Source organism: Pipistrellus hanaki (genome assembly GCF_964339955.1).
Source record: "Pipistrellus hanaki genome assembly, chromosome: X".
NCBI lineage: Eukaryota > Metazoa > Chordata > Mammalia > Chiroptera > Vespertilionidae > Pipistrellus > Pipistrellus hanaki.
In genome coordinates this window covers 35,672,136-35,803,545 of record NC_140524.1, presented here as the reverse complement: position 1 = coordinate 35,803,545, position 131,410 = coordinate 35,672,136, and the positions used below count along the sequence as shown (strand labels likewise).

At 41.4% G+C, this 131,410-nt stretch overlaps 1 protein-coding gene and 1 pseudogene across 2 annotated transcripts; one reads left to right on the top strand and one right to left on the bottom strand.

The window, feature by feature from the left end:
• Positions 1 to 27,247: 27,247 nt before the first annotated feature.
• Positions 27,248 to 28,015, top strand: LOC311614798 (hsc70-interacting protein-like; annotated as a pseudogene). The gene is made up of 2 exons: positions 27,248 to 27,584; positions 27,701 to 28,015. The product of its transcript is annotated as a hsc70-interacting protein-like (transcript).
• A 21,962-nt stretch (positions 28,016 to 49,977) lies between these two features.
• Positions 49,978 to 108,320, bottom strand: KIAA1210. The gene is made up of 12 exons (XM_084869939.1): positions 108,148 to 108,320; positions 80,583 to 80,653; positions 76,809 to 76,980; positions 72,513 to 72,636; positions 72,071 to 72,199; positions 71,109 to 71,255; positions 63,407 to 63,604; positions 60,943 to 61,039; positions 54,299 to 58,054; positions 53,178 to 53,341; positions 52,127 to 52,232; positions 49,978 to 50,452 (listed from the first exon to the last, which is right to left on the bottom strand). Exons 1-12 carry the CDS (start codon positions 108,180 to 108,182, stop codon positions 50,277 to 50,279), a joined length of 5,175 nt encoding a protein of 1,724 aa, XP_084726065.1. The 5' UTR covers positions 108,183 to 108,320; the 3' UTR covers positions 49,978 to 50,276.
• Between the last annotated feature and the right edge of the window lie 23,090 nt (positions 108,321 to 131,410).

The following is a 131,410-nucleotide window of genomic DNA, read 5'->3' as shown; positions in this document are numbered from 1 at the left end:
TTTCTAGCCCCTTTAAACTCAGTTGCACCACTAAATATTGGACGGTAATCTGATGCTTTACAGATAGTTCCTTTTGGAGTCAAGTCTGTTTTGGAAAGTGAGAAGACTTAGAAAACAAGTAAGGTTCAGGGATAAAGGAGAATTCTGAGTAGGCAAATTTTTCTTATTTCAATAGAGCTAAAATGTAGTATTGTTCAGAGGTCTAAATTTTCTAATTAAATGGAAGCCTTAAGTTGTAGCTCCATTATAATAACCAACTCATCACTCCTTGCTCTCCAAAATGTATTGAAAATCTTGGCCATGCCAGGGTGAGTGAATTTTACAATTTATGACTTTTATGTATTTCTTTTTTTTTAAATATATTTTATTGATTTTTTTTACAGAGAGGAAGAGAAAGGGAGAGTTAGAAATAGCCATGAGAATCAGCGATCAGCTGCCTCTTGCACACCCCTTACTGGGGATGTGCCCACAACCAAGGTACATGCCTTTGACTGGAATCAAACCTGGGACCTTTCAGTCCGCAGGCCGACACTCTATCCACTGGGCCAAACTGGTTTCAGCAGGTCATGGTATTTCTTTATGCTGCCCCAATAAAAATGTATTGCGAGCCTACTACATACCAGGTACTGAGCCAGGTGATTTCACATACATGAGCCTGTTAAATTATTTTATTTCTCACATCTGCCATGTGAGATCACATCGTCTCCATATTGGATAAGAATGCTGAGGCTCTGCAATATTACATACTTTGCCTAAGTAACATACACTGAATGGCCAGATTATTACCATCTCTGAATGTATAGTAATCTGGCCACTCATGTATATCCTATATAATAAAAGGCTAATATGCACATTGTCCTTTTGACCAGGAGTTCTACCAGCAGGCAGGCTGGCCAACTGCCCATGTCCCCTCCCCCTGGCCAGGCTGACCGGAACCCACCCATGCACAAATTCATGTACCAGGCCTCTAATATATATATATAAAATAATCTGGCCACTCGGTATATATATATATATATATATATATATATATATATATATATATATATATATATATATATATACCGAGTGGCCAGATTATTATGCATTCAAAGATCATAATAATCTGGCCACTCAGTGTAGTCATCCAGTAAGTAGCCAAGCTTGTTATTGAATCCATTACTTTGCAGATTTTTTAACATTTTAAGTAGTTTCTGTTATACATAATTTTATTAAATAGATATGACAATCAACTCAAAAGCACCCCAGAAACTCACAGTGATAAGTTGTAGGTTAAGTAAAATTAAATTACCTAACATACCTTTACTTAATCTGGGTATAAAGGGAAGTTTGGATTTTTAAAATAAAATTCCACACCATAGAATGCTTCATGTTAAGTGAGTACTTAACTCCAGCAAATGTAGATCTTGGCAAGGAAACATTTTACTTTGCTCTCAGTAGCTTAGATACACATTTGGGTGGTTTTACAGCAAGCTTTTGTTTTAGTAGTGTAGGAAGCAGATACAAGGCTCAGCCTTGGCTTTCTTTGGGAGGTACTTGAGCATGGTTATTAGTTAGACGTGACCATTTTCACCTCTTATGAGTTAATTTTGCAGCAAAGCTTAGAAATGAAGATTATACAGTGACATAAAGCTAAATTTAGGACAGAAAGACAAGACTTCTCCTTGGTAGACAGTGCCATTTATTTGGTTAGGTTTTCCTGTCTATCGGACCCAGTCTTTTTCTAGTAGATTAGTGTGTGTGTGTGTGTGTGTGTGTGTGTGTGTGTGTGTACACTAGGTACCAGGCAGACATGCCTTTCTGCTTTATACTGTATTATGCTGCTAGCTAACAAACAGCAAAATGTAGAAAATGGAATCTTATAAAGTTAATTTCGGTAGACTACTCAGAAAAAAGAGTGATCTCCCCTGGCTTAGGGGTGGGGAAGGCTGACTGTAGATCTGTGAGGTTAGTCAAATCACTGCACATGTGGCACTTCCAGCTGTGCCTGTGGCACTCGCATGGGTTCAGATAATCCCCTGTGAGTAGCCATTGGAGCAATGGAGCTCCTGAGGCTGGCTCACAGCACCCAGAGGTCTCTTAACTGTCAACAGGTTGCACACTGTTGATGAGCTGGAATCCACTGGGGACTGTGATTCCCTAAGCAGACTCTATTTTCAAGATGGAGTTTTATTCAGGGACTTACTCCAACATGCTGACTTTGCATCCATTCTCATTTACCAAGGCATAATCATAGCAGAAGTATGGATCATCTAAACATGCAAATGGAAAGCAGATGAAATAATGGACAAGGACAGATTTTTCAGCCAGTTCTCCAGCTTGTGGACCCTCCCCCATCCTGAATTAAAAATACATGTAATAGTAATGGTTAGAATAGTCAATTTTTTTACAGGCAGAATTTTTTTTTATTGAGGTTTTAATTTATGATCAAAGACAAGTTGGAAAAGCAGCTGGCTGCGTGGGCTGCAATTTGTGGCCTTCCCTGAATGCAGAGAGGAAGAAGGAAAAAGAGCTGTGTAAAATGTATGTGTTCAATTCCTCCTAGAATGATAGCTCGCGCCATTCAACTATTTTATAATCTGGGTTATGCACATCCAGAAGAGAAATGAAGAGATTTTCACTAACAACTCGGAATTTGCAAATGCACTAATTTTACCTTAAGAGAGAAGTGCCTGTAATCTCTGTTCCTGGTGTCATTTTGAAGATTTGCTTCATGATTTTGTAGCCTTTTAAAAATTTGTCACAGCAAATGTGATAAACAAGTTTACAAAGCAGCACTGTAGCTTATACATCATTTTAAAAGTTGTCTAACAGGCATCTATTGTCAGTGCAACAACAATAAACAAAATAAAAGGAGAGCAAATAGGTCAAAGTGGAATCATAGGATTATCTTAGATAAACTAGTTTCATCATTTTATGCAATTCTCAGTAATGCCAGGAGTAAAATATCAAGCAACCCATTGAAACAGCGGCAAAAATGTCTGTTATTCCAGTTGTTTGTTGAGCAGCCATTTTACTCTCATACTATAATGAACTGAAAGGAGAATTAAGATAATGCTTTTTTCCCCCTGCCATATTGCTATTCAACTACCTCTATATGCTTGATTTCTCTTTAAGATTTTCTTTCCTCCAAATCTGTACAAAGAAAAGTTTCAGCTCATCTATGTTGCAATAACAATGTAATATAGACAGTCTCTGTAAAAGCTGTTTATTCATTAAAAAATGTTTTCTATTGTCTCACTTTGTATCTAACCTAGCTCCAGCTATATGTTAGGGCAAAAGTTACCCAAAATACTTTCATTTTGTTGGAAGCCGAATACAAAGGAAATCTGTTAAAACATCTATTTTGTTCATGTTCCTATTGGTTGTAATACTTTTGACCAGAAGATCTTTCAAGGAAACAGGCCTGCACTTAGATAGCAAGCTTTGTGACAGTGAGGAAGGTGTGAACTGATTAATGTGTTCTGAAAACCTGGCTATAGATTTAATTGGTTTTAAAAATGTACCAGAAAGGCTTTTTGTTTAAATATATATATATATATATATATATATATATATATATATATATATAGGCATTTTGACAATAATCTACCCCCAGTTTATTTGTAAATCCATTCATATATTGTGTCTGCTTAAAGCAGAGCACACTACCTACTCTGTTTTATTTAGCATTATAAAAATATTCATGAAAGCTAATTACACATTTTTATTTCAGTTAAACAGTTTTTAAACAATAGGCTAAAGCTAAGGCCCAAAGTGTGAACCGTTTTTAAAAAATATATTTTTTATTGATTTTAGAGAGGAAAAAAGAGTGATAGATAGAAACATCAATGATGAGAGATAATTATTGATCAGCTGCCTCTTGCACGCCCCCTACTGGGGATCAAGTCCACAACCCAGGCATGTGCCCTTGGCCAGAATTGAACCTGGGACCCTTCACTCCACAGGCCAAAGCTCTATCCACTGAGCCAAACCAGCTAGAGCAAGTGTGAACCTTTTGACAGGAAAACTGGTAACATTGACTGGGACAGTGAACAATATTGACCAAACTGATTCTACTGAGAGTTTAGCAACAGCTCATCTTATTTCCAGGACCCATTTTATCCTATGCCATTGACAACTTTATACAGGTTCTATTTTACCACTGAAGAAATAAATGACATGGGAGTGGGACAATTAAAAAAAAATGAAATGATAGAAAATTCCACTTGGGCTGGACCTTATTCTTTGTAAAAGAATATTTTGGGTAATTGAGAAAAATCCAAACTCCTCCCCAACTAGGTCCCAGAGGGAATGCTTGGCTCAGTTGGATGTTGCCTTTCTGTGCCCAGTCTTCTACATTCTGGCTCTCATGGTCAAAGGAACAATCTTCCCTCCAAAGCAGTTCTTCTGCCCAGAATGCTGGCATAACTCTTTCTGGAGAATTGTGTTGGATCATCTAAAAAGGTCTTGTTTGCAGTTGTCCCCTAAGCCTTGAGCAAAGCCAAAGACAACATTTTGTTTCCTCTCCTTTGGATCCACTCTGGCAAATTTCAGTTGTCTAGAGCCAAAGATGCCTCTCTGGAAGGAACTTTGAGTCTCAAAATGAGATAGGAGCAAGAGAAGGAAGGGGAAAATGCCCTAGGCTCACAGGTTTCCAGATACTTGAACTTTCCCTCTGCTCTTACGTTTGATTTCTTCACTCCCAATAGGGGCTGTGGTGGGATGGAAAGGGGCTCGTGGCAATACTCCCCAATATTGGCTTCTTCCTGGTCAAGGCAGGAAGTACAGGAGCACTGATTAAATATCTTAATATTAAATCCACTCCCCCCTCCCTTTCCAGTTTTCTGTTACTGGTTTTCCCATTTCAACTGATGTTCGTGCTGACTGGCCATCCATGTTTACTGTCCTCTTACACACATGGATTAGCAAATGTTGCATTAGAAAGCCCTGCAAACCTCTTTCCTCCTCTAATTCAAGTGATTCCTTTCAAACCTGCCTTCAGAACACTGCCTATCTTCCAGTATGTCGATATCAACAATTTTTGGATGCTACAAGTGTAACAAAATTAAGTCCCAAAATAACTCATTTACCTTAAATCCAGTTTTGCTCTAAAAATCTTGCTTCTCTTGGATTTTAGAGGCACATTATGGGAATATTCCACACAGTCACGGGAACAGGGGATATTGCTGCCCCTTTGGTCCATCAAGAAGCTATGGCTATTTCTAGCATGTAACTGCATTCTCAGGACCACGTGCTCCTCCTACAAGGCCAAATGAGCACTTTTATCAGAGAACCAGTAGTTAGGTTGGAGAAACATTATACCCACAAATGAAGTTAAGACTTTCCATTTTAGACAGTGTACAGAAATTACAATAGTTCCAGTTGGAGGGAGGGAAGGAGGCAGAGAATGATTGTGGAAATGGATAATCATGATAACTGAAGTGGTACCCTTTTCACCTTCTGGGCAGAACTTTATGCATCCTCTTCCCCTACTGACTGGGTTTGATCTTCCATCCCAATTGGGAATGTCACTTATGCTCATACCAAAACTGCAGTCATGTCTTCAGGAAATATGTCATGTTCTTACACTCCTAGGCAGCCAAAGGCCCAGCTAATATTTGTTGAGTGTTCACTCTGTGCCAGGGTCTTTGCTGTGAGTAGATCTCAATTCCCACGTTGTAGGTGAGTAAATTGCAGCACAGGGTAGTTGTGATTTGTATGAGCACGCAGACTAAAACATAGGAAATCTGATTGCGGAGACTGTACTCTCTTCCTTTTTATTGGACTTATTGGACCCTGGTTAACAAAATTATACAGGTTTCAAGTGCACAATTCCACAATACATCTCTGTATATTGTGTTCACCAGCCCAAATCAAGTCTCCTTCCATCATCATTTATCCCCCTTATAATCTCCCCCTCCTCCCCCATCACCCCTCCAGCCCACCTTGCCTGCCCAAGGAATTACCACACCATTGTCCCTGTCCATGAGTTTTTTCTCTCTTTTTTTCACTTTTGCTCAATCCCTCCACTTCCCCACCCACCCCTTATTTCCACCCTGAAGCTCTCAGCTTGCCCCACCAGTCACCCCACAGATTAGCCCTGATTTTCAGCCAGGCCTAGGGACTCTAACCCATGCATGAATTTCATGCACTGGGCATCTAGTATAGTAAATAATATTGTAATTCTAGTAACTATATATGGTGTCAGATGGGTACTAGATTTATCACAGTGATCACAGTTATATAAATGTTTAACCACGAGGTTGTATACCTGAAACTAATATAATATTGCATGTCAACTATAATCAGAAAATAAAAATTTAATTAAGAAATGGGGAAGGCAGAGGTGGAGTGGGGAAAGAAAATTGCTGACAGGACTGTAGTAGAGGCTTGTGATTCATAAGATCTGAAGGCTTTGGGACAATGGATCTAGATCAGTCTTCTCACCCTGATCAACCAAACATAAACCAGGGAGCTGGCTCACACTGGCTTATAAAAGCCAATTGTTAAGATTTCAGAAATTGTACAAGCTGGATGTTAAACACAGCCATTATTTAAAAACTAGAGGCCCTTTGCACAAAGATTCATGCAATAGGCCTTCCTTCACCTGGCTGCCCACACTGGTTTTCCTCTAGCACCCAGGACCCAGGCCTTTGCTGTGGCCACTGCCTTCCACCTTCGCTCTGGCCAGAGTCTTTGCAGGCTTTGCTGACTCCGGCCAATCTGCAGGCTTCACTTTGTTTGGAGCGCTGCTCCTGTAGTTCCCTCCACCCCTCCTCCCCCCATTCCCCTCAAAGCAGGGATCCTGCCCCTCCAGGAGCAGCTGGGGAGCAGGGCCGCCATCATCTTTGTCCTGCTATATTTGCATATTCCCTCCTGATTGGCTGGTGGGCCTCATGGAGGTCTGGTCAATTTACATATTTCTCTTTTATTAGTGTAGATAAATGATTTAAACTTACAATTAAATAAATTACATTAAAGAGCAAGTAATAACCCCCTGGCAATGGGCAAGGAGACACCTGATTGGTGATATTGCTCTTATATCAATCAGGGGCAAAGCAGATGTACAGTCCTTAGTTCATCCTAGCTTGATGCCTGTGTTGGTGGCCAGAGCTGTTTCATGCCTGAGGCATATAAAATGATAATTGCTAGGTCTTGGAGGGGAAAAGATCAGAAACACTGGTCTCATAATAAGTAGATTATTATTTAACTGAGGCTTAGGAGGGATGTAGTTTTAAAATTTATGGATCTGTTATTGCTCTAGTAACTTCTAGATAACAGTAAGTAGGTAGTTCTAGCACAACTCCATTAAGAGTGAACATGTCACATAGTTTTTGTGGCATGGATATATGTTATTTGCACATAAAACTGGGGGCTATGAGAATAATAAGTAGTCACTATTGACTTTCAGAAAATTAGATGGGGGTCTAGTGTGGTAATGTTGGAATTATTTCAGAGGGCAGTTACTGTGAATGGTGTTTTCTCAGGAGCCAGAATGTTCAAATCCTGAGTATCTGCCATTTAACTGTCAGTGTGATCTTAGATGCATTTAACCTGCCCATTTCTTGCCTGAAAAGTGGGTTTTAATAATAGTGCATATAAGTTGTTAGGAAAAAAACCAAAAACATGAGAAGCACTTAAAATGGGGCCTGGCACAGTTGTAGCTAATAATATATATGAGCATCTGTCTTTTTCTGGGTTCAGGAAAAAAAATAAAGATAAAGTAATAAATAAAACTTATCACTTCCTAATTATTGTACTACTTTTTACTCTTACCTATATTTTTGGTTATTTAGGTCTACTGCAATTGTGTGATGGGAAATGTTATATAATGCTATGCTACTGAGCATCTCTTTCCAAGTGCACACCACACTAGAAATCAGGGCTCCCCTCCCAGAAAACTGGTTGCTATGTTTTTACCAGAATTGACTCTGAGTTTTTGTTATTTCTCAGTCTCTAAACTGACCTAGAATGCCAAGAGTCATTTCCAGGAAAAAGCAATCTTGAAAATGATTTCATATGTACATGTGAAGTGCTAGCAGTCCAGATTTGGGGTTTTGGCACTTCGATAAGTTTTGTTTCAACAGAGATCTCCTGGAGACATCATGATATGATTTTTAAAAAATTTTTAGTCCAGCCTTTGCAGAGGCTGTTGAAATGTACATAATAGACAACTATCTTCTCTGGTTTTGTTTATCATCATTCCATACACACACTCTTCAAACCACAAGACTGAAACTATTCCCCCTGTCTAGGAATTCAGTGGAATTAAGCAACTGAACCCTCATGATTCATTCCACTAAAATCATGACAAAATGGCCTGGCCAGTGTAGTCCAGTGGTTGAATGGCCTATGAACCATATGGCTATAACTATAGCCTGTGGTTATGCAGTTATTTTCAGCTTGCTCTTAGACAATGGCAGAATTGAGTGTACGAATTAATAGGAGCATTTAGCGTGTTGGAGGAACTTTTTGATGTGTGTGTGTGTGTGTGTGTGTGTGTGTGTGAGGAAGGAGGTACAGAGCACCAAGTAATTGTGGTCTTTCATTTTCCACAAGAATGCAGCACAAATGAGAAGCATTGTTTGTATCTCAATGATAAAGATTAGAGCTACAAAGCTTCAATAATTGTTTTCTTGAACATGATTGTGCTAACCACGAATGTTTTCATCAGTCTCATTAGGGTTGGCTCTGGGTAAACTATGTCAATTACCTATGGCTCTCTCTTTCTCCCTTCCTCTCTCTCTAAAAATCAATAAAAACATTTAAAAAGAAAAAAGAAAAAGAAAAAGTCGAGCTCTCGGTGAGATCCTGGGGCAGGGAGAGAGAGTGGACTGGAGGGAGTCAATGGGGGGAGGAGGGGAAAAAGGAAGAATCTATGTAATACTTTCAACAATAAAGAATTATTTTTTTAAGTGTAGTTCTGACTATCCTTTTATCCTCCATTGGTTTTCACTATTCAAAACTGCTTCTTTGTGAGGAATAGAATTATATCTCTTACAATCCCTCTCTTCCCTTAGCTGTAGGGCTAAAGAATAGAGCATTCTGTCTATTTTGGCTAAAGAAAAGAGGCCATCGAATTGAGCCCAGAGATGTATATGTGGGGGCCCATAAATAAAACAACTTTATTTTACTCTTTTCAAACAGAATTTTAGGTGGGTCTCTTCTACTAACAGCCATTTATTAGGGAAAAGTTAATGACTATAAATTTTCAAAACAGAATTATGAAAATTTTCAGAATGAGAGCTAGATAGATGAACTCTTGGGGTAACATTTTCATTGACCTAAAACTACATGGCAAAAAGAAAATAGGGTATTTCTGATAGTGAAAACATGACATTGGTATTTAACCTGTTTAGATTAACAGTAGAATCTTTATAAGGCTAATGGAACCACATTCTAAACCATTTTTTTTTTTCAGCGCTTAGAGTGAGGAATATGATTGTCAAATGTTTCTAAATATCTTCACCCATCTGGTCCTTGGGACATGAGTTGATACTTGTACTGAAACTAGCTACCATTAGATGAGCCAATTTGAAGTCTGATATTTTATCTACAAGAATATCAGAGCAGGTGGTTTAAGAACTCCAGATGTTTTAATTTGGGTAAGTGCAGCCACAAAGCATGCTGGGGCTTCAATAGAGGATTGGTAGGGAAGAGGAAGTAAGTGGTATTAGATAACATTGGGGGGGTGGGGATTAGCCTGGTTTGACCTTAGAAGGGTAGAGGGAATGGAGTAGTAAAATATCCCAAGTCAGCAGTACCCAAGGCAGGTACATGGGAGGCGAGAAGTCCAAGATCAAGGTGTGGCAGATCTGGTTTCTTTTGATGCCTCTCTCCTTGCCTTGCAGAGGGTCACTTTCTCATTTCCTCACGTGGCTCTTTCCCTTATAAGGACACCAGTCATATGAGATTGGGGTTCACTTTAATGACCTCATTTAAACTTATCACCTCCTTAAAGGCTGTATCTATAAGTAGTTTTCCTTTACTGTGACAATCACAGCTAGAGAGCAGACACGAGTCTTGAGTAGGGGGAATAGGAGATTGAGAAAATGAAAGAGACAGACACAGAGACAGTAGGGAAAGCTGGGACCCAGTGGGACGGCTGGCCCTCTGATGGAGAGACAATAACATTTGTCCCTGTTGCGGGCTAAATTGTGTCCCATGCAAAATTCATGTGTTGAGGCCCTAACCACTTCCACCCAGTACATCAGAATGTGACTGTACTAGAAGATACTATAGAGAGCACATGCGAAGCACATGAGCATTTCTTTAATTATTGTCAGCTGAGTCCAGTGATGTTGGCAGAGCCATGTCCTGAAAACATACTGTGCCAGAGGCAGGTACATCGTCAACCTGACCCTTAGCTCAGGTCCCGGGGAGTGGGTTTCATTATTTAAGTTCAGCCAGGAGCAAGGAATGGATGCAATTATCTGGGCTCAGCCAGGAGTGACAGCTACATAGAAGCCACAAGAGTGAAGAATTATAGTTTGATCTTTAACCATGATTTCACATAATTTCCTTCGTCTTACACTCTAGTAAAACTTCCTGGAATCATACTGTATAAAATAAACGGGCTGCACCGGCTCTGGGTCATTGTCTCTCCATCAGAGGGCCAGCTGTTCCACTGGGTCCCAGCTTTCCCTACTGTCTCTATATCTGTCTCTTTCATTTTCTCAATCTCCTGTCCCCCCTACTCAAGACTCGTGTCTGCTCTCTAGCTGTGATTGTCACAGTAAAGAGAAAACTACTTATAGATATGGCCTTTAAGGAGGTGATAAGTTTAAATGAGGTCATTAAAGTGAACCCCAATTCCAACCGAAGGACTTGTATACATGCATATAAGTACAACCAATGGAGGGAGGGTATGTATGGGAGGGGGGGGCAATGTTAAAATATGTACACAGATAATAAATTAATAAAAATAAATATTTAAAAAAGAAGGGAAAGAGTCACATGAGGAAATGAGAAAGTGACCCTCTGCAAGGCAAGAAGAGAGGCATCAAAAGAAACCAGATCTGCCACACCTTGATCTTGGACTTCTAGCCTCCAGAACTGTGAGAAAATAAATTTATGCTGTTTAAGCCACCAATCTGTGTTATTTTGTTATTGCAGCTCTAGCAAATGAATACAGTTGTTGTGTCCTAGACTCTAAATGTCTTTCCAATATTTGTGGAAGTGCCCATTAATGAGTGTTGGTGGGAGGCAGAAGCTCTCTAGTAGCAGCAATGGCTGCATCATGATAGAGTTCCTAATTCAATATAGAGTGTTAGGGGGCAGGTTGCCATGTCTTCTACTGCCCACTGGTGGCAACTATAGTAGTATCCTGAGTAAGCTAGTAATGCAATGTAATGGTCATTGTTCTGGCTTGTATAGACCTGAGCTGGGCTCCCTAGCTCTTCTAGAGCCTCTGTGAGCTACCAAAAGCCTTCACACACATACATTTTCTCCTTAACTTAGTTAGAGGAGGTTTTTGTGTCATAAGACCACCAACTGCTATGATTCAGGTCTACATCATTATCTTGAGAGTAACTCAAATGCACTAGGTGTCAGAAGCATTCAAAATTAAATTGTGAAGGCCTCAGGGTTCTCAATAGTCAGGCAATTTTGAGCAGTGCTCTAGCCATCAGAGATGCTGGCAAGAGGAACACCTAATCTGAGGTGGGTTTTTTCTTTTTCTTTCTCCTCTTCCTCTTTCTCCTTTTTTTTTTTTTTTTTTTTTGTGTGTGTGTGTGTGTGTGTGTGTATGTGTGTGTGTGTGTGTCTTCATTTTCTTTCCTCATCATTGGCCAATGCTTTAGCTAAGCCACTGGGCTCCACAGACATTGTTCAGCCCTAAGTGGGGCCTTTGGGAGGAAGTTACTTCTGTAATTCCTACTCTCTAAGAGTTTGGGCTCTCTTAGGAATTGAAGCTGCCTTAAAATGCATCTCCCACTATCCTATCCCAGGCCTTAATGACAATACCATATTATTTATGTGTAAACTTTGATTCTCTATTACTTGGAAACCAATGCTCATCCTCGGACACAGTGGCACCTCTGTATCTATAAGGGAGAATATATATATGGTAGCAAATAGTTACTAGTGGGAGCGAGGTGGGGATATGGGCCAAAAAATAATGGCCACTGTGTGTGGCCAGGGAGCTATCTTGAAGCTGAGTTAACATAGCAAGCACACTATTTCTATTTAGACGGTATGTGGTAGAAGAACAGAAATAGCAAACATCCCTAAATATGCCTTTTTTCACTTTTTACTTAATATTTAAAAATATAGAAGGATTTTATTATTTTTATTTGAGGGTAACTTTGAGAGGCAGTTCCCCCAAACTATTCCTTGGTTACCACCACTCCTAGGCAGGAGGCATCTAGGGTCACAATCTTTTATCAGAAGGCAGTTGTTCAGCTCCAAGTTCAATTTTTGTTCTTAGGCACTTATACTGTTCCTCAGCCACCTTGCCTGGGGCCTGACTTCTGGTTGCCCACACATTTAACTCTGCTCACTGTTCTCCCAAGCACAGGATTCGGGGCTTTTGAGGTTTTACCCCTTGGGCCTAGAGCATAGCTCTTAGTTGATCATTTAAAAAGTATGTTTTATTGATATTTTACAGAGAGGAAGGGAGAGGGATATAGTTAGAAACATCGATGAGAGAGAAACATCGATCAGCTGCCTCTTGCACACCCCCTACTGGGGATGTGCCCACAACCAAGGTACATGCCCCTGACTGAATCAAACCTGGGACCCTTCAGTCCACAGGCTGACGCTTTATCATCTGAGCCAAACTGGCTAGGGTTTAGTTGATAATTCTTTAATGTGACCTCAGGCTTGCCAGACTTCTAATACTGCCAACTCTTCCCTTGCCATTTCTATCAACTCTTCAGTTTCCCCTACTCCATTCCAGCCTGTGGAGTCTAGGCATGCCGATGAAGCTAGTCCTTTAACAACAACATACACAACTAAGGGTTAATTCCCTTCTTTTTGTAAACCCAATAGGATTATTTAATTGAAAAATGTCAAAATACCATACAAAACTAAACAAAACAAAAAAGAAAACCCAGGAGACAAATTGAATTTGTCTGAGGTAGAAGACTTTCAAGTATTACTCAGCATGAAAGAGCACATTATACTTAAATTATACCCAATCCCTCATTGAATAGTTATTTAACTTTGTTTTAACTTTTGTATTAGGGTAAATAAAATAAAGGTCAATAGAGTATAGGTTTCTATAGCAACCTGGCAGCCACACCTCTTGTAACCTATGAAATCATTAAAATCCAAGGTGTAACTAGGTCAGAGAAGAGCCTTATGGGAATTGGCTGACCAATGGTTATATAACTGGAATAAGTGAAGATTACAGCCTACTCATCCGGAGGAGACAAGTAGGTATTTACAAATGTCTGAATCTGCATCATACTGCCCTTTGTTATGAGAGCCTTCAATTGGTGGTGGGAAGACGGGGTTGAGAGTATATATATTGTGTATATGGCTTCAGAATAAGGAGGGCGGTGCTCTAAATACTGGAAGAACAAAACTCAAGAAAGAAAACTCAAGGCTCAAGTCTGAAAAGCCTGTTGCTACTCAGACTGGGTGATCCCTGCTGATCTGCTACCCTGCCAAGAGTGGGCAGGCCTCTTTTTCTTAGTGGGGGGGGGAGGATGGGACAGATGTGTACAAGTCAGCTATATTTGAGACTAAAGCAATGTGTGGGCAAGAAAACAGGGAGACCAGGATGGGCAAGTTGGCAAGTACAAAAACAGACTCAATAAACAAAAACCCTATGCCTGGAAACCTTAGGATTTACCAAGGTTATAAAGGGCTAAACTACCCCATAGATATACACTGAGTGGCCAGATTATTATGATCTCTGAACACAAAATAATCTGGCCACTCAGTGTATATACTGTATAATAAAAGGCTAATATGCAAATTGTCCTCTCGGCCAGGATTTCAACCAGCAGGCAGGCCGGCCAACCACCCATGTCCCCTCCCCCTGGCCGGACCCCACCAATGCATGAATTCATGCACCAGGTCTATTGTGTGTGTGTGTGTGTGTGTGTGTGTGTGTGTGTGTGTGTGTGTGTGTATATATATATATATATATATATATATATATATATATATATTATACTGAGTGGCCAGGTTATTATGTGTTCAGAGTTCATAATAATCTGGCCACTCAGTGTATAGGTTGCAGTCCCCATTCTCCCTTATCCCATAACTTATAACAACAACCACAAATTTTTATCTATGCCTCCAAGTGTCAGTTAGAAATTTGATGATTAGTACAGAGACTTCTGGAAATTAATACCCACCATTAGTTTCCTTTATCTCAGCACCAACTCTGCAAACTAGATGTAAGTAGATTAATCAACATACTTTTATTTAATGAGAAATTGCAGAGCATTATATAAGGCAGCTATTTTATTTTGCATCTGCTAATGAGAACGGGGCTTGACATAGAGAAATTTATTTCCAGTCTGGGTAATACAATGAAGGAAAGAGAGAGATGCATTCTATTTTCTCAGCATCCTATGGGAGGAAAGCCTATCACCAGGTCAACATCAGCCTCATCAGAGGGGCCAGAGTCCTCATTCTCACCAACCACACAAATGCTGGGATGCTGTCCAATTCCTTGACCCTGGAAATTGATTCTTTGTCAATCTCTCTTATATCTCAAAACCCATTTCTGCCCTCCGCATCCACCCAATAACACGTTCAGGCACCTATTTATTGTCTTTGATCACATTTACCTGAGAGAAGGCAGGAGTGGAAGATTGAAAAATGCTTAACTTTGAGGGAGTGGTGGTGAGAGAGGTCAGCTTAGGATAACAACCAGAGCTATAGCACTCATACGCTGGCTCTAATACAAGTCCAGGGTCATTTCCAACTTGCTGAGTGACCTTCAGTCCTCTATGAGTCACAGCTGCAGCTGAGTCATAGACAGAAAGAGGGAGACTTGTGTTTTCTGCTTATTGGCCTTCTTCCTTATCCCCCACCCCATATTCTTCCTAGATACTTGAAGAAGGGGCTGTGACTTCTATTGTATTATTATGATGATGAATGTCATGTCTTTGGAGTCACATAAATCTGTCATTTACCTCCTGTAGATTACTTCCTCTGTCTGAGGCTTAATTTCCTTATCTACAATGTGGGGAGAAAATAATACCTCATAGGATATCTCAGGACTATTATGAAGTATAAATGTGATAAATTACGTAAAGAATTTTTTTTAAAACTTCTGTTTCTTTTGACTTTAAAAAAATATTTTTATTAATATCAGAGAGGAAGGGAGGAGAAAGAAACATCAATGAAAGAATCATTGAATGGTTGCCTCCTACACGCCCTCTACTGGGGATAAAGCCTGCAACCCGGGCATGTGCCCCTGACCACAATGGAACCAGGACCCTTCAGTCTGCAGACCAATGTTTATCCACTGAGCCAAGTTGGCTAGAGTTTTAAAGAATTTTTCATTGTCCTTGTTACATATTAAATATTCAATGAGTATGAATCACTATTAAGTCATTCCCCCACATTATTTTGGAAATATTTTTGGAAATTCATCTATTATGAGCTTGGTTAGTGAGAATCATTTCTTTAGAACCGCATCACCCCCAAGGAGTAAGCAATGATCCAATCTTTCTTCAGCAAACAGCACATATCTCACAAAGCTATGCATGGAAAAGCACATGGGCTTCTCTGTGAGCCTCCTTTGTACACCATAAGATATGGGTTATATATTAACTACCTTTTGCTTGTTAGACTTCTGCTAGGGGCATAGGTATCCCAGGTTTCTCCAAGTTTATGTTAATGAATAATTTGTCCAATCCATATAGAAAAATGATGCTGTTCCTAAGTGTAGGTAGAATTTGTCCTTTGGCTACCTGTGTGTCCCCTGGGTACCCTTCACATTTCATATCCATTGTAAGTCCCGCATGGGTACCCTGACATCATACTCAACCAATGGAACTGACCAGCTTTCAAATCAAAGGCTATTTTGCTAGTTTCTTTCTCTAGAAACAACATATTAATCAATCAACATGTTTCCTACCAAAGTTATTTACTTCTTATTTTTATTTTTTATTTCCTCTAGAGAAAGGCAAGTCTGAAAGAGAGCTTTTATGAAGTGCTGCTAAGTCTTTTCCACAACAGGTTCAGAGAGTCAATTTCATGACTACATGCTTTTAATACCCTCCAAAATCAAGAAGGATCACCTTGCCACATAGCCTCTCAATCCAAGAATGTAGTCATTAAAAAAAAAAAAAAAATGGACAGGCTACCCAGCCGGTTTGGCTCAGTGGTTGTGTCAATCTATGAACCAAGAAGTCATGGTTCAATTCCTGATCAAGGCACATGCCCGGGTTGTGGACTTGATCCCCTAGTGGGGGGCGTGCAGGAGCAGATGATCAATGATTCTCTCTCATCATTGATGTTTCTATCTCTCCCTCTCACTTCCTCTCTCAGAAATAAAAAAATATATATATTGAAAAAGAAAAGAAGAGAAAAGGAAAGAAATACGTTTCAAGGCTCCAGAGGCAGATTTTTTTTTTTTCAAAGAACAAAATTTTGGTAATGGTTCATACACACAAAACAGGCAAGATCAGTGCCAATGTTTTAATTGTTCCAGATGTAGTCTTTAAAGAACTATGTATGTGCACTTCTGAAGCATCCCCATGTGTTCCAAATGCAAAAAATAGAAGCACATAAATGTTGAAGATAAGGCGTAGGCTCAACAGCCTCATTCTTCATACTAATGATGCACACATAGACTGTGCCAGTCTTCTCCAACTCATTATTGCAGGGCTCCTGCTGTAATCTACACTTTACAACAGACTACAGCCATGGGCAAAAAATGCTACAGTACCTATGAGGGGCCTGTACAAGTTTTTCTCTGATAACTGCATGGATACTTTTAGTCCAGTTACTTACACATCCTTTAGTCCAATAATTTACACTATATCTTTGGGATAGTAGTAGGCAGATTGTGGACTTTTCTGCAATAGGGGAGTTGTAAAATTGTTGTTGAATGATATTTAAAATTGGACAGACCCTTAAAAACCATCTAGTCCGGAGAGAAACCAAGATGGCGGCATAGGGTAGACACCTGAATGCAGCCTATCACAACAAATTTGAATTTAGAACTAAAAAACAGGGGAAACATCACCCTGAAGCACCGGACAGGTGGCTGAGAGGAGGCTCTGCCATCTGGGAAAGAGAGAGAAGGCATGCTGAGCCTCAGAAACTGTGAAGGTGCGGAGAACTGTGCACGAGAAAAGGCAACCAGCCAACTTCACTGCTGGCTTGCTTGCGGATCGCAGAGAGGGCAGGCCGAGTTCGCTATTGGTTTACTCCCTGCATGTGGAGAGGGCGGACAGCTAACACACGGCTAGCTTTCTTGTTCAGGAGGAAAACAGAACCACCCTATTGCTCTGATAAACGGCCCTAGACAGGGAGAGGCCAGACTGTCAGGCAGTGGGCAGAGATCTCTGGAGGTGTGTGAAGCCAGCGGCCATTACTGCGGGACTCAGAAACCAGACCCTCGTAGGGAGGGGCTGACCAAAGTTTTTCTGCACCACCTGAGACTCCACCCCATCCAAGCAGAGCACAGAAGCCCTTCCAGTGGATAGCTTCCTCATTCGCAGCGAATAGGACTCTCCTAGGGAGGAACAGACAGGAATCCAAAGCTTGTCTGCGCTTAAACCAAAGAGGTGCGCGCACCTGCAACCAATCCTGTGGGATTCAATAAAGCTTGACTGTGCCATGAGATTCCACCCCATTTAAGAGGAATACAGAAACCCTCCTAGCTGAGACACTTCTGATCCTCATAGCCAATTGGCTTGGAGATCAGCACTTCCCAGTGATAACAACAATAAGCAAGGCTTAACAACAAGACTGCACACACAGCACACAAAGGGCTACACCAAGATTGTCCACCTCAGGTAACTGGGAGGCTGACCAACTGAACCATATAGGACACCTTAGCACACAAAGCCACCCTACCAACTCAGGGAAGCTGTGAAAATGCCAAGACAAGGAAACAGATCACAAACAAAAGAAATGGAGGACAAGAAGCGACTGGATATAGAGTTCAAAACCACGGTTATAAGATTTTTCAAGAATTTCCTAGAAAAGGCTGATAAAATAAACGAAACCTATGAGGATATGAAAAGGGATCAACTAGAAATAAAGAATACATTGTCTGAAATAAAAAAATATTATACAGAGACCTAAAAACAGAATGGAAGATCGCAAGAATCAAGTCAAAGATTTGGAACACAAAGAGCGAGAGGACACTCCTCCACAGAAACAAGAAGATAAGAGAATCCAGGAAGTTGAAGATAGTGTAAGAAACCTCTGGGACAATTTCAAACAAACCAACATCAGAATTATGGGAGTCCCAGAAGAAGAGAGAACATACTGGAAGAAATAGTGACAGAAAACTTCCCCACCTGGTGAAAGAAGTAGACTTATAAGTCCAGGAAGTGCACAGAACCCCAAACAAAAGGAATCCAAAGAGGACCACACCAAGACACATCATAATTAAAATTCCAAGAGCAAAAGACAAAGAGAGAATATTAAAAGCAGCAAGAGAAAAGCAGGTAGTTACCTATAAAGAAGCACCCATACGTTTGTCAGCCGATTTCTCAACAGAAACCATGCAGGCCAGACGGGAATGGCAAGAAATATTCAAGGTGATGAATAGCAAGAACCTCCAGCCAAAAATACTCTACCCAGCAAAGCTATCACTCAGAATTGAAGGCAAGATAAAGAGCTTCACTAATAAAAAAATAATAATAATTAAAAAAAAAAAAAGCTGAAGGAGTTCATCACCGCCAAACCAGAATTATATGAATTACTGAAGGGGGATCTTTAGGAAGAAGATAAAGATAAAAATTATGGACTTGTTCTGACTCTGGTCCCAGAACAGATAAAAGTAACATCTGAGTCGCTCAGGGAGGGTTGATTGGCAGCTGAGGGGCAGCAGAGGTTTCAAGGAAGCTAGGCAGCGATCCGCTGGACAGGATTTCCTGCCGGGTGGCCAGCACTGCCACAGGGGCGGCCGCGGCGGCGGCGGCGGCAGAGGCAGTGGCGGCGGCGCTGTGAGAAAGGAGTGGCTTCTCTGGGAAAGCCCACTGCGGAGAGGTCCATCCAGTAGCTGAGACGCCCGAGTTGGCGCTGGCACGTGGATTCAAAGGAGTTCTTCAGTCACCCACGGAAAGGTCAGAATTTGTGGGGAAAGCCTGAGAGATCGCGGTCCCGCGGCACGGCCAGCTTTCGTAGCCGGAGAGTTCCGGCCCCGCCTCCATGGAGCGCCCGCAAAGCTGAGCCCTGAGAAGGCTGCAGCGACATCTAGTGCTGGGTTTGGCATAAGCTTCCCCAGAAGCGGGAATCTTTTTTTTTATTTTAAAAAAAAGCCAGGGGACAGGGGACAGAGTGTTAAGAATCGCGGCTGTCCCGCCAAGGGCGGAACATCTGGACACCTCGGCGCCTGATCCCCTTCACCCCCTAGCTTCAGAATACTAGGGAAGAACAGCCTAGTTGGGCATATCCGGGGAATTTGCAGGGAGAAAGTGCCTCCCTGGAAACAAGGGATCGGAGCCAGAAGAGATAGTCTGGGAGCCAGCTGGCACCCTGCCAGCTAGAGCCATAGAGAAAGAAGGCCCCGGAGCAACCAAAAAGACTGGGAGGTCAAACCGGAAACACTGACACCTAAGAGCTGAATTACAAACTGCATTTTTTTTTCCTTTCTTTTCTTTTGTCTTTTAATTAATCAAAAATAAATGGACACAAATATCTAAGATATAGTCTACTAAAAATTAAGGATTACCTTACAAAACTGAGGTGCAGTGGAAAGCTGGGAACTGCAAGACTGTCTGGTCCGAGAATCAGAAGTGCCAAATACATTAACTGAGGAAGTGAGTGACCACTACTGGTCATTTTTATGCTAATTTTGCTATACTTTATTTTATTTTCATTTTTTACATCTTTTATTTAATTTTCATTTTTCATATCTTTTACTTAAGAAACAATTTTTTTTTCTTTTGTCCTTACTTGATTTTACCTTTTCAATTATTACATTTTTCAATCTCTATCATCACTATTACTACTGCTATTTTGCAATTTTTTTAAAAAAAAATTTATTTATTTTTTTTTCTTTTCTTTTTTTTCTCTCTCTAGTACCATTTTATTTTTTCTTTATTTTACATTGGGAGTAACCTTCATTCTATTTTAATCTCTACTATAGCATCATTCAACCCTATCTCAACTCAACCTTTACACTATCACTCTCTTACTAAACTTTACCCTTTAGTCTACAGTTTATCCTATCCCTTTCCGGCTTTTGTTTTTCCTCTATTCTCTCTGTATACCCCCTGCTAAAGCTCTCACTATACTTATAGACCTAAGTTCCAACCCCTGATCCAAGTGTATAAATACCAATCTCTGCACTATATTAACTAGTTAAAAAAAAAAAAATCAGTTCTCCCCTCTATCCTTTTCGCATTGTATGTGTGAAGGTTGATTATTGTGAATTTTTATGCCTTTTAGTGAAATTGTTATGCTTATTCCTGTATTGTTATTGTTGCTTTGTATTTTTTTTTTAAATCCTCTGTTTTTGTTTGTTTCTTTTACTTCTGTATATCATAGCCTTACTTAATAATAGTGGATATTGTAGTTTGTATTAATCTCCAAGTATTGTTACTGGCATTGGCTGGGTCCAGAGGTTTTTCTATGGCAATTTTCTCCACATATATATAGTTTGTTTCCCATTTCTCTTTTAGTTTGCTTCTTCTCTCTCTTTCTCTCTCTCTCTCTCCCTCTTCTTTTTTTCCCTGTTTTCCAACTTCATTTTGTCATTACTTTTTTTTTCTTCTTCTTCTTTTTCTATCTCTTTATCCCTCTTTTTTTTTAATTTACTTAATTTTTTTTAATTTTAATTTTTTTTTTAATTTTTCTTTATTTTATTTTTACCTTTATTCCTTCTCTCCTATCCCCTAAGTTGCCTTTCTCTAGTGGTCACCTTTATTAGAGGTTATTAATATTGTAAATACATTCCTGTTAACTGCCTCTTGTGTTGTACCTGGTAGTGTTGTATTTTGTACCTCAAAATCAACGCAGGAGAAGGAATACCACATAACCAGACATCCTGAAAAGAGAGGCCATGGGGAGACAAAAACATAGTCCGCACGTGAAAGAAAAGCAGGCATCACCAGAAAAGGAAGTAAACGAGCCAGAGGTAAGCAGCCTGCCAGAGCAAGAATTCAGAGTAATGATCATAGCATGGCTAAAAAGAATGGAAGAGAAATTTGACAATAGCCAAGAAGAAATGAGAAAGAACCATGAGGAAATGAAGAAGAGCCATGAGGAACTGAAGAAGAACCAAGAAGAAATGAAAAGTGACATCGCTACCATGAAGAACTCAATAGAAAGCATCAAGAGTAGACTAGATGAAGCAGAGGACCGCATCAGTGAGCTAGAAGATAAGATGGAAAAAAATACCCAAGTAGAGCAACTTCTAGAAAAAAAGATTAAAAAGCAGGAGGAGAGCCTACGGGAGCTTTGGGACAAAACAAAACAAAATAATATTCGAATAATAGGGGTTCCAGAAGGAAAGGAAACTGAGGTAGACATGGAAAAAGTATTTCAAGAAATAATGACAGAAAACTTTCCTGAAATAGAAAAGAAAAAACCCACACAAATCCAAGATGCCCGCAGAGTCCCAAGCAAAATGAATCCCAGAAGACAGACTCCAAGGCACATTATAATTAAATTGGCAAACAACAACGACAAAGTAAGAATCTTAAAAGCAGCCAGAGAGAGACAGAAAGTTACATACAAAGGAACCCCCATCAGACTAGCAACTGATTTCTCAACAGAAACTTATCAGGCCAGAAGGGAAGGGGATGAAATATACAAAGTCATGCAAAGGAAGGGTCTGAATCCAAGAATACTGTACCCAGCAAGGCTATCAATCAAAATTGAAGGGGAAATCAGGAGCTTCACAGACAAAAAAAGACTGAAGGAATTTATCTCCACCAAACCAGCAATGCAAGAAATGCTAAAGGGTCTACTGTAAAAATAAAGAAATAAGAAGTGAAGAAGGAACACAGGTATAGAATAAAAATGGCGTCAAATGAGTACCTATCAATAATAACCTTAAATGTAAATGGATTAAATGCTCCAATCAAAAGACATAGGGTAACAGATTGGATAAGAAAACAAGACCCATACATCTGTTGTCTACAAGAAACCCACCTCAGAAAAAGAGATGCACACAGACTGAGGGTGAAGGGATGGAAAAAAGTTTTCCAGGCAAATGGAAATGAAAAAAAAGCTGGGGTAGCAATACTTATATCTGACAAATTAGATCTCAGAGTGAAGGACATAACAAGAGATAATGAAGGCCACTTCATAATACTAAAGGGAACAATCCAACAAGAAGAAATAACCCTGGTAAATATATATGCACCCAATACAGGAGCAACCAAATACATTAAAAAACTCCTGGAGGACATTAAGGGAGAGATTAATAGCAATACAATCATAGTAGGAGATTTTAATACCCCACTGTCACCCTTCGACAAATCATCTAAACAAAAAATCAGCAAAGAAATATCAATCCTAAATGACTCACTAGACCAGATGGAATTAATTGACATCTTCAGGACACTCCACCCCAAAGCCACAGAATATACATTCTTCTCAAGTGCACATGGGACATTCTCAAAGATAGACCACATTTTGGGACATAGGCAAAGTCTCTTCAAATTCAAGAAGATAGAAATCATATCAAGTATCTTCTCAGACCATAATGGCATAAAACTGGAAATTAACTACAATAAAAATAATCCAAAGAAATCAAACACATGGAGACTAAACAGCTTGCTATTAAACAAGGACTGGGTTACCAGAGAAATCAAGGAAGAAATTAAAAACATCCTGGAAACAAATGACAGTGAAAGCACAACAATCCAAAATCTTTGGGACACAGCAAAAGCAGTTTTGAGAGGGAAGTTCATATCCTTACAAGCCTATTGCAAAAAACTAGAAAAAATAGTAACAGATGATCTAACTCTACAACTCAAAGAGTTAGAAAAGGACCAACAAGAAAAGCCCAGTGTAAGCAGAAGGAAGGAAATAACAAAAATCAGAGCAGAGATAAACGACATAGAGACCAAAAAAACAATACATAAGATCAACAAAACCAAGAGCTGGTTCTTTGAAAGAATAAACAAGATAGATGGACCTCTAGCCAGGCTAACCAAGAAACAAAGAGAGAGGACCCAAATAAACAAAATCAGAAATGAAAGAGGTGAAATAACAACAGACCCCACCGAAATACAACGGATTGTTACAAAATATTACGAACAACTCTATTCCAACAAACTGAACAACCTGAAGGAAATGGACATATTCCTAGAAAAATATAAACTTCCAAAACTCAATCAGGAAGAATCTAAAAATCTCAATAGACCAGTGACTTGGGAAGAAATTGAAACAGTCATCAAAAAGCTTCCAGCAAACAAAAGCCCAGGGCCAGATGGCTTCACAGGAGAGTTTTACCAAACATTCAAGGAAGAACTAAAACCTATCCTCCTCAGACTATTCCAAAAAATTCAAGAGGAAGGAACACTTCCAAACTCCTTCTATGAAGCCAGCATCACCCTAATACCAAAACCCGATAAAGACAACTCAATGAAAGAGAATTACAGGCCAATATCCCTCATGAACATAGATGCCAAAATCCTCAACAAAATTCTAGCAAATCGGCTCCAGCAGAGCATCACAAAGATCATACACCATGACCAAGTAGGATTTATTCCAGGAATGCAAGGTTGGTACAATATCCGCAAATCAATAAACGTGATACATCACATAAACAAGTTGAAAGATAAAAATCATATAGTCATATCAATTGATGCAGAAAAAGCATTTGATAAAATCCAACACCCTTTCCTGATAAAAACTCTTAACAAGGTGGGAGTACAAGGATCATACCTCAACGTAATAAAAGCTATTTATGATAAACCCACAGCCAACATCATACTCAATGGGCAAAAACTAAAACCATTCCCTCTAAGAACAGGAACAAGACAGGGATGCCCACTATCGCCACTCCTCTTTGACATAGTACTGGAAGTACTTGCCATTGCAATTAGACAAGAGGAGGAAATAAAAGGCATCCAAATTGGAAAAGAAGAAGTAAAGTTATCCTTATTTGCAGACGACATGATATTGTATATAAAAAACCCAAAAGACTCCATTAAAAAACTAATTGGCTTAATAAATGAATTTGGCAATGTAGCAGGATACAAAATTAACACCAAGAAATCTATGGCATTTCTATACACCAACAGTGAGTTTATAGAAACAGAGACTAAAAAAGCAATTCCATTTACGATCGCACCAAAAAAATTAAGATACCTAGGAATAAACTTAACTAAGGAAGTAAAGGACCTATACGCGGAAAACTACACGACACTGAAAAAAGAAATAGAGGAAGATGTAAACAGATGGAAGAACATACCATGTTCATGGATTGGTAGAATCAACATCATCAAAATGTCCATACTTCCTAAAGCAATCTATAAGTTCAATGCACTCCCCATTAAAATACCAACGGCATATTTCACTGACCTAGAAAGAACTCTCCAAAAGTTCATTTGGAACAATAAAAGACCCCGAATAGCCACAGCAATCCTGAGAAAGAAGAGTAAAGTAGGAGGTATCTCAATACCAGACTTCAAACTGTATTACAAAGCCACTGTTCTCAAAACAGCCTCGTACTGGCACAAAAACAGACATATAGATCAATGGAATCGAATTGAGAACCCAGATATCAACCCAAATCACTATGCTCAATTAATATTTGACAAAGGAGGCACTAATATACAATGGAGTCAAGACAGTCTCTTCAATAAATGGTGTTGGGAAAATTGGACAGATACATGCAAAAGAATGAAACTAGATCACCAACTTACACCATACACAAAAATAACCTCAAAATGGATACAGGACTTAAACATCAGACGGGAAACCATAAAAATACTAGAAGCATCCACAGGCAACAAAAGCTCAGACGTATGCCAAAAAAACTTCTTCACTGATACTACCCCTAGTGCAATGGAAGCTAAAGAGAAAATAAACAAATGGGACTACATCAAAATAAAAAGCTTTTTTACAGCAAAAGAAACCATCAACAAAACAACAAGAAAGCCCACTGTGTGGGAGAACATATTTGCAAATGTTACCACTGATAAAGGTTTAATCTCCAACATCTACAAACAGCTTATACAACTAAATAAAAGGAAGATGAATGATCCAATTAAAAAATGGGCAATGGACCTAAATAGAATATTTTCAAAAGAAGACAGAAGGAAGGCCAAAAAGCACATGAAAACATGCTCAAAGTCACTAATTATCCGAGAGATGCAAATCAAAACAACAATGCGGTACCATCTCACACCTGTCAGAATGGCCAACATCAACAAATCAACAAACGACAAGTGTTGGCGAGGTTGCGGAGAAAAAGGAACCCTCGTGCACTGCTGGTGGGAATGTAGACTGGTGCAACCACTGTGGAGAACAGTGTGGAGTTTCCTCAAAAAACTGAAAATGGAACTCCCATTTGACCCAGTAATCCCACTTCTAGGAATATATCCTAAGAAACTAGAAACACCAATCAGAAAGGATATATGCACCCCTATGTTCATAGCAGCACAATCTACAATAGCCAGAATTTGGAAACAGCCTAAGTGTCCGTCAGCAGATGATTGGATCCAAAAACTATGGTACATCTACACAATGGAATACTATGCTGCCATAAAAAAGAAGGATTTCTCATCATTTGCACATCCTGGATGGAATTGGAGAACATCATGCTGAGTGAAATAAGCCAATCAATGAAAGAGAAACACCACATGACCTCACTCATTTGTGGATAATAAAGAACATTATAAATTGATGAACCATAAGATAGATATAGAGACAGTATATCAACAAGTAGACTGTCAAGTTACAGCGGGGACGGGAGGAAGATCTGGGGGAGATAATAGATCAACCGAAGGACTTGTATACATGCATATAAGTGCAACCAATGGACACAAAACTCTGGGGAGGGAGGGGATGTGTGGGAGGGAGGGAGGGGGTCAAAAAAAAATCAATAAAATATATTAAAAAAAATAAATAAATAAATAAAACCAGCATTTCAGAGGACCAAAAAAAAAAACAAAAAACAAAACAAAACAAAAAAAAAAAAACATTGAATGTAAACTGTAATTGAAAAATAAAATTATAAAAACATATGCTTGAAAATACCTAGCTCATGTGTTGATATCAATATTTGCCAATATCTGTGTGAAAGAGATATTTTCAAGATAAAGTATGTAAGCCCCTTCTACATGGTCACATTGAGCTAGGGCTGCAGCCTGGAAACAGATTAAAGCCTCAGTCTCACCTGCAGCCTTCCTCAGCTTCATGACCATAGACCCATGCAAAGTGAGGGAGCTTTGGGCCTTGGTGTAATGTGTAAGCAGGATCTAAGCATTCTGCATACTGAGAAAATGTTTTCTTGAGGGAATGGGTGACCATCATGGGAGGTGTAAAATGCTACCTATTACTCATAAAACTAAACCAGAGGAAAATCTTAAGAAGGAAAAAAAAAACAGTAAGAAGGTAGCAGAAAACATAAAATCAGAGGAAACATCAAGTGAGAAAAATGATCTCAAAAATGACAATGAAGGTGTGGTTGAACCAGATTCTGATGCTTCTCAAAAAATGAGAGATGAACCTGACTGGTTTGGCTCAGTGGATAGAGCATTGGCCTGTGGACTGAGGGGTCCCGGGTTTGATTCTGGTCAAGGGCAGGTACACATACCCTTGGTTGTGGGCACATCCCTAGTAGAGGGTGTGCATGGGGCAGCTGATCAATGATTCTCATCGATGTTTCTAACTCTCTATCCCTCTCCATTCCTCTCTGTAAAAAAATACTAAAATATTTTTTTAAATGAGAGATGAAAGTGTAGAGATAACTGAGGACATGATGCATCAGGCAAATGATAAAAAAGTGGCTGTCATTGATGCCCTAAGACTTAGTGGTCTGCAAACTCATTAGTCAACAGAGCCAAATATCAACAGTATAACGATTGAAATTTCTTTTGAGAGCCAATTTTTTTTAAAACTTAAACTTCTTTTAACACCACGTCTTCAAAATAGACTCGCCCAGGATGTGGTATTTTGTGGAAGAGCCACACTCAAGGGGCCAAAGAGCCACATGTGGCTTGCGAGCCGCAGTTTGCCAACCAAGGCCCTAAGTAATAGTGAACTACAGAAAGCCATTGACTTGTTCACAGATGTCATCAAGCTGAATCCTCATTTGGCCATTCCATATGCAAGAGAGCCAGTGTCTTCATCAAATTACAGAAGCCAAATGCTGCCATTGGAGACCGACAGTTATTGAAATAAATCTTGATTTAGCTCAGCCTTACAAGTGGGGAGGCAAAGCACACAGACTTCTGGAACACTGGGAAGAAGCAGTCCATTATATTGACCTTGTGTGTAAATTGGATTATGATGAAGATGTTAGTGCAATGATGAAAGAAGTTCAACCAAGGGCCCAGAAAATTGCAGAACATTAGAGGAAGTATGAGTGGAAACTTGAAGGGTGAGAAGTCAAAGAAAGAATGGAAAGGGTTAAGAAGACTCCTAACAAAATGAGAGAGCCAAGAGAGAAGAAGAAGCCAGAGGACAATTAGGAGCTCTGTATGGCTCATTTCCAGCTGGCTTTTCTTGAAGAATGCCTGGTAATTTTTTCTGGAAAAATTCCTGGATTGGGAAGGGGCATGCCTGAATAGTAGGAATGTCTGAACTCAATGAAATGCTTTGTGATCCAGAGGTTACTGAATCCATGCAGGATCCAGAAGTTATGGCGGCCTTTCACTGTGTGGCCCAGAACCTGACAAATATGTCAAAATATTAGAGTAACCCAAATGTTGTTAATCTCATCAGTAACTTGTCAGCCAAATTCGGAGGTCGAGTGTAATGCCCTTCTGACAAATAAAATTCTTGCTAAAGGAAAAGCAACTTAAATTTCCCAAATGGATGTTGCAAAATACAAACCATTGTACATCTGATCTTCTCATGAAGAAAGCTTTGAAGAGAATCCTTACCCCTCTGACCCACATAGAGCTGTAATATTTTATAGTGGTTTTCAATAGAGCATTCATTCAGATAATGTTTTCCTACTAGGAATTACAAACTTTAAACACATTTAAACCTTAATAAAACCTTATTTAAAAAAAAATAAAAAGGGCATGTTAGCCTGGCCAGTGGGGCTCAGTGGTTGAGCATCAACTTATGAATCAGGAGGTTGTGATTCAATTCCCAAACAGGGCACATCCCAGGTTGTGGGCTCGATTCCCCGGTAGGGGGTGTGCAGGTGGCAGCTGATCAATGATTCTCTCTCATCATTGATGTTCCTAACTCTCTCCCTTTCTCTCTGAAAATCAGTAAAAAATATATTTTTAGAAAGGGTATATTAAACCCTATATTTTTATTTACTAATTATTTTGGTGTTTTCCTTTGAATTAATTAGGCAAAGAAGATACTTCAGAATGGAAATTTTATTGCTAAGTTTGAGTAAAATAAAGGGTTATTATTGGGAGGCAAATATAACATTTAAATAGATAAAATTTGATTTGAATACAAAGTAATCGAGACATTTTGATTTGTCTTTTTAAATGCTTTATATTTGAAAATGATTTATCTTAATAAAATTACTGGAACCACCAGCATTGTAGTAGGAACTGGGTAGGGACTGTAATTACTTGACAGGGCAGCAGCAATCTTACTACATTTTAAATAACATGTCCTTGTATAGCAGTGTGTAAACCTTACACTGTGGTGAAGGGATTGTTGTTGTTGTTTTTTTTACTTTAAACAAATTTCATTACACAAAATTGGATATTTTTCTATTTTGTACACAATTATTCTTCGTACTGTCCATGGAAAGGCTGCTTCTTAACTTCTCATAAGGTGATGGCAAGCACTAAAATCCTGATTTTAACAGAATAGTAGTAAAAATGACTCACTAATTTAAACTAAAAACAGTTAATTGGTTTATAACTCTTTGCACTTTTCAGGAATGTACAAATGTATTTTTATTCAAAAATATAAAATAACATTTCTGGTCAAGATGGTGGTGTAGGTAAAAACAGTACTTGCCTCTTCTCACAACCATATTAAAATTACAACTAAACTACAGAATAATCATAATCCAGAACCACCTGAAATAAAACTGAATGGAAGGCCTACAACTAGGGAATTAAAGGAGCCACATCAAGACTGGTAGGAGGCAATAGTAAGATATGTACATATATAATACCTTAATTAAAAAATTAAGAAAAACAAAGAGTGGTAGGAGGGCCCTACGCAGTTTGGCTCAATGGATAGAGCATCTGCCTGTGGACTCAAAGATCCCAGGTTTGATTCCAGTCAAGGGCATGTACCTTGGTTGTGGGCACATCCCCAGTAGGGGGTGTTCAGGAGGCATCTGATTGATGTTTCTCTCTCATCCATGTTTCTAACTCTCTCTTCGTCTCTGTAAAAAATCAATAAAATGTATATTTAAAAAAATAAAAAGACTGGTAGGAAGGCTGGGGGCATGGAACAGGTTGGTTCCACATTGACATGTGTTGGATAAAAATCAGGAAGGATATCCTAACTGTGGAGGTCCTCTCTGAGGATTGAGGGGTTCCAGTCCCACACCAGGCCACCCAGCCCAGGGTTCCAGTTCCAGGAAGAGAAGTTCCTATAACTTCTGACTCTAAAAACCAATGGGAATTGAGGCTGAGAGAGCCTGAGGCTACTGGAGTCCCAGGCAGTTTCTCTTAAAGGGCCCCTGTACAGATTTACCTGGACTCACTTGCTCTTAGCTATAGTGTGAGGACAGCAGCTTGAAAGGCACCAGAGACATATGGGGAGGAACTGAATTGTTTGGCAATAGGGTGAGAGCTGGAGGGGCAGCTTTCTCCCAGACAGAAGTTCAGGCAGAAGCCACTGTTCTTTGATGAGCCATTCCCCTACAGAGCCAGCAGGTGGGGGCCATGTGAGACTCCATCAACCTGGATTACACTGTTTCCCCCCACATGGTTATTCCCTGAGATCCTGCCTCACCCAACTTTGGGGCCCACCCAAGCTGTTTCCAGGGGCTTTACCATAGCAATGGCCTGTCTTGGCTCATGTTTCAGATTTTCCTAAAATCTCTCAAACAAGCAGCATCTGGCCTCAGCAAGCCCCATACCTCTTGCTAAGTGGCTCCAGGCCCAGCACTGGCAACAGCCAACCATGTTTCACAGCTTGGCCTCACCTGGCTACCTCTAAGCACAGCACAAGAAGCATCCATCTGCAGATCACTTTGTAGCTTATATTTGGTGGTCCTTGGCAGAACACAGGCAGTGACTGACCTTGGCCTGGGTAAATACTCCCATTGACATGCCAGAAACAATCAAGTTGCTACAATAAGAGGGTATACAGACCACACAGGTGTGCACCTTGAGTATCCATCTGTGGTGATTGAGGAGGCTGTACTACTGGACCCTACAGGATGTCTACTATATTAGGCCACACTAACAAGCCTGGAAGATGTAGCAGCTCTATCTAGTACAGAGAAACAAACACAGGGAGGTGGCCAAAACTAGGAGACAAAGAAGCATGGCCCAAATGAAAGAACAAAACAAAACTTCAGAAAAAAAATGAAACAGAATGGAGACAACCAATCTAATAGATGCAGAGTTCGAAACATTGGTTATTAGGATGCTCAAGGAACTTAGTGAGAACTTCAATAGCATAAAAAAAAACAGTCAAAAATGGAGGGTACATTAACTGAAATAAAGAACAATTTACTGTGAATCAACAGTAGAATAGTGTAGGGAGCAATTATAGGGTTAAACTTGATCTTGTGACTGCTCCCTAGATTTTTCCTGGGTAGCTAATGGGCTGTGGGAAGTGCAAGAAGTGCTGCCAAAACAAGTGAAACTTACAAGAACATTCAAAATTACCTTCTTTACCTCTGACTGTAAAATAAACCATCAGCTTGCAGTCTGGATCTGTTCTGTGGCCTCAGCCAGGCACAGAAGATCCACCAAGACCCAGCTTATTCTCTTTGTCTTTTCTTCATCCTTCACCCTCCCTCAGGCTCGCCTAACCCTTGGCTGTGCTGGCGCAGCACAGATTAGATGATACTAAAAATCAAATCAGTAATTTGAAATATAAAGAAACAAACAAACAAACAAAACAGCTAATCAGAGCAACAAAAAGAAAGAAGAATTTTTAAAACTGAGGAAAGTGTAAGGAAACCCTGGGACAACTTTAAGCATACCAATGTTTGCATCATGGGGGTGAGAAGGAGAGAGAGCGAGCAAGAAATTGAAAACATATTTGAAAAAATAATGACAGAAACATTCCCTAACTTAGTAAAGGAAACAGACATACACATCCAGGAAGCATAGATATTCCCAAACAAGATGAACTCAAGAGGCCCACACCAAGACACATCATAATTGAAATGCAAAAGGGCCAAAACAAACAGAGAATCTTAAAAGCAGTAAGAGAAAAGTAGTTAGTTACCTACAAGGAAGCTACCATAAGACTGTAAGCTTATTTTTCAAACTTTGCTGGACAAAAGGAGTGGCAAGAAATATTCATAATGATGAAAGGCAAGGACCTACAATGAAGATTACCCTACAAAGTATCATTTAGAATTGAAGGACAGTTAAAGAGCTTCACATACATGAAAAAAATCTCAAGTTAACCACCACCAAACCAGTATTATATGAAATATTAAACAGTCTTATTTAAGTAGATCAAAAGAAAATAAAAATATGACAATAAGATGGCAATAAATACTTAGCAATAAATATCTGTCAACAATTGAATCTGCAAACAAAATTAACAAGCAGAACAGACTCATAGATACAGAGGACTTTTTGTTGGTTGCCACATGGGAGGGGGATTGGGAAGATGGGTGCAAAAGGTGAAGAGATCAAGAAGTACAAATTGGTTGTTATGGGGATATATAGTACAGCATAGAAAATGTAGTCAATAATATTCTAATAACTAGGTGTGGTGGTGGATGGTTGTAGGGTTTATTGGGATGATTAAGTATTAAATTATGTAATGTCTGGTCACTGGGGTGCATACCTAAAACTAATGTAATGATGTATATCAACTGTAATTGAAAATGAAAATGATTAAATAAATAAAACAAAAAATACAAAATAAATTATCTGTAAGCATGGACAATGACAACAGTAGACCATTGTACGTTGTCAACTGAAAGCAGTAACTGATGGTTATAGCAATTTTCTTAAACATCAGCCAGCCTTGTTTTCAGTCATTTCCTTCAACCTACTTCTCTGAAGTTTTTGGTGCGGAGCACTGCGTTCAGCTTCCTTTCACAGTTCTCATTAATGATGGTAAAGCACTATTCTAGGATTAGAACATGCCACTTCTCATACCACCTCCCACTCTCATGCATTCTATCATTCTCATGCATTCCAGGGTCTTTCTCTACTTTAGGAATTTCTGTCAATATAGCTTCTGCTGTTAACAAAGAGGTCACTCCAGCAGCATCCAATAAAGCAGTTCTTACTATACCTTAGTTGGATCAATTATTCCTGTTTCACCAAATTCACAATCTCCAAGCATAGTATTATAACTAACTTCTGAGCAACTTTGCATAATTTTCTCAACTATCAGTGATCCCTTGACACCTACATTCTTAGCAATCGTCATTGCAGAATTTTTGAATGCTTTATAAATAACTTCTATGCCAATTTTTTAAATCTTTATTAGCTGGAATTAATGAGTCCAAGGCCAGAATGCACCAAAGCAAGGCACAACCCCCTCTAGGAACAATGTCATACTCAACAGCAGCTCATGTATTGATAGCATTGAAGATAAGCATCTGTTACTCTTTCTTTTCATTCACTTCAACATCACTTGCCCCACCAACCTTCAGCCCAGCTACTCCATCTGAGAGTTTTGCCAGACATTAATTTAGGATTTCCCTTTTCATATTCATTAGTTGTGATATTTAACTGATCAGTGATTTCTTGAATATGTTTTTCCCTAGTTGAGCCTTGTTACCTTTTCCTTTCAAGAGCAAGGCATCACCTTTGGTCACAATGACCTCTCCAACTTTTCCTAAGTCGTGAAGCTGAACATTTTCAAGATTTCTAGTCAATCCTTCTTCTCCAAACACTGCACCACCAGTATCAATAGCCATGTCTGTAAGCTGGTTCTATTGTCACCTAAACCGGGAGCTTTGACTGCTACAACCTGAAGGCCAATTGTTAATCTATTCAAAGCAAGTGTACTTAGAGCTTCTCCATCTACATCTTCAGCAATTATGACTAAGGGCTCCTGGGAGTTTCAAGAGCAGGTACAATGATCTCAATACTAGAAATTTTCTTCTCCCTCAATATAACATAGGCATCTTGGAATTCACATTTCTGACCTTTTGCTGTATTAATAAACTATGGAGAAATATAACCCAAATCAAATTTCATGCCATCACTAATTTCTAACTAATCATTTAGTGTTTTACCATCCTTTACTGTGATGACACCCTTTCTTCCAACCTTTTTCATCACATCAGAAATGTGATGCCCTATAGTAATGGTACAGCATCAGCTAAAAGATCTATACCTTGAAACACTGAGGCTTGGGCAACTGCACCAAAATTTACATCTTTGTCATAATCCTGAGTGAGATGAGGAGCCAGTGCCCTGGAAACTGGCCTAATCTGACAAAGGACTTTGTGTAGGGTAGTTTCAATGCAGGCAAGCTGTGAGACAGGCCATCAATGGTGAGTAAGGGAACAGGATATTTATAATGCTGCATTAGAATTGAATTACTTAGCTCTGTTCTTCTCTGTTATATAAAATAAATGTTTCATATCATTTACTTATAGAGGGAATAAGGTAATATTTTCCTTTTATATTTCTATGTTTAAAATTACCTTTCCTAATCAGAAAATGACCCACTATTGACTTTCTACTTGTTTTTACATTCTCCTCCTTATTCTTCTAGGATTAATGATAACCCTTTTTCACTAGCATCATCACTGTTATCTAATTCACAGCATAATTGTGCAAGCATATTTAATGCTGGGTTTGATTTAATATGTAATACATATAGTGAGGTAATACCCCTAACAGCTGCAGTTTCTTACTTGGCTAAGATATTTCATATTTAAGTGTTAGCTTTATACTTTGGTGAAATCATATCAGCAGATGTCAGAAGGAGGGATTCCCTTTGATGTTTGATCTTCTACTTAAGAAATACCATTAAAATTCTCTTTGTATTTTGGAGGATATGGGGTTTGAATTAATTGAGATACATAGAGAGGAACCTAACTTTTGGATTGAGAATGAATTATAAAATTGATGAGATACAAAGTTGTTCTTCATTGTTCAGTTGTTGGCATTATGAAAGATTTAATGTTCTTCTATTCAGCTCTTAAGTACTGAAACCATATTTCCACTTCTCCTTTCTCTCCCTCCCTCTGCTCCAAGGATAAAGAAAATGATAATTTTTTTCATTGTACATTCAATTCCCATATTAATATATGCAGGCACTGTACCAGGAATTTTTAGATTTTTACCTGTATTTCAATTCAAATGCTAGTGTTTAAAAGCAATTTCAAGGAATGATATCATCTGCTTTGCTTATTTAAAGCATCAGTGGTAGAAGCATTTAAGTAAATTCTATAGAATACATTTTTGAAATAGCACATCTCTGAAGTCATAAATTCATTCAGATTCTAACCCTTTTCTGTACTCGAGCAGATGAAAATGCATCTATTATATAAATGAGAAAACCTTGTATGCTAATTGAACATGCATTTTAAACCCTTTAAAAACACTCAGCATATTTTAAAAAGATAAATTGTGTAAAACTTCATTACAGTTCAACAGATGAGCATACACAATCAATTTTTATAGAGATCACTAACTTTGAACCACAATTAAGCAAAATGTTATTCTCCCAAAAGACGTGCACTCTTCTTATTAATAGACCTTTATTATAAAAATTGTATGCAATTAGCATTATACTTTTAGTTTCAAGAATAAAATAGTTGTGGACATTTGTTTTCTCTCTTGTTAAATGAGTATCTACATAGTAGTTTCAAATGTACTTCTGAGTTACCAAACCCCAAATTTTTATTCTCTGCCCTTTACAGCAGTGATTTTCAACCAGTTTCGTCTCATGACACACATAAAGTAATTACTTAAATTCTGTAGCACACCAAAAAATATATTTATGACTGATCTGGGGGGGGGGGTACAATTTTAATTCATTCGCACTGACAGCTAGTGTGTTGGCATTATCAATTTTTTAAATATATTTTTATTGTTGGTATTATTATAGATATCTCCCATTGTCATCTTTTTAATGTAAAAAAGGTCAGTGCCCCTAACTAGTCAGGTATTCCAAGTTATTAAAATTCCTATGACAACCTTGAAAATTACTGCACCCAGGGTACCTCCATATTGGACTACTATAGATTTCAGACAATCGCAAAATTGAAAGGGCAGGACTTGTGTGGACCTGCAGGTAGCTCAGGACCCTAAGTCCTCAAAGTCATTCATTGGACAAACGGCATGTCAATCCTCACTTCCCAGCCAATGAGCGTGAAGCTTGTAAGGAGCAGACACGGCCCTTTGTTGACTCATCTGGCCCCACCCCCGTGGCGTGGGGAAGCCTTGGTGGGTGTTTCCGGCCATCCACCCCTGCCTATCAGAGGCCGTTGCCCACTTGACAGACAGCTCCTCCACTGCCCCGCCCCCTCCCATGATCCTCCTGTCAGCGGCCTCCTCTCCCTGGCCGCCATCTTGACCAGCGACGCCACAGCCCTATCGCCGCCGGTTGAGGTACTGTCCGCTGGCATGTCTGACAGCGATGACGGAAGCCAGGCCCCAGGTGGCCAGGAGAGCCCCGTGGGCGTGGTGGGAGCCTGGGTCAGGGAAGATGGAGAGCAGGATGTCCTGATCCTCAGCTCCGGGCCCCAGGGGGACAGGGATGATGCCGCTGCCGCCATAGTGGCTGAAGAAGTCGCAGAGGCCATGGAGAGCCTGGGGGAGGAGGCCGGGGCAGTGGGAGACCCTGAAAGCAGCATCAGTGAGGAGGATTCTGACATTGGCCCAGCCGAGGAGAAAGAGGAGGGGGGGGAGGAGGAGGAGGGAGAGGAGGAAGAAGAAGAGGAGGAGGAGGAGGAGGAAGAAGAGGAGGAGGAGGAGGAGAACTTGGTGCCAGGCGGGAACATGGTGATGGACCCCAACCAGTTACCCTTGGCTGGTTTCCACATTGTGTTCCCGGACCTGGTGCGCACAATGCTGCGCCGCCTGTACCACAATGACCACATCCTCGTGCGTCCCCACGGAGGCCACAGTATCATCCTGCCCAGACATCACCTGCCAGGTCAGGCGGCCCAGATTCGCATGCCAGATGCCTCTGGAGAGGGTGCTGCAGCTGTGCTGCCTGAGGACTTCAGCAACAGAGCTGTAGGCTCTGGAGAGGGGTTCCGGGCCCCAGATCCTGAAGACAAGGTGGAGGCCAAGGTGGAGGAGGAGTCTGCGCCTGGGGAGATGGCAGAGGAGGCACAGGAGGAGCCCACGCAGGAGGCCGAAGCCCCCCAGGGTGAGGATCTGGCGGAGCGGAGCGGATAGGGTCGGGTAGTGAGGCCCCGGGAGCAGGGAGGCCCCTGGCGGGGGGGGGGGGGGGTTGAGGGGGGGGCCGCCTATGAGCCGCGGTGACACAGTTGGCACACTGGCCTGTCATGGTCTCTCCGCTGGGTGGGGGCCCTCAACACCCTGCAGGCGGAGGAGAAGCCCAGCTCCATTATGGCCTTCTCCGCCTTGAGGGGGAAAGTACGTTGCCCTCTCCCGACCTCTGCTAAGAAATCTGAGCCCCGTGCAGTTCACTGCCCACAGACCAATGTCCAACTGTCCCATGGGCAGATGTTCAGGAGGGAGCCGGGAAGGACACGGGCGGGGGGCCTGAAGGAAAAGAACAAGCAAATGGCATACCTGGTGTTTGGTTCTTGGCTTCTGAAAGTGTCAAAATTCTTAGAAAGTTGATCCCCAAACATTAAGAACTGATCCCGAGGACTTTGTAAAAATGAAATATTCAGGGGGTTGAGGAACTAATGTCCTTCACCATACAATTTGTCCCTGAGGCAAAAATATTTTTCCAAGACAGTTCTGATTAGAACATACAGAATACCCTAAACCCTGGTTATCCTGATCCCTTTTTCTCTGAAAGGCCAGAAGTCATCAACAGCTCATGTTTACTAGAAAAAGAGAAATAATGTCACTGTGAAAACGATCAAGCCGCAGAGATGTGAGGGCCATGGGAGTGTTGCAGCAACTAGTAGGAAGGTGCCTTGCTAGTCTTTTCCTAGTTACTTCCATCCTCCTACTTCTCCTGAGGGTTTATATGTGTCCCCACTCATTATGAATTGGGATTTTCTTCTGTGAATGTCTGATCCCAAAGCCTGTCTTATTCTTCACTAAAGAAACAACTGAAGAAGAGGCCCAGGGTGCTGAAAGTAAGGAAGACAACGAGGAGGGGAACAAAAAACAGGAACCTGAAAAGAATATGGATCCAGCAGAGAGCAGGTCCAGAAAATCCAGGTATCTGTGTGTAGCTTTGAATATCACACAACCATTTCTGGCATTTACCTGTTACTGACAGCAATTCTCCCAGTAAATTAATTAAGAAAAAACATTTGTTTAAAACTAGCTTTAAAATTCAATTTTATCTACTTAGAACGTTAATAGACTACTCATACAACTAGTAATATAAAACACATTATTACTGAAATATACTTCATGGCTACTCATTTGTTCTCATGAAGTCTTCTGTCCACTACCTGTAAAGACTAAAGAATGGTAAATATATCAGTACCTAAGGCCAATATTTGTTTAGAAAACAGTTACTAGATGCAGCAGCTTAAGTAGCTGGGCTGTGTGGTTGGGCCTTCAGTGCTTGGCCATAGAAATGCATTCTGATTATTATGCTAAGTGAACTAAACCAGTTAAAGACAAATACCATATGATCTCAGTTATATGTGGACTCTAATGAACAAAACAAATTGATAAACAAAATAGAAGCAGAGGCATAGATACATGGAACAGACTGACAGCTGTCAAAGAGGAGGGTGGTGGGGAAGACTAGATGAAAGAAGGTAACCCATAGACACAGCAAATATATGGTGATGGCCAGAGGGATGTGGGGGCAGGGACTGGGTGGAGGTGGGCAAAGAGGGGTGGTAAATGGGGACATCTGTAATCATGTCAAGAACAAAAATAAAGTTAAAAAAGAAATCAGTCTCCTATACAAACTAGGAGACAAGGACTACTTACAAACAGCAAAAAATTAACAATTTCAAGTAGGACCACATTTAATAATTAATACCTAAACCTTTGGTTGTAGATTTTTGTATTTTGTGTGACAGTCAAAAGAAAAGAAACTTAGTCATTGTATGATTACTGTTTATCACTGAATTGGTAATTAAGTCTCAAGGTTTATCTTTGTGTATTATTTAAATGATTAAATTTTTCTCTCTTTTTTGGCACATTTATAGCTGTATATTTTATTACTAGAGGCCCGATGCACAAATTTGTGCATGGGTGGGGTCCCTCGGCCTGGTGGACAATAGGGCGATCGAGGCCATCTTGCCCAGTCCCGATCAGGCCTGCTAGCTGAGGGAGGGACCATGGGAGGTTGGCTGTGCGAGCACATTGACCACCAGAGGACAGTTCCTGTGTTGAGCGTCTGCCCCCTGGTGCTCTGTACACATCATAGCGACTGGTTGTTTGCTTGACCAGTCGCAATGGTTGCTTAGGCTCTTAGATATATAGATAGCCTCTCATACGGAGATATGGAAAACTTAGGGCTTGGGTGGTTAAGGGAGTGTCACTTGTGGAGTGAGCACAGGCTTTTAAGGTGGAGAGATTTATTTAAATCCCAGTTTGGCCTCTAGGGAAAAGAAAAGGCATTTATGGTGTCAGGCAAGAGGGAGACAAGTTGGTATGATCACAATTCCAAAGGTGCCGGTTACAATTAGCAGATATTTGGCCCTGTCCAAAAGTCCACAGAGACATTTGGTCTATGCCAAAAGGTCCTTGATATTTAAATTCTGCTTTTCTGCAAGATTGGAGCCCTGAGCGATCGACCTAACCCCATGTGCATTAGGAGTTAGGCTACTGAGGCAAGAAGGATTACTATTGGCAATTTGGCCAGAATACAATTATTGGACCAATAAAACATGATAGTATTTTTATGTATTAATCCTATAAATCAGAAGTGTATATAAACATTATGGGCTTTTTGAATCCAGGATGTTTCCTAAGCATGGGCATTCTGGACAGAACCAACTATCAAGGCATCTTAGTATGGACCAAATTTCTCAGTAGATCTCTTCGACAGAACCAAATGATCTGCAAGGCAGGTTGCAAGAGGGAAGCATGTTGTTCTTCTCTCCTTATTGAGATATAGCGCACAAATGCAGCAGGTACACATAGGGCTATTTTCTTAGATTTAGAAAGTCAGTGGAGTTGGTTAATGCCTTGTAAGTGTTAATTTTCTCTCTTTTCATCCTGCAGTTTGGAGAACTAAAAAGAAGATAGAGAAAGAAGAAATAATTTATTGTTTCCTCTTTTTAAGTTTTTAATTTTCATAAATCCATGTTAATTGTATGAAACAGTGATATCATTCCAAAGTTCATCACCCAAACAGTGCTATCCATTGATATCTAAGTTTTATTTCTTATAGCTAAATTTGGCAGCATTTGTTTTAGTTAAAAATACATTTGTTTCAATTAATAAATTGAAATGCAGGCAGAGTTTATTTAGATGAATAATCCCAACTCATGTCTCTTATCTCTTTGTTTCAAAAGATATCACTTTCCATATTTTGTAAGCCTGTTTTAAATTAGTTTATGGCAGCCCAAAATAAATTAAAATGTCAAGGTGAAAACAATTTTTGAAAGAGAGATGATGTCAAGCCTTTAGAGCTGCTCTGATTTGAAATGTGCTTAACTATAAAAGGTGTTACCATTCTCACTAATAAACTGCATACTGATTACCTGTTTAAATGATAATATATTGAGATAAAATATACTATTAAAGTGAATTTGCCTGTTTTTCTTTTGATGCAGCTACTAGAAAACTTAAAATTACACATGTGACTTGCATTATATGTCTGCTAGACAGAGGGGCTCTAGAACAGTTTTGAAGGAAACCTCATAGATGGCCCAGCATGCCAGGAGACCAGATGGCACTGCTGAGCCTGGGCCCAGACATTTTTTTGGAGCAGTGGTTCTCATTGTTTGGTCCCCAAAACAGCACCATGAGCATCACCCAGGAATTCTTAGGCTCCACCCAAGACCTACTCAATCAGAAACTCTAAGGGTAGCCCAGCAGCCTGTGTTTAGCAGGCTCTGCAGGGGATTCTGATGAAGTGCAGGCTTGAGAAGGACTAGTTTAAAGGTTTGAGAAGCACTATTAAAGCCACAGGGGAAGAGGGTGAGACTCACCCAAGGTAAGACCAGCCTTAACTCACTGACTTGGAACTGTTGCAGGTAAACTGAACAGGATGGTAAGGGCTGGACTGCGGAGAGCAGAACTTACAGGAACTGAGAGATAGGGGGGCTGAGAGCAGGTGATGGCAGCAGAAAAATGCATAGGGGGGGAAATCTGGTTCAAGAAGGATACAAACATAATACCACATACATGAAGTCTAAAAACATGCAAACTAATCACCATATATTGATTGTGGATATAAGTTTCTGAAGTAAAAAGCATGCTCATAGGAGCTGTGTACCAGCATGTGTGGGAAAGATAAAAGACTTCATTTAGGATTATGGTTACCTCTTGGAGAAAGAAAAGGAAAGGATCTTATTAAGGAGGGTTCCACAGTGGGCTTTAACTTAAGAAATGTAAGGTTACTTGCCACACTCCAGCTTAGTGACACCCTGAGACCCCACCCCACCCTGAGACCCCACCCCACCCTGAGGCCCCACCCCACACACATCAGCTTTTGCATATAAATGGCCTGCACTGTGGCAGGTTAATGAAATAAACTGCAGCTCCAGTCAGACTTCTCCAAAACCATCAAGTCCCAAGCAAAGAGGAGAAAACTATAGTTCTTCCTGTAGCTCTTGCTGGGTGGCCTCAGACAGCAGCTGACCTGCACCCCATTGGAGATCCAGAAACTAGTGTATCTAGTGGTCGGTGTGAGACAACACCAGATTTCAACTACTCTCATAAGGGATACATTCAAGAGGCAGACTCAGTGAATACCAAAGCCTTACTGGAACAAGTCCTGCCCCATAAATATGTCTCAGGCACAGCAATTCTTCCATTAAAGATTCAGCAGGACCCCACAGCCAATTGGCCTGGAGGTCAATTCCTCCCAGTGACACCAACAACAATCAAGACTTAACTACAACAAGGCTGTACACACAGTCCACAAAGGGGTGCACCAAGAGTGTCCACATCAAGTAACTGGGAGGCTGACCCATTGAACCATAAAGGACACCCAGCAAAGAAAGCTACCATACCAACTCAGGGAAGCAGCGAAAATGAGGAAATAAGGAAACAAATCATAAACGAAAGAAATGGAGGAGAACATGTGCTGGACACAGAGTTCAAAACCACAGTTATAAGGTTTTTCAAGAATTTCCTAGAAAAGGCTGATAAATTTAGTGAGACCCTAGAGGATATGAAAGAGACCCTTGAGGATATGGAAAAGGACCAACTAGAAATTAAACATACACTGACTGAAATAAAAAATATTGTACAGAGACCCAACAGCAGACTAGAGAAACACAAGAATCAAGTCAAAGATTTGGAATACAAAGAGACAAAGAACACTCCTGCAGAGAAGCAAGAAGAGAAGAGAATCCAGAAAGTTGAAGATACCCTGTTTCCCCAAAAATAAGACAGTGTCTTATATTAATTTTTGTTCCCAAAGATGCGCGAGGTCTTATTTTCAGGGGATGTCTTATTTTTCCATGAAGAATAATACAGTACAGATTTATTGTTAAATGAAAATAAAGGAAATTTATTACCTGTATATGGTACGGTAGTACGGTAGTTGTCAACACAAACCAGACAAACTGTGAATCCTACAGTATCAAGAATTTACTCATTTATTCAATGACAATCATGTCATCATCTTCTGGAACATCATTATAACAATCCAATTCCTGAATTTCCTGGTGAATTTCTTGTGACTCCATTTTTTTCAGAATCAGTGGACCAAATCTCTCATGTTTAGCAATAGCACTGTCTTTAAATGAGTAGTTCTTCTTAAGGTAGCCTGCTCGCAGTGCATTTGCAGTACAACTGTCAGTGATTTTCTCCCATGAATTCTTCACCCAAGTTACAACTTCTGGCAGTTTAGGTTTCACAAAGTTTCCACAATGATTTCTCTCCATTATATTTTCAATGTAGTCATTAATTTCCATGTGCAAATTATCTTTGAATGGCTTTTTTATTGCAATATCAAGAGTCTGGAGATAGACAGTCATTCCTGCAGGAATCATTATCTGATCTATTTTTCTTTCGTGAAGAAATGTCTTCATGTCTTTAGCGTGGTGAGTGCTGGCTGCATCCCAGACTAGCAGACCTCTTTGGCTCCCTCACATAACAACTGGCAGCATTAAATCAACCCACTTCCTTATAACTGCTTGTGTGGCCTAGGCTTTTTCAGTTTCAAGAATAAAAACGCCCAAAACACGTTCAATCTTTTCCTTCTTGACCTTAGAAATGATTAAAGGTGGGATTTTAGTGCCATCCAGACGAATTGCCAAAATACAGGAAACACGTGCACTTTTGTAAGCAGTGGAGGGAATGTACACTAAGGAGGCACCCTGCTGTTCAATTGTTGTTTGAGATGATTGGCCCATAAACACTGCAGTTTCATCCATAGCAATCATGTTGGAAAGATTGTATTTAGAGAAGTCAGCATCATCAATAAAGGACTTGAATGCAAGTGCTCGCTTAATAACTTGAGTATCGTCCAACCTAAACAATGTTGTAGATCTTCTTAAAGACAGTTCACTTCGCTGAAGGAAATTATCCAGCCAATGTTGTGGTGCTTTGAAGTTTTCGGGGGCTATGTCAAACTGTGGTGCCATTGCAAGGGCAAATTCTTGAATCTGAGCCCTATTCACAACCAAAGCCTTTGCTCTCCTGTCAACAACCCATTCACAGATCAGGTCTTCCAGCTCAGAAAATAATGGTTGCCGACCTGATCCACATTTGTGCTTTTTAGCATTTCCCTTGTCCACTTGTTCAATGAGGTTACCATACTCTGCTCGCCATTTTCAGACCAATCGGATACTCAACATCTTCTCTTTGCAGAAAGCAGTAAGATTTTGGCCCCAAGAATATTCCATGATTCCTTTCTTGTACTCCATGGAGTAGCTTTTTCTTTTTGCGCTCATTTCTAGGGGTGAAAAAAGGAATTGGGGTATCAAGGTGGGGGGAGGGGGATCACTTAAAATGACACAGGAGGGACCAGAGGGGGGAATCAATATGGCACAGGAGAATCAGAGGGGGGATTACCATTTTAGTAACCCCTTTTGATCTTCCTGTGTCATTTTAAGTGACCCCCGTCCCCCACCCCTGTGCCACTGAACACCTTCACCAGACATCCCCCCTACCCCTTTATCAGACATTTACCCCCTGGGGCCTGCGTGGGGACTGTCACTTGGCTTGCTGGGGCCTGGATCTGGGCTGGAGCAGGGTCTGCCACTGACTGAGAACCTTCAGTCATCATGAGGACGGCCGCGAGCATCAGGTAGTGTCACCAGAGACAGACCAGCACTCACCACCTTCACCGCATCCTGTCCACTCTAATCCTCCTGTTCTTCTACACACATCTGTGAAAGTCTCCTCCTCTCTTCCGCCCCGCGCTCACTGCTCACTCTAACCTCCGCTTCGCCTCCACACAGCAGTGACGTCAGGACTCTGCATTACGTCACTGGTTGTTAGACGCCACTCGGGGTGGCCCTAGCAACCAGTTTACGGTAAATTAATTTTCATTCTGAGACAGAGCCTAGGGGGGGCCTTATTTTCGGGGGGGGATGCCTTATATTTTACCCAGAAGGAAACCTGTAAGTAGGTCTTATTTTCGGAGGATGTTTTATTTTCGGGGAAACATGGTAGTGTAAGAAGCCTCTGGCATACCAACATCAGATTTGTGGGGGTGCCAGAAGAAGAGAGAGAGCAAGACACTGAAAACCTATTTGAAGAAATAATGACTTCCCTCACCTGGTGAAAGAAATAGACTTACAAGTCCAGGAAGTGCACAGAACCCCAAACAAAAGGAATCCAAAGATGACTACACCAAGAAACATCATAATTAAAATTCCAAGATCAAAAGACAAAGAGATAATCTTATAAGCAGCAAGAGAAAAACAGTTAATTACCTACAGGGGAGTACCCATATGATTATCAGCTGATTTCTCAACAGAAGCTGTGCAGGCCAGAAGGTAGTGGCAAGAAATATTCAAGGTGATGAATAGCAAGAACCTACAACCAAGATTACTCTACCCAGCAAAACTATCATTCAAAATTGAAGGGCAGATAAAAAGCTTCACAGATCAGAAAAAGCTAAAGGAGTTCAACACCACCAAACTGATATTATATGAAATGCTAAAAGGTGTTTTTTAAAAAGAGGAAAAAAGAAAAAAGTAAAGATAAAAATCATGAACAACAAATATATATCTATCAACAAGTGAATCTAAAAGTCAAGTGAATTAAAAATCTGAGGAACAGAATAAACTGGTGAATATAATAGAATCAGGGACATAAAATGGGAGGGGATTGATAATTGTCAGGGGCAAAGACGTGTCTGAGTGGGGGGTACAGGAAGAGACTGGACAAAAATCATACACCTATGGGTGAGGATGGGGCGGGGGGTAAGGGCAGAGGGTGGGGTGGGGACTGTTTGGAGGGGAGCTATGGGCGGGGGAGGAGAAACAATTGTAATAATCTGAACAATATTTATTAAATAAAAAATGTAAGGTTACATATCTTAAGCTGCGTGGTACATACATAGATGTTGATAGTATTATTCCCTATATCTTTGTGTAAGTCTGAAATATTTCCTAATAAAAATTAGGAAAATAGCCAAAACCAGTTTGGCTCAATGGATAGAGCGTAAGCCTGCGGACTGAAAGGTTCCAGGTTCGATTCCGGTCAAGGGCATGTACCTTGGTTGCGGGCACATCCCCAGTAGGGGGTGCACAAGAGGCAGCTGATTGATGATTCTCTCTTATCAATGTTTCTAACTCTCTATCCCTCTCTCTTCCTCTCTGTAAAGTAAATAAATAAATAAATAAAAATTAGGAAAATAAAAAGAGAAAAGGGGAAGAATGTATTTAATCTGTGAGCTCTGTTTAAAGGGGGAAAAGGTGGAGTCCTATTTGACCAAAGGATCAGAGAAAGGGCAGAGAGGGCTCTTGAAGGTTGAAATTAGACAGCCTCATTTTTGCATTTAGTTAAGGCTTCCTAAGTGCTCACTTAATTGCACTGATACCTTCTCTTATATATTCTGTGATATCACATCTCATATTCTAACTTATATTGTTATTCTTTAATTGAGGTGAAATTTACATAAAATTAGCCATTTAAAAGTGAACAATTCAATGTTAATTACAATTCTGTGTATCCATCAACTCTTTAGTTCCAAAATATTTTCATCACCCCAAAACCCTGTTTCCATTAGTCACTCTCCATCTCCCCACCCCCCATCCCCTGGCAACCACCAATCTGCTTTTCACCTCCATGAATTTACCTATTCTTGGACATATTATATGAATGAAATCATATATCTGGCCTTTTGCGTCTGGCTTCTTTCACTTAGCATAATGTTTTCAAGATTCATCCACATGGTAGCATGTATCAGTACTTCATTCCTTTTTACAGTTTAACTAGATGCCTGGTGCATGAAATTTGTGCACGGGGTAGGGGGTGTCTCTCAGCCCAGGCTGCACCCTCTCCAATCTTGGACCCTCAAGGGATGTCCGACTGCATGTTTAGGCCCTATCCCAGTGGACATCCCTATCACAATCCAGGACTGCTGGCTCCCAATTGCTCACCTGCCTGCCTTCCTGATTGCCCCTAACCGCTTCTGCCTGCCAGCCTGATTGATGTCTAACTGCTTCCCTGCCAGCCCATTTTCCCCCAACTTCCCTCCTCTGCTGGCCTGGTAACCTCTAACACCCCTCCCCTGCAGGGTTGATGGTCTTCAACTGCCCTCCTTGCAGGCCTAGTGCCTCCCAACTGCCCTCCCCTACTTGCCTGATCAGCCACAACTGACCTCCCTTGCAGACCTGGTCCCTCCCAACTGCCCTCCCCTGCTGGCCATCCTGTGGTGGCCATCTTGTGTCCACATGGGGGCAGCCATCTTTGACCACATGGGGACAGCCATCTTGTGTGTTGGAATGATGGTCAATCTGCATATTACTCTTTTATTAGATAGGATAATATTCTATTATATGCATGTACCTCAATTTGTTTATCCATTCTTCTATTGATGGACATTTGTGCTGTTTCAACTTTTGGCTATTATGAATAGTGCTAATATGAACATTCATGTCCTAATATTTATTTGTGCATTGTGTGTGTGTGTGTGTGTGTGTGTGTGTGTGTGTGTGTGTGTGTGCATGCATATATATGTGTATGTGTATCTACTTCCCCTGCCCCCCAACCCCTGATCACCTGGACTCTGAAATTCTGAATGGTTGGGACCATAAAAGGGTTTATCTTTCTTTTCCAAAGGCTCCTGAGCTTTTCACTTAGTAGGTGTTCTACTAATGCCTATTAAAGTAAAGCAAACTTCACATGCCCATAATCGCTTTTTGTATGTGTCAATGTTTTAAAATGTATTATGTATTCCTTTAAAAAAAAATTCTTTATTAAGGTATCACATATTTGTCCTCAACCTCTCATTCCAATCCCCCACCACTTCCCCACTCATGCTTCCACCCCGCTATTGTCTTTATGGCTGGAACCACATGGTGAAACAGAGGCGCACAGGCCCTTTGTCATCATTACCTAAAATGAAAGAGCAGGCCAATAGACATTTTTCCATATAGAGTGATTTGAGCACCTTCAAATTGTTTTTGATTTTTCAGTGCTTACATTGTATAAGTTGATAGTATAGTCTTGCTCTTAGACCCAGGCAAGAGGAATTTCTGTCCTGAGCTCTATGCTTTAGAGTCCTCACTTTTGTCCTCTTCTAACCATGCCCATCCTTACAGGGCCAGGAGCCTAACCCATGGAAGAAGGGGTGTGCCCCTGCTAGCCCATGTTCCAGGTACCCGGCACGCCTTTATAGTTTCAAGTCTGTTGCCAGGGCCTGTGTGTTTCTCTTGGGGCTGTCTCTGGGAGGACTGACTACATTACTGAGGCCTGTGCTCCCAGGCCTAAGGGGTGGTAGTATATACCCAGAACTGAGGATGGGTCTGGTCTAGGTGATTGAGAAGGGGTACAACTCTTCCTACACCATTGGAGCAGGACTTACAGGAGTCTAAGAATTCAAAATCTCAACCTATCTTTTCAGGTGGTTATGAAGGTACATTTGTCATAAAGAAGATACAACTTACTTTACTTAATGGTTTATTTGTTCTTTTAAATATTTTTATGCATATGGGTATGTGGATCCCTAGTTGAACTCTTTTACTGAACCCCACAAATTTTACAAATGCTTCAGGAGGGCCAGATTCAAAAGCTGATCTATAACCCCTTTCCCTTGATTGCTCCATGTTACAAGTTGTTACCTGAGCACAGCAGGGCCCTTTACTTTTGATAGTAGCTCGTTCCAATAGCCCATATTGCTTTAGGACTTGATCCCAGTCCCTTGAGCAGGCTGGAGTACCACCATCTTGGCCCGCCCCCATACACACTCATCCCCATTAGCATTCTTTCACTTACCAGTCTCTTTGTTCCCCAGGTGTTTACACAGATGAGAACCTCTTCAACACTACACTTCCATGTACAAATAGCCAACTAGAGGCCATCAGCTTGGTCAGGCACAAGTTGGTTATGCCATACACAACTTCTTAAGATAATTTTGCCCCTCTGATAACCCTCTGGTCTGAACAGTCAGTATTTTACTTGATTTTCCTTCCCATGTGACATACAAAGATGACAACAGAACAAGCTTTATTTACTTTATTTGCTTTGCATATAGCCAAAATCAAGAATGCTAAAAATTTAAAACTTATCAAAATGTGCATGTAGGCATTAAAAAAAAAACTTAATATCTACTTTAAAACAGTTTTGTTATTACCTGTGGAAAAGAAATTGTTAATGGAATGTTCTTAGAGTAAGAATAACCTAATAGTGGTCCACCCTGAGAAAAGGGGGAAGGGAGGTATAGCAACTTATCTGCATGATTACCTGGGTAAAGGGCATCTGTCTTAATGAACTATTCACTATGGGAATACAAAGGAAATCAAACCAAATCAATCAAAAACCTAACATTATCAAAAGTGTAAAGATACAGTACCAGAAAAATAGAAGTTTTATAGAGAAAATGCAAAATCCAGCATATGATTATACAATGTCACACTATACCATCAGCAAAACCAAGCACTGAAAGTGTTTAAATTAGCTCTAGCATCTCACTGCCCACCTGAATCTCTTTTCCATGAAGTGACACCCCACTCAGAACTTAAAGGTGCAGTTGTCTCTATCCCTGCATTTCTGTTTATGCAAAGTAGCCCCAAGGTGGTAGAGGCAGACACAATGAAAGTTATACTAAGACACTTCTGGGTCTCCTAAGAAAATGAGCTAGATACTGTGCAGGCATTCACATGGGGCTCTCCCTTAGTATTTGGTATATTTGGGGAATAGAGTAGAAGGAAAGAGTGAGTGGCTCACTGGGGAGGTGAAGGCCATCAAACTTTTAAGATGTGTGTCTTTAGGAAAGAGGGCAGAAAGAGGCTGATTTAATCACTCAAGATTTCCAGTTACCAGAAACTTAACTGTTCTATGGCAGTCTTGCTTTGGGCTAAAATCTTGTGAAACAGAGTTTTCTGAGGGAAAGTTTTCTGAGGCTATGCAGAGGTCTCTACCTTAAATTTGGAGCCAGGGGGTAAGGCATCTCTCAAGTGGCCCCAGACTTCTTTCATGGAAGGCTTTTTGGCTAAAAGTATATGTTTTGGCATCTACAGAACTTGGAATTTCAACAGGGTCTTCAGGGCTTATAAAACAGGATATGGCCCTAGCCACTTTGGCTCAGTGGATATAGAGTGTCTGCCTGCGGACTGAAAGGTCTCAGATTGAATTCCGGTCAAGGGCATGTACCTCGGTTGCAGGCTCCATCCCTTATCTGGTAGGGGCATATGCAGGAGGCAACCACCAGTATCTCTTTCTCTCCCCCACCCCTTTCACTCTAAAAAATCAATGGAAAATATCCTTGGGTGAGGATTGACAACAATAAAAACAGGATATGTATATCTAGTACACTTCTGAGCAACTGGAGAGGGTCACAGTGGTGTTGGGGAAAGCAGACAAAGACTGGTGAACTAACTATCCAGAGGAGCATGATAATCTCCAAGCAATATTCTGCCTCACAGGAAGATACTCAAGGCTGTCAGACCTGTGACAGACTGATATGGTGAATATGTAAAGAGAGAGCTCTGAATAAATTGCAGGCATTGGGATTTCCCAGGTATACAAAGAAGGTGTTTTAAAGAGATCGGCTTTGCAAAATTTTTCTTGGAGACCAGGATTTTCACTTCCACCACCTTTTCTAGGGGCCTTTGCAAAGCTTGGAGCAGCAACCAAAAACTAAAGCATTTAATTAGGCTCAGAAACCTAAAAGCCAATCCTTGAGCCAAATCATCTGGACATTTCCATTAGAATTAATTTATTTGATCAAGGGAAATGATCCCTATCTTAGTTGTTCCAACAAAATGTTTTTACTTTTGCCCTTTTAAAGCACATTGCCCAACGTTAAAGATTTCAAAATTCTACTTTTTACATAGTTTTTATAGAGGAAATGCTGGGTTTTCAGATGCTGGCAATGACTGTACTAAACATTAGGCATTTGTGGCATTTGTTTCCCTCGCATAATTATTAGTTTTTAATCCCTGTTATAAGGCTTTTTTGCTTATCAAAAAATTGTTACATTTCTAAGTAATTCAGTGCATAGCATTAATAAAGCTCTTGGCAATTATCATTTGAAATGCTGATACTCCACCCAGGAGCTACTTATTGCATGGTTTCTGTTATTTGGCTCCATGCTTTGGCTTTCTTCTTGGCCATGGAGAACCAGATTGGCTCATCTGGCTCTTTGAACATGGCTGGGTGAGCTGAAGATTGTCTGGTTTCTTTTCTCATGGCAGGCATTTGAATTATCTTCTCATTTTCATATCCTATTGGAACCACTGCAAATAACACACAAGCAGTAAGAAGACCCAGAGGTACTGAGCTATGTTTAAAGAATACAATAAAATTTTCCTTATTTCATGTTTATTCTGTTTTCTAAAACTTAATGCATGGACAATGCCATGGGTGGTATGGCAAAAGGGTAAAATCAATATGGCTATGGCACAGGGATGTGGACAAGGGAAGGTCTGAGAGAAAATGCTTACTTTACAGCTGTAACTGCCAATGTCTGGGTGGTTATTACTGTATTGGCTTATACTTTTGAATTGAGATCAGAGAGAAATCATATTATATGGTATCTTCAGTTTTTTTAATTTCTAGTATTATTTTTCTTTCGCTAATCCATAATGTTGTGTAACATAAATGATGACAAAGTAGCTCCACCTGGTAAAAGTCTATGCTAAATATCACTTTACCAACTACTCTAACCAAGCAGACTTATTTCCCTATTCCCCAATTCTACTCCTTTCTTCATCCTGTTTTATGGTTGATTAACTTAGTGGCTTAGACTCAATCAATAGTTCTCAACTCTGGCTACACATTAGAATTTCCTAGAGCTTTATAAATATACAAAGGCCCAGCCCTGGCCAGTGTGGTTCAGTTAATTGGGCATCGTTCTGTGCACCAAAGGGTTGCCAGTTCAATTCTTGGTCAGGGCACATGCTTAGGTTGCTGGCTTAATCCCTGGTAGGGGCATGCAGGAGGCAGCTGATTGATGCTGCATTCTCATGTTGATGTTTCTCTCTCTCTCTCTAAAAATCAATAAACTATTCTTTAAAAATAAATAAATAAAAATACCAAAGTTTATGTCATTTCCTGAACTAACTGAATTAGGATTTCTGTAAATGGGGCCAGGAACATCTGTAATTTTTTTTAAAAGCTTACCAGGTGATTCTAAAACAGTGAGTTGAGAACCACTTGGCAGGAGTATAGTGCCCATGAGACTATTAATATCTATGAGCAGGTCAGGTGCTACTATTTTCTGGCCAGACAATGGGTTACCAAATTCCTAGTCTAATTCTTCATGAGGGGGACTAAGGGAAAGGACAAATATGATTCAGTATAAATTCATTGTCCCGGGCCCCTGCTCCTGCTGAAAAAAACAAACAAACAACAACCCTCTGGCATATAACTCTGCTGATAAAATCACACTCTATTCTATTCCAGCATAACTTTTTTCCCTCACTTTCAACATTTCCCCACTTCTCATACCTCTGCTTAGAAGATAGAGGGGCTAAAACAACCCTTTAAAAATTCAATACCATTGAGTCTATAATGGAATATTCCTAATAGTTTCATTGTAAACAGAGAAAGTGAGAACACACTGCTTTGCTATGAACTGAAAGGTAACTTGGTTCTTTCCTCTTAAATACTAGCCTCAGGAACATTTTAGTACATGATCATAATTTTGTACCTACACAATTTCCTCAGTAGGGTAAAAAAAAAAGGAAGCTACTCTGAAAGTTACACACTGGACTTATAACAGCGATAATGATTGGATTTTCCTAAAACAAATTAATATCTGTATCTAATGGAAGAGCCATGAGAGACTCATGAAGCTGATTTGAAGTTGAGGGTGGGAAGATATATATTGTCAGAGCTTGAAAATCCAAGAGTTTCACAGCATTCTGCCAGGGATGTTTAGGGCGGGGGGGATAGTTGTGTGTTTTTACCTGCTTTGGTAGAGACATGTATCTTAATCTGTGCCGTCTTCTGCTGTCTATTGGTATTGGAAGTAGAAATCTCTCTTTGTTGGCTTCGTTTTGCAAGGTCAGCTCCCTTTAATACAAAAATAAAAACAGGAAGCTTGTAAGGCCTAACATGAAAACAGCAAATTACTTATTCAGATGATCACAAGGTATAAGCCCTGTCCTGGGTATTATTAGGTCAAAATTAATAAAATGGGAAGATGTGGAGTGATAGATATAGAAAAAGACAAGGAAAGAAATAGCAGTGAGAGCCACCTTGGTTCAGAATTTAGGTTCACAAAATCTAAGCTGGTTCAAGTTTACTACTTTTCAGATCTAGAAAAAAAGGTTGTCTTACTCATACAAATAGTATAAACAGGATGACATGAGAATTATTAATCTTGAGAACTACCTTTTCCCTAGCACTTGACAACAAGGTAGCAGAATGTGGTGGTTATAATAAAGTTTTATCAATTAACTGAAATGAGTTCTATAGAATTTCTATTGAGCAAAACTTGTTGACATCTGACTTGCACTCCTTGCATTACTAGAAAACAATATAGCCATAGGTCTTTTCAAAATTGTACAGTTTAAGCTTTTCAAATGAACCTCTCCATACTGATCTAAATTAATGTGTGTGTGTGTGTGTGTGTGTGTGTGTGTGTGTGTGTGTGTGTCTAAAATATCTGTAAGGATAGTTCTTCATCTTTCACCCCATTGATAAAAAAAAAAAAAAAAAAAAAGCTTTTATCCCATCATAAGGATTTTTTATGACTTTCTCCTTATTTCTCAACCAATTTCATGGAATCTGCTTTAGAATGTTTAGGACAGGATTTGATTTATAGAATCTTTTCACATGCATTACTTTCATACACTCTTTAAAAGCACAAAGTGGGGCACATTTGTTTGAGTACAAAGCAAGTCTTTTCCTTTGCAGAGTCTTGATTAATGCAACCAAAGAAGTGGGAAGTTGCATGCCTGAAAAAGATTCCAATGCAACCTTTGGGAGTGTTTTGTGGGCTGCCCCAGGTCCTACCTCATTTCTAGGCACTTTAGTGCCAGCCTTTGCTCCAGCTTTATTCTTGGTTTTCAGCTCTTTTGTAGGAACCTGGGTCGGGAAATTCTTCTGCTTTTGCTTGACCATGGTTATCCAAGGTGGCTCTGAGGTGGCAGAACCTGACTGTTTACCAGGAGCCTTTCCTGAGAAGGGAATTAAAGGAGTTAGAACTGAAGCAAGGCAGACAGAGTCTTGAGTGCCTATCCAGGCTGGGTCCTACCCACAATAATGTCCCAATGGGATCCTTGTGAATTGCCCAATGAAAATAAATAGATATCACATAAAGAAGAACCCCCTTCTTTTGTACCCTCCCACAATCTAGTAAGGCCGGAGTTCTTTGGATAGATAAAAAGCTGTACTTCAAAGTTTACATACTGTTCTCTTACTGGTACCTTTTCCTTCCTTGTCCATTCCTCTGCCTACCTCTAAATCATGATAGGACAAAGGTGGCCAGGTGGGCTGGAAAAATTCCTAGGAGGCCAGAGGTTCAGGCCATTAGCCATTAATGTCATTCCTCTAATTCCAAGGAAATGCTTACAGTATTTGTTACTTCACAGTTCCTCACGCAAGTGTGAGGGTACATGGGTGTGGTTATAGGCATATACAAGACTATGTGATGGTGAGTCTGAAGATGCAAAAACTTTGTGAGAGATTAGTGCTCAAAAGATCACCTAGTTCTGGATTCTTAGACATTTCAGGTTAGGGAAGAAGCTCTGGAAGTACAACCATTTACAGTAAATTAAGATTTCAAGCTGAGAGTCTGAACATAATGCTCTATTAATGAGCTGTCTTTAAAAATCCACATGATGTTGGGGGAAGCATAATACATGTAAAAGTGTTTTGGGAAAATCATAACATTTCATCCAAATGTAAAGTGTACAGAGGGTGGGAGAGCAGGAATGGGATGATGGTCATGTGTCCATTAGAGAATCCCTTAATCTAGAATGGAGCACTATCCTGCCCCCAAATCAACAAGACAACCCTATCAAAGAAAAAACTGAGCAGGCAAGGCTATAACAGATTTCTCCCTTTTCAAGACTTTGATTTACAGTTCTTCCCTCCACTTGGTACCTAACTGTCATCTGGAAAGATAGTCTCACCTGGGATCTTGTAATCAGGTTTCTTCTTGGGCATGCTGTCAGATTTGGGCTTGCTCTTTTGCTTCTCTGCAACATCAGATGTTGTGGTAACGTTCTTGGTGATGCCCAGGAGCCCCTGGGAAGCACTTCTGATTTGTGGTTCTCTATCTGTGTAAGATGAAACTGGGCCCAAGGAGAGTGAAGGAAGCGTGGTAGAATTGTTTTGTTCATTACTCTTGTACTTCTGTGAGGAAGGGATCCTTTTCAGTCGAACTCCAAAGAGGTTTTCAACATCAGCCTCACTGGTGGATAAATTTGAATAGTCGTTATTTTGATCACTACTCTCAAGAACATCCTCCTTAGAGTAAGTGTCCCCAGAAGTGATTGGTGGCCAGGCAGGAGCAAGGGTGAACTTCACAGGTTTGGTAGCAGGAGTTGAGATGTCCTTAAAGAGATCTTCAGAGTCTTGGCTGTGTCCCCTAGTTTTGCTTGGAGAAGCTGGACCTCTTGGGAGGGACCAGCTGCTAGGATTGCTCTCAAAAATGGCTCCCTTGGCAGCAGCACTCGTGGAACTTGAATAAACTTGGTACTTACATTGAGGTTCTGTAAAAGCCTGGAAAGGGTGTCTGGCAGGCAGACGATTCTCAGCACTACTCCTCTCTACAGGTACACTCACTGAGCCTGTTGAAGAAATCTGTGGCTGGAATTCAGCCCCATCCTCAGCTTGGATAAGGCATTTGGAAGGCAGCTGCTCTTCAGAACTCTTCCATTCTTTAAGAGAGCTCTCAGAAACTGAGGATACTTCTTGCTCATACTTAAGCTTCCCCCTTACCTGGGAAAGGTATCCAGGAAGCAGCTGCTCTTGAGGATAGCTACACTTAACAGGAGCATTTTCTGAATATGGGTCTTCAGGCCTCCCCAAGGACTGTGAAGGGCATTTCGTAGGCAGCAGCTTTGAAGAAATGCCTCCCTCGATATCAGCACTCTCACAACCTGAGAAAGCTTGGTGCTCAACTGTAGATCTCAACAAATATTTGGAAGGTTGATTAGAAGACAGAGGATCCACATAAACCTGCTCCTCCACATTAGGGCTCTCCGAAAAGACATGCTGTGCCATAAATTTCACAAATGACTGAGAAGGACACTTGGTATGCAGTGACTTCTTAGACATGCTTCCTTCAACAGCAGGGTTCTCTGTATGTAAGGATATTTCTTGAATGTTAGGCTTTGAGAAGTGGGTGGGATATTCGATAGGCAGTGGCCTCTCAGAAATGCACCCAACAGCAGCATTCTCAGAAGTTGGCATCATTTTCTGGATTTTATGTCTCACAATGGACCAATGTCTGGGAGGCAGCTGCTCTGTAGAACTGTCTCCCTCAATGGCAACACTCTTTGGACCTGCAGAGGTTGGTTGGTTGACTACTGATTTCATCTGATGCTGTGAAGGCTTTCTGGGAGGCAGAGTCTCTGAACCTACATAGGTTTTTTGCTCAAATTTAGGGCTTGCCCAGGGCTGCAAAATATATGGAGAAGGCTTCCGCTGCACAAGACCACTCCATTCTTTAGGAGCACTTATCAAACCTGAGACTTCTTGCTCAGCAACTGGTCTTCTTAGGGACTGAGAAGGCATTTGGGGAGGTAGTGGCTCTCTAGGATTTCCCCACTCCACAGCAGTGCTCCCTGGACTTGCAGATGGTTGTTGTTCAAAGCTGGTGATCACCCAGGAGCCCTTTGTGTGTCTGGGAGGCACCACAGGATTACTCCATCCTGTGAACGCACTCCCTGGGTCACTGGAAATAGTCTGTGGATAACCAGGGAAGTTTGGATACAGGGGTTCCACAAATATGTCCTTATTACAAGCAGTGTTCTCTAAGAAGACATGCTTGTCTTGAGGATTTGTTAAGCAATCAGGGAATTTTGACTCCATTAAAATGATCCTACCAGCACCCTCTGAACTTAAGAACACACTTTGTTCAATTGCTGGGTTCATCCTGGGCTGGGCTAAAATGTTAGGAGAAGGAGGCTCCATAGAAATGCTCCCCTTAACAGCTGTGCTCTCTGGACCTGCAGAGATTTCTTGTTCAGCTATTGGTTTCACTGGAAGCTGAAAATTATTTCTTGAAGGCTTTAGCTCCGTAGAAGTGGTCCCTTCAATAATAGCAATTTCTGGACTTGAGGAGATTGGTTGCTCAATTTTATGCTTCATCAGGCGCCTTGAATGCTTTCTGGGAGGCAGTGGCTCCATAAAAATGCCCCACTCAGGAGCAATACTTGCTTGACCTGCAGAGGCTTGTTCCTCAGATTCAGGGCTCAGCCAAGAATGGAAAAAGTTCATGGGAGGTGTTGACACCCATTCTGAAAAAGCATTCTCTGAATCTGAGGAGAGTTGCTGCTGAACAGATGGCTTCACAGAGGGCTGAGGAAGGTTTCTGGGAGGAGTCTGCTCCATAGATACAACTGACTCCTGAAGTGTCTTCTTTGAAACCAAGATTTCCTTTTGGGCTGTGGGCATTTCCAACACCGGGGAAGGACGTTTGGGAGGCATATCTCCCTCGGAACTGCTCAAATCCTTAGGATTACTGTATTTTGCAGAATTACTATTTGATTCTGTGGGCACTTTGTCCTCAGGTTCCTCCAAAGTCTGGGAAGCACACCTGGCAGCCAGCTGCTCGTGAGAATTGCACAAGTTCCCAACAACACTGTTTGAATCTGGGAAGGCTTCTTGATCATCTTTGGACTTCACGGGCTGAAACGAATATTTGGGATCCGGCTCCTGTTCAGAACCACTGCCCTTCTCTGAAGAAGCACTCTCTAAATCTGAGAGCAATTCTTCATCTTTGGGCTTCCTCAGAGACTGGGAAACGTATCCAGGAGACAGCTGTTGATCAGAACCACTTTCCACCTCTGAAATACTGTCTGAATCTAAGAAGGCTCCTTCAGCTTCCGGCTTCCCCAAAGATTGGGAAAGGCTTTTGGGAGGCATCTTCTCTACAGAAATTCCTCCCTCTGTCAAAGCACTTGCCTTATCCGAAACACATGTTGGAAAGGCCTGGATGACATTTCCAGAAGGCTTTTCCTTGCAGATGGTTGAGCTATCCTGAGCTGACTTCATTTCAAATTGGTCACTTTTTGAATCAAAGCTGGAAGCTTCTTCCTCTTCTGACTGAATATGAGAGGGATCCATATGCACCTGAGCCTCCCCTGCCACTGAGAATATGGTATCTTCTTGGCTTTTTGAAGAGTTTTCCACCATTGATGAAAGAGAAGTTATGTTATCTGACTTCTTAGTCCCAGAAGCCTCATCCTCAAGGTATTGTGATGGACCACTCACCATGGACTCTTTCCTGTCATTAGGTCTGATATATGACATTGATGCTTTTCTGGTTTTAAAATCTAAACCAGTCAGTCTCCTTCTCATGTCATTTTCATCTAAAAGCAACTCCTGAGGAGTAATATTTTCTACTTGTGGAACTCTGGGCTGCTTCATGACTTGTGTCTCCAAGGAAAAACGGCAGAAAGGGCTATCCCTGGCAATCTTGTTGGCAGATGGGTACCCAGCTCTATTACCTAAGCCACGCCCTCGACTAGGCTGTTTAAAGCTCCTTCCTTTGGATCCACACTCATTCTTTTCTGAAACACTTGCTTCTTTTTTTCCACGTCGTTTTCCATATGCTGCCGACCATGAGTAGCCCTGACTCTCAGCAGCATCTGCATTTGCAGCCTGGTCTGTTGTCTTATAAATCTCAGTTTTGATGCTCTGTTCCTGACTTGAGGGACCTGTACCAGATAGAAATAAGAAAAAGAAAAATATGTGTGCTTTTGACTTCCTAAAATAAGAACAATTTGCCTTGGCCTAATGGGTACCTATTTGGTATTGAGTTTTCTAGCATTAAGAAGTAACTATTCAGAAGCTAGAGCAACTGGTCACTAAAAGTGAAGTAAAATCCCAATTTTATGAACTGATTCAAAGGTTGGCTCATTACCATTATATCAAGAGTCTTGCCCACCATTAGGAGTGAGACACATAAACAAACAAGTTTTGAACCTGCGGCAATGATTATCTTTTAGGAAACCAACTGAGGCAAGGCAAGGGGAAATTTTACTTCCTAATTAGTATTTGTATTTTCTACTTAATTTTCATATAATAGCAGGTAATGCTTTATTATTATTATTTATTTATTTATTTATTTATTTATTTAGGAACGCTGTGAGCAGGGGTTATCCGGAGGTAAATTTATAGCTCCCTTTTCTTCTGTTTCCTACTCTCTTGGTTTTTGTTTGTAAATCCTCACCTGAGGACATTTTCATTGATTTTTTTTTTGAGAGAGAGAGAGAGAGAGAGAGAGAGAGAGAGAGAGAGAATAAAGAGACATTGATTGGTTGCCTCCAGCATGCACCCTGACCAGGGCCGGAAATCAAACCTCCAATCTAGGCATATGTCCTGACCGGGAATGGAACCCAGGACCTTTCAATGGATAGAACAACACTCCTACCAACTGAGCCACACCAGTCAGGGCTACTCCCTTGTATTAAATTAATCTGACATAATATACATGCAAAAAAATTCTTGCAAGCCTTAATTGCATTAGTCCACAGGCTTCCGGCCAAGCACAATGCAACAGTTGTACAGATCTCTCCTCTCTCTATTCTTTTAAAATATGTTTTTATTGATTTTTAGAGAGAGGGATAAAGAGATAGAAACATCAACTAGATGAGAAATATCATCAATCTGCTGCCTCCTGCACACCCCCTACTGGGAATTGAGCCTGCAATCTGGGCATGTGCACTGACTGAGAATCGAACCTGTGACCTCTTGGTTCCTGGGTCAATGCTTAACCACTGAACTACACCAGCTGAGCTCCTCACTGTATTTTTTTTACTAAGGAACTCAGCTTGATACCCATGTGGAAGGGCCCTCACTGCCTTCCCTCCCCCATCATATACTGCATCCCTAGCTCCACCTGTTGGCTTCATATCCAGCATACAGCACTGAGGGTAGCTGGATGCACTCCAAACTATTCCCATTATGTGGAAATACAATCAGTATCTGCCCCCATGGACACTGAGTCAGTTCTATCCTCTGTGCATAAAAGGACAAATATTAAAAGTAAATATGAAAAAAAAACAATAAAAGGAAAGTAAAAATGAATTACTAAGTTCTTTCTCTCTGTTTCTCTCTGCAGAACAATTTTGTTAGTTTTCATAAAAAATTTTGTTTAGGAATATCCTATCTTTGAACTCTTTTGTGGAAAAACATGAAATATTTTTTGACTTAATTTATGGAACTGAGGTTTAGTTTTATCAAGTATTGCTTGAAATTAGGTTGCCATCAGCTGGAGCCAACATCCACATATACACACAGAGAGATTTTCACTCCCATGGTATTATTTGGGGATTTGATGGGTGTCAGCTATAAAAGACATCTGTCTGCAGCTGCCCTAGCCCTCTTAGCCCATGGATATGGAAACTGGTCTCACTGTTAATGCAAGACCTTTTTTCTCTACAGCAGTGGTTCCCAACCTTTTTTTGGCCATGCCCCACCTAGGCATCTCTAAAATCCTGATGCCCCTCCCCATGACATGTAATTTTTATTATTCAAAAAGTGAACTTCTTTTCATGTGGAGGAAGTCTATAAGGCCATTAACTTGGTTTAAACAAGCTTCCAAAGAACATGACATCCACGAAAGAGAAAAATAAAAGAACAAAAGAACAGTTGAAGTACTGAGGAAGAAATCATTAAGAAATTGTTTAAAATTATAATAATATGAAGTGATATGAAAAAACAGCAAATAAAGTTTCAAAACATACAATATAGAACTGAAATGCATAAATATGTCACAATATATATTTATATACTGTATATGAAGCCCCTAGAACCATAAGAAATGAAAATGTTCACTGTTAATAACTTCCCCTCTTAAAAATCAAATTTCCCCTCTTAAAAATCAAATTGCCCCCTTTAAAATCAAATTGCCCCCCTGTGGGGCATGTACCCCACGTTGAGAACCACTGCTCTACAGGAAGAGAAAAGCAACTTTAAAACACTGGTTTTGGGCCTGGCTGACATAGTTCAGTGGTTGAGCATCAATCTATAAACCAGGAGGTCGTAGCTCAATTCCCATTCAGGACACATGCCTGGGTTGCAGGTTCGATTCCCAGTGTGAGGAGTGCAGAAGGTAGTCAATCAGTGATTCTCTCTTATTATTGATGTTTCTATCTCTCTCTCCCTCCTTTCCTCTCTGTAATCAATAAAAATATATTTTTAAAAACTAGTTTTAGGCCAATTCTGTAATTATTATCTGGTTCTGTTGCTGAGGGGGAATGCTGAAGGGAAATTATTGGCTGCTCTCAAATATCTGGGCTCACTAAGAAACTCAGCATGTAGAGTTAGAGAGGATTGAAGAAACGCACAAACACAAAACACCTCTGGTTGTAAATTCATTTAGACAAAAGAGGGATCAGTATGAGCCTTTACCTAAATCCCCTGCAAGTGACAATTGTATTAGTTAAGCAGTAGATGGAGAAACCTGGACCACATTAGTATGCATCTTAAATTGAAAGCTCTCTGAGGACCATGGACAGCTGGCCTGGATAACTCCCATCACATAGCACTGTGCAATTAAGCTCATAGTACATGATTCTGGGTGAGGGTGAAGTGTGCCAACCTGCAATGTCTTTGAGCTTCTTTTGGGTAACTGCTTTTGGTTTGGTGTTCTCTCCAGAAACCAGTGGAAGGCCTGGATCCTCATGCTTTGACTTCATCTAAAAGAGAGAAGAAAGAGCTCGAATCAGACTAAAGTGCTCACCCATCCCTGCATGATTGCCAAATGGGGAAGCGGGGATCAGAAAAAAAAAAAAAAATCTCTGATATCCAAATGGCTCTGATGGGAACACAACAATACCATTAACAATGAAAATTATTTCCAATGGCATTCATCACCTGGTGATCATTTTACCTATTAGAAGTGGTTCACCTACATTTGAAGCTTATAATCTCTGAGAGATATGCTATAGAGAACTTTCTAAAATACCCCGGAAACCACTGAAACACACTGCTGGGCAATAAATCTGAAAATGGGGTGCTGTGCCTGACAACAATCATATTCTTGGCAACATTGAAATTATTAAATTTGCTTCATCACACCTGGGAGCCAAATTCAAATCCTGTTTGGCTTTTTCATCCCAAAGGAATTTAGTGCGAACATGAATTATGTCTTTCCAGCTCAAAAGAAGAAAGAGGATCAGGGTTTTGTTGGGAAGGAAGAGAGAAAAAGATGTTCAGCATTTATACTGAAGGGGTTAAAATTGGTTGAGAATAAACGAGGTTTTCAGATAATTACAGTGCAGCTGTAGATCTGTCAGAGTAGTGTCAGGATTTGCTTAACATAAGCCTTTATGACATGCATCTAAAGACAAAAATACAACTTTTTATGTTCCCACTTGACATGCCTATTCAGGCACAGCTCAAAATTACTTCTGAGTAAATGTGGTCAGAGAGACCTGGGTTCAAATCTCTGCTCCATCATTTGCGCTCTATAGATCCCTGGGCAAGTTATTATCTAAATCTCCGTGTTCACATCTATAAATTAGAGATAAGGGAAACCTCCTATGGGACTTGAAGACCTAAGAAATTCTAAAGCAGGGAGTAAGTGGCAGCAGTTTCTGTGTCATATATGATCCTGTACCCTTTTATATTCATTTGAGTATCAGGTAGAAAGTCACAAGAAAGAAGTAGATGTTCTAGCCTTTTAAAAGAGTGATACCCAGGTCTTTCCTCAATTAGGCGATGCAGAAGGAAGTCAGAAGGGTCACACTAAGTTTCCCTTAACCAACAGTCCCCATCTCCCAGGTTTGTGAAGTGTCATGATGATAATGCATATACAGGGTTTAGTGCATAGAAATTGGTCATCCTCTGCTTGACACTGAACCAAGGAAATTCTCTCAGGTCCACCAGAGGCCCAGGGGGACCTGCTACCCTGCCTACTATTCTTTCAAGTTGTATTTGTTCTTTTTCTAAAGCTAAATTGAGATGTCTAATCAAGAAGCAACATGGTGGCGTAAAAAGAGTACTGGATTGGAAGTCAAAAGACTAAGTTCTGGCCTTAGATCTGCCACCAATCAGGTGTTTGACCTTGGGCAACTATTTGTCCTTTAATTTCCTTCCTGTAAAAAATTAAAACTATGAAATCACTTAGACTCTTTCAGCTTTGATTTACAGCCCTTTACTTACAGCCCACAGTCACTGAGAAATTAGGTGTTGGACCTAAGTGAATCCATCTTCCAGCTAACTGCATATCCTTATAAACATTAGCATATTTTAATTCTTAGCTTTTAGTAAAAATCTTTCCCAAAGACATTACTTCCCTACCTTCCTAAACAGAGATGAGGGAACATGGTTTAACTTTTCTTGATGACTTGGGCAAATAATGAACATGACCTATTACATTGGATTATGATACAGTGTGGCCCTGAGGGACTTATAAAGGTGGGAAAGGTTCTTGATCCCTATACTAAATGGCCCCTCTCTGCTATCAATTGATACTTTTCCTTACTGTCAGATCTCTGAATCTGATCTGTGGCCATGTTTTTAACAGAATTGGCTCACTAAGTGTAGCTCTACCTGCTTGAAAGTCATAAAACAGTAATTTGTGACATCAATGTGATACTGAGAGATCTTTGGGGGTTTAGGTTAATAGATGAGTTTTGAATGCTTGGAGTTGTCCCAATGAGTGGAACAGTGCTGCAATTTGTAACACATAGGTCTTACTTGATTAATAATTAAAAGAAACATAATTTTGGGCTATGGTTGAATATCCTCTACAAAGAGGGTTGAGTGAATTCCTGATGCTAATGCTAATACAAGCAGTTTCTAGGAATTTAGGTTATTGCTTCTATTTTCTTCAGTCTCTTTTATGTAAGTTCCACATGCATAGGACATCTCAATCACTAGATTTAAGTTTGGTCACCTCTCTGGGAGTGTCAATCCTAGGACAGTGCCCTCGACTTCACCACCCCAATTTAGGCTATGGATCCTCCAAATCATACCACTTCCCTAGGTGCAGTTTGCAAAGTTTGGAACTCATCCTTAATCACATAGGAGTTTATTCCCAGGCCTCTTGAAGGACTTACAGTCGCTTGAAGGTACTTCTTTTGTTTTCGGGGGTTTAAAGCCATCTTGTGTCGAGCAGCTGAAGAATCCAAACAGCCCTGGGAGGTAGCTGGGGTGCTGAAACTAACGGATAGCTGGGGGCTGCTGGGAGAGGTGAGCGTGGCAATTGTTGTCAAGGACTGTGTACGCATGGGTATAGATGGGGGCTCAAAGGAGCTCTGAAGAAAGTGGAAGAAAAGAAACGAGTCAATTCTGTACGCTATCACTGGTCTCCAAAGTTGGACATCCCTCTGGTTGAAGAATTCCTAAAGCAGAAATCCTTCATGAACAATTGTCCCTTTTTACTACAGTAATATTGACACTTCAGGTCAATAGGCTCATTAGTGGCAAGGGACACAATTTCTGATTGTTTCCTGGTAGGTGAAAACAAGAAACAAGAAGTTCAGGTTGCGTCTCTGCTTAGAAAGTATTCAGTGGCTCCTCTTTGCCCTTTGGATAGGAGTCCAACCACTTAATGGAGTTTACAAGGTGACAGGGTGTGCATGTTCTCTTGTCCTGTGCTCCTATTTTATTAACAGGAGGGGCTGATTGGGATGAAGGCACAATCTGTGTCAGTAAAACCCATCAGCATTCATTTCTCTATAAGAGGGCTCATTGGATGCCAAAACTGGTTTGGCTCAGTGGATAGAGCATGGCCTGTGGACTGAAAGGTCCCAGGTTCGATTCCGGTCAAGGGCATGTACCTTGGTTGCGGGCACATCCCCAGTGGGGAGTGTGCAGGAGGCAGCTGATTGATATTTCTAACTATCTCTCTCAATTACTCTCTGTAAAAAATCAATTATATATATATATATATATATATATATATATATATATATATATATATATATATATATATTTTATTTTTTTTTTTAAAGAGGGCTCAGTGGAGGGAAGAAAATAAGACAGGAAGAGGGCTTGCCTGTAAGCTAACTTTACATAAACAACACACCACCTTTACTTATATTACTGTTCATGGATACAAGACTAATGGGAACACCCTCAGAAACTGAGTGCTCCCACCCCCAATGGTGTGGATATGGAGCATGCTACCTTGTCCTCATTATGGCTGGCTTCCACCTCTGCAAACTATCTGATCCTGGAGCTCCCAGTTGGGTTTCTCTATAGGAGCTTCAAAAAAGTATCCCCTGGGATTCCTGACATAGCATTTTTCACACCTCAAAAATACACCCCAGAGAACCTCTTGTTCCTAAGAATCTCCAGATATTTGTGTTAGCAGAAGCCCCTTTAAAGATCAGGTGCTTAACCACCAGTTCCCTTAAAACAGGAACCAGAAATATCTGAAATCCCTTTAGGAAGTAGGGCTCTTTCTAAGGCCTTACCTTTTCCCTCAGCCATATTGGTTAGGAGAAACCTAGAAAAGTTACCACAGGAGCCAACCATAGGATTTTATGAGATATTCAGGAAAGCAAAATGAATCCTTTTTTGACAGGTTTCTGAAAGAAAACTGAGGGAAGGAAATGGGATTCCTTTCTCTACTTTTCCTTCCCCACACCTCCTCCCAACTTGCATGCTGAGAACCAACACACCCTCCATGTACCCAATGTCAAATGTTTTCATTCTTTCTCCTGCGTTTTTGAGGGAGGTTGGCACAGAAAACTTCTGGTTAATAGATAGAGTTAAATAAGGTCCTTTCACCTCAACATCTGTGAGATGTGCCAGGCCTGGTGCCTACTAACCTAGAATCTTTCTGGGGGAGGAATCAGGATTAGGCCTTAGGCTAGGGGAAGAGGTCCATAGCACTGATTGATAGGGGTGCTGGACACTCCTTTGTGGTTAATTGGAGTAAGGCTGCTCTTTGGAAAAATAAAACACATTTTAGTATTTTCCTCCTTCTGTCATGTTTCTAGACCCAGTAAAATAATATAGTTCAGTCAACAATACACCTGGCCCTGGCCAGATAGCTCAATTGGATAGAGCATCATCATGATACAAAGTTATGGTTTTGATCCCCAGTTAGAGCACATACAAGAATCAACCAATAAATGCATAAATAAGTGGAACAACAAGTCTCTCTCTCTCTCTCTCTCTCTCTCTCTCTCTCTCTCTCTCTCTCTCTCTCTCTCTCTCTCTCTTCTCCCCATCTATCTCATCAATAAAAATTTTAAATTAAAAATAAAATAAATGTTAAAACTTACTACTACAAAGCTACAGTAATCAGAACAGCATAGTACTAGCATAAGGAATGGAACAGAACTGAGAGCCCAGAAATAAACCCATTCATCTACTGATTTGCACCAAGGGTAACAAGACCATTAAATGGAAGGAAGAATAGACTGTTCAACAAATGGTGCTGGGATAACTGGACAGCCATATGCAAAATAATGAAGTTATGTAGACCATATTTTACACCATATATAAATAACTCAAAATGGATTAGAGACCTAAAAATAAGAGCTAAAAGTCTTAGAAGAAAACATCCAGGTAAACCTTCATGATTAGATTTGGCAATGGTTTCTTAGATATGACACAAAAGCATAAGTACCAAAAGACAAAAAAGGAATAAATTAAACCTTATCAAAATGTTTAAAATTTTGACCAATTTTGTTCTCTTGAATAGAGTTTAAAGACAACTCACAGAATAGGAGGAAATACTTGCAAATTATATATCTGGTAAGAGTCTACTATCCAGAATATATAAAGAATTCTTACAACTCAACAACAACAACAAAATCTAAAATGGGCAAAGAACTTGAATAGGCATTTCTCTAAAGAAGATACACAAATGGTCAATAAGCACATCAAAAAACATTTAACATTATTAGTCACTAGAGAAATGTAAATCAAACCACAATGAGATACCACTTCACACTCAGTAGAATGACTATTTTTTTCTTTTTTCTTTCTTTCTTTTTTTTTTTTTTTTTTTTTTTTTTTTTTTTTTTTTTTTAGAAAAGGGAAATGAAAAAAGTTGCCCAGCATGTAGATATATTGGAACCCTCATCCATAGCTGCTGGGTAGCTGCTAGGGAAAATCGTTTAATGGCTCCTCAAAAAGTTGAACATAGACTTACCATATGACCCAGCAATTCCACTCTGAGGTATATACCCAAAATAATTGAAAACAGGTGTTTAAACAAAAACATATACATGAATGTTCACAGCAGCAATATTTATAATAACCAGTATGCAGATATAGATGAATAGCTAAACAAAACATGGTACATCCATACAGTAGAATATTACCCAGACATAAAAAGGACTTAAGTATTCATATCAATAATAATAAAAGTGTAATATGCTAATTAGACCGGACAGCCGAAGGACCTTCCAGACATCCTTCCGGAAGAAGCCACAGTAACAGGGACCGAGGCAGAGGCAATTAGGGGTGATCAGGCAGGCAGGCAGAGTGGTTAGGAGAGATCAGGCAGGAAGAGGGCTTAGGGACAATCAGGCAGGCAGGCTGGTGAGCAGTTAGGAGCCAGCAGTCCCAAATGGTAAGAGGGATGTCTGACTGCCAGTTTAGGCCTGATACCTCAGGGATCCCTGCAGGATCGGTCCTAAACACCAGCAGTCAGATATCCCCTGAGGGGTTCCGGATTAGGAGAGGGTGCAAGCTGAGCTGAAGGACCCACCTCATGCATGAATTTTGTGCACCTGGCCTCTAGTGTGCTATAATATGGATGAACCTTAAAAACATTATGCTAAGTGAAACAAGCCAGACACAAAAGACTACATACTGTATGATTACATTTATATGAAGTATGCAGAATTGACAAATCCAGAGAGGAGGGAAGAATGATGAGTGGCTGTTTAATAAGTATGGGGCTTCCATTTGGGGGAAACAAACTATTTTGGAACTAGATAGTGGTGATAGGTGCACAATGTTGTGAATATACTTAAAGCCAAGGCATCAGCCGAAACCGGTTTTGCTCAGTGGATAGAGCGTTGGCCTGGGGACCGAAAGATCCCAGGTTCAATTCCGGTCAAGGGCATGTACCTTGGTTGCGGGCACATCCCCAGTGGGGGGTGTGCAGGAGGCAGCTGATCGATGATTCTCTGTCGTCGATGTTTCTGACTCTCTATCCCTATTTCTTCTTCTCTGTAAAAAATCAATAAAATATATATATATATATTTTTAAATCTATTCACTTTACTTTAAAAAAAAAAAAAAGCCAAGGGATCATACAACTTTAATATGAAAAATTGTTATGTGGGAGAATCCAAGATGGCTGCAAAGGTAAACACCTAGCCACAGCCGCACACAACAATTTCAATAAAATACAACTAAAATATAAAATGGATATTACCCAGAACTACAGGAAAGTCAACTGACTGGAAATTCTACAATGAGAAGCAAGGAGAAAACCAGAGGAAAGAGTGGAGGAGCTGTAAAAACCTAAGGTACTGAGACACGCAGCGTGCAAAGAGAGGACGGAGCCGGAGAGGAGGGGCGGCGGAGTGCCTGGCTGGCGTTCCCTAGCGGGAAGGAGATAAAAGCTCCAGACTGTGCTGAACCCCAGACCTGATAGCGCTAAACCCCAGTTCTAGGCCAGACCCTGGGGACCCAGGCTCAAACAGAGGGAGCCGGGGCTGAGAGGCAGAATCCCAGGGGAGTGGCAAAAGACAGAGCTCCCAGAGGCATGCACATTGCGCACAGAGGATGGACTGTTGACTCTGCTGCCAGATTCCCTCCTCTCTGGATTTGTCAATTCTGCATACTTCATATAAATGTAATCATACAGTATGTAGTCTTTTGTGTCTGGCTTGTTTCACTTAGCATAATGTTTTTAAGGTTCATCTGAAAGAGACAAAGGCTCCAGACTGTGCTGGGCCCCAGTTCCGACTGCGCTGAACCCCAGTTCTAGGCCAGACCCCGGGGACCCAGGCTCATCCAGAGGGAGCTGGGCTGTAAGGCGGAACCCCGGGGTAGCGGCGAAAGGAGGTTCAGAGGCATTCACATTGCGGGCAGAGAACGGGCGGTTGCCTGTGCCACTGGATTGCCCTGGTGGGAAGGAGAAAAAAGCTCCAGACTGCTCTGAACGCCACCTCCAATTCCACTTCCAACTGAACTAAACCCCAGTTCCGGGCTCATCAGGGGAGAGCCTAGACTGTTTGGTAGCAGGCGAAAATCGAGGGCACCTTTCTCTCAGAGGTGCTTGCAGCGAGTACTAAAGGACCCTGGGGAATACTGACGCTCAGGAGCTGCATAGGGCGTGGCTGACAGAAGCCAAGGCTGTAGGCTCCACCCTGAAACCCCGCCCCATCCAAGCAGAACACAGAGACTTTTAAGGCTACCAACTCAGGGAAGCTGCAAAAATGCCAAGACAAGAAAATAGATCACAAACGAAAGAAATGGAGGACAAAAAGCGACTGGATATAGAGTTCAAATCTACGCTTATAAGGTTTTTCAAGAATTTTCTAGAAAAGGGCAATAAGACCTATGAGGATATGAAAAGGGATCAACTAGAATTAATAAGGAATCAACAAGAAATGATAAGGGATCAACAAGAAATAAAGAATACATTGTCTGAAATAAAAAATATTATACAGAGTCCTAAAAACAGAATGGAAAATCACAAGAATCAAGTCAAAGATTTGGAACATAAAGAGCCAGAAGACACTTCTCCGCAGAAGCAAGAAGGCAAGAGAATCCAGAAAATTGAAGATAATATAAGAAACCTCTGGGACAACTTCAAGCAAACCAACATCAGAATTATGGGGGTCCCAGAAGATGACAGAGAGCAAGATATCAAAAACATATTGAAAGAAATAGTGACAGAAAACTTCCCCCACCTGGTGAAAGAATTAAACTTACAAGTCCAGGAAGCACACAGAACTTCAAACAAAAGGAATCCAAAGAAGACCACACCAAGACAAATCATAATTAAAATTCCAAGAGCAAAAGACAAAGAGAGAATATTAAAAGTAACAAGAGCAAAGCAGGTAGTTACCTATAAAGGAGCACCTATACGATTGTCAGCTGATTTCTCAACAGAAACCATGCAGGCCAGACGGGAATGGCAAGAAATATTCAAGGTGATGAATAATAAGAACCTACAGCCAAAAATAATCTACCCGGCAAAGCTATCACTCAGAATCGAAGGCCAGATAAAGAGTTTCACTAAAAAACAAAAAAACAAACAAAAACAAAAAACTAAAGGAGTTCATCACCACCAAACCAGAATTATATGAATTGCTGAAGGGGGTTCTTTCGGAAAAGAAAGTAAATAAAGATAAAAATTATGAACAACAAATACATAAATATCAACAAGTGAATCTAAAAACCATGGGAATTAAAAAAAACTGATGAACAATATTAACTGGTGAATATAATAGAATCAGAGGTATGGAAGGGGAGTGAGCTGACGATTCTTGGGGAAAAGGGGAGAGGGGGATGTTGGAAGAGACTGAACATAAACTGTGCACCTATGGATGAGGACAATGGGGGGTGGGGAAAGGACAGAGGGTGCGGTGGGAACCTGGTGGAGGAGAGCAATGGGTGGGGGCGGGGGAAGAGGAACATTTGTAATAATATGAACAATAAAGATTTATTTTTTAAAAATTGTTATGTGAATTTTACTTCAATAAAAATTATCTGCCGAAACCAGTTTGGCTCAGTGGTAGAGCGTTGGTCTGCAGACTGAATGGTCCCACGTTCGATTCTGGTCAAGGGCATGTACATTGGTTGCGGGCACATCCCCGGTAGGGGGTGTGCAAAAGGCAGCTGGTCGATGTTTCTCTCTCATCGACGTTTCTAGCTCTCTATCTCTCTCCCTTCCTCCTCTCTGTAAAATATCAATAAAATCTATTTTTTAAAAATTATCTAATTCAATCCTTCCAGCAATTCAGACTAAATGTCCTAAGTCATCTGATTTCCTGTATTCTGCAGGAAAAAAACAACTTATAATCATAGCCTAAATCCATGAATCAGTGAGCATCCATGCCAGTCTGTGCTTTACCTTTGGTCCTAACCTAATTGGTATTTTGTTTGGTTTGGTTTGGTTTGGTTGACATATCTAACTGAAGGCTACGTCTCTCTATAGAATCTTTTAACATCAAAACATAGGTTTTTGCTGACTGGCCAATTATATTCATTATAAATTACCTTTCTGTTTACTTTTTAGTTCCCAATGTTAATTGTTTAAAATTCTACTTCACTTTAAATGCCCTCTCAAGTTCAATAACAAACAATTAAATTAACTATGTATTAGTTTGAGAATAGAAATGTTGATATGGGCACAATCTATTCATATTCCAATTGTTGATGAATATTATTTGATCGACAAACTTAGATATATGAAATACACATGCATGCCCTCTCATATGTCAAATGAATTTTTTCATATGGGTATATGTCTCTCAAATAATACTACATTCTCTAACCTTAAGATTTTGGAATTTAAATCTGTAGAGGCTTTACTTCCATCAAAATCTCCATTGTTTTCTTCCTGAAATAACTGAAAACATCTGGAAACTAATTTTGTTCAGATATTGCCTTCTATTGCTTATAAATTAAAGACTAATTAGTTGGCTTTTAGAACTGGATAGAAAATGTAAATCACCATGTAAATAAAACACCAAGAATGGCCTCTCCTTTCCCCAAATCTTCCTAGTATTGAGCTACAGCAGGAGAAAATAAAACTCAAGAAGAAACTATGCCTCTGACTTGTGCTCCACCTACCACTACCCTCACACAACCTGCCATTTAGGATGGGCTAACCTTCTTCATTGTCAACATTGGTGGAAAATCCTTCTTTCTTGGGGTCTTAGGTGACTCATCATCAGAAAAGATTTCTTCACAGTCCTGTGAGATTGTGTCAGATTGTGTAAGGTCGATGTTGGAATGGCGTGCTCGCAGTGGTGGAATCTGTTAAGGAGGAGTATAAAAGGAAAAAAGTTAAAACTTAGATACTTTCCTCAGAATTATGGGTGTTTTCTTATGGCTTAATGGTTAAAGGACTAAGAACCAAAAGTTTAAAAACATGCCAAAGAATCTTCTACCTCCCTGTTTTCACTTTTAGCACCTATTCAAACGAAAGATCAATAGCCTTAGCTCACACACCAATAGCCTTTTCTCTGTCTTTCCCTCCCTCTCCCAAATCAATCAATCAATAAAAAATAAACCCAAGTAACTTTTTTCCAAATACAGAATAATCAGCTCTGCAGTGGAGAAGGGTCCTTCCCTGTGTGGCCTTCCCAGAGATCGAAGGAGGGAGAGACATAGATTTGTTGTTCCACTTATTTATGCATTCATTAGTTGATTATTCTATGTACCCTGACTGGGAATTGAATTCCAATGCTGCATTTTGTGAAGACTAAATTATGTAACCTTCTCTCTGTTGAAACAGGTACAAAGAAGTTGAGCATCTTAGAGACTGTGCTAATGGAAAGACTATGGGTTTTTAAGTCAACATAACTGGGTCAGATTTCCAGGTCTATCACTTACTAACTGGGAGATCCTGAGCAATTTATTAAACCTCTATGAGTCTTTATCAATCCTTACAAACAACCCTTTGAGGTAGATATTAATATTATACCCATTGTAAATGAGGAAAGGAAGATTCATGCAAGTTAAGCAATCAGTCCAAGGTTACAGAGCCAATGGGTAGCAGATCAAGAATTCAAGTATAGGTATGTCTATTTGACTCAGATGCCATACTTTGAACAATTCTACCCTATTACCTCAGTGATCTTGGAGCCTCCAATCCAGATTCCACTTCTTTGCACGTAATGGGGCATAACTCCAAGCAGAGATCCAGAAACAGATCTATGCAAACTGTTAGTGATAGACAGAGTTCTGGAAACAGATCTCTGTGGAAGAAAGAAAAAACATGGAGGTTGGAATACTTGCACATTAACAGTGAGATGTCACTGTCATAATACTTAAATTTTTGGGTGTGTCAAAGGAGTGAATATGGTAACACTAATCAATACTATGTGCCAGGCACTAGGTAAGCAAATCAGATGAAGTACATTCTCTCATTCAATATTTACAAGAGCCCTATGGGGGTATAATCAGCAGAGAAGTAGGGCCAAATTCTTCCCTCCTTTTTGTGGTGGGGTAAGAATAGGAAATGGAGGAAGAGTAGTCCAAATAGGCATTGATATTCAAGTCCAGTATTACCTCCAAAGATCTGACACTCTGGAGCTCTGGAGAGGGGTATATTTTACGTCCTGGGCTTTCAGGCTCAGACTCCAACATGAAGATGCTTTCATGGGACAGGGATTTGCTCATGCTTCTCCTGACACTAGAAAAAAAGGAAACAGTCTTGTAAAAGCAGCCCAAGGGCCATAGGAACCAAAGACACATGTATATCTATAATCCTACCTAATGAAAGAGTAATATGCAAATTAACCATCACTCTGCTACACCCACCAGCCACACCCACCAGCCAATCAGAGCAGGTATGCAAGTTAACCCCAACCAAGATGGCTGCCTTCACAGAGATCATGAGGGAGGCTTGGGTTTCCCCGGCAACAGAGGAAGCCAAGCTTTCCACCTGCCCTGGCTAGTCTAGGCCTCCACTGCAGGCTACAAAATTTCAATTGTAAAAGATAAATATATCCCAAATACCAGGGCCTCCACTTGGGTTGCCAGGGGGTGGAGGCATGGCTTGCCTGCAAACCACCACAGGAACCTCGCCCAGGCTGCCCCATGCCCCAAGGGAACCCCCACCCTGAGACAGGACACCCTTCAGGGCAAACCAGCTGGTCCCCACCCGTGCACCAGGCCTCTATCCTATCTATTAATAATAAAAGAGTAATATGCAGATTGACCATCATTTCAACACACAAGATTGAGATAGCTGCCTCCACGTGGTCAAAGATCCTGCCCCCATGTGGACATAAAATGGCCACCACAAGAAGGCCTGCAAGGGAGGGCAGTTGGGGGCAATCAAGCCTGCAGGGGAGGGCAGTTAGGAGTGACCAGGCCAGCAGAGGAGGGCAGTTGAGGGCAAACAGGTTGTAAGGGGAGCAGTTAGACATCAATCAGGCTGGCAGGGGAGTGGTTAGGTGGTGATCAGGCTGGCAGGCAGAAACGGTTAGGGGCAATCAGGAAGGCAGGCAGGCGAGCAGTTGGGAGCCAGCAGTCCTGGGTTGTGAGAGGGACATCCCTCGAGGGGTCACAGATTGGAGAGGGTGAAGCTAAGAAACATCCCCTCCCCACCCCCCCCACCCCATGCACGAATTTTGAGCACCAGGCCTCTAGTATGGCCTATAAAAGACATCACAGAAGGAGTGTGGAGATGCACACAGAAAGTTGTTCATGAGATATTAAATGAAATTTCAGCTACCTTTAAACTTTTTTTTTTTTTGCAGAAATGAACAAGCTGATCTTAATTCACAGTGAAATGCAAGAGAACAAAAATAGCCAAAACAATCTTGAAAAAGAAGAAATTTGAGACTCACATTTACCACTGTCAAAACTGACTACAAAGCTACAGTTTGGCACTGGCCTAAGAATAGACATAGATCAATGGAATAGAACTGAGAATCCATAAATAAACTCACTCACCTCTGGTTACTAATTTTTTTTAAAAAAGGGTGCTAAGACCATTCAGTGGGAGAAATAATACTTTGTTGGGACACCTGGATAGCCACGTGCAAAAGAATAAAGTTGGACTCTTATCTCACAATATATAGGGTATCCCCCCAAAATGTATACACATTTGAACAGCTGATAACTCACTTAATTTTCACTCTTTTTCAGGTTTAACTGATTTTAAATAATGGGTAAAGCCATATTAAGTTTTGAACAAAGAAAATTCATCCTAAAGTGCCATTAGACTTTTTTTTTATAGGGATTCATAAAAAATACAGTTTACATTATAAAACTGGCAACAGTCAATGAATTGAGTGCACACAAATACTGAACAAAATGATTCCTGATGCTTGAGATTCCATTGCTTCATTATCAGTAGTGCCTGGACCAGAACAGTCATCTGTTTGAAAACAGACATTGACAAAGGAACTTATTCATTTCTATAGTTTTAGATTTTTTAATGAACTGTATGTTCATAAACACTGACTTTATAATATTCAAAATGTATATACATTTTTGGGACACCTTGTATATAAAAACTAACTCAATATTGGTCAAAAACCTAAATATGACAGCTTAAACACTTAGAAGAAAGCATAGGGGTATATGTTCATGACCTGAATTTGGCAATGTCTTAGGTATGACAAAAAAGATTAAACAACAAAAGAAAAAATAGATAAAGGGATTTCATAAAAATTACAGTAAAACCTCAATATAATGGACTAATTCAAGCAAAGGGATGTCCGTTAAAGCATAAAGTCTGTTATATTACAAAGTTAGGTTTTCCAAATGCATATGTTAAAAATTGAAAAATTAGTTTACCTGTTTTTCTTATGTAGACATGTTTGTGTAATTAAAATTATGAATGTATAAAAATTTTAATTTCATAGAAAAGTTTTCTATATGTATTACCGTAATTTTAAATTTATACTGAATAGGCCTAGTAAATGTGTGGATTCACCAGTCACTGCGATTAACAAATGCACAAGGCTGGGGTGTGGCTTAGCATCTGTGGAACATCTGCATGCATTATAACTGCTGCAGAAAGTCACATCATGTGACAACAGAACTAATTACTGCTGGAGATGCTGTGTAATCACATGTTAATCATTCACCCAACATTATTTACAAGCAAGTGACTCTTGGATTTCAATATGTAGACTATAGTTGAGGAAAATTCACATAACATTTAAGCAAGAAACTGGGGTCAGGAGTGATCCTCAGACATCCCATGTTATACTCAATTAATTTATGCTCCTTGCAAAATAAAGATCTATCTCAGTTCCTTAGAAAAGCGCCCTTACTCATGTATGAGCTCGCTCATGCACTTATATGCACTCCCTTTCCCTCTCATTCTTACTCTTTCTCCTTCCCTCCTTTCCCCACCCACCTCAGAGAGATGCACCTGCACACACCTTAGTGTGGAGAATGTGGCAGACTAAATGGACCATTTTGGAGGGGGAGGGGCAAGTAAGAAGGGGAAATATACAATTTTACAGAGAGGAAGGGAGAGGGATAGAGAGTTAGAAACATCGATCAGCTGCCTCCTGCACACCCCCTACTGGGGATGTGCCAGCAACCAAGGTACATGCCTTTGACTGGAATCGAACCTGGGACCTTTCAATCTGCAGGCCAACGCTCTATCCACTGAACCAAATTGGTTTCGGTGCGGGAAATATACAATTTTAGTGGAGACAGCCCTTGCCAATCTGTAGAGACAGCATAGAGTCAACCCAAATCTCCCTCCCAACCCCACTCCCTTCTGTTTTTAGCAGGGCTTGTCTTAGCCTTATTTGGAGCTATAAAGCCATGGTCTATAATGGTATCATTTGTGAGGTATGAAACAAGCCCCTGTCCAAAACCATCTCTACCATTAGCAAAGCTATCTGAAATTCTTCATATTCATTGCACTCATTAAGGTCCTCTTAAGGACATTTATTTGCTAACTGTTAGGGGGCAGTATAACATGTTTGCTAACTGTCCCATCACCACAAAGCAAAGCCTTAAGAGAATGAGAAGCAGCACAGGTGAGCTCTGTGGGGAGTTCATATAAGTCTAAAGTTTAAGGTCAGGAGAACAGGCCCAAGTAGAACTCCATAGAGGGGGATCCAATTGAACTAGGAACAGCTGGTGGTACTGGGTATCCAGATTTTCCACAATATGATGTGGAAAATGGGGCATCACAGATGAAACTTTGAATAGGGGTGGCAGGGGCAGAAACAATTTTCCCCATCCCTTTGTGAACAGTTGTAACATTTCCCCTAGTCTCCTGGAATAGAGGAAGAAATGGATTTGGGTTCTTTGTTTGCTTGCTTATTTATTTGTTCATTTTTACATTAATACAGTGACTTCACACTTATATCCCCAACTCAGCTAGATGGCTTCACGCATTCTGAGATCTAGCTCCCCTCACCCAGTAATCACAGATCTGCAGTCTGAGGGCCAGGTAAGCAAACAAGACCAAGCTTCCTGAATAATGTAGACTATTATTACCTTATAAAACAAAGGCCTACAGCTCATGTGGTAGACCCCATTTCTCAAGTTCTTGTAGCTATGACAGGGGAGAGTTTCCTTGATCAATGCACCCTCCACCGAGAGCTCTTAGGGAATGAGGTCTGCATTTACCATGTTCCAACCCATTAAGCTGTGCAGCCCAGAGGACAAGTCTACACAGGAGCACAGAGAAAGGGGACTGGGAAATGGCTGCATTGACAATGGTCATCGACCCAGCCTCCACAGTCATGGAGGCCAAAAGTCCTTGGAATCAAAGGCCCATCTGTGATTGGCTACCAAAGGGGGACCTGGGTCTAGCAATCTGCCCCTTACCCTGTCCCCATCCCCCTCTAACCCCCTCAAACCAGTCCCCCCAGAGATTACCTAAAAGTAGGTTGTTGAATTTCCTGAACCAGATTCAGAGAAGAGTCGTTGATACTGCTGTTGGACGAGCTTGGTTTCAGGCTGCTGCTTCTTCTCTGGATACCTTCAGGCTCTTTTCTCTTCTTCTTGCCAAAAAAATTCTTGAAGGCTTTAAATTTAGATTTCTTCTTTCCTAGAAGTTAGGAATGAAAGTGATACATAGTGTGATGGTGGAAGGGAAGACAAGAGAGAAAATAGGGTCTCCGTGATATGAAGAAGGACTATGATCCCAGGTGCCTGGCAGATCTTAGCTTTTGCTACCAGGGACCACAGCACCATTCATTTGATTTGTTCTGTTTTTTTATTTTTTATTTTAAAATATATTTTATTGATTTTTTTACAGAGAGGAAAGGAGAGGGATAGAGAAGTAGAAATATCAATCAGCTGCCTCCTTCATCTCCTACTAGGAATGTGCCTGCAACCAAGGTACATGTTCTTGACTGGAATCGAACCTGGACCTTTCAGTTCGAAGGCCAACACTCCATCCCCTGAGCCAAATCAGTCAGGGCTGGTTTGTTCTTTTTTTAAAAAAAAATATATGTTTTTTTAATTGATTTGAGAGAGGAAGGGAGAGGGAGAGAGAGAAAACATCGATAGGCTGCTTCCTGCACACCCCCTACTGAGGATTGAGCCCGAAACTCAGGCATGTGCTCTGACCTGGAATGGACCTGGCAACTTTTTGGTGTGACAAAGTATCTGATTTGCTGGTAAGTGCAGAAGCTCAGGCCCCAGCTACTGTGTGGTGTTTGGGCCTAACTCACTAGGCTTTCACTTTTCTCTCAATTTCACATTTCTCTCTGCATACCTAAAACTTGAGTGTTAGCACTAAAAGAGCATTTGTATCTGAATGTTCTCTAGTCTGCACACTAATTAGTCCATTCATCTATTCCACAAATATTTATTAAGATCAAGTACTTAGTACATTTTGGGTATCATGTGAAAGGAATTAGATATAGTTCTAAATCTTAGCTACTGTCCCCTCATCAAGGTTGTAGGCAGGCCCTCTTTAAAATCTCTATAACAAGTAGCACAGTGCAAGGCAAGCTGCAAGATGCCAAGTCTTAAGCCTTCTCTGGATTAGGCGACCTCCCCATCATGAACCACATCAGACTCCATGTATGGAGATCAGCCCTGGGTGTGAGCTGGGAACTGTCCAAATGCTATGTTACTTTTGAACCCTTAATGGAATCCGAGATAGTTGCCATGTATTCAAGTGTATAAATTGGTCTTTCAAGCTTTCTTTGTAAAGGGATGCCTTTAAATTGCCAGCAGCTGAGTCCTGTGAGGGTTGGTTTTAAGATTTGCTAAAAGTGTAATGGTAGATAGACCTATACAGCAGATTTGGGTCAAAACTCACTCTTGTATCCAGCAATGTTTATGTAGGTCACCTATACACTGGGTACTTTATGCTCCATAAGGTACAGCAGTGGTGGGTCAGTGAGCTGACAACTGAGAGCTGACAGATATCTGGACTTCTATAACCGAGCCATTCATTTCCCTATCCAAGCCTAAGGACTATGTATTCTCAAACAGGCAGTAGCTTTCAAAATCCTCATCCAATGAGGGCCTGCAATGTGTCACATGCCAGAAAATGGCCCATGGCAGTAAGGTTTACCCCCCTAGAGAAGAAAACACCATTAAATCCAATGATGGAATCATTGCTGCTAGATTGTATATTTGCTTACCCACCATGCACACAGGCAGCTCATCTAAGTTGAACTTAGCTTTAAAAATGCATCACATAATGGTAACCTTGTTCTCTTGCACTGCTGCTTGGAAAGAAAACATTTCTAACTAGCTTTCCTGCCCTTCAACCTCCCAATAACCACGTTATACTCTGGCTAGCAATGACTAATACTAAAAATGTACCCAAATGTTTAGACTTAAAAAAAAATCTTAGGGCCCCGGCTGGTTTTTCTCAGTGAATAGAACATAGTCACTCAGACTGAAGGGTCCCAGGTTTGAATCAGGTCAAGAGCACATACCTCGATTGCAAGCTCAATCCCTGGCACTGGTGGGGGTGCATGCAGAAAGCAACCAACCAATGTATCTCTCTCATATCGATGTTTCTCTCATATCGCTGTTTCTCTCCCTTCCACTCTCTCTAAAAATCAATGGAAGGATATCCTCAGGTGAGGATTAAGAACAAAAAATCTTGGGCATTTCCTTGCCTTCATTCTTCACCAAGCTGCATTGCATTGCCATCTTCTTTTGTAGGCCTATGTCTAGCTCATATACAAAAAGATAGGTCAGTTAGTCTAGTGCTTGGGCTGCCTAGGTGAGGGGGGCCTATCATTCATGTATTTATTTCATTTGGTATATATTTTGAGTGTCTAATCATTCTCTCTGAGGCCCAATACTAAACAATGGTGACACAGAGATGAATACCCAAACTCTCTCCTCAAAGATCCATGCACCATGCCCAGTATCCTCCACCCCACATCATCAGTGAAGTCAGGCCTCCAGGAAGCCTTCAAAAGGTTCCCCTCTCTCTGTCCTTCCATACCAAGGCCTTCTACACCATACACTACTAAGAAAGTGCAGCAAAAATTGAGAACAACTCAGTGAGTTGTTAAAATCAATTTTGTCTTTAACCTGTTAACCAAGCGGGACCTGTTAACCGTGATATGAAGAAGGACTATGATCCCAGGTGCCTGGCAGATCTTAGCTTTTGCTACCAGGGACCACAGCACCATTCATTTGATTTGTTATTGATATTTCTACTTCTCTATCCCTCTCCTTTCCTCTCTGTAAAAAAATCAAATACGTCAAATGTAAACAATATGGGGAACGGGTAGAATGTATGAATACGTCCTGGAAATATATGTTGCGCCCTGAGAGAGACGGTATATATTTTTTATAATCTTTATAATTACTTGTAAAATTTATAATTTTTTAATTCGATGTTTCCTTTTTTGTTGGTATTCTTTTCTATTTTTTTGTAATTTTGTATTTTCCTTTGTGCTTTATATATAAATAAATGAAAAATATATATATATCATTTATTTTAATTAAGTACAAATAAAAAATAATAATAATATGAAATTACGTTCTCCGGGCGTGACGTACTGACACGTCCTAGTGAAAGAGTACGCGCCCATTACAGGTTGCGTAATTAAAAAGGGAACTCCCCGGTTAATTAAGTTCAGTATCTCATTTCATGTCTTAGATTCCTCTTTTTCTTTTTTTATAAAAATAAAGCTTATCATTGTTTAGTGACTTTTGCCTCCCTTTCTGTCACTCATGGACACCCATCACTCATAGTTTGCGCCATAATTTAGGCAATTATAAATAGCTGAGTAAGTTTTGCAATAATAAAAGTGTTAATTGAATCCTATTTAACAGAAGCCTATGGTGGCATCTTTTCTTTCCATCCCCCATTTACACTTGGTTAAATCTGGGTTACCAACTATATTAAAACCTCAGCTGAATCTCTCTGATCATGGGCTGCTCTGATTTTCCCCCCCGATTAAACAGAAATACTTCCCCTGCCTTAGTAAGTAGAACCTATTAACCATCCCCAAATAAGATTGCAGGGCCTCAGGCAAACTTTTGAGTATCAGATTGGAAATCAAAATGAAGAGGTTAAAAGACTAAAAAGTAAACATGGACTGAGCCTAATGTTAGAAATTTGATATGAATTTGTTTGCTTGTGATTTGATTTTCTTTTCTAGAGTTGTTAAACATAGTAAACAAATCTAGTTCTAGTTATCAAGATTTTATTGAGTTACTTACCCTCATCATTGGCCTCCAGAACTTCCAGTTTGGCAGAGACTTCCCTTAGTGATGCATCCATAGTAGGATCACTAAAGTAAAATATAGGGTTGGGTCTGATTGGTTAATTGTTGATACCAGAAATCCTTATATACAAGTATAGGTACCTTATTTTTTAAAGCCACTTTGGAGCAAAAAAGGTAGATAATTATTATTATTTTGTTGTAAATCAATTAAAATTATACCTATTTTTTGTCAGATCAGCAAAATGTGTAATATACAACTGAGCTACCTAGCCAGGGCAAACTGGGTGTTTTTTTTGTTTGTTTGTTTTGTGTTTTTTTTTTGTGGTGGTGAAAATGTCCTAAAATCAGTTGTCATGATGGTTATACAAATCTTTGAATATATTAAAATGCATTGATTCTTATACCTTAAGTGGATTAATTGTATAGTATGTGAATTATATCTCAATAAAGCTATTAACCACCCCCCCAAAAAGATAAATGTAAAAACTTGATCTAGCCCTGGCCAATGTGCTCAATGGTTAGATCATAGACCTGTGCACCAAAGGGTCTCAGGTTCTATTCCCATTCAAGGGCACATATCTGGGTTGCAGGTTCAATCCTGGCCCCAATTGGGAGGCAACCAATTGATGTTTTTCTCTCACATCAGTATTCTCTCTCTCTCTCTCTCTCTCTCTCTCTCTCTCTCTCTCTCTCTCTCTCTCTCTCTCTCTCAATAAAATCATATTTAAAAAATATATATCAAGCTAACATTTTCCCCTTTCAGGTTGTCAAATTTAATTTTGACCATGTTCCATTGCTGAATGAATGTGAAAAATAGACACTCTCATACATCATGGAATGTGAATTGCTCTGTAAAGAACAATTTTACAGCATCAAAATAAAAAAATAATACACATACCTTTTGATTCAGTAGCATCACTGCTAGAACTTTACCCTGTGGATATACTCACACTTGTATACAAAAATATACATGCAAGGATACTTATCACAGCATTGTTTTACACAGCCAAAAGTGGAAAACAATCAGAGTGACCACCAAAAGAAAAATTCCACCTCTACTGATTCCATGTTGTGGGAGAATTATCTTTCCTTATGCTCTTTTCCATTAGTGCAGATAATCAATTGACAGTCAACTGTGAATTTTGAACTCAATCTAGCCTTCTAGCAAAAGCTAGGAATGATAGGTCTAGGGAAGCATGACAGTTGTTATTCAAACTTTTATAAATCAATGCTGACATTTTTATGGGAGTTTTGGGCAGGGGTATATGATGGACACCATAACCCAGAGAAAGTATGCTGTATCCATACACACAGCAAGAGGGCTGTAGAGAGGCAAGTGGCATCAAGTGGAGTTAAGTAGGTTCTGGGGCGCCCCCCTCCAGATTTTCTCTGTTCCCAGGCTATCCTTGCAGCTTCGTGAATGGGCTTGAGGCCCATCTGTGCTGTTTATAACCATAAGCCCCTTATACACCTCTGGGAGTAGAGAGGGGTGATCACAGGTTCTGAGGTTAAGGTGAACTTGAGAGGTCACCCAGCATGAGTGACTGAGGCCTTGGAGTTGAAAAGCAAAGGCTTTCCAAACATCAGTGAGAGCTGGCAGGGCCCTATTGTCAGGATGGCTTCAGACTCTCTCACTGAAAAAAGTCCTATGGTGTACATTATTTCTCGCTGCAATGAAAAATAAATCCAACTTGTTCAACAACAGGTGTGTTCCTGGTGAGCTTTGGCTGATGTTGACACTTTGTTCAAGTCACTCAAACACTATCATCAGCCAATATCACAATTCTGCCTGAAGATGCTAAGCCCCAGGCCTACACAGTGCTCACTAGTTTACACACACATACACACACATTCCATCTGGACATCTGGAAGAAGCAAAGGGGTAGGGCAATTCAGAAGAAGAACAGAAAAGTTGCTTGGACCATCACTGGTGAGTTTCTGGACCTTCTTAATAAATATGGCAGCACCCCACCCCTGCCACTAAGAAAGGCTTTTTATTTTTATTTTTTCAGAACTATTTTTTTATTTTTCTTAAATTTATCTTTATTGTTGAAAATAATGCAGTTGATGAACCAAAAGATAGATATAGAGACAGTAAAGCAACAAGCAGACTGTCAAATTACAGCGGGGAGGGTAGGGAGATCTGGGGGAGATAATAGATCAACCGAAGGACTTGTATACATGCATATAAGTACAACCAATGGACACAAAACTCTGGGGAGGGAGGGCATGTATGGGAGGGGGAGGCAATGTTAAAATATGTACACAGATAATAATTTAATAAAAAATGTAAAAAGAAAAAAAAATATTGCAGATGTCCTCCTTGTTTTTTCCCATTGACCCCCTTCACCCCGCCCCTGTCCCTCCCAGGCCTTCACCATACTATTGTTTGTCTCCATGGGTTATGCATACATGCATATAAATTCCTTGGTTAATCTCTCCACCCCCAACCCTTCACCACCATCTTGCCTCTAACAATTGTTAATCTGTTCCATGATTCTCTGTCTCTGGATCTATTTAATTCATCAGTTCATTTTATTCATTAGATTCCACATATGAGTGAGATCATGTGGTACTTATCTTTCTCTGACTGGCTTATTTCACATAGCACAATGCTCTCCAGGTCCCTCCATGCTGTTGCAAATGGTAAGAGTTAAGGAAGACTTTTCAGACACTGGGGAAATAAACTATTTCTGAGCTTTAGAGAAGTACATGAAAAAAGGAGCTTGTTTTCCTAAATACCGGACCACAGCAGACTAACATTGTCCTTGATCCACCACTGTCAGGAGTAAAAGAAAGGGAAACAACAACCAAAGAGAAACTATATAGGGTAGGGGGAAAGTAGGTTTGCTGTTATTCATATGGAAAATAATGCAATAATTAATGACTACTTACACAAGAATAAACTGTTTCTCATACAACCAAAAACCTACTTTTGCCCCACCCTATATGGAAGTCTAAAGGGAGAAAAAAGAAAGGGGGCATCTTGGCAGCATCTGAATCCCTAGAAGTACTAATAGAATAACTCAATTTAACAATCATCTCATTTTAGACTTTCTCAATAAAATTTTTGACACACTTGCCTTATTTCCCCAACTGACTTCTGGGGTCCCGAAGACAGCACCATCATCAGCTGACCTATCTCCCCTTCTAAATAAACCAACCAACAACTACAACCAAACACAAACCTCCCCTCGATGGGAAATCCTTTTCCTGTTACCATTCCATTTCTCTGCATCTCTTTTAAATAATTATCTGTACTTACTCTATTTATGTCTTCACTTATTCTCATGTGCTCTCTCCAATCAGGCTTCCAAACCGAATGATTTCCAAACCACCTCACCAAAACTGCCCTTGTTAAATTCAATGGACACTTATTTGGCATCCCAGCAGCAGGACACTCCCTCCTTTTGAATAATTGTATCACTTACCTTTATCGTGAACAGCACTCCTCTAATTTTCCTCATTGGCTGTTCTTTCTTAATCTCCTTTGCTGGTTCTTTCTCCTCCACTAAATTTAAAATGTTGTAGCACCAGAGGGTTCTGACCTGAGCCTTCCCTCTAATTTATCTACTATCACTTCCTAGATCCATGTCATTGTATTAAAATGTTACTATGAGCCACATCATTTGTAATTTTAAATTTTCTAATAGCAAAAGGAAGCAGGTGATGTTACTCTTAATATTTTATTTAACTCAATAGAACCAAATTATTGTCATTTCAACATATAATCATTATAGAAATAATAGAAGTGAAATATTTTACTACATCCTTATTAAGTCTTTGAAATCTGGGTTGCATTTTAAACATATAATACATCTCAATTTGGGCTAGCCACATTTCAAGTGCTCTATAAACACATGTGGCTAGTGGCTACCATATCCTAGATTATCTCATTCAGGCTTTAAATACTACCTACATTCTGGACTCCAAAATCTTTCTATTGAGACTAGACCTCTTCCCTGAACTCCGTATTCCTATAATCAACTGCCTAGCCACCATCTTCACCTCACATTGCATATCAACTTCTTGGTTCCCCTCACATTGTCTTCTCCCCATTTTCCTCATCTCGGGAAATGCTACTAGCCAGATCCTCAGACTAAAGCCTAGCAGTCATTGATTTCTCTATTTCCTTCCCATGCTACATTTAATCCAACAGTAAATTCTGTGACTCTTCCTTTGTTATATTTCAGAAATGCAACTATTTTTTGCCATGTTTGAACTGCCGTTATCTTGTTGCTGGGTTACTGCAATAATGGGTCTCACTGCATCCATCTTTGCCTCCCTATTCTACACACAGCACCCACATCAGTCATGTCAGCCCCCTGCTCACCACACTCCCTCTCCTCCCCCGGGGGCAGTGGTTTACCATCATGTTCAGAGTAAATCCCAGCTCCTTTCCTTGAACCCAATGCCAATGCCTCATTGCCCACTGATCCTGCTACCCTCCTACTTTCTGCCCTTACTGACCTTCTTACTAACTCCCAGCACATCCATCCCTTTCAATCCCAGGGTCTTTGCATTTGTTGCTTTCTCTGCCTGGAGAGTTCTTCCCCAAATTAGCTGCCAGCTGACTCTTTTGTAACATTCAAGTCAGTTCAAATGTTACTTCCCAGAGGGGACCTCCATGACCATCCTAGTTAAAGCCCCCTCCCAGTCTCTCTCATCACATCATCCTTTATTAACGTCATCACAGCACTCACCACTACCTAAAATTATGTTCTTTACTAATTTCATTACTGGTTTCTTGTCTCCTCTACCAGAATGTAAACTCTATAAAAGCAGGGACCTTGTGTATTTTGTTCATCACTGGATCTCCTAGCACCTAGAATGGTACTTGGCATATAGCAAGCAGTTAATAAATATTTATTGAATGAATGCTCAAATTCAATAAAGGAAGGGGAAGTAATATAAAAGCCATCTTTGTGGTCAGCAATTTCTTAGAAGTAGAGGCATGTTATGGCAGGCAGAGGAAGACTTGTCCTGGGAGAGGAACCTCCTTGTTTCCTAACTTAGCAGGACCTGCCTTTTCTCCCAGCAAGGTGGGCCCTGCCCCAAGCTTATTCACCTGTGCAGAACCAAGTACTCTTGGGCCTCTCTTGTCCTTGTTGCATAGAGTCCATTCCCAGGTGTCCTAGCCACGAGACCCCCTTGGTACGGAACCCTACTCTGGTGGGCTAGGCCCTGACCTTTATGGAGGAGGTTTCAGGAACAAACACCCTGACTCTTACTTACAGCCACTATCACTGGCACAACCTCTTTCTGTTTGCCCACAAGCTGACTTTATTAACCAAATTTGCTTCCCAAGTATCTCCTCATAGAGGCACCACTATATTTCTTTCATGTGTCTCACTGTGGCTAATAAAAGTTCAAAGCTAATTTGCTTTTTTAACTGTACCATGGCTCTTTAACAATAGCTTTTGGATTGCACTTTTATTTATGATGTTCAGCAAAGTTACTGTCATCTCACTGGTATCTCAAAAAAAAAAAAGTTGCAATGTTCTCTCCCAAATACTAATCTGATCATGAACTTTCTTGCTTAAACTAGCTCACCAACTGCCTGCAGGATAAAAGCCAAGTTCTTAACTCTCAAGGCCCTCTGCAATCTGGTGCTTCCTGCCCTCCTTCATTCTACCAGCAGTTCCACCCCCACTCCCACCCTCATGTTCTGATCTCCCAGAATCACCAGTCATTCCCTAAACACACCATGTTCTTTCGCATTCTTTGGTCTTTTTGGCTGTCCACTTGACCTGTAATACCACCTCTTAATCCCCACAGCCTTGAAATCCTAGACATTCTTTAAGACCCAGATCAAAGGTTACCACCCATGCTCCATGCTTTCAGCTCTTTTCACATGTCTCTATCATAGCTATTATCACCTTGAAAACAGGGACCACATTTTGCTTATCTAGATTATCATCAGCACCTATCCTGGATACCAGGCATACAGAAGGTGCTCGCTAGGTGTTTTTATAGATGGATGAATGCAGGAGTGGGCAAGAGGGGTGAAGTGATGAATAGGGATCAGATGGAAAATTAGTCCCTTTTTAAAAACAATTTGAGACACACTTCAGTAAAAGATCACTCTGTATTAAGTACTATGAAAAAGCTGGCAAGTTGAGCAAGGAAAGAGGAAATAATGTAGGTTTTTATCCAGTAAATGATGGGTCATCAGAAAGTCTGGCCCAGCAGATACATAAATCTGCATTGTCAGCTATTATTTAAATGTTTGCTCTATCACTCTCAGACAACCCCAGATGCTTAAGCCCTAGGGTTGCTTTTTTCCTTCTCAGATTGTCTGACTTGAAGGTTCAACAAGAGTTCTAGGGGAGAGACAAAGAGAGGAAGAGAGGGAGGAGGGAGGGAGGGAGGGAGGGAGGGAGGGAGAGAGAGAGAGAGAGAGAGAGAGAGAGAGAGAGAGAGAGAGAGAGAGAGAGAGAAACCTGTGTTGAAAATTTTAAGCATATCTGGTTCAGGTTCAAGGATTCAGAAGATTGCTTGACAACTTTGCTGCCTTCCCAGAATGGAGAACGCTAATGGAAAGCAATTGGCCTCATTTAGAAAAAAAATCTGTGGTAGTCAGAATTCTAAGATGGCTTCTAAGATTGTTGTCTCACCTCCAGAGTTCATGCCCTATAAATCCCTGGCCCTTGAATGTGGGTGGGCCTGGCCTAATCAGGTGAGATCTTTTAAAAGAGTGTCTAGAGTTCAGATATATAAGTTGGAGAGATTTGAAGCTATAGTACATACTTTCATGTAGGCCTCAAAGGAACAAACTGCTAGGTTGTAGAGAGGACCATGTGGCAAGGAATAACAAGTGGCCTCTAGTAGCTGAGGGCAACCCTTGGTTGACAGCTATCACCTCACCCTATAGCTAGACCTCACCCTACAACCTCAAAAAATTGAATTCTGACAACAATCTGTTTGGAAGAAAACCTGGAAACTCAGATGAGCACTTATTTATTGCTAATACACTGATTTCAGGCTTGTGAGACTTTGAGAAGAGGACTTGTCTGTACCATGCCTGGACTCTTGACTCATGGAAACTGAGAGATAATCTGCATTGTTGTAAGATACTAAAAAATTTGCACAGCAATGGAAAACAGATAAAAGTCCTCCAGACCCTAGCTCTAATTGAGCAAGAAGCCAAAGTGGCATAAGTTAGGAACCATGTAAGCTGCAACATAGAACTCACAAACATTTCTTTTGAAGAACGTAAGTTGACACTCCAGTGAATTGACAGCTGAGCAGGTTAGGCTCTACCAAAATGTTAGAACATGCAAAAGCCTCCTGCAGGCTCACCGTGTTAAAGATGGCTTTCCCTACCTGCACAAGAATGTCTCCAACCCCTTTCAAATATTGCCATAGTAGTGTCCTCCTCAACCAGTGTGTGTGTATATGCCAATCAGTTGATGAAGAGTTCTGTAGTTGATCATTCTTAGACACGGCGGGGATGAGAGAATGATGGCAAATACCTTCCTCCTTGAAACCACCCAGCCAATTCTAAAGGAAATGTCTGCTCCCAGGAAGTCAACTCATTGAGGAACCTGAGCTTCTCTCAGAAATGAAACTTCCAGAAAAAGCTCCCATTCCCCTTATTAATCACAAAATAAGCTAACCTCCAGTGCAGAAGAGCCACCAGTCTCCCTTCATCTTTTCCTTCCATGAAGTTGATAGGAAGGCACTGGAGGTTCAACCAGCTCTTGGACTCACACGATGAGCTCCAAAAGCCCCACTCCATAAGCCACCATCAATCAGAATGGCTCTGATGTGTACAATCACCCCACTGCACGGCAGAGTTCATTTGGCAGGGTTGATACCATGTTCCACTCATGATAAAACCACTGCCATGCAAAATTCAGGGCTTTCTGGGTTAGTCAACATAACTGGCATTTTACCAGCAGGGTCCAAAAGCAGCAGCTTTTAGCAGCTAGAGACCAACTAGTTAGCTCTAGAACTTCTGTTACCTTATGTTCCTAGGAACAGATATGAGTGCCTTCATGGGATCCTAGATAGAAGAGACCAATTTGATGATCATTCATACTGGCTCCTTGAGCCCTGATGGATATATGCCCAAAGCAGTAACTGTAACATGGATTTTGTGGCACATTGTTTTAAAAACTTCTTCAGCAACCTATGCAAAACCAATCCTCAAAATGCCCATGGGTGTTAGTAAGAAGGCATACAATGGATAAAGGGTCACTTCTCTACATTTCATACCTTCACCAATGGGCATTTGACCACCAAAACCATCAAGCCGAGCCCGGCTGGTGTTGCTCAGTGGTTGAATGTCAACCTACGAACCAGGAGGTCATGCTTCAAGTCCTGGTCAGGAAAAGATTTATTTCTTATCTTAGAGAAGTGACTGCAATCGCCATACTAGCTGCCAATTCTCCTCTTCCTCCTCTTCTTTCTTCTTTGTGTCTTTTCCTCCTTCAGTGCTTCCATTTTAAAGGTCTTTAGCTTTCAGAGAAAGACAAGTATCACATGATCTCACTCGCATGTGGAATCTAACAAAATAAACTAATGAATGGATCCAGAGACATGGAAACACAGAACAGAGTGTGGAATCTTTGAGGGAAGGCTGGGGAGGGTGGGTTGGTGGAAAATAATCAGCCAAAGACCTTGTATGCATATATGCATAACCCATAGACATAGACAGTGGGGTGGTGAGGACCTGGGGTGAGAGACAGGGGTGGCCTGGAAGAGGTCGATGAGCGAAAAAGGAAGACATATGTAATACTTCCAATAATAATGTTTTAAATAAATAAATAAATAAATAAATAAATAAATAAATAATCTTTAGCTTTGTCTCCAGTTCTGCTTTCCCTTTCTCCTCATTATACTTCACCCCCAGAGTAAACCAGTAGAAGCTCAGAAAGACCCAACTCATGCCAACCCTAACACCTTAGATCCTGGACAGAGTTAAAAATGCAGAGAACTTGGCCTAAAAGGTTATTTTTGCTATCTCTCTAGCAGCCTCAAAGCCTAGCTGATGGGGAGTCCTATTGTCTTGTCAATTCATATACCCTATAATTAAAGGATCTCTTCTTATAGTCAGAGGCAATTTATATTATATAATTAATAAAATTAATGAAATTGCTCAGTCCTTATTCTGTGACAGGCAGGCACTGTGAAAAAAATGGGCTTATATTCATTGTTTCATTGAATCCTCCCAAGAGCCCTATAAAGGTAAGCATTGTTATTTTATTATTTTTATTCCCATTTCCCAGATGAGGAAACTGAGGCTCACTGAAATTGGGTAATCTATGTAAGGTCATACAAGTAATAGGACTCAAATCCAGTTTTGAAGAATTTTAGAGCTCATGATTCTACTATTATACTCTTTACCCTCCTTACTTGGCAAAATCTGACAAGTATTAAATTCCCACCCTTTCATGCCACAAAGAATTTCACACACTGTACCATATTATATGACCTAAAAATAGGATAACTTGCTAGGTCATTATCAGCCTCTAACATATTTGCAAAGATTCCTTGGTCTTTTCAACACTGAAGAGTCCTGCCAAAAATGGCTCACTGGACACATATATTGTGGTGAAAGATCACACAATATTAAAGGGAGTAGGTCTGTAGCATGGGCCCCTTTGGTGGCCAGCCTGAAGTAGGGTACCATCAAAGAAGCAGGAAGCATGATGACCTCAGGGATCTCAAGAAAGATCCAGGATTGAATTGGGAAGACGTAAGGATGGATTTCACAGCTTTAAGAGTATGTGTTTGGTGCCAAGAGTTCTGTACTGAACCTCTCTACCAGCTCTCAAGTTCATCTCAAGCAGAGTATCAGAAGCGTTTTATTTTCTTATGTATTTGTTGTGGTTGCTGTTATTACTGCTCCTAGCAGTCAGTAACTCATCAGTTGGGAACTGGGGGGTGAAAAATGTCCAAGGGTGGGGGGAGGCAAAGATGAAGAAGGAGGATTGCTGGTGTAATGTGTGTGAATGCTACATGGTTTATTGGATTATGCAGACTGACACAAATATTTCCTGGCCTTAAAATTCAAAAGGAGATACCAGCAGCCATTACCTGGCAGGAGAGGCAAGAATTGTAAGGGAGGTAACTGCCTATCTGGAGGTATAAGAAGAGTTATCTAAATGGTTCCTGGTCCCCAAATTTATTCCTTTACCCTAGCCATTGAATTGCCTTCTCTTTCAATATGGCCTAAAATATTCACCATTAGAATCATTCCCCTTCAACCAGATAATAAATTCAGAACATTTTTGCCCCAGGGCCTCTCTCTTTAGTATCCCAAAGTCTTTATGCCAACCTACTTTGTGATCAGACCCGTTTTAGTGCTATGGAGACAATGACAAAATAAAGCAGTTAACATTTCTTGGATATTTAATATACGCAGGCACTGTTTGAAGTATTTTGCATATATCATCTTACGTAATCCTCAGAACAATCCTCCTAGGTAGACACTATTTGTTATTACACCCACACACACAACATTTTGTAGATGAGAAAAGTACAAAGCTAAATCACTGCACAGGGTCACACAGAAGTACATGGTGAAGACAGGATTTGAAGCAAGACAGTTTGACTCCAGAGCCCATAAGTGTTACACTAAAATTACCCACTCCTTAATGACAAAGTTAATAATAATGCACATGAAAATTGTATTTGGATGGGGCCTATAGGCCACAAGGGTTATAGAACAGGAAACTGGAGTGTGTTTTTTGCATATATGGTACAGGGGGCCAGAGGACAGAAATAAGGAAGAGGGCAAATGTTAACTAGAGAAGTGTGTCCAAAATACATTGTAAAAACAAAATACATTGCAAAGCCAAGTTGGTCAGGGAGTGGTAAAGCAAGGCTAGAAAGCTGAGACCTAGATGTAAATGAGGTCAAAGAACAAGGGAAGGTGAGAGTGGAAGGGAACAGCAGATGGGAGAATTGGGGAAGAGGAGGTAGTCTAGCCACAGGAGGTCCTAGAGTGTGTTTTTTTGAGTGGCCTCATTTAAAGCAGCAAAAGGAACTATTGGGTATAAAGTAATAATGAAAGGCCTGGTAGAGGAAACCCGCCTTAAGATGAGCCATTTGCTAGGTAAGAAATTTGTTGACAGCTTGAGGACTGAGGCACTGAGAATCAGCATAGGTGAGTTGAGGATGAGGCAGAGAGGGCAGATGATAGTCACAAATCCTGGGTGACCAGGAAGAACCTGAGGACTCTGACCTGTAATGATGTTCTTGAAGCAATGAGGAATGAGTGGCACCTGACTCACATCCCTTTTGTCCAAATTCAAGTCTGCTCTCACACCTGACTCTTATTGCTCTTTGATCCATTGTCTAGAAAATAAGCTCCTGGAGAAGGACACGGGAAGGAGGCTCCAAAGCAAGGAACATCACATAGCAATGTCTTGGAAAATGGAGTGCCCCAGAGCCTAGGGTTAGACAGGAGAGCAAAAGGATGGAGAAAGAGGAGGGCCTGGAACTGGGCAAGGCTGGAATATGGATAATGGGGATGAAGGGGATAAAGGCCCAGGTAGCCAAGGGCAGGAAGAAGATTCCTGGTACCATCCTCCCATGTTCACCTCAGGCCTAGAAACGGAAAGGATCACAACACACAGTGCTCAAATCATTCTCACACTCATCTGCATTCAAACCACATCATTTCTTTGCAGGAAGATAAATAGGATTGTCCCTTTGAAGGAGTAAATGACATATGCAAAACTCTTCCCACTAGAGTCAGCACCTCAAGGGGAAAAGAAAAGTGGCAGTGAGAATCAGGAGAGTAGAAATCTATTCAGAATGGCCTAGGGAAAGAAAATGCCACCCTGGGAGTAGAATCCAGGAGGAGAACTTGACTGAGGATGGGAGGTGACTGGCCCCTTACCCTGGCTGAATATTGCTCTGTTGTCCATTTAAGAGTGGGTAGGAAGTACACATCCAGCATCTGAGGAATAAGTGAGACAAGTATGAAAAATAGCAAAGTGCCTGATACAAACTAAGTGCTCAATAAATAATAGGGTTTTAAAAAATATGTTTTTATTCATTTCGAAGAACAAGGAAGAGGGAGAGATACTGGTAGAAATATCAATGAAGAGAGAGAGAGAGTCATTTATCGGTTGCCACCTGTGTAGCCCCTACTGAGGATCAAGCCTGCAACCCAGGCATGTGCCCTGACTGGGAATTGAACTGTGACCTCCTGGTTCATAGGTCGACACCCAACCACTGAGAAATGTTGACTGGGCAATAATAGGTGTGTTTATTAAAAAAAAAAAAAAACTACTACTGCTATAGATATGGATGGACAATGGCATGAGAAATGGGTGAGAAGGAAGGCTGTAAGTCAACATCCTGTCCTCACCCCTGGGGATTCTGATTCTTCATTGGGGGGTGGGGCCCATAGATCTGCATGTTTCATAAGCCTCCAGGTGATTCTGAGGTAGAGTTCAGACACCATGCTTTAAGAAAACCCTGTTGTAAGTAATGTTGGGTACTGGGAATGTCTGGAACATTGAAGCTGAAATGGGAAGCCATAAGAAATGTATCGCAGGAAGCAATCCAAATGTCCATTAACAGACAAGTGGATAAAAAACAGTGGCGTGTTATTGTGTGTGTGTGTGTGTGTGTGTGTGTGTGTATATATATATATATATATATATATATATATATATATATATATGTGTGTGTGTGTGTATATATATATCTGAAACATGCATATTAACCATCACTCCACTACACCCACCAGCCAATCAGGAGAGAGTATGCAAATTAACCCAACAAAGAAGATGGTGGCCACAGAGCTGGAGTGAGAGGAGGCTTGGGTTGCCCTGGGCAATGGAGGAACCCAAGCTTCCTGCCCACCCTGGCAGGCCCTGGCCTCCGCTCAAGGCTACAAAGTTTCAATTGTAGAAGATACATAAATCCCAGATACCTGCTTCCAGCTGGCCCTGGCCTCCACTCAAGAAGGCACTGGAAAAAAAGAAGAAAGGAAAAAGGTCCCTTGCCCACGCTAGCCACATCCCCATGGGGTGAGGGTCCCCGCTGGGGGGCTTGGCCAGCCTGCAAACAGCCATCAGCCAGGCTGCCCCATACCCCAAGGGAACCCCCACTCTGATCCAGGACACCCTTCAGGGCAAACCAGCAGGCCCCCACCCGAGCGCCAGACCTCTATCTATACTAATAAAAGGGTAATGTGCTAATTAGACTGAGAGACCTTTCAGACGTTCTTCTGGACAAAGCCATGGTGGTGGGGCTGAGGTAGAGGAGGTTAGAGGCAAAGAGAAGAGGGCAGTTGTGGATGATCAGGCCAGGATGGGTTGGCAGTTGTGGGTGATCAAGCCGATTGGGGGGGGGGATTGTTGGGGGTGATCAGGCTGGGGGGGGGCAGTTAGGGGTGAGCAGACCAGCAGGGGGGCCAGTTGGGGGCAAGCAGGTCATTAATGGGGGTCAGTTGGGGGTGATCAAGTCAGCAGGGGAGGGGCAGTTTGGAGTGAGAGGGCCAACCTGGGGCCAGTTAGGGGAGAGCAGACCAGTGGGGAGGGAATGTGGGGGCAAGCAGGCCAGCAGTGGGGTGGAGGCAGTTATGGGTGAGCAGGCAAGCAAGAGAGGCAGTTGGGGGCAAGCTCACTGGCACAGGGGGCAATTGGGAGTGATCAGCCTGGAGGGGGGGCAGGTGGGGGCAAGCAGGCCAGCAGGCAGAGTGGTTAGGGGTAATCAGGCAAGCAGGCAGGCAGGTGAGCAGTCAGGAGCCAGCAGTCCTGGGTTGCGAGAGGGATGTCGGACTGCCGGTTTAGTGCCGATCCCTATAAACTGGCAGTAGGACATCCTTTGAACTTCAAAATTTGAAGGGTCCCAGATTGGCGAGGGTGCAGGCCAGGCTGAGGGACACACACCCCTCTGCACGAATTTCGTGCACTGGGCTTTAGATAGATAGATGATAGATAGATAGATAGATAGATAGATAGATAGATAGATAGATGTTGTGGGCTCAATCCCCAGTAGAAGGAGTGCATGAGGCAACTGATCAATGCTTCTCAACATTGATGTTTCTATTTCTCTCTTCCTCTCCGTTCCTTTCTCTAAAATAAATTAAAAAGAACATATTTAGCTTTTAAAAATTAACGAACTCTTACCACTATGACAACACAGATGGACCTAGAAGGTATGCTAAGTGAAATAAATCAGTCAGAGAAAGACAAATACCATATGATTTCACTTATGTGTGGAATCTAAAGAACAAAATAAATGAACTGACAAAACAGAAAAAGACTCATAGATACAGTGAACAGCAGACTGGTGATTTGATGGATACTGGAAATATCAGGGGGCACAGTTTGGAAAGTTTATGCTGTTCACCTGAAACCAATCTATATAAATAAAAGCCTAAGCTATAGGAATGACCAGAACCACTGGTCACTATGAAGCACACTGACCACCAGGGGGCAGATGCTCAATGCAGGAGCTGCCCCCTGGTGGTCAGTGCACTCCCACAGCCAGCATCCCCCGACTGGCCAACTTCCTGTGGTTCCCCCTTCCCCCCGGACCGGAAGTCCCCAATTGCCTGATTGGGACCTGTCCCTGGGCTAGGATGGGGAACCAAGGATGGGTGGCAGTGGACATGGCCGTTTCACACCCCCCTCGGACCGGAAGTCCCCAATTGCCTGATTGGGACCTGTCCCTGGGCTAGGATGGGGAACCAAGGATGGGTGGCAGTGGACATGGCCCCTTTCCCAGGGGAGTCGAGGGCTGGCTCCCTCCTTGGGCCTGGTGACCAACCTCCTGTGGTCCATCCCTCCCCCCGGCCGGCAGGCCCCAGTCGGCCCACTGCCCTCCCACCGCAGTGGTGGCATGGCAGTGAAGGAAGGAGGAGAGGGGGAGGTGGGAAACCACGTGGTTGCAGAGCATTAACATTGATGTCCAGCATCCCTTACTTCTATGCCTGGCCCAGTGACCATTACCTTCTCTCTCAACCTTACCGGGGCCTTTGGCCCTGGGCTGGGACAGGGAACTGGGATGGGTGGTGACAGACACAGCCCCTTTCCCAGGGGACCAAGGGCCAGCTCCCTTCTCGGGGCTGGCGGCCAACCTCCCGTGCCCTGTCCCTACCCCTGGCTGGTGGGCCCCAATTGGCCCACCTCCTGCCCGCCACAGTGGCAGCACTGAGGCAAGGGCAGGAGGCAGGGGAGAGGCAGGGAACTGTGTGGTGGCAGGTGCCAATGGCAACACTGGTGTCTGGCATCTATTCCTTCTACTCCTGGCCCAGCGACTGTTGCCTCCTCTCTGGCATGGCTCTGATTGGCCTGGCCCTGATTGGCCCTGATCACTGGCCAGGCCTAGGGACCCCACTGGTGCAAGAGTTCATGCACCAGGCCTCTAGTCTTATATGATAAAAGCCTAATATGCAGATTTCCCCCTCAACCTGAGTTCCACTAGGAGTTCAATCTCTCAACCATGTCGCTCTGACACACACTGACCACCAGGGGACAGACTCTCTAACCAATAGGTTAGCTTGCTGTGGGCAATAGTGGGCTGGACTAGAAAGTGAGGTGTGAGGAGGGAGCCATCAGGAAGCTCCCAGGGTTTGGCCGGAGCCCTGGGCAGAGGTGGGTGGGAGTGGGAGCCAGGAGGGACTGGGTGGCACAAGAGGCTGCTACAGTGATCTGAGAGCTGTGGACTGTGCAGTCCTCTGCAGCCTGTGGCGTTTTCAGTGGGCAATTTATAATCTACAGAGCTGCTTCTTTTTATTTGTTAAGTTTCACTAACTACTCCAGGATAGTGGGTAGCACCATTACAGGGGAACAGGCCAGGCACGCCTGCCAGAGGCCAAGGAATGACCTCAGGCTCCCAGGACTCAGCAGAGAGGCGGGGGTGGGGGGTGGGGGGGAGACAGGACTGAGTCTAAGAAACCATGTCCAAATCTTGAAAGAAAGTGGGTGGCAGCTAGGGGTGGAGGGTGACATTTGCGCAGGGGCCTAGAAAAGCTGCTGGGTGGGGGCAGCCGAGGAACCTGGTGCCTCTCCACACAGGACAGACTCCACGTCCCTCCCTCCTCCTCCCCATGACCCTTCATCCAAACTGTCTTCCAAGGCCCCGCCTGGGATCATCCCTCACTGCCCTACCCCCTATCCTGCCCCCCCATACACACAGCATTTGGGGAGCTCCACCTCCAGAAGAGAAAGAGGGAAGCTGCAGACAGGAGGTCGTAGGAGGATGGGGCAGAGCAGGGCCCACCAAGTTAGATGGAGGGAGGGAGGGAGGGAGGAAGAGGCCCTACAGGACTGGGGACAGAGATGGGTGGGAAGGAGGGCCCTGTGGAAGCATCACCCTTGGTTGAAATAGAAATCCTGACCCCATTTTGCAGACCCCAGCAGAGTGTGTGTGTAGGGGGAGAGGGGGAAAAGAAAAAAGAGGGTGTGAGGGGACTGGATGGATGGAGATCAGTGATGTTTGATTCATGGCCTACTTATTTTTATTTTTGTTAATATATTTTTATTGATTTCAGAGAGGAAGGCAAAGGGAGAGGTAGAAACATCAATGATGAGAGAGAATCAATCTGCTGCTTCCTGAATGACCCCTACTGAGGATTGAGCCCACAACCCAGGAATGTGCCCTTGACCAGAATCGAACCCAGGACCCTTCAGTCCACAGGTCATGGCTGTATGCACTGAGCCAAACCAGCTAGGGTGACCCAAGGCCTATCTAAAACTGCTTCAGTAGGCTAAGCAGGGGGTCTTACCACGATGGTGTTACTTGATAATTTGGGTGTCTCTCTTTATGTTGGGGTAATCAGAACTGTAGTGAAGTAAAGGCACACCCATGGACCCTGCAAATGGGTTTCCATACACACAATGCAATTTACTTCATGTGGCAGCTGAAGAAGGTGAGCAGAGCCTTGGAAAGACATGAGGTCTCCAAGACCAGGGATTGGAGGGAAAGTGCATGCTGAGCATTCCACGCTATGAGTTAAACTCTATACATATAAAAGCCTAATATGTTAAGTGTCTGATTGAGCAGTTGACTGACTGGTCATTATGATGTGCACTGACCACCAGGGGGCAGATGCTCCAATGGGTAGGTTAGCTTGCTGTGGGAGTCCAGCCGATCAGGACTGGGTGAGACTGGGCTGGACATGCCCTAGAGCCCTCCTGTGGTCCCTCCTGCAGTCCCTCCCTGGTCACCAGGACTAGATAAGATGGCCCTGATAGGCCCCAATCATCAGCCAGGCAGAGGGACCCCATCTGTGCACAAATTTGGTGCACCATGCCTCTAATACAAAATAATATCAGAAGTGAACTGTAATTGAAAAATTGAAAAATATTAAATTTCAGTTTATATGTATGTGAAGCCTATAAGTGTCTGAAACTATATTTGAATTGTTTAAATTAAATGATGGGTTATGCCCTAGCTGGTTTGGCTCAGTGGATAGAGCGTCAGCCTGTGGACTAAACAGTTCCAGGTTTGATTCTGGTCAAGGGAACATGCTCAGGTTGCAGGCTTGATCCCCAGTACGGGGTGTGCAGGAGGCAGCCAATCAATGATTCTCTCTCATCGCTGATGTTTCTCTCTCTCTCCTCTCCCTTCCTCCCCAAAATCAATAAAAAAATATATTAAAAATCAATCAATAAATAAATAGTGAGTTACGAGTGTTCAATGTACAATTGTACAACAACATTGTATAATATATAACTCTTTAAACTTTTCTATATATTTGAAATTTTTCATAAGAATGTGTTGGGGAAATTAAAAAATGGGTGACAGGGCAAGGGTGATAAAGAAAAAGGAACTTGATTGATATCTAAAGAGGATTGTGATCACAGAAGAAGATGTTGTGTGTTTTTAATAAACATCTCAGACTTGAGCCTTCAATGGGACCAATTCAACTTTTGGAGACTTGACACCCCTGTTCTGCTATTAATTAGCTGTGAGGCCTCAGACACACGAAGTCCTTTCTTTAAGCCTCAGGGATTGAACTATACTTGGAGCCCAAGTATCCCTTTAGTCCAGACGTTCTAGGATTCTGTGAGTCACAGGCAATCTTTAAAAGTTCTCAGTTCATTCCCAGAGAGGCCAGGCTTTTCAGAGGCGTACTACAAGCCCTGCTTGAGTTGGCCAACAGGGGACCAACCTTCGGAGCAGCCCTTCAGAAACCTGCCAGTATTTTTAGAAAACTCTTCTACTTTCAGATGGTTTAGAAACCTAAGCTATTTTTCCCACTTAAGAAATGCACAGGATTTCTGGAGATTTTACTTAAAATTCCCCACTAATTTTCTCTTCCCTTTCAATGGCAAATTATTTTTTTAATCTTCAAATCAGGAGTTCATCTCTAACAGAAAACTAAAATACCTCATCCCAGAGATTTTCCTTCCTCCTCTAACTCTGAATAAGCAAACAGGCATTTCTTAATCAAGTAAAGCCTTTTGGATCACTGATATTTGGCTTCTGAAACCACAAGCACAGAAGAAATAAACATTCCTCACATGGAAAAGTAAAATTATGTCCTTCAAAATAGGTGATGGAGGTTTAGTGGGGATATTTTTCACACCTGCTTCCCTTAAAGGGCTTCTGGAGACTGTCCAACAATCATAAACGAATAGTGAACTAATGTAGACATTATGCTTTATGCAAATTTGGGAAAGTAGACTTCTCCTGCCTTATCTACTGGGCTCTACTCAGAATGTGGGCAGGTAGATGTGCCTGGGCTCCCAGGACTTTTTCCTTTCTCCAACCCCTGGGGATCTCAGAAGTCTCCCTTTGACTTAATTTCCTCTTCATTTTCCCAGGACAGTTGGGCTTATAGAAAGGGGAAATCTAAATACAATAAGGAAAAGTTAGTAACATAATCCACAGCTTCAGATAGACTGGTCCCTTGGCTCATGAAGTTCCCAGGATGAGAAATAGGACATAATGACCTTGTTGATATAGAAGTACAAAATGACTTTACAGTTTTTAGTAGCAATCTTTTCTGAAATAACAGTGCCTACATTTGTTACTTTTTAATAAATCTATATCTAGACTTTCCCATATTTGTATCTCTTCTTTTTCTTCTCTTTTTTTCCATTCCTCATTTTGAACATCTCCCTTATGTGCTATCGTAAATAACTGAACTATGTTGTTATAATTTGTTGTGTTTGTAATAAGGAATACAGTTCCAAATGTTCAGGCTAGATGAGTAAAATAGTTTATGTTTCTGCTATCAAAGAAATTCAAGGAAGCCGTTTTAACAATATGGGGCCCTTTGTTAATTTTTTCTCATTTAGCCTTGGAGTCTTCTGAAGACTAGAACATCTAGCCAATGAAGATAATTACAAGCTATGTGACCTTGGACAACTCATATGATTTCTTTTTTATATCTAAATATATTTTTATTGATTTCAGAGAGGAAGGGAGATGGAGAGAGAGAGAGATAGAAACATCAATAATAAAAGAGAATCAGCCAAAACCGGTTTGGCTCAGTGGTAGAGCGTCGGTCTGCAGACTGAAAGGTCCCAGGTTCAATTCCGGTCAAGGGCATGTACATTGGTTGAGGGCACATCCCCGGTAGAGGGTGTGCAAGAGGCAGCTGGTCAATATTTCTCTCTCATCGACGTTTCTAGCTCTCTACCTCTCTCTCTTCCTCTCTGTAAAAAATCAATAAAATATACTTTAAAAGAGAGAGAGAGAGAGAGAGAATCACAGATTGTCTGCATCCTGCACGTCCCACACTAACGATCGAACCTGGGCATGTGCTTTGACTTGAATCAAACTCAGGACCCTTCAGTCCACATGCTGACGCTCTATCCACTGAGCAAACCAGCTAGGGACATATGATTTCTTTATGCTTTAGTTTCCTTATCCACAAAATGAACCTCCTTCCTTCTCCCAAGGATGAAGATGGTATGAATGTCACAATATCATGTCATTTTGACCTTCTGAGGATGAAACATGGTTACAAAATGGTTAGGTTATGAGCTGGACAAATCTAGGTTTAACTCCTGTCTTTTGTCAATTACTAGCCTGTGATCTTGGGCAAGTCACTGAATTGTTCAAATCCTAAATTTCCTTACCTATTAAGTGGAGCTAAGGGTAGTTCCTCCAACATAGGCTAAATGTGAAGATTCATTCACTTAATATGTATTTGTGGAGTAACTGCTATGTGCTAAGAGATCAGAATAGTGCTCAAAAAAGAGAAGGGCCCTGCTCTCACAATTTTGTGAACTAACTTATATAAAGCTATTGGCATGCAGTATAACACATAGGAAGCACTCAATACAAGTTAGCTATTACCATTACTACTCTCCCCTGGTATTAATGTACTATGTTCCCTACTCTTTATAGCTTTCTCAAAAGTAGGGGATGAGACTTTCTCCAGTTATCCATTCTCTACCCAGCCATCCCCTCTCCCTTCCTTTTGAAATCAATGAAAATATACTTAAAAAAAACAACAACACTGTATTTGTGACTAACACAGAACCCTGTGCTTTATCTTCCAACCTAGTCTATCCATAAATAGTTCAGACTGCTTCTAGACATGATAGTGACACAGCAAGGAGAACCTTTTCCCCCCTTTTCTCTTCTCAAGAAAGAATTACTAGTATATGGTTTTCCCATACCATCAGCAGAAACTTTCATTTACTTTTTCCATCCCAGAGAAACAGAAATAGGATTATGACTAATTAATTGGTTAAAAGTTGCTCTTTGTTTATTGGCATTTGGTGGCAAGGAACTCACGTTTAGCAGCCTATGTCCTAGTCAGTTACTTGACTTAAGCCTTGTGACAACCCTCTGAGGTAGGAATCATTATCTCCATTTAACAGATGAGACAACAAAGGCTCAGATGAAGGCATTTGCCCACGGCCACACAACTAGTAAGTAGCATTGTGAGGACTCAAACCTATGTCTGACTCCAAAGCCCCGTGCTCTTTCCATTACTTGGTGCCTAATAGTTTCAGGGTGTGTACATGTGTATCTCTGAGGCCAAACACTATGCTGAGTGGCTGAGCCCTTGGGCAGTATGACCTTTGATAGCACACTAGGAGGGGTCCTCTTCCCTCCCAGTGGGCCAAATGCCTTGCTCCTTCATTAGCAGCCTGGGAGCCAGGCTGGGCCATACACTGCTCTGGTTTCCCAACCCCAAATGCCAAGCTTCCATGCATCTTTAAAGTGGTGCGTGGGCTCTCCTGTAACACTACTGGCTGGATGATAAACAGAGGTGGGCCTGACATTGAAGAGCTATTGACTTCCTGCTGCTCTTTAATACAACCTCCCAATTCAGGCACTCTTATTTTGAATGTAAGACAATACTACTAAGACAGAACTTTTTTTTTTTAAACATATTTTATTGATTTTTTACAGAGAGGAAGGGAGAGATATAGAGAGATAGAAACATCGATGAGAGAGAAACATCCACCAGCTGCCTCTTGCACACCCCCTGCTGGGGATGTGCCCGCAACTCAGGTACATGCCCTTGACCGGAATCGAACCTGGGACCTTTCAGTCCGCAGACCGACGCTCTACCACTGAGCCAAACCGGTTTCGGCTAAGACAGAACTTTTGCACTGAATCTAAATAAATGCAAAATACACTCCTGTGTGCCAACTTGTAACATAAACTTTACACTTACAGAGAGCTTTGGCCTCTTCAAAGCTCCTCTGCAGCCATTTGATTCTCCCAACAATTCTGTGATGTAGACATTTAGGGAAGTGGCAATATTCTTCTTATTATTATTATTACTAGAGGCCTGGTGCACAAAATTCATGCACTCAGGGGTCCCTCAGCCCAGCCTGTGCCCTCTCACAGTGCAGGAGCCCTCAAGGGATGCCCGACTGATGGCTTAAGCCCATGGGAAGTGGGCCTAAGCCGGCAGTTGGACATCCTTAGTGCTAACGTGGAGGCGGGAGAGGTTCCTGCCACTGCTGCTGCACTTGCCAGCCACGAGCCCAGCTTCTAGTTGAGTGGGACTCCCCCTGTGGGAGTGCACTGATCACCAGGGGGCAGCTCCTGCATTGAGTGTCTGCCCCCTGGTGGTCAGTGAGCATCATAGCAACCGGTTGTTTGCTGTTTGGTAGATTTGCAGATTAGCCTTTTATTATATAGGCCCAGTGCATGAAATTTGTACACGGGGGCAGGGGGTGTCCCTCAGCCCAGCCTGCACCCTCTCCAATCTGGGACCCCTCGAGGGATGTCCCACTGCCCATTTAGGGTAGCTGAACATTCCTCTCACAATCCAGGACTGATGGCTCCCAACTGCTCGCCTGCCTGCCCTCCTGATTGCCCCTAACTGTTTCTGCCTGCCAGCCTAATCACCACCTAACCACTCCCCTGCCAGCCTGATTGATGTCTAACTGCTCCCCTCCCTCCCTCCTTCCCTCCTTCTTTCTCTAAAACAAAGAAACATATCTTCGAGTAAGTATAAAATAAAAATTTTAAGCCAGCTCCTCAGTTATACTAGCCACACTGCAAGTATTCAATAGCCACACATGGCTATGTGGTTCTTGTATTGAACAGCACAGATAGAGAAAACCACAGAAACTTCCATCAACACAAATTTCCATTGAATAGTGCTGATCAAAACACTGGTGGTCCTCCTCAGACTTCTACTTTAATAAAGTGTTCTTAGTTTAAGGCAGAGTTTCTCAGTCTTGACACAATTGGCATATGGGGCTGGACAATTTTTGTTGCAGAGGGCTCTTCCTGTTTATTGTTAGAAGAGCCTGCATGTGGAGCAGCATCCCTGGCTTCTACCCACTAGATGTCAGTAGCACACTTTCCATCTAGTTTTGTGCTATGTCAAAATGTCTGCAGACATTGCCAAAAGTCCCACACTCCTGCTGAAAACCTCTGGGTTAAGGTTAGCTTATGTACTTGAAGTAATCAAACAGCAAATCATTTCACTGCCTAAACTTGGTCTTCATTTCTTTCAGTGAATCCTAGTTTACAGCAATTTGCATTCAATGGGTGGTTTTAATAGCTATTGAAGATTTCATGAAAGAGTAAAAACCATTTAAAGCAGCAGAATGAACCCTGGCCAGTGTGATTCAGTTTGTTGGAGTGTCATCCCCTACATCCAAAGGCAATGGATTCAATTCTGTCAGGGCACATACTCAGGTTGCAGGTTCGATAGGTGTTTCTGTCTCTCCCTTCCTCTCTCTAAAATCAACATTTAAAAAATGATAATTTTGCCCTAGATTACTTGGCTCAGTGGATAGAGCGTCGGTCTATGGAATGAAAGATCACAGTTTTGATTCCAGTCAAGGGCACATCCCCAGGTTGTGGGCTCAATCCCCAGTAGAGGATGTGCAGGAGGCAGCCAAATAATTATTCTCTCTCATCATTGATATTTCTATCTCTCTCTCTTCCTCTCTGAAATCAATAAAAACATATATTTTTAAAAGTTATATATATAGTTTCTGCAGTCAAAAAAAATTTTTTTAAATAAAGCAATATTAACCAAAGAATGTATATGCATATATGAATAGCCCATGAACACAGACAATAGTGTGTCTTTTTCCCATCGTTAGTTCTTCCCTGGGTTGGGTGGGGGCGTGGAACCAGATGGAGGGGGCAATGGGGAAAAGTGTGGGATATTTGTAATACTCTCAATAATAAAGATAACATTTTTTTAAAGCAAATGAAAAAAATGAGTAAATAAATAAAATAAAGCAGCAGAATGAGGCCCAGGCTAGGTTGCTCAGTTGGTTAGTGTTATCCCGATATGCCAAGTTTACAGGTGTGATCTTAGATCAGGATACATACAAGAATCAAATAATGAGTGCATTAATAAGTAGAACAACAAATTGATGTTTCACTCTCTCCTTTCCTCTCTGTAAAAAAACCAATTAAATAAAATTTAAAGCAGCAAAATGAGAGTGAAGATACTAATTAGGATTACTCTAATGTAGTGTACAATTAGCTGCCCAAACTTCCTATCCATTAATTATAACTATGAAATTGTGAAGGATAAAAATGAATTGGTTTATTGAATGTTAGCACAGAAAATAAATTAATAAATGACAGGAGCGACTAAATCACATACTATATTTCAGCTAGTAATTTCCAGAAATAACAAAACAAAAAATTTTTTGTTACTAACCCTAAACCCTAACCCTACTTCATAGATTGGGAAAAGAATCCCAAAACTGCTTGATCCAACAGAAAAAGAGCTTTTAAAGGATTCAAGAGAAACTAGTGGAAACATTCCCATATAAAATGCTGAAATTTTGATTGCTGATGAAATCATATACCTTTCCACATTTTAATATATTCCCAAGAAAACTAAACATAAGGCACACTTTTTCAAATGAAACCTGTCAACTACATCTTCAGAGAAATCTCCAAAAGATCTTAAAACCACTCCCCCTAAATGAATTTTTACGGAGTTAAATATTTTAACTATGTTATCGTCAAAAGAGACAAAGTTTTGGTAAACTGATAAGTAGTTTATTCAAGAACGTTCCCAATGGCGGGCCTTCCCAAACTCCTACCCTACCCCAGGCAAAGGGTGAGGCTGGGGACCTGGGTACACCTGCCACTCCATCTGCTCTCCTGTGTGTTCTAATGAAAAAGAAAGTACTTCGAACAGATGCCACAGGGTGAGTGCAGGTTAGCAAAATGGAATAACCATTCTGAGCCCCTGGCCAGGAAACTGGAGTTAACAACCTTTCTTCTAAAACTAAAATCGGGGGGTGGGGGGGGGGGGAACATGGAAGGTGAGAAGAAGAAAAGGAAGCAAAGTGCAATAGGGATCTCTAATGACCACATTAAATGCTCTTAATTACAGTGAGGAGTGGAAGTTGGGTCTGAGCTAGTAGGTTGAGTATATGCAGCTACAGTACGTATTTCTGGTGCTTTCTGCTAGCCTCTATTTGCCTTCCATAACGTCAAGCTCACATAGGGTTAGGATTCATGTTCATCATTGCTCCCTGGGTACAGGTAGGTCTCGGGTTCAGAAGAACAGGTTGCAGATAAGGTTATGATACTGTAGGGTTGGAGATCCTCTGACATCTGGGAACTAGGGGTTACCAAGGCCAAGAAAGAATGCATGGGCCCCTTGAGCACCAGCAACTGTAAAAAAAAAAAGGTCAGTATTTGTGGCCTCTAATCTCAACTAGCAGGCCACACTGATTTTTGGGGGGAGGAGGGGTGCATCAGGGAAGATTTGCAACCGAGGGGTTCAGGCTGGATCATCATTAGTTCTTCCCTGGTAAGGTGTCAGGTGCCTGTGGGCAGAAGTGCTCAGCCTCAACTTCCTGAATCCATCCTGTTCTTAGAGTGGGAAAAACTGACTGCATGATGTGAAGAGCTCACCAACCTAGCAAGCTGCTGCAGATGACCACTAAGCATCAGAGTGACACAAAAGCATTCAGGTCCTATTGAAACGCACATTTTCAGGAGTAATCCGTCCATGCCCTCTGACCTATCATCATAGGTCAGTAACAGGACCACAGGATGGCAATGTGTTAGCCTAGGAGCTTGAGAAGACAGGCTTGAAGGAAAGGGTCAGGTGCAGGCCAAGAACATCTGGAGTGGAAAGAGTTCTGAAATGGGAAAGGGGTTATAAAAGGAGATTTTAAGGTAGCCAAAAGCAAAGCCGCCCTAGCTCACTATCTTGTCTTGAGCTGATGCCAAGTCTGCAGCAGTCCCAGCCACAGTATTCTATGATGCAGGCTCTTGGTCCTTTGCTCAGAGGATGATCTTTCCTTTATCCCAGGTTGTACAGCTCTACACTGAAAGGCAGGGTACTTGAGATTCTAATCTTGGAATTATCATTGACTGTGTGACCTACACAGAATCACTTAACATCTTTGAGGTCCAGTTTTACCACCCTTAAAATGAACTGTGGTCTGAAAATATTCAATGGAAAATTCCAGAAATAAACAATTCATAAGTTTTAAATTGCTCGCCATTCTCAGTACCATAATACAATCTTGTGTTGTTCTGCTTTGTCCTACCTGGGATCATCTTTTTGTCCAGTATATCCAAGCTGCATATACAATCTGCCCATTAGTCACTCATCCACCTTGGTTATCAGATTGACTGTCATGGTTGTGTTCAAATAACTTGTATTTTAATTAATAATAGTCCTCAAACAACACATTACTTTTAATACAGTATATTGTTGCAGTTGTTCTGTTTTAGTTTTTGGTGTTAATCTATTACTGTGCCCATTATAAATTAAACTTTATCATAGGTGTGTATGCAAAGGGAAAAACATAGAGTATATAGGGTTCAGTACTATGCTAAGTTTCAGGCATTCACTGGGGTCTTAAAACATATCCTCTGTGGTTAAGGGAATGGTACTCATTTGCACCACTGGTCAAACATCTCCAACTCATATAATAATGTATATATTTATATATAACTTTTAGAATACAATTGTGATCTGGAGAGGAAACTGTGACCCTATTCTGTGTTTCCACCCAAATTCAACTTTCAAGGCCTACTGGGTTTCCTTGAAAGGGTGCAATCCTCCTGATTTGGCTACATTGAGATTCTAGGAACCCCCCTTTGGGCTTGCATGGGGAGCAATGAATATCTGAGCAGTAGGATTTCCCTTCCGGTCTTCCTCTCCCACTACCTCCTGGAGCCCTGGAAAAAGCTCAGAGAGGAGGACCTAACACCACACAAATAAATGCACATTGTATAGCTTGGAACACACTTAAAAAATTAAGACAACTCAAAAAATTTGAATGAGTGCTTTTCTCCACTCATTCAAATTCTCCTCCCTCTTTTCACCCCCCTCTCCTCTGTGCTCTCCTCTCTCCCGTTTCTTGCCCTCAGCGTCCCCCTCCCCCCCCTTTATATCTTTATTTTCAGTCACACTGGATGCTGACTGGTGCAATAACAAAGTGTTTTGGTGTAACTGAAACACATCATTTAACTGAATTATTGCTGAAAACGTTGTTTCCATAGTGTTACTAGTCAATGAAATTAGCTTTATAAAATCCAGGTTTGTGTGATACATGGGCTAGGAACCTATATCTTTGCCCCAGTCTCTTTTCCCTTGCCCATCTGGTTATAAAAACATTTTCCTCCTCTGTGCAACTCTCCCTTCTCAGACCCTTGAGTCATTCCTTACAAACTCAGGGAAGATCAAAGAGGTATCACAAAGTACCCTTGCACCAAGAGGTCGGGCAACACGATGCACAGTAAAGGAAACCTCAGGAATAACTGGGTATTTTCACGTCAGCCACTGAGCCTCAACTAAATTTTGCCTTTGGTGCCTCTCTCCTTGCCTTGGCAAGTAAATTAATCAACAACCGCAATAGCTTTGGGAAGACGCCCCAGCCCGGTCCCTCTTTTGCTGGGACACAGGTGAGCAGGTAGGGCTAGCGGCAGGAAGGAGAAAGCCTGAAAGTCAGGAACTGCTTGGCGTCCAGCCTCCCTGCAAGGCTTCCTTGGTCACTGAGTTCTGGAAGCCCAAGTCCGCCACTTTCCCACTCATATGCACACCTGTACGAACCCTCCCGGAGAGTCCTGCCTCCAAGCCACGAGTCCCAGCTGCCCCTCTTGCTGGGTAGCGCCCCGCTTGGACAAGTAGACCAATGCACCCACTGCCCGCTCTGCCACCCTCCACTCCGCGGAGTCTGGTTGGAGCCCTCACAGCACCCGCCACTTACTCTGGAATCTTCAGACACCCATAGAATCCAGCCATGGTGCTTCCTACGGAGCTGGCGGCCCGCCGGGAGCCTGGCCTGCTGGGGTTTATAGGAAACCGCACTGCCGGCGAATCGATGGGGATGTCACGCTTGCTGGAGGAGCTCTGAACGCTCAGCGCTCACACGCACGCAGCTCCAGACCAGCCTGCCGAAGCAACCAGCCAGATGAAGTTTCTTTTCCGTGGCCTCTCTCTGTCTTCTGAACTAGGTCCAAAGAGGGCTGGGCTTGTTCCTTACATGGGTAGAACAGTTAACTCCCCTTTTCCCCCTGCCTCCAACTTCCCGCGACCACAGTATCCTCAGTGCAAAACACCAGATGCTCTTTCTTAGGATCTCTGTATCCTTGCAGGCTAACGAATGGGAGGAGGAGTTTGGAGGGGAAAAAGCCCAGAAGAGTTTGTGGAGATTGTTACCCCGCAAAGAGGGACAGTCCACAGCTTTGGGAAGCAAATGTAAATTAGTCGCTTTCAGGCATTTTTTATTCTGCAGGCTGGGGGGGGGGGGGGGAGGCGGGGGGGCGGGACAAAGGAGTGGGGGGAGGGAAAGCCCGAAAGGGAATTTAAATAGCTAGGCTGCAAGCATTCCTACCTCAATCTGAGCACTATTTTTGACCCGTCTAAATTGCTTTGTTTAATCCCAAGGAAAACGATTTACTTCCTAAGCAAGTTTAGGGGAAAATAAAATAAAATAAAACAAAGCAAAATAAAAACCACCAAGAATGTCCTTAAAGCTGTGAACAAAATTTGAATTCCCTTGAGATGAAAATCCCCATCAATGATCATGTATACACAGTGGATCTCAGTTATAACATGACTGATATTGCATGGATCCAGAGATAATGTTGATCACTTTGTGTCTGCAGAAAACTGAAAGGATGGGAGAAAACAAAATGTGGCATGATGCTGGCTGCCTGGAAGAGCCAATAGGGCATCTTCCCTAGCCCCAGCCGCCCTACACCACCCGCCACCCCCGCCCTAGCATCTGAGACACCGATATTTGCAACATTGTGGTTTTTTAAGTGTCTAGTGAGAATGTGAACAGCAAGACAAATGTAGATGCAGGTTTGGGGCACTTTTTAATTATTGAGAGAAATCAAGAGTTTAAAAAAGCCAAGATTTCTCCAGGGAAGGCAGGGGGTAGGGGGCAGTCATTAAATACCTCAGGACTGGACCTGATCTGAGGGCCTAAGTCTTGTTTCCTTGAATAAAAAGGGAAAAAGCCAGGTTGGGGGCCCTTCCGGGAGGGGGAGGGGGAGCGTCTTGGCCAGTCTGCCGCAGAGGGCCTGCTTTCCTTCTTTAGTGAGCGATAGGCAACAAACACCCTGTTTCTGGAATTTCATTGGAGGAGTAGACCAAGGATTTATATTGTAGATACTGAATCCTGACCGGTGGCTAAAATTTCTATCTAGAATGTAGGGTTATTTCTCTATTCATATGTGGCTTACCCATTTAGTGTGTTTTTTGCAATTATGTTTTAATCAAAGAATAACTTCTGGGGTGCCTACCCCAGAGGGTCCTTAGAAAAGACCAATTTTAAAATTGATTTTATATTATTATTATTATTATTATTATTATTATTATTTGGTTTCTATAGCCCTAAGGATTTTTAATATGTAATTTAGAATAAAATCACAAATAGATGATCACAAGCAACATTCAACTTTTCTTAATCTAATTAGCCATTTCCATTAAAATCCAGAAACTTTTGCAGAACCTGCCAATTCCTCATTCCTTTTGTCAACCTAAAAAATAATAATAATAATAATAAAATAAAATAATTAATCACTGTTTCCATCCAGGTGTGAACTCTTTTTGCTTTGCTTGCTTGGAGGCACAGCCTTATCTCCTCCCCCAGGGCCAGAGGGCACCAGCTGAGGAACCTGCTGTAAGCCGCTGACATGAGCCTGAATATGAATAACACTTATTCTGTTCACTCCTGGAGTACCATTCTGCTGCAATATCTTGCTCATTTGGGCACTTTCTCTTGCCAACACAGAACAGGCAGAAATGAGGACATGACAATCAATGGTTTCCACTCTACACGGCCAAGAAATCTTCACATGTACCTGGTGTGATTCAGTGGTTCAATGTCAATCTATGAACCAGCAGATCAGGGTTCAATTCCAAGTCAGGGCACATGCCTGGGTTGCAGGCTTGATCCCCACTAAGGAATGTGAAGGAGGCATCCTATCAAAGATTCTCTCTCATCCTCGATGTTTTTATGTCTCTCTCCCTCTCCCTTCATTTCCACTCTGAGCAGCCCAAGCCACCAGATCCCACCCAACCCAGGCCTCCAAGCCAGGCGCTTAATTGATTCTAAACAGAGTGGAAAGGAGAGGGAAAAGGAAGGGGAGAGGGAAGGGGAGGGGGAGGGGAAAGGGGAAGGGAGAGAAAGAGAGATCTATCCTCTATGTGAGAGAAAACAGGGATTGGTTGCCTTCCCTATGCCCTTACCAGGATGGAATCCACAACCTGGGTATGTGCCCTGACTGGGAACCAAACCTATGACCTTCCATGCACAACAATGCTCCAGTCAACTGAGACATACTGGACAGGACAGGAAAGACCAATTTCAATATTTGCCAGAGAAGAAACTAATTAGGAAGGCAAATCTTCCACCCAAATAGAATACACATGGAATTTTTTTAAATTATTTTTTTAATTATTTTTTTAAATTATGCATGCTTTGTGCTTATTTGGCCTACTCCTTTATTTCAGTGCTCTGAATAATCTTCCTTTCTGTGGAAGGTCCACAGAAAACCCAGCTTTCATTTCCAAGACTATACTGATGGCTCCTTCTCCTGAACTCTCACAGCATTTGAGGTCAGGGCTCTGAAGTCAGAGTTGAGTTCAAATTCTGACTCTGGATAAATTTAAGAGGTATGATAACTGCATTGGGGTTTTGTGGGAAAATGTCTTTGTTTCTGCAAAATACATGCTGAAGTATTTAGAGGTGAAGTATAATGATGTCTGGAAGCTTTGCTCAAATAAGTCAGAAAAACAAGAGAGAGAGAGAGAGAGAGAGAGAGAGAGAGAGAGAGAGAGAGAGAGAGAGAGAGAATAATAAAACATGTGGTAGAATGTTAACATTTGGTGACTCTTAGTGAAGCCCATATGGATCTTCATTGTACTATTATTTCTTTTTCCTTTTTAATCCTTACCTGAGGATATTTTTCCATTGATTTTTAGAAAGAATGGAAGGTAGAGGAAAAGACACAGAGAGAAACATCAGTGTGAGAGAGAGACATCGATTAATTGCTTCCCACACAAGCCACAACCAGAGCCAGGGATCTAGCCTGCAACCGAGATACCTATCCTTCACTGGAATTGTAACTGGAACCCTTCAGTCCACAGGCACTCTATCCACTGATAGGGTAATTCTTTCTTTTTTGAAAAAAAAATTTTTTTATTGATTTTAGAGAGAGGAAAGAGGGGAGAGAAAAGCATTGATGTGTTGTTTCACTTATTTATGCATTCACTTATTTATGCATTCATTGGTTGATTCTTGTATGTCCCCTGACCTGGGATTGAAACCAAATCCTTGGCATATGGAGATGATGCTCTAACCCAGTGGTGGGCAAACTGCGACTCGAGAGCCACATGTAGCTCTTTGGTCACTTGAGTGTGGCTCTTCCACAAAATATCACGTGTGGGTGCCCACATACAGTGTGATTGAAACTTCGTGGCCCATGCACAGAAGTCAATTTCCGGCTCTCAAAAAAAATTTCAATCATTGTACTGTTGATATTTGGCTCTGTTGACTAATAAATTTGCCAACCACTGCTCTAACCAACTGAGCTAACCAATCAGGGCTGCACTGTTCTTTTAACTTTCCTGTAGTTTTGAAGTGTTTTCAAAATATAAAGATGGAAATAAAACCTTAGCTCCATCTGTCTTATCAACTGTGCAGTAGCAAATTATTTACTCCTTGCAAATCTGAGTTCCTTTGGCCCTAAAATTGAGATATTAATAGATCCTATCTCCCAGGGTTGTTATGAGGATTTAAATGAGATAATAAATGTAATGTCCTTAAGCATGTTTCCTGTCCCTTAGGAAAGCCTCGTTAACTGATAGGAATTACTATTATCATGCCATTGTTATTTAACATTTGATTACTTACTGTCTTTTATTGTTCTCAAGGTGCTTCAAATGCAAATATCATGTCTCCTTAACTTGGACTTTAAGCTTCTATAGGGCAAGACACATTTCTTACATTTTTCTTTTACCTACTGTAATATCAGGCACAACACCTTGTAATTCGCAGATAGTGAATAGAATACCTTGTCAAAGTGACTTTGAGGTTACTATTCTGTGGAATCTTTGGTTATAGCACAAACTTGAAAATTATCATGTGCCCAAAGGTATTATTGTAATTATTTATAGCAGATCAATTGAAAATAATGTTAGCATAGCCTGGTGGGAGTTGGGTAAGAAGATAGAACTATAAAACATTTATTTAAGGAATAATTTTTTTTACTTCTTAAAATTGAAGGTAGATTCCTTCATGTACAACCAGACTTTTGGGGAAAAGTGTCTACCTTTTATAAATGCCAAGAGGGCATACATTTCATTGCTTGGCTTCCAGGATAGGGATGACTTCTACTAAGCCACTTGGGCATTCCTTAGATGCCAGGACAATAAGGCAGACTTTTAGGATTGCAGGGCATAGGTGCCCCTCCCAATGAAAGGGAGAATGCAAACATTGCAAGTGACCCCCACTTCTTGAATAAATGCCTCTGTTGCTTTAGAAGGGAGTCCAATCTTCCTGACTCTAATTGATGATTCCAGTGAGTCTAAGACATGCAGGGTAGAACATGGCCAGGTAGCTCAGTTAGTTAGAGCCTTGGCGATTTCCAGGGTTTAGAGTTCAGTATTTCCCCTTCCCTAGTCAGGACACATACAAGAATCAACCAATGAATGCATAAATAAATGGAATAACAAAAAGTAATGTTTCTCTTTCCTTTCCTTCCTCTATTTCTCTTTCAAATAAATAAATAAATAAATAAATTTTAAATTAAAAAATAAAACATGTAAGGTAAATTTGAATAAACCTTCAGAACTGACTCAAAAGCCTTGCCAAGACTTTTAAACACATGGCTCTTGGAAAAAAAAATCACTGTAATCACTAGATTCTGAAATGGAGAAAGGTGAAACTCCAGAGCAGATGCAAACCATTACAAAAAGTTCCTCTCAATCCCTGTCTCTCCTCCCTTTCCTTTTGGCTTCTGTCTTCCTCCTTCCTTTTCCTCTCTCCCCTCCATCTACCTCGTGAGGTTCACTGAACCAATTCCCACTAAATTCTGGCAAAGAAACGGTGGGTTTAGGAGTTAAGAATGAGAGAGACAAAGCAGTTTAGTGTCTAAATCCATGTGACTCTGCTGATCACAGCATCCCAAATGGAGTGACATCTCACAGATCCTGGGAAGATAACTTAGAAAACTGAGTTATGGCTTCTATGGGGCCATTCATCCACACATCCCAGAGAGCCTTCAGAATATCTGCCCTCACAACACCCTAGGGAGTCTGGGGGCAAGTGAGATTCAGGAATTAAAGACCAACAGAGCCAGAACCATCTCTAAGTGAGCTGGACCTGGAAACATTACACACCGTTGGGCAGGGACCTTTCCCATCCCCAACACTTGTAAACAGGTCAAGTCTGATGCAAATTAACATTAAGCAAGGAGGATGTAGGTTTGGGGAAGAGAAAATCAATAAGATACTAAGTTGGGGGCTGGGAAGGGGGAGGAGAGGGTGCCCCCCTGGGATTGGAAGGGTGAAAGGAAGGAATGCTTACATAATGATGCTTACAAAGCTATTTACTTGCTAATGGTAGTGCTCATCCTGAGGATTTATTCCTTCAAATCCTCTTCCCGCTCCTCCTCCTCCACGAGGCAGTCTTCAGGCCATTGAGCATCTCCTGCTGCATGGACGCCTTGGATTGGGGGAGGGAAGAAATAGCAAGAAAGTCACCATCACTTGCCTCACTGCATGTTGGTGTTTGTGCTTGTGGGGGAGGAAAGCAACCAGATTGGAGGAAATCTGTCTTATATAGAATGTTTAGAATGTAGTTTTATGACTCTCAGACTATATATCCAATAACACAAACTTGGCTCCAGGTGTGGTCCTAGGGGACTCGCCTGACTGAACAGAGATGAGAAGAGTTTATAAATCGACATTCTGAAATGTTTCTAAATGCACAACCATCCATCCTCCTGCCTGCTAGATTTGCCCTTGTTTCATTCAGGTTTTCCCTTTCCTGAGTAGAAACTGGAGCTCAGATGGGGTCAATGATGTTGAGAGCAAAGGTGCAAAGATTTGGAAGATCTTTGCCAGTTTCTTGCTGGATGCATTCATTTCCTTTCCCCCTGACTGTGTGAAAACTCCAAAACTGATTCCCTTTGCTCCCACCCTCCCCCAGCTTCCTGACCCTCAAGGTCCTCAGAATGAAACAGTGCTCAGGAAGGAGGAGAAATCCAATTTTCTTTTCCCTTACCTCTAGTCATGGCCAAAATAATTATCTCCAACCTGAAAATCACCAGGAAAGAGAAAGCACACATATTTATTACTCACACTTCACTTAGCCCAGAGCTTAGAGGTGTGAGGCAGCTGGGGCCTCACAGCTGCCATCTCCGGGGTCAGAAGCCCTGCCAAGCTGCACTTCCCCTACAGGTAGCACTGTCCATAGACTCCATGCCCCTCTTCACTCAACCATCAACCCAGAGAGCAAAGGCCTAGTCAGGGATGCCACTTTCACTGAAGAAGGGAGATTATCTTGATGTAGTAAATGGGGTTTTTACCACCATGACAAGCAGAAAACTGTTCTGGCTTCCAGGTCCAGGCAGCTGAGAGGGAAGTGACCCCCTGGGTCTGGAATCAGTGATTCACACTGGCCTACCCAAACAGCCTCCTGCTGTCATTTTATTTCCTTCATTACTTAACATCCTGGAGAAGGAGTTCCTAGTTCTTCCTCTTAGGCCACTGGCATCTTGAGTTGAATGACTGGTCAGTAGGACAAGTAAAGGCATGTAGCCAGGGCAGCTGGCCTCCAAGAACTCCCCCCAAAAAAGAAAAAAAAACGGGGTTGAAAAAAGCCTAACCTCATGCAAAATTATAAAATGACTAAACATAAAAGCCCTTCTCTACTCTTCATCCCCAATAAGTCCATACTCTACTTCTTGGGTTCCTTCCAGGAAACAGAAAGTTGTATGCATATAAATACTTTTTGCTTCTTTTTATTTACAAAAACAACAACAAACAAACAAACAAACACAGATCATACTCTATACAGCTTTTTCATTTACTTTTGTTCTACTAATAAGCTTATCTTGGCACTCTCTCTCTCCCAAGCCAGGAAGGTGTCACACATTCTTTGATAACTGCAAATCAACGGACTCTCAAATGATCCTTGGGAATAAAAATTTGAGGACTGCCTTAGCTGGTTTGGCTCAGTGGATAGAGTGTCGGCCAGCAGACTGAAGGGTCCCAGGTTCGATTCTTCTCAAGAGGGTTGTGGGATCGGTCCCCAGTGGGGCATGCAGGAGGCAGCTGATCAATGATTCTCTCTCATCTTCTCTCCCTCTCTCTCTCTCTCTCTCTCTCTCTCTCTCTCTCTCTCTCTCTCTCTCTCTCTCTGAAATTAATAAAAACAATTTTTTTTAAAATTGAGGACTGCTACACTGACCTCTCTCTCATACTTACTCCCCAAGTCTCTGTCCTATTTCCTCAGAATCTCAGAGCCTTGCTGTGTGCCAGCTGACAACTGATAGTAATAATCACACTAACAGATTAACATGCTGCTTGTCTCAAGTCAGGAAGAGCATAGGTCTGCTTAGAGGGTCCCAAAGAATGGTATTAGTAGTAGGAGGTTCAGGTGTCATGGCAGGTCCAATGCCGATGCTATTTAAGTTGGGGTGGAATGAGGAAAGGATATAGATGTTCAGGCCACCTCCTATATGCCATCTACTTTATTGCTGAATTTAATTGCTCTGGTGAATTACTACTGGCATCAAGATGACTTAGCTTTTACTCCTCAATACTGGCTCAAACAAGGACCCAAGAGAAGGGGATAAACAGAAGAAAAAAAAGATCTTTCTTTTTTAATTAATTTTTTATTTTGAGGAGTGGCTCAGTGGTTGAGCATCTACCTATGAACCAGGAGGTCATGGTTTGATTCCCGGTCATGACATATGCTTGGGTTGTGGTCTCAATCCCCGGTGTGGGGCATGCAGGAGGCAGCCAACCAATGATTCTTTCTCATCATTAAGTTTCTATCTATCTCTTCCTCTCCCTTCCTCTCTCTGAAATCAATAAAATATATTTAATTTTTTTATTTTGAGCTAGATTTAGATGCAGTTGTAAGATATAATACAGAAAGATCTGATGTACTCTTTATCCCATTTCTCCCAATGGTAACAGCTTGCAAAACTATAGCACACTATCACAACCTGGGGATTGACATTAATACAATCTGAGAATTTTTCCATCTCTACAAGGATTCCTCATGTTTTCCTTTTGTAGCCACAACTACATCTCTCCCACCCCCAAGCCCTCCTGAATCCCTGACAACAACTAATCTCTTCTCCATTTCTATAATTTTATCTTTTCAAGAATGTTATCGAAATAAACCATACAAAATTATCTACTACAGCCACTATGGAAAAACAGTATAGAGGTTCCCCCCAAAAAAATAAAAACAGAACTACCATATAACAGCCAAGACAACCTAAGTGTCCATCAACAGATGAATAGATAAAGAAAATGTCACACACACACACACACACACACACACACACACACACACAAATGTTATTCAACCATAAAAGGAAGGAAAACCTCCCATTTGTGACAACATGATGGACCTTCTTGAGGGTATTATGTCTAGTGAAATGAGTCAGAGTACTGTCTGATCCCACTTCTATATGGAATCTAAAAAAGCCAAACTCATGGAAACAGACACTAGAATAATGGTTGTCAGGGGATGGGAGTTATGGGAAACGGGGAGATGTTAATCAAAGGGTAAAATCTTCCAGTTATAAGATGAATACGTTCTGGGATCTAATGTACAGCATGGTGACCGTAGTTAACAACACTGTATTGTATACTTGAAAGTTGTTGAGAGAGTAAATCTTAAATGTTTTCACCATAAAAAAGGCAATTGTGTCACATGATGGAAGTGCTAACTTTATTCTGATAATCATTTTGTAATATATATATGTATAAATCATTACATTGTACACTGTAAAGTTACACAATGTTATATATCAATTATATCTCAATAAATCTGGAAAAACTGATACAGTAGGACTTTTGGTTTCTGGTTCCATAGGTAAAGAGTTTAGCCGAAACCAGTTTGGCTCAGTGGATAGAGCGTCAGCCTGCAGACTGAAAGGTCCCGGGTTCGATTCCGGTCAAGGGCATATACCTTGGTTGCGGACACATCCCCAGTGGGGGGTGTGCAGGAGGTAGCTGATCGATGTTTCTCTCTCATCGATGTTTCTAACTCTCTGTCCCTCTTCCTTCCTCTCTGTAAAAAATCAATAAAATATATATATTTTTAAAAGAGTTTAGATGTCACCACTCTGTCCTAACAACAAGTGAAAAGCTGAACAAACTAAAAATCAACAACTCTTCTTGGATCCACAAAAGGGAAAGACACAGGGGAAATTGCTGCCCCTAAGATTGGAAAGACAGTCAAGCAAATACAAGAACCTTCCCAACGTGGCTTCCCAAAGCCAATATTCACAAACAGAAACTGCTGCAGAAGCCAGTGTCAGGGTAGGGAAACCTGAATTGTAACTGATGAATTAGTGAACGTTCAGTGTGGACAATTCTGAGATTTAAAAAATTGCTAGCCTAAAGTATAAAAGGGTATAAATTACTGAGATCAGAAATGAAAGAAGGGACATCACTATCAATCCTATGAACATTGAAAGGATAAATAAGTAATACTATGGAACAACTTTAAGTCCACAAATTTGATAACCTAGATGAAATAAGCCAATTCCTTGAAAGACACAATTTGCCAAATTCACACAAGAAGAAATAGGCAAGGCAATCTAAACAGGCCTATATCTCTTATACAGATTTATTATTAAAATTTCTTATTATATAAATTACTTAAAATTACTTATTTGGAAGTAATAAACCTCCAAAACAGAAAGCACCAGTCCCAGGTGGGTTCACTGGTGAATTCTACCAAACATGTGAGAAAGTATGCCAATTTTCTACAATCTCTTTCAGAGGATGGAAGAAGAGGGATTACTTTCTAACTCAATCTTTGAGGCCAGCATTACCCTAATACCAAAACCAGAAAAAGAAATTACAAAAAAACTATAGCTCTGCTAGTTGGTTAGAGCATCGTCCTGATACACCAAGGTTGCCAGTTCAAATTCTGGTCAGAGCACATACAAGAAGTAACCAATGAATGCGTAAATAAGTGGGACAACAAATCAATGTTCGGTCTCTCTCTCTCTCTCTCTCTCTCTCTCTCTCTCTCTCTCTCAATAAATAAAAATTTTAAAAAGAAGAAAACTACAGACCAGTATATCTCATAAACATAGATACAGAAATCCTTAACAAAAACATCAAATCAAATCCAATAATGTATAAAAAGAATTGCATATCATAACCATATGAGATTTATTCCACGTATGCAGGGCTAGTTCATTCAAAAATCACTAATGACCTGGCCAGTGTGGCCCAGTTGGTTGGGCGTCATCTTGTGAACCAGATGGTAGTTGGTTCTGTTCCAGGTCAGGTCACATGCCCTATTATGGGTTCTATCCCTGGTGCAGGGTGTGTAGGAGGCAGCCAATTGATGTTGGAAGCAGCCTACCAATGTTGCACTCTCACATAGAAACTTCTCTCTTCTCTCCTCCTTTCTTTTAAAAATCAAATAATGTTATCCATCCTATTAGCAGACTAAAATAGAAAAATCACATGATCATATCAGTAGGTGCAGAAAAGGCACTTGACAAAAATCTAACACCCATTCATGATAAAAACAAACAAACAAACAAACAAACACTCAATAAACTAGGAATTGAATTTCCTCAACTTGATTTTTAAAAATACAAAAAATCCCTGCCAGCATGTCTCAGTGGTTGAGCATCAATTTATGAACCAGAAGGTCACAGTTCGATTTCAGTCAGGGCACATGCCTAGTTTGCGGGTTTGATCCCCAGTGTGGGGCATGCAGGGGGCAGCCAATCAACGATTCTCTCATCATTGATTCTTCTCTCTCTCTCTCTCTCTCTCTCTCTCTCTTTCTCTCTCCCTTCCTCTCTGAAATCAATAAACATAGTTTAAAAATTCAAAAAAAAAGCTACAGCTAACATGATATTTGTTGAGAAGTTTGAAGCTTTCCCACTAAGATCAGGAATAAGGCAAGGATGCCCCCTCTAAATAGCTCTTTTCAACTTCATACTGGAAGAACTAGCTAATGCAATAAGACAAAAAAAAAAGGGGGGGGGAGTAAAAGGTATATAGATTGATAAAAAGAGAGAAAACTACCCTTATTTGTAAATGACCTAAATGTCTATGTAGAACATCTGAAAGAACTGATTTAAAAAAAAAAAAAAGACTACTAGAACTATTATAATAAGTGATTATAGCAAGGTTGCAGGATACAAGGTTAATATACATATGTCCATCAATTTCTTATATATCATCAATTACCAGCTGGAATTTGAAATAAAAAACAGAATAGCATTTATATTACACCCCCCAAAAAATAAAATACTTAGCTATCAGCTGCATGACCTCAGGCATGTTACTTACCCTCCCTGAGCCTCGGTTTCCACATTTCTCAGATGGAGGCAATAATGTCTTCCGGACTTCTTTCATAAAGCTGCTGTATCTCTGAAGGGAGGCACTATTGATTTGGAAAGTATTTTAAGTGTTTACGTCCCTGATCCTCAGAGCCATGGTCCTAGCTGACCAGTGGATCTAAAATCAAACAATGACCTGCAAAGCTTTTATATGGGAACTATAAGACATGCTCTAGCACAGGTCGTGTAGGCTAGCACAGCTGGCTTTTTGTGCCTATTTGGCCCATTGGCTGGGTAAGAAATAGGCTCCTTTGATAAGTGTAAAATGATTTATTTAGAAATGAATGAAAAAATCCAAAGATTTTTTTTTTCTGATTTGGCCACTAACTGAGGCTTTTGGTAAGCCACTTAAGGTTCCCTAAGCCTTTGCATCCATAAAACAATAACCCCCTTCCTTACTGGCTGATTGTATCACTATGAAGATCTGATGGAATAATGTATACATAATTATGTTTAATATTTCTAAAATCCTAACCTGAGGATATGTTTATTTATTTTAGAGAGAGGGAAGGAGAGAGAGAGAGAGAAAGAGAGAGAGAGAGAGAGAGAGAGAGAGAGAGAGAGAGAGAGAGAGAGGAGACATATGTAAGAGAAACATTACCTGGTTCCTCCCATATGAGCCCCAATCAGGGTGCAACCAAAACCTAGGTATGTGGTTTGTCTGAGCATTGAACCTGCAACATTTCCAACCCACTAGGCCACACCAGCCAGGGCACTAATTGTTTAAGTATTATACAGGTGCCAGCACCTGTTTTTAAGGGACATACATTTACAATGGGAGTCCTGGAGGAGAGGGGCCAAATGAGAAGGGCATGTCTTCTCATATTCTTCATGTCTTATGACTGGGCTCCAAAGTCCACAGTCCATACTAAGGGCCCTGTCCCTTGAAAATGCCTCTCCCTGACTCTTTATGATCCTAGTGTCTCACAGAAGTGGCTTGTCCATATCAAAGGACTATTCTCTGAATATGCCCATTAATGAAAACAATCTCTTGTCTCTTTATAGCACTTAACAGTTTATAGGCCTTCCTCACGCCTGAGCTCATCACAAGAGCAGAGTAAGGGAAGCAGCCTGTTTTTTATTGATTATTTATGCATTCATTAGTTGATTCTTGTATGTGCCCTGACAGGGGATTGAACCAGCAACTTTGGTGCAAGGGGATTCTAGCCAACTGAGCTACCTGGCTAGGGCTAGTGTGCATGGGTTTCAAAAGCCAGTCTATTGGGTAGCATCTCAGCTCTGGTGCATGCTGGCTGTATGATCTTTGCAAATCACATACTTTCTGTAACAAGTTTCCTAATTTGTAAGATAAAGAAGAAAACAAAATAATACTTATTTCATTCATAGTGCTGTTGGAATATTAAATTAGTTAATTTGTATAAACTCTGAGAACAGTTCCTGGCACTTAGTAAGTACTTGATAAATGTTTGTTATTGTTATTATTGGGCAGGGAAGTTGTTCTAGCACCATTTTAGTCACTGTAGAATTGGGGCCAGGACTTAGACCCTTGTTCTAAGAAATGTCATTCTAGCCCTGGCCAATGTGGCTCAGTTGGTTGGATGTCATCCCATGCACCAAAAGGTTGCTGGTTCAATTCCCAGTCAGGGTATGTGCCCAGGTTGTGGTCTTCATACCTGCTAGGGGGCATGCAGGAGGCAGCCTATCTATATTATGCTCTCATATCAATGTCTCTTTCTGAAAATCAATAAAAAATATATTTTTAAATGTTTAAAGTCATTCTGTAAAATGAAGGTACCCATAAGAAATTAATATCTAGAATACATAAAGAAATCAAAAAACAAACAGCCCAACTAAAAATTGGTCAAAGGACTTAAACAGACATTTCTTTAAAGAACATATAGAAATGCACCCAAAAAGATGCTCAACATTCCCTAACGAGTTTGGCTGAATGGATAGAGTGTCAGCCTGTAGACTGAAGGGTCCCGGGTTTGACTCCAAACCCCACATCTTTAAGTCTGTGAAGCAACATTTTTGTGGGAGGAGATGGAAGTCGATTAATTTTTGACACCATGTAAAAAACTGGTATTTCCTGACCAAACACCAGGGCAGCCAGAAGTTTATAAATTAAGACTCTATGGTTCTTTTGTTTTAAAATATGTAAGTTGTGGGAATAAAGAAGCTTTAGTTTCTTATCGGAAATATTCTGTGCTGGGTAAATAGAAGTCATAAGCATGTTCCACTGACAGTATGGTTTTGGCATGAACAGGCCAATAAAATATACACTGTCACCCTGGATTGTGAAGGCACGTGGCAAGAGCAAGCCACACCCTGTCACCAGAGTTGAGGAAAGCGCATGGAGTAGGTGGAAATCAAAACAAAACTTCCCAGACTTTACCGAAATGCATTCGGAACAAGGTGGCTTTGTGGCTGCTCCTGGTTTGATTCTTCCCTTCACATGACTATGACCTCTTAGCGAGTCTAGGACTTTGCTCATGCTGATCTTCCATCTCCCCTGCTCCAGAGAGAAAATATTGGCTGGCGTGTCAGGAACCCTATACCACTCTCTTGCTGTATTTCCTCATCTAGGAAATGAGGCCAGACTCTAGTAACCAGATGTTTTTTCTGGTCCCTCCAAGTTCTGATGACTTCGGAATTCTCCTAAGAGAAACCGAGAATGCCTTGTCCCATTTGTCTATAATATTTCTTCCTTCTAAGTAGAGAAACAGCTAGAACTCATCTCTAGGAAACCTTACCACCCATTCTTAGCCCCAGACTGCATAATCTCATTCAAGTCATATCCTGGGTTTCTTTTGCTAGCTAGGTTCTTGAACACAGGAACTGTGTTTTCAAGTTCCTTTGCCTCACATGTCGCCCCCAAAGTGTAGTATAGTCCTTTTAAAACTGGTATGAAATCCAAGCTGTTGAATGAACTAATCAGGCAGTTACATCCTGAAGATTAAAGAAAACTAGAGGACTTTCTGAAAGAAAAGCAGCAGTGGTTACAGGACAAGTATGCTTAAGAATAAGGATTCTGGAGTCAGTTCAAAATCCAGCTCTATTGAGTAATAACTGGGTTCATGAGCAAGTCATTCATATTTCCTTAACCTCCTTTTGTATCTATAAAAATCCAGAGACATAGAAGCATGAAACACACTGACGAATCTCAGAAGGAAGTCAGGGGTGGGTGGGTGGGCGGGAAGAGATTAACCAAAGAATTTATATGCATACATGCATAACCCATGGACACCGACAATAGTGTGGTGAAGGCCTGGGGGGATGTGAGGTGGAGGGGGTCAATGGGGGAAAAAGAGGGCATCTGTAATACTTCCATTCTCAAAACAATACAAGTGACTTCTAGAATCTTGAACAAATGTCTGGTTGCCTTCTGGAATATCTACACTTCACAATAAGGGGTCAGGAAGTGATTACCTGAGATCCTCTTCTAATTGCCTTCATGATTTAAGAAAATGTCTTTAGGAATTATGGGTGGCTATGTGATGTGTTATGAATGTTATAGATGGTGGATACAGAGGTGTTATAAAGGAGAAAATATAGAACCTTGTATATCACGAAAATATGTTCTTGAAAGTGTATTAAAAGTAAGAAGGAATGTATAAGAAGAGAATACACAGAAACCAAAAATCCCTCCTCAGAATCACCTCTAAGCTGGGACTCTCTCTTGTTATCTAGCTGCCTACTGGACATCTCCACCTGGATGCATATTGTACTACAAACTCAGCTTGTCCAAAATGAAACTCATTCTCTCTCCTTAATCTACAATCCCTTAAACCTTCTTCTCCACCCAATTTCCCAAGTCAAAAACTGAGAAGTTATCCTCAGCTCTACCTTCTCCCTCAACACCACACTGCCAACTAATCAATAAACTGTGCCCAGTTGGTGTGGCTCAGTGATTGAGTACTGACTAAGGAACCAAGAGGTCACTGGTTTGATTCCCTGGGCACATGCCTGGGTTGCAGGCTCAATCCCAGTAGGGGGCATGTAAGAGGAAGCTGATTCATGCTTATCAATGTTTCTTTCTTTTTTTATATTATATTATACTAATAGCCCTGCACACAAATCTGTGCACCTGTAGCTCCCCCTGCACTCCCATCATAGCTTGCTGCCCTGCCCCCTCCTGTAGCTCTCCACCACCTGCTGCCCCACCCTCCTGCTGATCCGTGATCCAGTCATTACACAGTCAGTCAGTCGTTATGCTTCATGGCATAACGACCACTTGCATATTACATCTTTATTGTAGAGGATGGCACATTTAAAAAAATTCTCTATTGTTAAAAGTATTACATAAGTCTCCTTTTTCCCCCATAGACCTCTTCCCAGCTGTTCCTACTCCCCAGTATATGCCCTCTCCCCTCCCAGTCTGTGTCCATTGGTTATGCTCATATACATGCATAAAAGTTCAGTCTTTTTCTATCCCTTTCCCTTCCTCACTCTCTAAAAATTAATGAAAACATCCTGTCTAATGAAATAGTGATATGCAAATTTATCATACCTCTGCTACACCCACAAGCCATGCCCACCAGCCAATCGGGAGCAAGTATGCAAATTAACCCAACCAAGATGGCTGCAGCCACAGACCAAACAAGAGGCTTGGGTTTCCTCGGTAATGGAGGAAGCCAAGCTTTCCACACACCCTGGCAGGCCCAGGCCTCCACTCAAGGCTACAAAGTTTCAACTGTAGAAGATAAATAAATCCCAACAAAAATGGGAGCAGCCATGGAGCTGGAGAGAACAGGAGGCTTGGGTTTCCCTGGCAATGGAGGAATCCAAGCTTTCTACACACACTGGCAGGCCCAGGCCTCCACTCAAGGCTACAAAGTTTCAATTATAGAAGATAAATAAATCCCAACAAAAAACGGCAGCAGGCACAGAGCTGGAGAGAGCAGGAGGCTTGAGTTTCCCCGGGCAATGGAGGAAGCCAAACTTTCCGTATACCCTGGCTGACCTAGGCCTCTACTCAAGGTTACAAAGTTTCAATTATAGAAGATAAATAAATCCCAGATCCCAGAACCTCCACTTGGGTCACTGGGGGGCATGGCCAGCCTGCAAACCACCACAGGCCCCTCACCCAGGCCACCCCACAACCCCAGGGAACACCCACCCTGATCTGGGACACCCTTCAAGGCAAACCAGCTGGCCCCCACCCATGCACCAGGTCTCTATCCTATCTAATAAGAGAGTACTATGCAAATTGAGCATCACTCCAACACACAAGATTGCTGCCCCCATGTGGTCAAAGATGGCTGCCCCATGTGGACACAAGATTGCCACCACAAGGTGGCCAGCAGGGGAGGGCTGTTGAGAGGGGACCAGGCTTGCAAAGGAGGGCAGTTGGGGGTGATCAAGTCTGCATGGGAAGACAGTTAGGGGTGACCAGGCTGGCAGAGGAGAGAAGTTGGGGGCGACTGGGTATACAGGGAAGGGCAGTTGGGGGGACCAGGCCTGCAGGGGAGGGCAGTTAGGAGCAAACAGGCTGTCAGGGGAGCAGTTAGGCATCAATCAAACTGGCAAGAGAGTGGTTAGGGGGTGTTCAGGCTGGCAGGCAGAAGTGGTTAGGGACAATCAAGAAGCAGGCAGGCAAGCAGTTGGGATCCAGCAGTCCTGGATTGTGATAGGGATCCTACCAGAATTGGGCCAAAACGGGCAGTCAGACATCCCTTGAGAGGTCCCAGATTGGAGAGGGTGCAGGCTGGGCTAAGGAACACCCTCGCCCCCAACCCCAGCACAAATTTCATGCACTGGTCCTCTAGTATTTTAAATAAAAAACAAAGCAAAATTAAAAAACTGTGTACGTAGATTTGAATTCCTAAATAGCATTCCAATCCACCCATAGTTCATCCTCCTCATTGTACATCCCCAATTCATCAACTCTCCTTAGACCAGAGAAATAATCTCAATATTTCTTTTGCTATTACTCAACTCATTCTATCACCCATATACAGAACATCCAAAAGGAACATTCTAAAAATTAAATCTGCTTAAGTAAATTTCTGCGTTCAAAACTCCTTAATATCTCCTCAGGGCCTTGAAAGTGAAATTAAAACACTGGTTAGATGAAAGTATTGGCCCCAGGTAAATTGTACCCATCATTCCCTCTTTCCCTGGGGGCCTCACATTGTTTACACCAATTACATGGCTATATTATATTCCTGTTAGCTGTTCTAATTTATTATTAGTGTGCCATACTGTTTTACCACCTCTATACTCAGAAAGTGTTCTCCCTCTTTCTCCACCAACCTGGTGAATCTTACCTACCTTTTCTGTGAGGTCTTTACTATCCCCCTTTTCCCACTAAGCCTCTCTTTTGCACACTAGTGTTCCATATAGGGTCTTTAACACACCTGTTGCACTGTAATTGCCTGCTCAAACTGAGGCTTCTTCAAGGTAGGAATAATATCTTATTCATCTCTGTATCTTTAGCATTCAACATAAGACCTAGCCAAAAGCAGGTATTCAATAAATATTTGTGGAATGAATTAATGGCCTTGCTAAATCTCTCTCCCCAATAACAGCAGGTCAATGCCTAATGAGAATTCCTTGACTTTGGCCAGAACAGGATCTGAGAAGTTTCAAGGAACTTGAGGTCTGGCCTTGGCTGGTGCTCAGACTTCTATCCTCAACTCAACTCCTCCATATCCACATCCAGATAAGAAGCACAAAGAGAAACAGAGATAAGCAGTACCACCTGTCCTTGAGTTTTTGATCACTTAATTCCTCCATTCTCTTCAAATCTTCCCTTCATCCCTAGAGGCCTAGTTTGGAAATTCTCCATGAAGTACTCTTTCTGCAGTCTATAAAGAGATTTGCCCTCTTCTGAAGTTGTAAAAGGCTATTTGCCTGGGCAAGTCTGGCATCCATTGCAGACCACTTTGTTGGATTTCCAGGGAATCACAGAATGTCAGAGCAGAAACAGCCCTTGGAGATAATCTGTGACAATGGCCCTGAAGATTTAAGGGTATATATCCCAAGTCTCCTAGGGAATAGGATCATGTAGATTTCTTGCCTCATTCTAGACACATGAAATCAGAAATTAGGGTTTGAGGGATAATATTAGAGAAGCCCTAACTATCCTATGCTACATCTACATTGTGTGTCCTCAACTATCTCAGCAGAGGCTATTTGCCTGCAGAGCTGCTTTTTTCCTAGCTCTCTGTGCCCCCATAGCATCCAGCACAGTAGTGCCTTATAAAATTTTCTTTAGTGTTTAACCTCTGGGCTGCTTACCCATAAAAAAACTCAGATGAACCAAGAAACCTGACTTGAAGTTATTCTAACTGAGGACATGAAGGAAGAGGTGGTAGGGGCAACCCTCCCCAAACTATACTTTCTGTCTGATTTTCCAATTGCCAAGGTCATCCATGACCAAAATGATTTCAGGTTTAAAAATTCTATTTCCTAGGAAGATAAAGAGTTAATTACCTGGACCCTCCTCAAACATTTCTCTTAACTCTTCTTTTGGGAGGAAAAAAAAATTCCAAAACACACACACACACACACACACACACACACACACACGTGCATAATTTTGTGAACATCCATAGGGGTCACATCTCATACACTCTGTTACCCTGTTTCCCCGAAAATAAGACAGTGTCTTATATTAATTTTTGCTCCCAAAGATGCACTAGGTCTTATTTTCAGGGGATGTATTATTTTTCCATGAAGAAGAATACGGTACACATTTATTGTTAAATGAAAATAAAGGAAATTTATTACCTGTATACAGTACGGTAGTACGGTAGTTGTCAACACAAACCAGACAAACTGTGAATCCTACAGAATCAAGAATTTACTCATTTATTCAATGACAATCATGTCATCATTTTCTGGAACATCATCATAACACTCCAATTCCTGAATTTCCTGGTGAATTTCTTGTGACTCCAATTTTTTCAGAATCAGTGGACCAAATCTCTCATGTTTAGCAATAGCACTGTCTTTAAATGAGTACTTCTTGTCAAGGTAGCCTGCTTACAGTGCATTTGCAATGCAACTGTCAGTGATTTTCTCCCATGAATTCTTCACCCAAGTCACAACTTCTTGCAGTTTAGGTTTCACAAAATTTCCACGCTGATTTCTCTCCATTCTATTTTCAATGTAGTCATTAATTTCCATGTGCAAATTGTCTTTGAATGGCTTGTTTATTGCAATATCAAGAGTCTGGAGATAGACAGTCATTCCTGCGGGAACCATTATCTGATCTATTTTTCTTTCATGAAGAAATGTCTTCATATCTTCAGCGTTGTGAGTGCTGGCTGCATCCCAGACTAGCAGACCTCTTTGGCTCCCTCACATAACAAGCGGCAGCATTAAATCAACCCACTTACTTATAACTGCTTGTGTGGCCCTGGCTTTTTCAGTTTCAAGAATAAAAACGCCCAAAACACGTTCAATCTTTTCCTTCTTGCCCTTAGAAATTATTAAAGATGGGATTTTATTGCCATCCAGACGAATTGCCAAAATACAGGAAACACGTGCACTTTTGTAAGCAGTGGAGGGAATGTACACTAAGGAGGCACCCCGCTGTTCAATTGTTGTTTGAGATGATTGGCCCATAAACACTGCAGTTTCATCCATAGCAATCATGTTGGAAAGATTGTATTTAGAGAAGTCAGCATCATCAATTAAGGACTTGACTGCAAGTGCTTGCTTAATAACTTGAGTATCTTCCAACCTAAACAATGTTGTACCGGTAGATCTTAAAGACAGTTCACTTCGCTAAAGGAAATTATCCAGCCAGTGTTGTGATGCTTTGAAGTCTTCGGGGGCTATGTCAAACTGTGGTGCCATTGCAAGGGCAAATTCTTGAATCTGAGCCCTATTCACAACCAAAGCCTCTGCTCTCCTGTCAACAATCCATTCACAGATCAGGTCTTCCAGCTCGGAAAATAATGGTTGCCGACCTGATCCACACTTGCGCTTTTTAGCATTTCCCTTGTCCACTTGTTCAATGAGGTTACCATACTCTGCTTACCATTTTCGGACCAATCGCATACTCAACATCTTCTCTTTGCAGAAAGCAGTAAGATTTTGGCCCCAAGAATATTCCATGATTCCTTTCTTGTACTCCATGGAGTAGCTTTTTCTTTTTGTGCTCATTTCTAGGGGTGAAAAAAAGGAATTGTGGTATCAAGGTGGGGGGAGGAGGATAACTTAAAATGACACAGGGGGGATCAGTGGGGGGAATCAAAATGGCACAGGAGAATCAGAGGGGGGATTACCATTTTAGTAACCCCTTTTGATCTTCCTGTGTCATTTTGATTGCCCCCTCTGATCCTACTGTGTCATTTTAAGTGATCCCCCTCCCCCACCCCTGTGCCACTGAACACCTTCACCAGACATCCCCCCTACCCCTCTATCAGACATTTACCCCCTGGGGCCTGCCTGGGGACTGTCACTGGGCTTGCTGGGGCCTGGATCTGGGCTGGAGCAGGGTCTGCCACTGACTGAGAACCTTCAGTCAACATGAGGGCGGCCACGAGCATCAGGTAGTGTCATCAGAGACAGACCAGCACTCACCACCTGTCCACTCTAATCCTCCTGTTCTTCTACACGCAGGTGCAAAAGTCTCCTCCTCTCTCCCGCCCCGCGCTCACCGCTCACTCTGACCTGTGCTCTGCCTCCACACAACAGTGACGTCAGGACTCCGCATTACGTCACTGGTTGTTAGACGCCACTCGGGGTGGCCCTAGCGACCAGTTTACGGTAAATTGATTTTCATTCTGAGACAGAGCCTAGGGGGGGCCTTATTTTCGGGGGGATGCCTTATATTTCACTCAGAAGGAAACCTGTAAGTAGGTCTTATTTTCGGAGGATGTTTTATTTTGGGGAAAACATGGTAGTATCTATCCTCAGCCTGGGCAGTGATTTCAGATAGTCAGAAAATGTAATTACAACACAAAGGCTCACTGTAGTCATAAGGATGAGCTCTTAAGGCAAGAAGGTATCCTGAGACAATTTGGTAATTCTTTTGATAAAGAGGATGACAAAGTAAGTTTTCTGTTTGAGCCTCAGTTTTATAGAATTTCATACTATGCCCCTTCCCCAAGATTCTGACCATTCAAGATTTCACTATGCTGAGAAGGCCAGATATTTTGGCTTAGCTCCCCACTGGCTTCAATGACCCTGCAGCTAGAGGGGTCTTGAAATAAAAGTGGCCCTCATGAACAGACACAAGACCAGCCTCAGCCTGGCCTGCAAAGTTCCTTCCATTACCAAAAGGCTTCTGCTTTAAGCCTGCCTGGGTCTTTTTGCACAATTGGACAGGTGGGAGAGTTGGCTAGAGGAAGGAAAGGTAGCTCACCATCTCACTCATTTGACTAGTCAGCCACCTGCAGCAACATGGACAGCAAGTACTCTCTGGAGCCCGTTACTAATATTTTTTCCTCTAAAGTTCTATATGTCTCCTTTTTACCTGCTTGACCGCCCCCCCTCTCCCAGCCATTCCCACCCTGGACAAGCCCCCACTGCCACAGTGTCTGTGTCCATTGGTTATGCTATTATGGATGCATGCAAGTCCTTTGGTTGCTCTCTAACCCCCACCCCCATGGAGCCCATTATTATTAATTTGCATGCATTGCTTGTTGGGTCAACCCTCTTGGGTTGGAGAGAGAACCTGGAAAGCTCCCCTGAGCAGGAGGCCAGTGGCAAGACAATTAACTTTAACTCTCTAACAAGGTATTAGCTGTATCCTGAGAGACCAGAGGGTCTGTATGGGGAAGGTCATGTTTGGTTGTTAATTTCCAAGGGGCAGTATAGAGCCAAAAACAAGAGATAAGATCTGACGAGTCAGACAGCAGGTAGATATTAGGATGGAGGTAGGATTGGAAAATAAAGGCAGCAGCAAAGTGAGAAAATCCAATGACCTTGAAGAGGGTTGGAGTTGAACATAATCATAAGCCTCAGTTCTGTCAGAATAAACAAGTCATCTTTTCTGTCAAAGAACAGTTTAGATAGCTGCCATTTGGCTCACGTGACTTAGCAGCCACCATTTTGCTGGCATGACTTGAAGCTCCCCTGAGGGCTGCCTTCTTGAAATGGCAAAGGCCAGCCCCTCCCTTTGAATTAGCCAATTGTGAAAGGCTGTGCTTCCAAGCTCCAGTCAAGAGTAAAGGACAGGTCACGTGCATCAGTATTAAAAAGCCGAGCAGACCAGCTGCTCAATGTGTGTTGCTTCCAGACCATGTGCTGCGTACCCTCCTGCAGGAGTAAAGATATGTGCCTTGCTGCCTGGCTCCCGAGAATGTTTTGTGTTCTGCCAGGATCACTGAATTTGGGGGCTCGCCTTATTTCTTACAGTTCATGGGCAGATCATCCTGGGTTAAAGGATGGATGCCATAGTTTTTTCAAGTGGCCTAAGGCAGGGCCTTGCCCTCATGGAATTTGAAGTTTAGCAGGGCTTTTCCTTCATAGAAAGAC

Bases quoted from the DNA above. Each gene is read 5' to 3' on its own strand.
- KIAA1210 (XM_084869939.1), bottom strand. From the start codon at position 108,182: ATGGCTGGATTCTATGGGTGTCTGAAGATTCCAGA. The intron at 76,981-80,582 runs GTAAGTAACTCA...CCTAACTTCTAG, and splicing joins TCTGGAGGCCAATGATGAGG to GAAAGAAGAAATCTAAATTT. The intron at 52,233-53,177 runs GTAGGACCTGGG...TTTGTATTAAAG, and splicing joins CTAAAGTGCCTAGAAATGAG to GGAGCTGACCTTGCAAAACG.